The following is a 128,777-nucleotide window of genomic DNA, read 5'->3' as shown; positions in this document are numbered from 1 at the left end:
ACCTCTTCTTTCCAGATTCTTTTGTTTCACCGTCTCGGTGTGCAGTTGCTTAAAGATATTTTTTTGCTGTGAATCTATTAGGCTTGGTCGATCTCTCGGCTGTGGAGCATTTTGATTGGACATTTTCCGCAGCTCTCTTAATTCTCTGTCGAGAGTATGTTCCACGGATGTGGACGCCTTTTTAAAATACGCCTTTTTGTATCTAAGAAAATGTAAACGAGAAAATTTAACAAATGTAAAGTAATAAAGAATTTCAAATGAGTTACCTTGGATCTAAGAAAGTTGAGAGCGCTTTTGATTGCACATCTTCGTCTCTCCCAAAACGAGTTTTCAAATTTGCCTCTAGGTCGTCTTTAAGGAGTTGTAGACACACGAAAAACTGTATTTCTTCATAGTCGGCAAAATCAAACTCCAGACTCTTTAATAAAAGAGCCACCACTGGAATTACTTTTGAGAGTGAGGCATAGCTTTGGGAGCTGAGATCTTTTGTGGCCTCTTCAAAAGGTTCTAGAATTGTAACTGATCCCTACAAATATGTTACAAATTATTAATTTAGGCCTACAAGTGCATTATTCAAACAAATTACCTAAATTAGCTTGATCGCCTCGTCTTCTAAAAGGAGATCAGTTCGCTTCAGAGATGCGAGAACGGCAGCTATCGGATCAGCTAACTTAACAATACTTCTTAACATAATAACAGTGGAGTTCCAGCGCGTCGGAACTTCTTGCTTTAAAGTAGTTATAGAGATTTTTGACAAAACAGCCATCTTTTTTAATTGAGAATTGGCCTTCGAGGACTGTTTGAAAAATGCAACTAGAGAGCGACAACGTGCTAAAATTCCGTTCAACTCAGAGTTATTTTTTAGAGCATCCGTCACGGCAAGATTCAAAGTGTGAGCAAAACATGAGACATGTTTCCATCCTCCGAGAGTCACGGCCAATTTCATGTTGGACGCGTTGTCGGTTACGATGGCAACAATCTTCTCATCAATATTCCACTCGTTGGCAACTTCTTTAAGAAAATCACAGATATTCTCACTTGTGTGTGCCTGGGGCACAAATGATGTGTTTAGGACGCGAGTGATCATCTTGAGATGGCTGTTGATGTAATGGACTGTCACCGTAATGTATGAATCGCCGGTGTTAGAGGTCCAACCATCTGTCGTCAACGCTACATGATTGACCGAAGCGAGTTCTTCTCGAAGTTTAGTTTTGGCTTCTTCATATAATTTCGGCAATAGTACATTTGTGAGCGTTGTTCTACAGGACAGGTTGATTCTTGGATCCAACTCTTTAACAAGAGTTATGAAGTGCTCGTTGTCGACTAGAGACAAAGGGTGCATACCTCGCACGATGAATAACAAGACTGCTCGCATATCGACCTAAGAAGACTCTTCTTAGGTCACTTAGTGGTGTTGACTGTTGACGTTACCTCATCTCATTCTTCCCATCTCACCGGAATAACTTTCCCATGACGAAAATCTCAATCAATCCCAGTCAACTTATAAATTGTAGAAAGGCAGTTTAGTAAACTAATTGGCTGAAAAATTTATTTGAGTGGACCTTTCTAGCTGATGGATCTCGATGGCATATTTGGCTGCCAACACTACGTTGTTGAAATAGCAGAATCCTGAAGCATTGTCACTTTCCGCAAGGTGTCCAGGCGATCTAAAACTCCGGACTCCTGAAGCTTCTGGTACACGGAAATGATGCGATTTGGATGTTCCAGGTGTTCCCTTTATCGAATTTGGGCTTAATAAACATTTTTATAGTACTGATCGAAACATTTTTCTTACGGTTGTTTAACATTCCGATGACGCGCAATTCTTACGTCGTAGACATAACAAATCTGATTTCGGGGGACCAACGGACGTGTTCCCAGAGTTTTCACTGCATTTTGTTGCTTGGCCAGTGGATCCAGTTGTTTGTTTTTGTCCTTTAAGTCATTGTTTTCTTCAATTAGTTCTTCAATTAAAATAATATCTTGAGAACTACTACGGGCCAAATTTTTCTATACAATAAAGAAATATATATGGAGTTGGTGTATGAAGTTGGTCGTTGGTGTAAATTTTTAAAAATTATTCATACCATCTTTTCCCGGTTCGAATCTTCCTCATTTCATGCTGCAACAGCAGGGTTTTTCTCCATCGAATCCATTCTCTGTTGATTATCCAAGTGTTAAAAGCACAAAGGAAAAAAAAAACCTACAGTAACAGGGAGGTAACAAAAAATTACTGCTGCACATAGAGTATAAACGAATAGCAATAGCACAAAAGTGCCAAAAAAGTGCCAATGATGTGTAATTGCGATTACACAAGTAATAACATATGACATCTTCAACGATGTAGAACTGGTTTTTCGTTTACGTTCAATTTGTTTAGCTTTTATTGTTTATTTCAATTAATTCTTAGCTAGAAATATAACCTGTTAGATTTCAAGTTCATGTACCTAAAGATGAATGTCCCCAAAGAGCTTTTGATTGGCTGTTTTCAACATCTAGGTCTAGTTTGCCCATGTTAAGGTATGTGTGGAAATGAAATGGTAAAAGTCTAGTTTAACTAACTGATTTTTTAAACTTTGAGCTCACTTGACGTTAATATACACTTTGTCGTGAACAACGGGATGAGCCTAACCGTTGGTGTGAGACTTATAAGAAAACTATTTTATTCTTCGTAATTTCACTAATTTGCATTTGAATAATCTAAAATTGATAACAATTTGTTTTGTAAATTTGCCTAAGAAAGCGATGGAAATATCGGTGAATATCTGGGTTTCATATGCATAGTGTTTTTGTTTTGTTTTATGAGTATTGTGAATTTTTTTTGTAATTACAACAAAAAACAAAACCTTTTTTTTATTTGTCTTTTTTATTTGTTGTATTGCAAAAAAAACTTTTATGTTGAGGTATATCTGGAAATGAAATGGTAAAAGTTTAGCTTAATTAACTGATTTTTGAACTCGACGGGTTCACTTGACGTTAAATTCCACATTGTCGTGAACAACGCACGGGCATAACCATTGGTGTGAAACTTAATTTGATTCTGTGGAATTTGCATTTGAACAGTCTAAAATTGTTAATATTTTGGGTTGTGCCAGAAATCAGCCCAAGACCTTTTGCTATAGGAAAACAAAAAGAAGAATTATTTCAACAGAAAATACCTATCGTCGAACAACAAGTCATTGAAATAGCGACGCAGAACTTTGGTTGGCCAAGCAGACACTTGCAAAAAAAGGGGTCGATTTAATTGAATTAAGAAACATCATTCACCAAATAAACAACACAATAGAAAAACTTTAAACAACACCTGCCAGATCTCAAGTTCTCGGCGCCATTAACGAAATTTACGCTCAACACTTTATCGTCAGTTGCACAAGCAATTTCAGCTAATACATCAACTAACTTTCCCACCATGACTAACGTCACAACTTCAGACTTCGGATAATACCTTTCTCTCTCCCAGAAAGAGAAAATTCCGTTTTATACAGGATCTTGATGAAGTGTGGCATCCGTGTCCAAGATTGGTTCACTGAAGCCGAATCCATCACCACAAGTTGTAACTGGACCAAAGGACAAATGAAACGTAATTTTTCTAAAAGATTTAAACATCTTTCCTTTGCTTTTCAAAAAGATTTCGATCGATCACAACAAAACTTATCCTATGAAGAATGGAAAGACATAATTATTTAAGAATTTAAAGATCCAGCAGAAAATTAGTATTTCAAACAAGACTTATCTGAAATCAAGCAAAGAGAAAAATAAATAATCAGAGACTTTAAAATATACTATTCTAGTTCTATTCTGAATACCCTTGGTATGTTCATTGAACATACAAAGTACATACATTTTTATGTCTCTCTAATGTTGTTATTTGTATGCTCACCATTCATTTCTGTATATAAAACGTACGTAATTGAATAAAGCACAATTTTCGTGAATCAAAAATCTTTTTATTTTCATTGGCCAACCCTTGTACTGAATGTGACAATCAGAACACAGGATAATTAAATGAAAATAGAAAATTTTACGATCAAATGATAAACGATGAACTCTTCTGGATGGTTATTAGCCATCTTTCTCAGCATCGCTGTCACGACTTCCATTTAAAGCAGCCTTTTCTTTTCTTTTTTTTAGTAAATCAGGAGCTCTAACAAAAAAGGCGCTGGTAGAAGATTCAAACTCTTGCAGCGTCATATCCTTAGTCAATGCATTTAGTTTGATTCCATCTGTGCAAAAAGAAAAAAAAATAGAAGTTATAACCAGCATAATAATTGGAAGCAAGTTTTTTTAAAACTTACCAAGAACAGCTTTAACTATAGCTGTGCCTTTTAAGCCATATTTTTGGTTTGCCCCCTTTTTTATTCCGAGCCAGTTGCAGTAAGCTCTACATTCGATTGTTGTTAAGGCGGACCAAGCTCTCTTGATGGCATCTCTTCCATTGGCACCGTCAATCGATTTGACAAACTTAACCTAATAAAAATATCCAGAATGAAATCTCGCAATGGGTTAAAAAAATTAAGAAACTTACAAGGGCAATACATTTCCCAGCATTCGATGAAACTTCGTTATTGAAAGATATGTAGTCGTCCACACTAGTAAGTGGAATTTAGTTAAGTTCAACTTGTTCTATCTGTTGTAGTTGATTTCCTTCAATTTTGTCTTCGATGTCACGCAAATGTTGCTTAATAGCTTTCAATTCTTCCATACATTTGAAGAACATTTTCAGAACACCATCATCAACCTTATTGGGAAGAGGGAGAGACTCAAGCGATGTTAAATTGTGATTCTGCGTTATATGCGTGCGGTCAGTAATCTTTCTCAGTGGCATCGTAGCATTTAACTCAGGTTGTGCATGCCTTTTCTGAACTCCATCCACTGTTTTCGATGATAAGACTCCATGTTCTGTGTCAACTCTTGAATTTTTGGTGTTAACACTACTGCCACCAGGTTGTGGAGACAAAATTCTACGGCGACCGGGCTGAGTTTTGCTAACAGCACCACGTGAAGACCTTTTAGCTGGTGGATATGCAGCACAGCTTCCAGAATGCGTTGGATAACCACCACTGACTCCAGATTGACTTGGGTAAACATCACTTGCTCCAGATTGAGTTGGGTAAACAGCACTCATTCCAGATTGAGTTGGGTGAACAGCACATGCTCCAGATTGAGTTGGGTAAATAGCACTCATTCCAGATTGAGTTTGGTGAACAGCACTTGCTCCAGATTGAGTTGGGTAAACAGCACTCATTCCAGATTGAGTTGGGTGAACAGCACTTGCTCCAGATTGAGTTGGGTGAACAGCACTTGCTCCAGATTGAGTAGGGTAAAGAGCACTCACTCCAAATTGTGGGTTACTGATTTCCCCGTCCACAGTTTCTGTTGTTTCAGAAGCAGAAGTTTCACTGCTATCATCGCCCATGAGCAATGCGAATCCTCATCACCTAGAAGAAAATGAACCAATATTGATAACATGTTCCCAATTATTGTAGTGTAGAACAATTCATTTATACCTAGGTTACACCTTAAAAATCGGAAATCGTTCGACGTTGCTGCTGCTTTACCAATATTCAAGTTCTGAGTAGGGATTGCTGCTTCACCAATATTCAAGTTCTGAGAAGGGACGTCGTCAATGTTCGGTGTGGATGTTGAAAAACTCAGATCTTGAAAAGCTTGGCTCCCTGTACAATAAATAACAACAAATTAAAGTGACTGATGTGCTATCATGCAGCACATTTTGGCAATAAAAATGGGAAGAACAATTTTTAGGTAACTACTTACCAATAGTGTGAGGTTGCTTCGTTGAATATGGATGAGACTGATCAGCACTATATTTCCATAGTTGCCCTCCTAAATAACAGAAAATACATTATTGATGTGCTACGATAAATTTTCCTGTTAACAACTCAAATATTCAGTTACCAACTGTGGGAGGTGGCTTTGGTAAATCATATAACAGTCCAATTCGAGAAGTTAATTCTTCATTACTGTCATTATCTGAAGAGTTCACATAGCCTGGTGAATATCGTGCTGGAGGTCTCTTGCTTCTTTTCCCTTTTCCTCTTTCAGATTCATGTGCTGACTCAATGTCAGTCTTCTTTGCTGTAGTGTTCACGTATTCCCTTCCAGAAGTATAATCATCTGCAAAACAACAATAGATAATTGGTCACAGAAAATGAAATGCATTGTCAAAACAAATAATGAAATACCAAAATTTCTGCGGTGAACTGCTGGCCAAGATGTCCAATTTGGGCCAGGATACTGTCTATCCTTTCCTCGTTGACATCGTGAACAGCCAAGTCAACTATTGCAAATTTTCCTAGCTATACATTGAATAAGAAATTATTAAATGGTATTTTTACGTCACAGCAATAGTGTACAGTATGTTGCAGAAAAAGCTGACAGGTTTGTCAGCGTTGTCAGGTGACAACAGTATCAGGTTTCTTGTAGGATACTGTACTAGGAAATAGAAAAATGTCCCAGTCAAAATCCAAAAAAGTGATTCCACGATTAGCGGAATTTCCCTACACCAAGAAATTCTCACATCTGATGTAGAAAGCTTGAAACGACATCAGTTTTAGGAAATGAAATCTTCCTTTTTTGGATCTAGGAAACAAGATGACGGAGCGTCCATTTTCCCTATAGCATCCACCAACGCTTCGAAAACTCTGTAGGATATACACGTTTCTCCAAAGACACAGGTACCTTTAACCTATCAGTGATCGCCAAAGCAGTACGATTTCCACAAGGCACTCGAAATAACAAAAGAAGATGTTCCAACGATAGATCCTCTCCGTACAACAGAGAGCGATCGACAAGTCCATACAACAGAGATAGTCAAAATAGTAACCCGTATAGACAAGACCGCCCACTCAACCGCTCCTTGAGCAGAGAATGTTCTTCCAGTATCGACCGCTCTTCCAGAGACCGTTTAATAAGCAAAGAAAGACCCCACCATATCAATCGATCTCAGAATCCCAGATGTACTCCTGGAAACTATCACAATCCTAAAATACACCACTATCAAACACCATTACCATCGCAACCTAATTTGCGTAATTCTCCCAATCAATTCAACTGCAATTCACCATCACCAGGCCGTCCAACTAACCTAACCCAACAACATTTTTTTCTCCCACACCTTACTCAGAGAACTCTACAAACATCCACCATCGCCTTCCCCGTAATTGGGTATACAGTCTATTGCTTCCTTTGTGGCCTACGAGAACACATACGACCATAATGTAGTGTTTCACTCAGAGACAGGGGATCTCTCAATTAAAATCTGACAAAAAACCTATTTTATTTTTTTATAATAGTCATACGCTTAATGTTATTAAGCTGGAAAAAGAAATAGGTAATGTGGCAATTTTAGCTGTTGTAGACACTGGAGAAAAGTCAGTGTATACACTAACAATATCAGAAAGTATAATTTCTGATTAACCTTGCTTTTATTAATCTTCTCTTTGTTCAGAAAATAGATTTAGGGGCAACAAATTTAACAACCGCGTCTAATAATTCCCTGAAAATCCAAGGATATTTCGTATGCCAGTAACAGTACAGTCCCATATGCCATCATGAAAAAGCTTAACTTGTACGTTGTTTCATGCGTTTGCAATTTGGGTACCGACTTTATCCAAGAAACTGGCTTGATCTTTTACGGAAGATCCCTAACCTTTCTCAATAACAGAAAACGCAAAATCTCAGTAACAGTTAAAGTAGCCATTGACGAAGTATACTCGTAAAACAATTCTATGTCTTCACAATCTGAAAAACCAGGCAGTGGTTCTTCTCAATCTGCCACTACCACTGATGAAGAAACTGATGAAGCAGTACTTCAAGAACAAGTGATTTTCATCACATCTCATGAAAATGATCTTATAGTCGTTGAACAAGGGACACCAGCCAAGAGAAAGTGCATGCGGAATGTTCAGAAACAAATCACTGCCATGCCTTACGCCAAACCAATACCTTCATCATTCAAATTTCCCAACCGGTTTAGACCAGATTTACAGGATCTCTGAAACAATCCAACTTCTGGTATCATCTTGAAACACCAGTCTGCCATTTTAAGAGAGGTCACAAACTCTTTGCAAAACTACACTTACATATACTGCTTTTGAATTCAACAATGTGGTTACTCAACTTCTGAACCAGTACCCACACTTGACGAAATTAAAATCACCTGAGCATCGTACACGTACTGCTATTATCAATTATGGAACAATATTTATTTAACTTTCTATTTCCAGAATGATTTAATCTTCAAGTTAAAAAAAATGCAGAGGAAAAGGAGTGAGTTTATGGGGAACATAGAAAATGGCAGATCAAAAGCAGAAAAGTCTTAAAACATTGGCCCTACAGCCACACGTGAAAGAAATGGTAACTGTAATGCTGAAATTTTAAATTAAATTGTTTGACACATCGAATCTTGCAAAAATATTGGAGATCTACGAGAAATCAAGTGAACCTTTCAACAATTCTATTGACACTCTTTTGAAACAAACTTCCACTCAACGGCGAAAACAAGTGTTGGAGTGGTCAGTAGAATCTGGATGTCTTGACATATTCATGAGTAAAACTGTCCATTTTTTAATCAAATTCAACTGAAACTGTTATAACAACATACCCTCCCACAGAAAACAATACTTTACTAACATTTGAGAAAAACCAGTAGCTCCCACCTCTCACTGCAATTACTAAAAAGGAAAAGCTTCTCATCTTTACAATAGTTCAAACTTTGCTGTTTAACACATTAGATACAAACAAAACCAACTATAGAATACATATTCATTGATCTCCCAAAAACATTTGTAATTTCAAAAACTCTTACAAAGCACGAGGATTAGGCGATACATTTATCCGCTACTCCTTTAAAAAGACAATAATCAGAGACACAAATTTCCTCATTTCCAACGATTTCACCAATTATTGTTTCGAAAAACCTAGAGCCAAAAATATGAGAATTAGTATAAAATAGACTGCAAAAACGTCGATTATAACATACAACTAAATTCAGCGCCAATTCACGGAAAATGGAAATTACAAGAAGTAGAAACTGAAGAGGACGAATTTCAAGCAGACGATTCAGACTTAATCACCGATGAACCTAGCCAACATCAATACAATTCGGGAACATTTATCGACATCTCTAACACCCTTAATGACGAAATACGAAACACGTATGACAAAAGCATAATCAAGCCCTATATGCTAGCAGGCATACTGTTATGCCTGTACTTGCCAGCGTATGCAAGCAGACGGTCAAATAATGCTGATTCAACAATGCAAACAAGAAACAGTAAAACTAGGTGCAAAGAGAATCAAATGCGGCTGGGAACCAAAACGGGATAAAAATGTACCTTAGGATGAAGTGACGGATATACCCACAGACCATTCCTCCCCTTCCTCTTGGAGCAATGGTCTTTCCAATATAAACGCAAATAAAAACTTATGAATTTGTAAACAACACTTGGCACCTTATTAAAACAATAAACAAACATCACAATTGCCTCCACTGGACTAAAAACCCATTTCGTAGAAACAGTAAACAATTGTTTACTTCAGCTTCATTAATGAAGCTCAATACCCCCACAATCTCAAAACCTCCTTTCACTCAAAAGAAATTGATAAAATTAACATTATCCGCGAACTAATGCCTATATGAAAACAGACGATATTAACTCAATATCCCCTATTATCATTTATAAGAAAGAGGCATCTCAACTCAAAATTTTTTTCAGTTGGTTCACAGGAACATTACCCACAATCACATGGTGCACCCTCGTTATTGCATTCCTTTTAATGTATTGCCTTTGTTGCCACATTCGAGACACAAGAATCTTGATACTCTTTCCAGATAATAAAAGACGACCAGCATTTATTTCATGACACCAGAGGACGAAATCAAGACACAAACCTTCTCCTCGACATTTATATAAACGAAAATACAGCCTGTAGCATCAGCTGGACCACACTTACCCCTTTCACACCAACTTCCACTCAAGAACCATCAATCCTCATTCCCCCCGCTCCTCTACAAACGCCTGTTACACCCGGTTCAACCAACCTCCAAAATAAAATAAATTCAAACACCTTAAAAATCTCAAAACATTAACCCCTCGATGTAAAAACCAACCCACAGCCCAATCAATAAACTTAACCCACGACTTCTCTCAACATATCAACCAACATTTCTCATCACATCAAAAGGATATTGCTGGCAAGATGGTTGTAAAAATTTTTGCCCCAACAGCCATCCCCTTAGGAAATTTAGGAAAAGAACATGAAGACACGGTTTAAATCCCTAAGCAAACCAACCATTAATTTCTCCCTCACTCTCACCAACAAACACGAGTTAAACTCTCTACTACTCACCCAACACTATAGTAACTTAATTCATCTAAAAGACCAGACGAGAAAAAGTTATTCCTTTGGAAAATCGGATTAATAGAAAAAACCTGAACAACAACTCCCCACAATAAAAAAAAGAGAAAACTACCCTTAAAATAGATGCTTCACCACATTCTCCATTTAGATTTCCCATACAAAATTTGATAATCAATCCATTAAGACTATTTTAAGATTGCCGTTTGGTAGAAAGTCACGAACCCGTCAAAATACCCATTGAATGTTTCTCTTCTTTTCTCTAAGCTACAGACCTAAAGTCTTTCCCCTATACAAACCAGGTGACCGACTCCAGCCCACATTCCAACAGTACCAACTCAAACGTGAAACGTGAAAATAGTGCGTGCATTGTGAAAGCAAAAGTGAACTCTAAAACCGGATACATAGGCTACTCACCACACAGGGTAAAAACATGATTTCACATTTCTAAACAAGCAAAATTTCTTTCGAAACAATCACAATTGCGGATAGATAACTCAACATTGAAGTCACCACCTTCGACTGCTGGAAGGCCGGAATTCTTTAATACATGGACACACACGTCCTATGGAATTGGGGCAGCGGACAAAAACTCGAGAAAAAGGAAGGGATATGTTCCCTTAATTATATTATACGGCCCCTTCCAATGTGGCCGACCAAAGATTCAACAGAACACACCGTTACCCCCCCCCCCCCTCCCCATGTAACTAGAATCAATCGACCTAATCCATCTTGTTACAACGAACATCAAACATCTGGAAACCACCAACCTTTTACCAAATACAATGGACATCAGGGCCCATCTGAAGTGGGCTCTCATTGATACCACCGAATATACCCCCATTTAAACTACTTTAAACAAGAAAACGATGTCGCGTCTAACTCGAAAATCAACAAACATGTTAATTTCAAAATCTAGAACAGAATTTATTTATGACACCTACAAAAAAGGAAAAAAAGCAAGTAGAAAATGATGTGATGTAATTGGAAAAGAGAAAGTTAAAACAAATTTCGTATTTTATTTATCATTGAAAACAAAACATGCAGTTTCATAAATGTTAGATTTTAAACTGCACATTAACATGGATGGCATTCCATTGTTTAAAAGCAGTACAATTACATTGTGGCCTATTTTGTGTAGTATTTAAAACATTAATGACAAACTTCCATTCATGATTAGTGTGTTTAGTGGAAATGGAAAGTCCGATTCCTTGGAGAAATTCTTACGGCCATTCTTTACAGAACTACAAGAACTTGAACTGATTGGCTTAACAGTTAACGGTATTCATTTCGATTTGGAAGTCACTGCTTTTATTTGCGATGCACCGGCTAGAAGTTTTATTAAATGTATCAAGGTTCATAATGTTAGAAAGGGTTGCAAACGTTGAAATGTAGTTGGGGAATCAAATCAACAGAAGAATGATTTTTAAAATGAAGACAACGACTAAAGCAAGAACTAACTCATCTTTTCGTCAACAGAGAGACAAGGCTCACCACAAGGGTATTTGACCACTTTTCAGAATTAAACTCTCTGGGTATGATTAAAGCATTTCATTAGATTATACGCACTTGGTTTGCTTGGGGGTAGTGAAAAAATTATTAAAACTTTGAATTACAGGAAGTAGAGATCTTGCTCATAAATTAGATCAAATTGACATAGAAAATATAAATAAAAGAATTGAAGATTGCAGTAAATATTTCTCGTCCGATTCTCACAGAAAAGGCGGTAACATCGATGACTTCGATCATTGGGAAGCAGTAGAATTTAGATCTTTTTTATATTGTATTCTGGAATTTTAGTATTGAAAGGAGTGCTTTCCGATGAAAAATATGATAATTTGTTGTTAATTCATATTTCAATGAAGATCCTCTTATCGCCTCATTCTAAAGTAAGCAAATTCAGTGTGCTGGTTGTTGCCTTAACAACTTTGTTATTCTTTTGGAGAACATTTATGAGAGCCACCACATTAGTTTATAATGTTCACAATCTCCTCCATATTTCTGATGACTGCATAAATTATCAAGGCTCTTTAGATTCATTTAGCTGCTTTCCTTTCGAGAAATTACTTAGGTCAAATTAAAAAATTGGTACGCAGCTCTAGAAAACCCCTAGCTCAGTTGTACAAGCGGATTGTCGAAAGGGAACAACATGAGACTTCTCAATGGTTAGTGAGGGACAAAGGGACAAATGAAAGTTGTTATAAATGTAAAACAAAAACAGATTCCTTTTACTCTCTCGGGGAAGGATTAATTGTCAAGTTATTAAATGTTAACACTTCAACATTTGTCGCCAGACCATTTGCTTTAAAAATGTCGGGCGTTAAGTATCTTGATTTCTATGATAAACCAAAACCAGCAACGACACTTGGAATTTATATTGCTTCAGGATTGGAAGATGTTTTCTCGTATTCGATCAAATCACTTCATAACGGATTCAAATGTCTGGTATTGCCATCTGAAATTTTTGAACTTGGTGAGGATGATGATACCCAAATAGAATATATAATAATACCATTAATGAATGTCACAGTGGAGTTGCCATTATCCGACCACCTGGACACCTTGCGGAAAGTGACAATGCTTCAGGATTCTGCCATTTCAACAACGTAGCGGAAGAATCCCTCATTCAAAGTCGTCCGCCAAAAGCCCGTACATTGTTCATAATATATTCAATGTTTACGTCAATCGAATTCCAGTGCGACAGCAGGTAGGTGGCGACGCGCAGTAGAGCGGCGGTTGCTTCCCTTTTGACCCCTCTAACCTTGGACGTACGCAGACTTTCTTTCAGTAATACTCTTACACACATCACCATACAATCTGAAGTTGATTGTAGGTTGTATCCCCCTTCCAGCAAAAGGGCAACTCTTACTTCGGCAAGGGAGAACAGCATACGGCATTTGTGGCCGTATCTTTCTGGGGACCCCTTGAAACCTGCAATTTCACAAAATAAACTAACGAACATGTTTGCGTAAAGTGGATGGCAGGATATAAAATCGCCTTGATTATTGCGTCATCCAGAGCGGATGAAACTGGAACCAGTCCAATCTGGTAGTTGTTCTTGTCATGGGAACACCAGTGAGCCTCTTTAGAAGAATGCTTCTGAAAATTCGTGAAATGCCTTGCTAATTACCCCCAGACATTCTTTATTACCAGATAACATGACATGAAACACGGGAATTTCGATGATCGGATTCGGTTCGCCGATCAAATTTTGACCTCGTTTCATCAGAGGATCCAAACAAAAATTGGACGCATAAAGTTCAAATACATGGGATGGGCAAAAGATGAGAGGATCTCTCATACAAAGTCGTCAGCCAAAAGCCCGTACATTGTTCATAACATATTCAATGTTTACGTCAATCGAATTCCAGTGCGGCAGCAGGTAGGAGGCGACGCGCAGGAGAGCGGCGGTTGCTTCCCTTTTGACCCCTCTAACCTTGGACGTACGCAGAATTTCTTTCAGTAATGCTCTTACACACATCACCATACAATCTGAAGTTGATTGTAGGTTGTATCTCCCTTCAAGTAAAAGGGCAACTCTTACTTCGTGAAGGGAGAACAGCATACGGCATTTGTGGCCGTATCTTTCCGGGGACACCTTGCAACCTGCAATTTCACAAAATAAACTAAAATGATCTTTAATGGTTATGAGACACAAGGACGTTTTTCAAATGAAATTTTACCACCCAAAGGATCTTGGGTCTGTCGAAATACATACAGCCACTACCCAGGTGGCACGCTATGCTAGTCCCTTATCGCAAGAAGTCGGAATTCTGTTTCTCTTTATATCCGATGTCGGAAACGCGTTGTTAATTTGTCGTTAATTGATGTGTCTTCAGAATACATAGCTGCTCTTAATAATAATACCCATATAGATACCCAAATAGAATATATAATAATACCATTACTTCATCAAATGTTGTAATTTAAAATTTAACCAAGATTCCACTGTATCTGTTTGTAAGAATGGCATTTGGTTGTTTAGTGATGGAAAATTCTTCCTAATTTACTCTCGGAAATTCATATCAAGTATATATAGGTGCTATATCGGAAATCGTTTAAGATCTAAATGAATCTTATGAAAAATTCTTATTTTTTAAATATATTGGTTACATTTCGTAGCTATTTATACTCACGACAAATAAATTAACAACAAATAAATTAACGACAAATCAAAGTAAACATGGATTTTTCCGAAAAAATTTTATTCACCAACGTAGTTTCACTTTATCTGTAATACATCGTGTAGATGTTTTTAAATAAATTGCATTTGTTTTGTTTTTTATAATGGAAAATTCCTTCTCATTTAATATTGGAAATGCATATCGTGTACATGTAGATGCTATATCGGAAATCGTTTAAGACCTAAAGGAATCTTATAAAAAATTCTCAACATTCTTGTATATTGGTTGCAAATCGCAGCCGCTAAACCATCAGAGAAACTCGTAGGAACGCCTGCCCACCATCATCATGTTGAGACAAGAGCTCTTTTCTCGATCATTTGTTAAAATCAGCTGTGGTTTATTGCAGAAAAATATACAGCATTGCCAATTACAATTTACAATTCTAATGTATTGCCATCTATTGAACAAATTTAGCTTTTCTACACTTTGTAAATTAAGCGTCAAAAGGTAGCGCCACCTTTGATTTTGTCGCCATTGGTCTTAAAACAGTAAAACGTGATGCGTGATCTGATAGAAAATCCTTCAATCAACGCATTTTAAATGCTTAATTAAATTTTCAACATAATACAGTCAAGCCTTCTTTTAAAAAATTCATACCTTAGCGACAGGCAAACGCACAATTTTTTTCCAAAATCCTTCGAAGATTATTTTTATCAAAACGAAAATAAAAATAAAAAATCCTAGTGGTCGCTATCAAATCCGTGAGATTTTCGCCACAGGCCGGGAACCGCTGCAAAAGACTGAAAAAAAGAGGGGACCAGACTTTCCTTTCCTCCCTTTTCTTCCCTCGGGCACGATTAACCCGAAAAGTCTATTACTATGCCACATGGGGCGAGCCAAAATAAAATCTCCTGTTCACGGCACCCCTTCACACTGCAACGCGCCGCTAAGGGGTCGGCTTGACCCATACCTTTGGATCTTAATAAGGTCTATAATGCAAACGGTAACGCCGAATAAAATCGTTCCTAATTGAGATGACACGAAAATCGTGATATTTCAAGCAACTAAAATAATTTTAAAAATTCCTTTTGAAAATGATAGAAGGATGAATAAGCAACATTTTATATCAATTAGTTTTTGGGAAAGAAAATTCCGCGTTTTGGGGCCAGAAAAGGGAATTTTGCATGTAGTTCCATATTTGACCGCTAGGTGGCATTGCAGCGAAACTTTTTTTCCCTTTTTTGTGACCCTTTGGCGTGCTATAATTTTCATTTCAACATTCTAAAATTTAATTTGAAATATTTTGGGTTTTGTGATCATTTCAATGGAAAAGCGATGATCTAGAAAATTCTGGCTCAGAAAACTACGGAATTTTTTGGTTTTGTAAACGTAAACGTGTTTTTTCTCTTTGGTGAGTAGTGTAATTTTTTTCTGAGTACTACAAAAAAAACAAGAAAAAATAAAAAATTCTTTAAAATGGTTCGCACTCTATGTTAGGAAAAACATATCACGCAATCTAGAGTTGAAGAATTACTCTTGATCGTCGAAGAAACAGTGAGATGCAGCAGTTAAAATGTGCCATTTCAGTAATCAAAGTACCGCCGCACCAATGAACTGATAGCGCACCGTTTGTGAGAACGTCGTCGGTCACAAAGCGTCTAATATGAACCTAAAAAAACAAACAAAAAAACATTAACTGATTAAAGCCTTAAAGGTATGTTCATAATAAGCCGACCAACGCGGAACAACTTGGATTAAAACTCACTTTGTTTTTGTATCGTTCACTGCTATCATCAGGTTTCACTTCTTATTTACCGCAAATTTTGTAACCAAACTTAGGAAGAGTCAGGCCATCAACCAACATATCTAGGAAAGCGCAAACAAAGCAAAATAATTAAATTAGCCATAAAAATATGTCTCTCTCGGTCTTTTTGTCGGTTTTTGCCTTGCGGAAAGTGACAATGCATCAGGATTCTGCTATTTCAACAACGTAACATTGGCAGCCAAATATGCCATCGAGATCCACCAGTTAGAAAGGTACACTCAAATAGATTTTTAAGCAAAGAAATTTACTTAACTGCCTTTCTACAATGTTATAATTTAGAATTCACATCGTCGACTGGGATATTCGTCATGGAGAAGGTATTCAGAAAATGTTTGAAGAAGATCCTCGAGTGCTGTATATTTCTTCACGCCGCCTGGACAACTTCCCATTTAAACCCGAGACATCTGATTGCAGTATGGTGAGCACAGGACCAGGGACTGGCTTCACCGTCAACATCGCTTGTCCCTGTGTAAATTCAATTTATCTATCGCTTTGATAACGTATTCAAAAATGAAAAGATTGTAGAACAATTCTGTGGAATAAAACCTCTTTTTTTTTTTTTTTTTGAAACATGTATGTTTTATTTTGGGTTTTTTTTTTTTTCGAACAAAGAGTAATTTTTTAAAAATACTCCCTAAGTTCTTTAAAGTTGCTGACCGCATCCACGACGGGAAGGAGGAAAATATTTTGGTCTTAGGAAAAATCTCATTCAATGGTTAACTGTACACAGTTCCTGGGTCTTCATCAAAGCAGCTAAAAGCCGCACCTAGGGCTAGATCTCTAGATGCAGCTAATTAAAATAAGCAAGAATTTTGGTTTTAACGAAAGCATTTCTTTGCACAACTCTGCACAATACAGTATTTAACATGTCATCTTCATTGTTTACGTGAGAATTAAAATCAAATTAACTTCTTGACTTGTGCTGATTTCCCCCATTTGGTTGGACAAGCCATTTAATAGCTCAGAATCTAAAACTGATGAAACTAGTGAACACTTAAGTCGTCCATGACGAATGAGGTAGAAATTTTGGTCCTAGTTTTGAAAAAACAACATCGTTGGGTTTAAATTTTCCGATTGGCGCGAAACTCTCCAAACGTTACAGACTTGAGATTATTTTAACTTTGGTCGTCAGTCGGGCACAGTTTCAACTGCTGCTCGATCTCGTAGAGAAAATCGCACAGCTTTTGGGTTAAAAACGGGTTGCGGCGGGAATTCTTCTTGAGCTGCTGGACGCAGCGAAGGGCGGTCACGAAGTGCTCCAGCATTTCATTTTTGTTCATGTCGAGATCCAGCTGCAGGCAAGCGAGGAGATCCTGCGCCCCAGATAAGAGGCACGTCCATTTGATTTCAATGTCGTCCGTTTTCTGGCCGTCGGCCAATTTCTCCTCGTTGGCTTTGATTTGAGATTCGCAAGTGGCCACCGTCAGCTTGGCATTTTCCATCTCTTTGATCTTGGCGGATCGTATCCGGAAAATGGGCTGAAGACTGCCCATCGACTCCTTCAGCCGCTCCATCACCTCCAGGACTTGCTGGGTCAGGGCCATCGACTTTGGCGTCATCTTGGACAGGACGGAAACGAAGCGCCGGGGAATTTGTTGCCACTTGCTGGTGTCGCCCAGGTAGTCGCTGGGCTGCCAGCAGTTGATATTTTCCTTGACGTCGTTGCTGAAGATGGACAGGGCCGAGTTGAAGACTCCCGCCTCCATAATCACGTAGCAAATCATGTCCAGCTCCTTGATTGCGGCCTCGTCTCGGAAGAATTCCAGGAACAATTTCACCGTTTTCTCGTCCCGGAAGAGCTCCAAGTTCTCGGCGTTTCTGGTGCCGTAGCTGGGCGTGTCGATGATCGTTAACGAATACGGGACACGGAAGCCTCTGGCGTGGTGGATGTCGTAGACGTGGATGCAGTCCGGCCGGCCGGCATCCGCTTGCTCGTCGATCAACTGAAAGCGGAACTTGTCGCTGGGCTCGACGTCGAAGACAAAGTTGATGATTCCGTTGATGAATCTCGTCTGGCCGGAACCGTCGGCGCCCAACACCAGGACCGTCCGTCGCTCCACCTGGCCGTCGGCTTGACCGAAAACGAATCGCTCGAAAGTTGAGCTCGGCTCAGCGGTGGATTTCGTGAGCGGGACGGCGTACACATCCATCTCGTTCTGACTGCCGATTTTCTCGGATGTCTTGGCCAGCTCCTCGGCGAAACGAACTTGTTTGACAGTTTGACTGGTTTCTCCTCGGTCGATTCTCGATTGAATTAGTTCCCCAGTTGCGGTTACTACAACGGGTGTTCCAGTATTGTTGGACGGACGCCCTGGTAAAAGAAACAGAATAATAGATGACCGAATTCAAAGGTAATGTTATGCAACTCAGCACGAACCGGCAATAATAACTGGACGTGATGTGTACAGCGGAAACTGTAGCGTATCATTGTTTGAATCGGCCAGTAAATTCATCCGGAATGCGGAGGCAACTGGAACGTTCTCCGGTGATTCATCGGTCGATTCGGTACTACCTTTTACATATTTAATTCAATCATTACAAATGGAAATCGATAGAATAGTTCTGAGGTAAAAAACTGACTGCTGATCAAGTATCCGGGTTCTATTCCTTCCCTCTCGGCCATCTCTCCAATTTTGATGATTTCATCGATCCTCTCCTGAGTCAATTCCGATCCGTCCGTTACGACTGCCGAAATCAAAAGAATCCAATCAGCTTGATTACAACAGGAATAGAATTGGAAAACATTTCTTACTGCTGTAATTCAAATAAGCCAGGGCTCTCCTCAACTGGTCTGCCTCTTTCCCTCTTCTTTCCGCCTCCAGCCGGACTGCTTCCAGCATGAACTTGACTCCCGTCAAACTCTCGGGATCCATCGACTGCTCAAACTGGTCCACTTCGGCCGTCAAGTCCTTATCCGACGTCATTTCCCTGTCCAAAGTTGCGTCCGACATGGGACTCGAATTTCTCGTCAAAGGATCTTCAGCTTCCGGTTCTCTCGTCAACGCTATTTGAATGTTACAGCACAGACGGGGTGTTCCGCCTATTTAAAAGTTTCACATTTTTTATCCGGTTAGATTGAAATTATTCAGATCTTTTACCTTCTTCAAATGGTCCCCACCAGTCTTTGGTTTTCTTCAGCTCGGATATGAAAGTGTCCAGCGCCATTTGGTAATGGGATTTCAGGAAAATAGCCCGCTTTATTCCTTCCGAGCTTTGCGGCCCGGCGTCGGCCAGTTTACGGTAGCGTGCCAACGTTGAGCGCATGATAGTGGCCAGTTCTATCGGCACGAAGATTTTCTTCATGGTGAAAGGCCATTCCTGGTAGACGATGTCCACGACATCTTGGCCGGATTTGTTCCTGTGCTTGGCCAGCATGTAGAGGACGACCTGCCACCAAAAGGCCATCAGTTCCATTTCAATTCGACCCGGTGGGCCGTGTCCTTTGTGGTGGCCATCGCCTTTTTTCCAGATCGCCGTGCAGTGGCTGGCAGGCTCCACCCTCTTGTTGAAGTATCCGCACCGGGACGAGTGGATCTTGGTGGCGAACAGCTGCGAATCGGCGCACTTGAAATCGGGGAACGTGTAAACGTGACCGGTTTGCCTGTCGTAAATCAACGGCCCCGATTTCATACCAGGAAGTTTCAGCCAAGTCTTCTCCTGTATTTACCACAACAATTGACTCGATTAATTTCAATCCATTTGGCAAATTAACTTTGATCTGATTTACCTCTTCGTTCGGTAGTTTGGCCATGGCTGGATGTTCACTAATCGTCTGGAAATTTCACGACACGAAACGAACGCGAAATGAACCACATGAATACCGTCCACTTTTGAATGTCAAATTGAAAGTAAAATCACAAGAAAATCGATGAGTCAATTGTTTCGCCTTTCAGCCGTCGTCACGTTTTCTCACTCGGGTATAAACACACGGCTGCAATTACATCACTTAACGTGTCGTGCGACACAATCACTTTGAACCATCGACTGCATCGAGTGTGTCAACATTTACCGAGATGATGGAACTGTCAAATGTTTTATTTTACCTTTTTTGGCCACTAGGTGAAATCAAATCGATTGAGATTTTTATTCGCTCGGTAGGTGGCGAATTTCCAATATTTTCGCCCGCGCTAAAATAATCAAATCACAATCACAAAATCAGAAAATCAACATTCCCGCGTGTCTGTGGCCTCCCAACCACTACTTACGTCACGCATGAATCGATCCGGCCCAGGTGCCGGAATTGGTAGGCTCTAAAGTTTCCTTATCACAATCCTGGCTCTACCGGAATAGGTTTTTTACTTTTGTTATTTTATTTTTTTCAATCCCCTCTGTGTGTAACACGGCCGTGACACGCTATACATCACTAGATAAATATACCTGCAGACACACCTGATGGGGTTGGCGCTGCTTGACTCACTCAGCTGTACGGGGTAGAAAAAAAATACAAAAAAATGAGAAAATAAAATAACTGAGCTGGCGTTTCCATGGCGTCCAATCCACACTGTTTAGACGTCTAGAGTTTGCTGCTATAGGTCGTCGTTTGGGGTTGGCGTCGTCCAGCACTCGTCAGTCATTGCTCTGTGTCGTTCTAACTTTGTTTGTTCCCTTGTAAAACTCCACCGTTTCCGGGAATTTCTTTCGTCCTATTGATTTGGCGCTGCTGCTGAAACACTTGGAAGAGGATGAGCGTCTCGACGGCGTCAACCAGGAGCTCGCAGGATAAGAGTGGCGCCGATCATCCAGTCACGGCCATCCACCGGGCCTTGCCGCCCGTCAAATCTGGCGGCAGGTGAGTCATCATCATATTTTATCGATTGCTTCCTTTGTTGTTTGGTTGTTATGACACACCTGGCGTCGGGATAGTATCGCTAATTAATCCGTGCGAAATGCGGGGGAATTCCGCTTGTCTTTTTGCTCTTTACTTAGTACATTATCCCGCCAGCATGTCTCAAAATAGCTCCATCCAAGTCGCATTTTATCTAGACCTTTTGCTGTGTGTGGTCCCCCCTTCCGCCGGAATCGGGCATGCGCAACAACCCGATTCAACTATATAACTGCGTAGTGATGTCTTCCCGGCGAGTCTGTCGTCTTTTACTGCGTAGATTCCCAGGTGTCGATGTGCCTAAATAAAAAGGTGCGTGAATCCAGACTAAATAGGCGCACAAGTGTCATTCATGTTTTGGTGTGCTGTGCTGGGCTTCTCTCAGACATTTTTCCAGTGAGAAAAGTTTACCGGCCGACCGACGACATATTGTGGTGTAGATATCGACTCACCTCATTGAAAAATTCATCAAGGATATACCGAGCAGCAGCCACTGTGGATCGACTATCGATAAGAGGCAGAGAATCAGCTGACGGGTGGGAGGGATGTGTATCCGTCGTCTCGTTAATTATTCCCGCTATAGCAACGTGAAACCCGGCTACATATACACAGCACATACAAGTCAGGATAATCATATCAAATGGAAATGATATAAGATGCCAGGGTGCCTAGTCTGGGCGACGACAGTCTCCGCCGGAGTGACTCTCCATCCAGTCGCCTCTCTTTCTATTCCCTCCCGTTTTATAGAATCATTGTTGATTAGATAACCGTTCATTCCGTCGAGGCATGTCCTTTAGCGGCCGTTCGTTCGCGACGGAAGCAACAAACGTTGTCGATTTGGCTGGAGAGCAACTGCCGACGGATCTGAGTCCACCGGTTAGCCGGTCCGAAGTCTTGGAGGTTTTCGATTCGTGGAGGAATTCAGCTGCCGGTAGTTCGAACGCCGACAGCGGGATTGATCAGGTTTACTCATCGTCCAGCACGTCAGGAACTCAGCCGTCGCCAACTAAGGTCAGATTTATTGGAGAGAATTGAATTGCAAATTAGCCAAAAGGGAAATTGACGCATACGAGTTATTGCGATAGAGAAATTTGAATTTTTGTTATCATTTGACTGGGGGGAAAGTACAGAAGAAAGAAGGCCGGCCTGCGATCAGGAAGCGCAATTCAAAGACCGAGACGGCCGGCGTGATGAACAATCAGGGCGGCGTGAACGCTAATCACAAGCTGCCGAGGATCGGCAATAAGAAGCCGTCGAGGCAGTCGACGATGCACTCGCTCATCAGCCCGCCGGCGACGAACAATGTGGACGAAAAGCGGCGCTTCGTCACCGTCGTCCGCCCGCTGAGCGTTTTCCCGGAGCCGGCCCTGCCGCCCAACTACACGCCGTCGGTGTTCAGCACTAGTAGTAGCAATAACGGCGGCAGTTTGAGTAATCGATATGACGATTTTAGCCACATGGTTCAGCAGTACAATCCGGTCCAGCGCGGGCGGCCGCCCAGTCCGGCACCGTTCCCGCCGCAGCAGCAGCGACAGCAGATGAGGCCCGGTCAGCGCAACACCGGCAACAGCAATTTCTCGCTGGCCGGCCAAGGCGTCTCATCCAACGGATACCACGGAGGCGGGCCCGGCTCGGCTTCTCTCCGGGTCAATCTGGCCGGCGGAAGCGGCTGGGATTTGACGGCCATCAAGCGCGGATACAACAACGTCGGGTACGCCACCAACTACAAGTCAACGTAAGTAGCGATTTTAAATTTTCCCGCGCTAAAAAAAATCAAATTCAAATAATGATTGCCAGGAATTGATCAGTTGGTTTCGACATCGGCCGTCACGCGAAGTTTCCGTCTATTTCTGATGGGGAAGAAAACCGCGCCATTCCGTTTTTTTTGGAGGGTGGGAGGAGGGGGGGTGTGGAGATTCGGCCCGATGTGATGGCAACGGAACTCAACAAAAAAAAAGCATTTTGCTTTTGGTTGCGAATAATCGAACAAGGAGAAACGAGGGCGCTACGTGACATTGCGTGTCCTCGGCTTTATTGTTACATGTTTGCCTTGGAATCCAAAACAACTTCCATCTCTCATTCAAGGCTGTGTTGAGGTTGCCATGGCGACCGCCAACGTATACACTCTCTGTGTGTGCTGTCTCTAGAACAGAGAGCGGCGTAGTATTTTATTATTCCTAAATTTATTAATAGGCCACCCGGGCTGCTGCCCGGTGACTGATGTCGATATTATTGGCTAACTCATTTTCTTTTGCCTTTTTGGTCTTATTTTTTGGGTCATCTTCTTATTATTTGGATTATCTGGGATGGGTATTGCACAATTTGCGTGACCGAAATAATACGGGGATCCGCCCATTCGAAACTTATGCTTATCATTTCCTCGGTTGGAGTCTAGTATATAATACAGAAACTTTTTTGTTTTTTTTGTTTATACCTTGCGCGGTTTTCTTTGAATGTTGTTGTTGTTGTTCATCATCAAAGTTGAGCCACGCCTACGCACTTCAAACTTTTTCTTTTTTCGAATTTCCCGCTGGAAAAATTTCGAAGCGCACCCGTCGACACGGCAGGAGGCCATCAAACGCCAATTAAACCGGCAATAAAGAACACAAACAATAAAACTAAACAATGTGCCTATATATACAGATAAAATGAACTGTAAATAAAATTAAGTTTAAATTCATCATTTGAAACATTTCAACCAATAACCATGCAGGCATGATCGGTCCATGGAAAACGGGGCCCACTACCAATCGCAGAACGCGCTCGATCAAGAGGTAATTATTTTCGAATTCCAATCATTTTCACGATCGAATTAAAAAAGAGGCCGATCAGCGTGGCGCTAAAGCTTCGACACTAAAAAAAAGCCTGAATGTCCGTTGTCATTGCAAATCGCTTAAAACTGCCAAAGAAAGTGCTAACATAATGAACTGACTTGTTATACGTGTCATTTCTGTTTTTTATTAAATGTGGAATGCGCTACTACACTCACACGAACTATTTTGAATGCGCGGGAAAATGAAATCAAATTTAAAAACAAAACAAAAAATTAAATTGATTCCGGTGAGAAGATTAGCATGCCTCCGTGGAACCCGCACTTCGGCTACAGCAAAGTCTTGTCCCAACAGGTGTGCACCTAAATATCTAAAAAAAAAATTAATTCTATTTCTTTATGTATCCCATAATGAAATTTGTTTACAGTTAATTAAATATAGTAAACAAATTTGAGTTGATGATAAAATGGTTGTATTATTTGACTATAATATTCACCTTTGGAATAAAGAATTTACCTTTGACGGATGACTGGAGGCGGCACATCGACGCCCGGCGTAAAGCCCTGCAACGTCGCCGTACCAAGCGTCGAGGAGTGGCCGACGGCGGCAACAATTTCGGCGCCAGCGGCGACCGATTCTACAACGGCGCAGCCCAGACCGACGGCAATTTCGAAGAGGTATTAAATGTTTAAATAAAAAATAAAAGACCTTTAACCAATTTTTTAAAAATGATTTCAAAGCTACTGCGACGGGCCGGAGATGTGGAATCGAGCGTCCAGACCGATCCGGCCATCGAGAGCGTCAAGCGGAGCCGGGCGGTGAACGGATCCTCCGACGTCATCAGCTCGCTAAACAGCAACACGCAGGACAATTCAACGCAGGTGATCCTTAGCGACTTGCCGGACTTTGAGACGGGCCTGGCGCCGATCGTCGAGCAGCTGGTCAACGTGACGCTGGAGCAAGCCTTCGTCGAGATGCTGGAAGAGGAGGAAATCAAGGAGATCCGCCAGCAGCGCATCCAGTTCCAGCAACTGAAAATGGCCGAGCTGACAACGTCCAAACTGATGAACGTCGCCACCGATTGATTTTAATCTTATGTAATTCCACTGGCCTTTTTGGAATTCTCATTTTCACTCAAATCTACTTAATAATAATAAAAACTATAACTGCAATTTAATCACAGCCCTATTATAACCTATATTATGCGTCCGGAATAATGAAATACAAGATAATCATAAACATTTGGACACACACACAGAATATTATTACGAAACAAACCCACATCAGGATCAATTCTGATTATTTCCCCCCTATATTTAAAACAGCGCGGCCTGGACGCGGAGAAGAAAGCTTTCGCTCTGTTTCGCTCTGCGCGTCAGCTGGACGGACCAGATTGAATAAATATGCATAATGGATGGATCAGGTGCCACCATTCCCAGATCTGGACACAATCCCCCCTATACGTATATAGTGCAACTATAAATAGTGAAAATGCAAGAGTGTAAAGACTATACTATAAGATGGTGGAGAGCTATAGAATATATGATAGGGCGCGCCGGTTTTGAATGGTGCTGACGTCAGGTGGTGCGGATATTCTTCACGCTTTTTGGCTTGGCATAAACGATTGGCTCCGCCTTCCCTACTATCTAACCTTTTTCGCTGAGTGCTGTATATATTCGTTTTGTTGTCCCCCCTCTCTTCTGTTACGTGCCTAACCAGTGGCTCTTCTTGGCTCTTTGCTGCCGCCCATATAGCCAGGGGGTGAGAATACCACCAGGTGACGGCGCCTGCTGTACGCATGTACACATACACAGAGAGAGATAGACGTCTAACATCTCTATATGCAATCAAAGGCAACTAGGAAATAAGAGGGCGGTTTTAATCGCATTCACCCTCCTCTTATACGCGCAAGGATAACCCGTCACCCTCTTATATTGAAAGAGGAGAGGGGGGGGGGGCGATGAATGGTGTATACAATAAAGGGGACGGAGGGGTGGTGGTGGGGTCGTTAACAGCTGACGACGCCACCGACGCCACCACAATAACAAAACAATCACGGGGTCGGCCGATGGATTTGTTATACCCCGTCAAGATTTCATATCTCCGTCTTATCTGATGTCGCTAATACATTTGCCTAATATAGCTACATCAAAGTGGATTTATCAATTAAGTATACCACCAAGGAATAATATTATAATTATATAACTTTCTATATTTTTATTTTTTCTAAAAATTAACTGAACTATGGTGTAAATTTGAATTTTTGCGGGAATTTAAAATTTAAAAATGATTAAATGCCATCGGCAATCGTATAGGCCGAAAACGAACATCTTTTTCGAGCGATTTATTTTTTATTTGGTTACCCTCCGATGGTTATCGATGACGAATCCACGTGTTGTGTAACAAAAGCAGCTGTTCAAGATCCCACCATCTCGACTGGGCTCAGCATGGAGAGAGGGGGGGTTGGTCTAAGTGCAGCCCCGTCTATGTACCACCCGCGTTCCCTATATACATCTCGATGATAATAACCCCAGCAGCACCGGCCGTGCCCTCCCTTTTAGCCTCCCACCGGTGCTGCTCTGCTGTATAACAAGTGCCTCATCATCATCATCATCAACATCCAGGCCGGCCTTTTACATGAAATCGCTGTTTGCGTGGGCGGAGTCTCCGATCCTTTTTTTCTATTCCTTTCCGCAGTTCTTCATCCGGACGCGTATAAATAGTCGGTGACGTCGGCGTCGATGGCGGAAGTCACATGATCATTCGCATCCGGATAAGGTTGGACTTTTGGCCTCTGATACGTCGCAGACTCGCAGTTATTGCATTACGATGATGATGAACTCGTTCCAGCATCAACCGGTGACGTCAATGGTCGACCGGATGACCATCAACAGTAACGTCGATGCCGGCGGAAGGTGTCCCGAGGCGCTTAGCGGACCGTCCGTCGTGGCGGAAGAATTCATCCGGCCGGAATCCAAGTCGGCGACCATCGTCCTCGATCCTCGACGCTTCATTCCGCATCACCAACAGTTCAAGGTAATTTTAATTGAAATGAAAATGTATTAATTTTCAGACGAATGAATTAAAATTAAATGATTTATTCTCAGGTGACTTTTAGAAAAGGTGAAATGATTTCCAATCCGTCGTCCAACCTGTGGCCGATGTCCATAGAAGTGGCGACGGAATGCCGGATGCAAAATGTCGAATGCGCCATGGTGACCCAGCAATCCGGCGGAAGCAACAATCATTTGTCGCTGATATTCACAACGACCCGCCCGGTGGAAAAGGGCCAGCGATTGTATTTCTGGTTCTCCGAGTCGATGCTGGCCCGTCTCGAAATGCCTTTCCTTGTGCCAAAAAACATCCAGGCCGGCGACCGATACGTCTGTCACCGATGTTCCAGTGTCTTTGTCAATCCGAATCCGCTCAAACTTCACCTGTTCTTCCATTGTTCCAACCGGGCCGTCTCTCCGTCCGCCTTGTGGAGCAGAGTCCTCCACATGTTGACGGCCTCGTCCAGCCCGGAAGTGCCGCCAGTAGTCCAGTTCCCGTCGTCACGAAATATCATTTGCAAACCGACAGCGACTCATCTGTTCCAGCTGTCGCCGTTCGGCATGGCGGCCGGCAATAACCAGCAGCAGCAGCAACAGCATCGGATTCATTCCGGGCCCGGTATCACCGGACCTAGTCCAGCAGCTCAAGTGGAGACCATCGTCAGCCACCTGGGCCGCTCCAAACACGGCCACATTTGCATTTACTGCGGCAAAATCTATTCGCGCAAGTACGGGCTCAAGATCCACATCCGGACACACACGGGCTACAAGCCGCTCAAGTGCCCAGTGTGTTCCAGGCCGTTCGGAGACCCGAGTAACCTCAACAAACACATCCGGCTGCACGCCGAACACCACCACCACCAGGTGGGGATAACGGGAGATAAAACAACGCCCTACAAGTGAGTTGAATCATATATAATTTTTCGCGGGTTTAAGATTTTGTGGCTAAATTGTTGGATGTCCATCAGATGCGAATTGTGCGGTAAGGTGCTGGTCCGAAGACGCGATTTAGATCGTCACATTCAGTCGAGACATTCGTCCGGGGACTCGTCAAGCGTCCGTCATCAGCATCAGCCAAATTCGGCCGATTCGATCGACTGTCCGTCCCCGTTGAGTTCGACCCACAGCAGCAGCAGCAGTCACAGCAGCGGCAGCAACAATAACAGCGGCCGGGAAGATAGCGATGTCGAAGATGAAGACCAGTTAGATGTGGTTGACATCTGTTAGTCACTGAAATTTTTCATTGCATTTTTTTTATAAATTGTATTGTATATAAATTTAACAATAAAAAAATGTCAACTATATAATGCTCATCACATCATAAGTCATAAGATGATCATCCCCCGCAATTGTCGTCTGCTCAAATTGATTTATTCAATGAAGAAACGACAGCACTTCTTACCCAGCAGCGGCCTCCGCTTATATCAAACGATATATAAATCAAGGGAAGGTTTTTTTTAAAATGGATCCTTAAGTTTGGGAACACTCCGTAGAACTCCATGCAAATTAGGGTCATTAGGGTACTTTAAAGGTGGGTAACTATAGAACGGATTAAGCTAGGAAGACGCGGAAAACTTTGAAATGAAGACCTTCACAAGCTAAAAAAAAGTCTCCATTTTCAGATTTTTTGCGTCATATTTAATATAGTCATTTGTGAATTGAAAATAGACTTTATTTTATTGACCGTGTTTGTCCCTTTCTTTCCCTCCCATTCCCACCCAGCCCGGGTTGTCGCCCCCTCATAAGCGGGGTGGAAATGGGGGAGGGGAAATATCATATATAAATTCCTATCACATATAAAGGAATTGATAATCGTGAACCAATGTGGAACAGCATATTTTGCAAATTAACACAAGATAACTCTTTATATGTGATAGTTTAAATTGGCAAAAAAAAATAAATAATACTGTCCAATAATGTAGCCTAACAAATTTTAAAATCGTGATTGATACCTTATTTCCTTTTACAAATAAAGGAATTTACCATTGTGAACCAATGTTGAATAGCCTATTCTACAATATAAACACAAGATTACTCTAAATATCTATGTTATAGGTTGCAAGGTAGTTGCAGAAAATAAAAATACTGCTCAAAAATTTAGCCAAAAACTTTTTCAATTCGTGCTAGATACCTTTCCTATCATTCATAAAAGAAAAAAAAACATTGTGAATCAGTGTGGAATACTCTATTCTACAATAAAACGACAAGATAACTCTTTTTAAGTGAAAGGTTGCATTTGCGAACCAAAAATAAGCTACATTTAATTTTTAAGAACGAATTATTGTTTCAAACCATATTTAAATTTCCCTTAAATAAATTGACTATGAGTTTTTCATGGTTAACTGAACCATTTTTGAATTTTCCCAGATTTATTCATTTCTATAGTTCCTCAAATCAGAGACTACAGAAGAGTTCATATACAGTTAAAAACCTCTATGAGCTGGCGTAGGCCGAAAAAAGACGCTTATTAACGCAACTGGCGCTCTGCTACCTTTTTTTACATTTTCAAAACCCATCAAAGGTTAATATAATCAATTTTTTCACGATGTTACAAAAAATTGAAATTAGCATAATAAATTTGAAGTTGCTATATTGATTGTTTCACGAAGACAAAACATTTCTTTTTTTGCAGGATATGTTAATCGATGTCTAATACACCATTTCAATTCCATTGGAAGAATGAATTCATAATACAAATGATGAAGGAATATTTTTAGAAAAAATGGTTCATAGAAACTCTTCCAGGAACTATGAAACACTTCTGCAATGGGTTTGAAGTTGCTATATTGATTGTTTCACGAATACGAAACATTTCCTTTTTACAGGATATGTTAATCGATGTCTAATATACCATTTAAAGTCCATTGAAATAATGAATTCATAATACAAATGATGAAGGAATATTTTTAGAAAAAAGGGTTCATAGAAACTCTTCCAGGAACTGTGAAACACTTCTTCAATGAGTTTGAAGTTGCTATATTGATTGTTTCACGAATACGAAACATTTCTTTCTTACATTTAAAACTGTTGTTTACTAGTTCCTGGAAGATTTTCTATGAACCATTTTTCTAAAACTATTTCTTCATGAATTGCTTTATGAATTTATTGATTCCATAGATACGAAATGATGTATTAGACATCGATTTACTTATTCTGTAATAAAGAAATGGTTTTAACAAGTGAAATAATCATTATAGCAACTTCAAAGTAATAAAAGTGTTGTTTCCAAGTTCCTGGAAGAATTACTATGAACCATTTTTCTAAAACTATTTCTTCGTGAATTGCTTTATGAATTTATTTATTCTATTGATACGAAAGGCTGTATTAGACATCGATTTACTTATTCTGTAATAAAGAAATGGTTTTAACCAGTGAAATAATCATTATAGCAACTTCAAACTCATAAAAGTGATGTTTCCCAGTTCCTGGAAGAATTGCTATGAAACATTTTTCTAAAACTATTTCTTCATGAATTGCTTTATGAATTTATTGATTCTATTGATACGAAAGGCTGTATTAGACATCGATTTACTTATTCTGTAATAAAGAAATGGTTTTAACCAGTGAAATAATCATTATAGGAACTTCAAACTCATAAAAGTGATGTTTCCCAGTTCCTGGAAGAATTGCTATGAAACATTTTTCTAAAACTATTTCTTCGTGAATTGCTTTATGAATTTATTGATTCTATTGATACAAAATTATGTATTATACATCGATTTACTTATTTTGTAATAAAGAAATGGTTTTAACAAGTGAAATAATCATTATAGCAACTTCAAAGTCATAAAAGTGATGTTTCCCAGTTCCTGGAAGAATTGCTATGAAACATTTTTCTAAAACTATTTCTTCATGGATTGCTTTATGAATTTATTGATTCCATAGATACGAAATGGTGTGTTAGACATCGATTTACTTATTCTGTAATAAAGAAATGGTTTTAACAAGTGAAATGATCATTATAACAGCTTCAAATTCATAAAAGTTTTGTTTCCCAGTTCCTGGAAGAATTGCTATGAACCATTTTTCTAAAACTATTTCTTCGTGAATTGCTTTATGAATTTATTGATTCTATTGATACGAAAGGCTGTATTAGACACCGATTTACTTATTCTGTAATAAAGAAATGGTTTTAACAAGTGAAATAATCATTATAGCAACTTTAAACTCATAAAAGTGTTGTTTCCCAGTTCCTGGAAGATTTTCTATGAACCATTTTTCTAAAACAATTTCTTCGTGAATTGCTTTATGAATTTATTGATTCCATAGATAGGAAATGATGTTTAAGAGATCGATTTACTTATTCTGTAGTAAAGAAATGGTTTTAACAAGTGAAATGATCATTATAGCAACTTCAAATTCATAAAAGTTTGTTTTCCCAGTTCCTGGAAGAATTGCTATGAACCATTTTTCTAAAACTATTTCTACGTGAATTGCTTTATGAATTTATTGATTCTATTGATACGAAATGCTGTATTAGACATCGATTTACTTATTCTGTAGTAAAGAAATTGTTTTAACAAGTGAAATGATCATTATAGCAACTTTAAACTCATAAAAGTGTTGTTTCCCAGTTCCTGGAAGATTTTCTATGAACCATTTTTCTAAAACAATTTCTTCGTGAATTTCTTTATGAATTTATTGATTCCATAGATAGGAAATGATGTTTAAGAGATCGATTTACTTATTCTGTAGTAAAGAAATGGTTTTAACAAGTGAAATGATCATTATAGCAACTTCAGATTCATAAAAGTTTGTTTTTCCAGTTCCTGGAAGAATTGCTATGAATCATTTTTCTAAAACTATTTCTACGTGAATTGCTTTATGAATTTATTGATTCTATTGATACGAAATGCTGTATTAGACATCGATTTACTTATTCTGTAGTAAAGAAATTGTTTTAACAAGTGAAATGATCATTATAGCAACTTCAAATTCATAAAAGTTTTGTTTCCCAGTTCCTGGAAGAATTGCTATGAACCATTTTTCTAAAACTATTTCTTCGTGAATTGCTTTATGAATTTATTGATTCTATTGATACGAAAGGCTGTATTAGACATCGATTTACTTATTCTGTAATAAAGAAATGGTTTTAACAAGTGAAATAATCATTATAGCAACTTCAAAGTCATGAAAGTGTTGTTCCCAGTTCCTGGTAGAATTGCTATGAACCATTTTTCTAAAACTATTTCTTCGTGAATTGCTTTATGAATTTATTGATTCTATTGATACGAAAGGCTGTATTAGACATCGATTTACTTATTCTGTAGTAAAGAAATGGTTTTAACAAGTGAAATGATCATTATAGCAACTTCAAATTCATAAAAGTTTGTTTTTCCAGTTCCTGGAAGAATTGCTATGAATCATTTTTCTAAAACTATTTCTACGTGAATTGCTTTATGAATTTATTGATTCTATTGATACAAAATGCTGTATTAGACATCGATTTACTTATTCTGTAGTAAAGAAATTGTTTTAACAAGTGAAATGATCATTATAGTAACTTCAAATTCATAAAAGTTTTGTTTCCCAGTTCCTGGAAGAATTGCTATGAACCATTTTTCTAAAACTACTTCTTCGTGAATTGCTTTATGAATTTATTGATTCTATTGATACGAAAGGCTGTATTAGACATCGATTTACTTATTCTGTAATAAAGAAATGGTTTTAACAAGTGAAATAATCATTATAGCAACTTTAAAGTCATAAAAGTGTTGTTTCCCAGTTCCTGGAAAAATTGCTATGAATTATTTTTCTAAAACTATTTCTTCGTGAATTGCTTTATGAATTTATTGATTCTATTGATACGAAATTGTGTATTATACACCGATTTACTTATTCTGTAATAAAGAAATGGTTTTAACAAGTGAAATAATCATTATAGCAACTTCAAACTCATAAAAGTGATGTTTCCCAGTTCCTGGAAGAATTGCTATGAAAAATTTTTCTAAAACTATTTCTTCATGGATTGATTTATGAATTTATTGATTCCATAGATACGAAATGGTGTATTAGACATCGATTTACTTATTCTGTAATAAAGAAATGGTTTTAACAAGTGAAATAATCATTATAGCAACTTCAAACTCATAAAAGTGTTGTTTCCCAGTTCCTGGAAGAATTGCTATGAACCATTTTTCTAAAACTATTTCTTCGTGAATTGCTTTATGAATTTATTGATTCTATTGATACGAAAGGCTGTATTAGACACCGATTTACTTATTCTGTAATAAAGAAATGGTTTTAACAAGTGAAATAATCATTATAGCAACTTTAAACTCATAAAAGTGTTGTTTCCCAGTTCCTGGAAGATTTTCTATGAACCATTTTTCTAAAACAATTTCTTCGTGAATTGCTTTATGAATTTATTGATTCCATAGATAGGAAATGATGTTTAAGAGATCGATTTACTTATTCTGTAGTAAAGAAATGGTTTTAACAAGTGAAATGATCATTATAGCAACTTCAAATTCATAAAAGTTTGTTTTCCCAGTTCCTGGAAGAATTGCTATGAAACATTTTTCTAAAACTATTTCTACGTGAATTGCTTTATGAATTTATTGATTCTATTGATACGAAATGCTGTATTAGACATCGATTTACTTATTCTGTAGTAAAGAAATTGTTTTAACAAGTGAAATGATCATTATAGCAACTTCAAAGTCATGAAAGTGTTGTTCCCAGTTCCTGGTAGAATTGCTATGAACCATTTTTCTAAAACTATTTCTTCGTGAATTGCTTTATGAATTTATTTATTCTATTGATACGAAAGGCTGTATTAGACATCGATTTACTTATTCTGTAATAAAGAAATGGTTTTAACCAGTGAAATAATCATTATAGCAACTTCAAACTCATAAAAGTGATGTTTCCCAGTTCCTGGAAGAATTGCTATGAAACATTTTTCTAAAACTATTTCTTCGTGAATTGCTTTATGAATTTATTGATTCTATTGATACAAAATTATGTATTATACATCGATTTACTTATTTTGTAATAAAGAAATGTTTTTAACAAGTGAAATAATCATTATAGCAACTTCAAAGTCATAAAAGTGATGTTTCCCAGTTCCTGGAAGAATTGCTATGAAACATTTTTCTAAAACTATTTCTTCATGGATTGCTTTATGAATTTATTGATTCCATAGATACGAAATGGTGTATTAGACATCGATTTACTTATTCTGTAATAAAGAAATGGTTTTAACAAGTGAAATGATCATTATAGCAACTTCAAATTCATAAAAGTTTTGTTTCCCAGTTCCTGGAAGAATTGCTATGAATTATTTTTCTAAAACTATTTCTTCGTGAATTGCTTTATGAATTTATTGATTCCATAGATAGGAAATGATGTTTAAGAGATCGATTTACTTATTCTGTAGTAAAGAAATGGTTTTAACAAGTGAAATGATCATTATAGCAACTTCAAATTCATAAAAGTTTGTTTTCCCAGTTCCTGGAAGAATTGCTATGAACCATTTTTCTAAAACTATTTCTACGTGAATTGCTTTATGAATTTATTGATTCTATTGATACGAAATGCTGTATTAGACATCGATTTACTTATTCTGTAGTAAAGAAATTGTTTTAACAAGTGAAATGATCATTATAGACACTTCAAAGTCATGAAAGTGTTGTTTCCCAGTTCCTGGTAGAATTGCTATGAACCATTTTTCTAAAACTATTTCTTCGTGAATTGCTTTATGAATTTATTGATTCTATTGAACTGAAAGGCTGTATTAGACATCGATTTACTTATTCTGTAATAAAGAAATGGTTTTAACAAGTGAAATAATCATTATAGCAACTTCAAACTCATAAAAGTGATGTTTCCCAGTTCCTGGAAGAATTGCTATGAAACATTTTTCTAAAACTTTTTCTTCTTGGATTGCTTTATGAATTTATTGATTCTATTGATACGAAAGGCTGTATTAGACATCGATTTACTTATTCTGTAATAAAGAAATGGTTTTAACAAGTGAAATGATCATTATAGCAACTTCAAACTCATAAAAGTGATGTTTCCCAGTTCCTGGAAGAATTGCTATGAAACATTTTTCTAAAACTTTTTCTTCTTGTATTGCTTTATGAATTTATTGATTCTATTGATACGAAAGGCTGTATTAGACATCGATTTACTTATTCTGTAATAAAGAAATGGTTTTAACAAGTGAAATAATCATTATAGCAACTTTAAACTCATAAAAGTGTTGTTTCCCAGTTCCTGGAAAAATTGCTATGAACCATTTTTCTAAAACAATTTCTTCGTGAATTGCTTTATGAATTTATTGATTCCATAGATAGGAAATGATGTTTAAGAGATCGATTTACTTATTCTGTAGTAAAGAAATGGTTTTAACAAGTGAAATGATCATTATAGCAACTTCAAATTCATAAAAGTTTGTTTTTCCAGTTCCTGGAAGAATTGCTATGAATCATTTTTCTAAAACTATTTCTTCGTGAATTGCTTTATGAATTTATTGATTCTATTGATACGAAATGCTGTATTAGACATCGATTTACTTATTCTGTAGTAAAGAAATGGTTTTAACAAGTGAAATAATCATTATAGCAACTTCAAACTCATAAAAGTGATGTTTCCCAGTTCCTGGAAGAATTGCTATGAAAAATTTTTCTAAAACTATTTCTTCATGGATTGATTTATGAATTTATTGATTCCATAGATACGAAATGGTGTATTAGACATCGATTTACTTATTCTGTAATAAAGAAATGGTTTTAACAAGTGAAATAATCATTATAGCAACTTCAAAGTCATAAAAGTGTTGTTTCCCAGTTCCTGGAAAAATGGCTATGAATTATTTTTCTAAAACTATTTCTTCGTGAATTGCTTTATGAATTTATTGATTCTATTGATACGAAATTGTGTATTATACACCGATTTACTTATTCTGTAATAAAGAAATGGTTTTAACAAGTGAAATAATCATTATAGCAACTTCAAACTCATAAAAGTGATGTTTCCCAGTTCCTGGAAGAATTGCTATGAAAAATTTTTCTAAAACTATTTCTTCATGGATTGATTTATGAATTTATTGATTCCATAGATACGAAATGGTGTATTAGACATCGATTTACTTATTCTGTAATAAAGAAATGGTTTTAACAAGTGAAATAATCATTATAGCAACTTCAAACTCATAAAAGTGTTGTTTCCCAGTTCCTGGAAGAATTGCTATGAACCATTTTTCTAAAACTATTTCTTCATGAATTGCTTTATGAATTTATTGATTCTATTGATACGAAATGGTGTATTAGACATCGATTTACTTATTCTGTAGTAAAGAAATGGTTTTAACAAGTGAAATGATCATTATAGCAACTTCAAATTCATAAAAGTTTTGTTTCCCAGTTCCTGGAAGAATTGCAATGAACCATTTTTCTAAAACTATTTCTTCGTGAATTGCTTTATGAATTTATTGATTCTATTGATACGAAATGGTGTATTAGACATCGATTTACTTATTCTGTAATAAAGAAATGGTTTTAACAAGTGAAATAATCATTATAGCAACTTCAAAGTCATAAAAAAGTTGTTTCCCAGTTCCTGGAAGAATTGCTATGAACCATTTTTCTAAAACTTTTTCTTCGTGAATTGCTTTATGAATTTATTGATTCTATTGATACGAAATTGTGTATTAGACATCGATTTACTTATTCTGTAATAAAGAAATGGTTTTAACAAGTGAAATAATCATTATAGCAACTTCAAAGTAATAAAAGTGATGTTTCCCAGTTCCTGGAAGAATTGCTATGAAACATTTTTCTAAAACTATTTCTTCATGGATTGCTTTATGAATTTATTGATTCCATAGATACGAAATGGTGTATTAGACATCGATTTTCTTATTCTGTAATAAAGAAATGGTTTTAACAAGTGAAATAATCATTATAGCAACTTCAAACTCATAAAAGTGTTGTTTCCCAGTTCCTGGAAGATTTTCTATGAACCATTTTTCTAAAACTATTTCTTCATGAATTGCTTTATGAATTTATTGATTCTATTGATACGAAATGGTGTATTAGACATCGATTTACTTATTCTGTAGTAAAGAAATGGTTTTAACTAGTGAAATGATCATTATAGCAACTTCAAATTCATAAAAGTTTTGTTTCCCAGTTCCTGGAAGAATTGCTATGAACCATTTTTCTAAAACTATTTCTTCGTGAATTGCTTTATGAATTTATTGATTCTATTGATACGAAATGGTGTATTAGACATCGATTTACTTATTCTGTAATAAAGAAATGGTTTTAACAAGTGAAATAATCATTATAGCAACTTCAAAGTCATAAAAGTGTTGTTTCCCAGTTCCTGGAAGAATTGCTATGAACCATTTTTCTAAAACTTTTTCTTCGTGAATTGCTTTATGAATTTATTGATTCTATTGATACGAAATTGTGTATTAGACATCGATTTACTTATTCTGTAATAAAGAAATGGTTTTAACAAGTGAAATAATCATTATAGCAACTTCAAAGTAATAAAAGTGATGTTTCCCAGTTCCTGGAAGAATTGCTATGAAACATTTTTCTAAAACTATTTCTTCATGGATTGCTTTATGAATTTATTGATTCCATAGATACGAAATGGTGTATTAGACATCGATTTTCTTATTCTGTAATAAAGAAATGGTTTTAACAAGTGAAATAATCATTATAGCAACTTCAAACTCATAAAAGTGTTGTTTCCCAGTTCCTGGAAGATTTTCTATGAACCATTTTTCTAAAACTATTTCTTCATGAATTGCTTTATGAATTTATTGATTCTATTGATACGAAATGGTGTATTAGACATCGATTTACTTATTCTGTAGTAAAGAAATGGTTTTAACAAGTGAAATGATCATTATAGCAACTTCAAATTCATAAAAGTTTTGTTTCCCAGTTCCTGGAAGAATTGCTATGAACCATTTTTCTAAAACTATTTCTTCGTGAATTGCTTTATGAATTTATTGATTCTATTGATACGAAATGGTGTATTAGACATCGATTTACTTATTCTGTAATAAAGGAATACCAAAAAAACGTACAAAACATCTAGCCTGAAATATTTTTAAATCGTGGTGGAGACCTTTCCTATCACATGTATTAGCATTTTTCGTGTTGAATCAGTATAGAATACTCTCGGACGTTTTTGGGGGTATTTCTTCAACACCAATACAACCTGTCACATGTTCTGAGTTTCTTCTTATAATTATTGTAAAATAGAGTATTCTATACTGATTCAACACGAAAAATACTAAAACATGTGATAGGAAAGGTCTCCACCACGTTTTGGAAATATTTCAGGCTAGATGTTCGGGACGTTTTTTTTGGGTATTTCTTCAACACCAATGCAACCTGTCACATGTTCTGAGTTTCTTCTTAAAATTATTTTAAAATAGAGTATTCTATACTGATTCAACACGAAAAATACTAAAACATAAGATTGGAAAGGTCTCAACCACGTTTTGGAAATATTTCAGGCTAGATGTTTGGGACGTTTTTTTTTTGGGTATTTCTTCAACACCAATGCAACCTGTCACAGTTCTGAGTTTCTTCTTATAATTATTGTAAAATAGAGTATTCTATACTGATTCAAAACGAAAAATACTAAAACATAAGATTGGAAAGGTCTCCACCACGTTTTGGAAATATTTCAGGCTAGATGTTTGGGACGTTTTTTTTGGTATTTCTTCAACACCAATGCAACCTGTCACATGTTCTGAGTTTCTTCTTATAATTATTGTAAAATAGAGTATTCTATACTGATTCAACACGAAAAATACTAAAACATGTGATAGGAAAGGTCTCCACCACGTTTTGGAAATATTTCAGGCTAGATGTTCGGGACGTTTTTTTTGGGTATTTCTTCAACACCAATGCAACCTGTCACATGTTCTGAGTTTCTTCTTAAAATTATTTTAAAATAGAGTATTCTATACTGATTCAACACGAAAAATACTAAAACATAAGATTGGAAAGGTCTCAACCACGTTTTGGAAATATTTCAGGCTAGATGTTTGGGACGTTTTTTTTTTGGGTATTTCTTCAACACCAATGCAACCTGTCACAGTTCTGAGTTTCTTCTTATAATTATTGTAAAATAGAGTATTCTATACTGATTCAAAACGAAAAATACTAAAACATAAGATTGGAAAGGTCTCCACCACGTTTTGGAAATATTTCAGGCTAGATGTTTGGGACGTTTTTTTTGGTATTTCTTCAACACCAATGCAACCTGTCACATGTTCTGAGTTTCTTCTTATAATTATTGTAAAATAGAGTATTCTATACTGATTCAACACGAAAAATACTAAAACATAAGATAGGAAAGGTCTCCACCACGTTTTGGAAATATTTCAGGCTAGATGTTTGGGACGTTTTTTTTGGTATTTCTTCAACACCAATGCAACCTGTCACATGTTCTGAGTTTCTTCTTATAATTATTGTAAAATAGTGTATTCTATACTGATTCAACACGAAAAATACTAAAACATAAGATAGGAAAGGTGTCCACCACGTTTTGGAAATATTTCAGGCTAGATGTTTGGGACGTTTTTTGGGGTATTTCTTCAACACCAATGCAACCTGTCACATGTTCTGAGTTTCTTCTTATAATTATTGTAAAATAGAGTATTCTATACTGATTCAACACGAAAAATACTAAAACATGTGATAGGAAAGGTCTCCACCACGTTTTGGAAATATTTCAGGCTAGATGTTCGGGACGTTTTTTTTGGGTATTTCTTCAACACCAATGCAACCTGTCACATGTTCTGAGTTTCTTCTTAAAATTATTTTAAAATACAGTATTCTATACTGATTCAACACGAAAAATAATAAAACATAAGATAGGAAAGGTCCCCTCCACGTTTTGGAAATATTTCAGGCTAGATGTTTGGGACGTTTTTTTTTGGTATTTCTTCAACACCAATGCAACCTGTCACATGTTCTGAGTTTCTTCTTATAATTCTTGCAAAATAGAGTATTCTATACTGATCCAACACGAAAAATACTAAAACATGTGATAGGTAAGGTCTCCACCACGTTTTTTGAAATATTTCAGGCTAGATGTTTGGGACGTTTTTTTTTGGTATTTCTTCAACACCAATGCAACCTGTCACATGTTCTGAGTTTCTTCTTATAATTATTGTAAAATAGAGTATTCTATACTGATTCAACATGAAAAATACTAAAACATAAGATAGGAAAGGTCTCCACCACGTTTTGGAAATATTTCAGGCTAGATGTTTGGGACGTTTTTTTTGGTATTTCTTCAACACCAATGCAACCTGTCACATGTTCTGAGTTTCTTCTTATAATTATTGTAAAATAGAGTATTCTATACTGATTCAACATGAAAAATACTAAAACATAAGATAGGAAAGGTCTCCACCACGTTTTGGAAATATTTCAGGCTAGATGTTTGGGACGTTTTTTTTGGTATTTCTTCAACACCAATGCAACCTGTCACATGTTCTGAGTTTCTTTTTATAATTATTGTAAAATAGAGTATTCTATACTGATTCAACACGAAAAATACTAAAACATAAGATAGGAAAGGTCTCCACCACGTTTTGGAAATATTTCAGGCTAGATGTTTGGGACGTTTTTTTTGGTATTTCTTCAACACCAATGCAACCTGTCACATGTTCTGAGTTTCTTCTTATAATTATTGTAAAATAGAGTATTCTATACTGATTCAACACGAAAAATACTAAAACATGTGATAGGAAAGGTCTCAACCACGTTTTGGAAATATTTCAGGCTAGATGTTTGGGACGTTTTTTTTTGTATTTCTTCAACACCAATGCAACCTGTCACATGTTCTGAGTTTCTTCTTAAAATTATTTTAAAATAGAGTATTCTATACTGATTCAACACGAAAAATACTAAAACATGTGATAGGAAAGGTCTCAACCACGTTTTGGAAATATTTCAGGCTAGATGTTTGGGACGTTTTTTTTTGGTATTTCTTCAACACCAATGCAACCTGTCACAGTTCTGAGTTTCTTCTTATAATTATTGTAAAATAGAGTATTCTATACTGATTCAACACGAAAAATACTAAAACATAAGATTGGAAAGGTCTCCACCACGTTTTGGAAATATTTCAGGCTAGATGTTTGGGACGTTTTTTTTGGTATTTCTTCAACACCAATGCAACCTGTCACATGTTCTGAGTTTCTTCTTATAATTATTGTAAAATAGAGTATTCTATACTGATTCAACACGAAAAATACTAAAACATAAATAGGAAAGGTCTCCACCACGTTTTGGAAATATTTCAGGCTAGATGTTTGGGACGTTTTTTTGGTATTTCTTCAACACCAATGCAACCTGTCACATGTTCTGAGTTTCTTCTTATAATTATTGTAAAATAGAGTATTCTATACTGATTCAACACGAAAAATACTAAAACATAAGATAGGAAAGGTGTCCACCACGTTTTGGAAATATTTCAGGCTAGATGTTCGGGACGTTTTTTTTTGGGTATTTCTTCAACACCAATGCAACCTGTCACATGTTCTGAGTTTCTTCTTATAATTATTGTAAAATAGAGTATTCTATACTGATTCAACACGAAAAATAATAAAACATAAGATAGGAAAGGTCCCCTCCACGTTTTGGAAATATTTCAGGCTAGATGTTTGGGACGTTTTTTTTTGGTATTTCTTCAACACCAATGCAACCTGTCACATGTTCTGAGTTTCTTCTTATAATTCTTGCAAAATAGAGTATTCTATACTGATCCAACACGAAAAATACTAAAACATGTGATAGGTAAGGTCTCCACCATGTTTTTTGAAATATTTCAGGCTAGATGTTTGGGACGTTTTTTTTGGTATTTCTTCAACACCAATGCAACCTGTCACATGTTCTGAGTTTCTTCTTATAATTATTGTAAAATAGAGTATTCTATACTGATTCAACACGAAAAATACTAAAACATAAGATAGGAAAGGTCTCCACCACGTTTTGGAAATATTTCAGGCTAGATGTTTGGGACGTTTTTTTTGGTATTTCTTCAACACCAATGCAACCTGTCACATGTTCTGAGTTTCTTCTTATAATTATTGTAAAATAGAGTATTCTATACTGATTCAACACGAAAAATACTAAAACATGTGATAGGAAAGGTCTCAACCACGTTTTGGAAATATTTCAGGCTAGATGTTTGGGACGTTTTTTTGGGTATTTCTTCAACACCAATGCAACCTGTCACAGTTCTGAGTTTCTTCTTATAATTATTGTAAAATAGAGTATTCTATACTGATTCAAAACGAAAAATACTAAAACATGTGATAGGAAAGGTCTCCACTACGATTTGGAAATATTTCAGGCTAGATGTTTGGGACGTTTTTTTGGTATTTCTTCAACACCAATGCAACCTGTCACATGTACTGAGTTTCTTCTTAAAATTATTTTAAAATAGAGTATTCTATACTGATTCAACACGAAAAATAATAAAACATAAGATAGGAAAGGTCCCCACCACGTTTTGGAAATATTTCAGGCTAGATGTTTGGGACGTTTTTTTTGGTATTTCTTCAACACCAATGCAACCTGTCACATGTTCTGAGTTTCTTCTTATAATTCTTGCAAAATAGAGTATTCTATACTGATCCAACACGAAAAATACTAAAATATGTGATAGGTAAGGTCTCCACCACGTTTTTTGAAATATTTCAGGCTAGATGTTTGGGACGTTTTTTTGGTATTTCTTCAACACCAATGCAACCTGTCACAGTTCTGAGTTTCTTCTTATAATTATTGTAAAATAGAGTATTCTATACTGATTCAAAACGAAAAATACTAAAACATGTGATAGGAAAGGTCTCCACTACGATTTGGAAATATTTCAGGCTAGATGTTTGGGACGTTTTTTTTGGTATTTCTTCAACACCAATGCAACCTGTCACAGTTCTGAGTTTCTTCTTATAATTATTGTAAAATAGAGTATTCTATACTGATTCAACACGAAAAATACTAAAAACATAAGATTGGAAAGGTCTCCACCACGTTTTGGAAATATTTCAGGCTAGATGTTTGGGACGTTTTTTTTGGTATTTCTTCAACACCAATGCAACCTGTCACATGTTCTGAGTTTCTTCTTATAATTATTGTAAAATAGAGTATTCTATACTGATTCAACACGAAAAATACTAAAACATAAGATAGGAAAGGTCTCCACCACGTTTTGGAAATATTTCAGGCTAGATGTTTGGGACGTTTTTTTTGGTATTTCTTCAACACCAATGCAACCTGTCACATGTTCTGAGTTTCTTCTTATAATTATTGTAAAAATAGAGTATTCTATACTGATTCAACACGAAAAATACTAAAACATGTGATAGGAAAGGTCTCCACTACGATTTGGAAATATTTCAGGCTAGATGTTTGGGACGTTTTTTTTGGTATTTCTTCAACACCAATGCAACCTGTCACAGTTCTGAGTTTCTTCTTATAATTATTGTAAAATAGAGTATTCTATACTGATTCAACACGAAAAATACTAAAACATAAGATTGGAAAGGTCTCCACCACGTTTTGGAAATATTTCAGGCTAGATGTTTGGGACGTTTTTTTTGGTATTTCTTCAACACCAATGCAACCTGTCACATGTTCTGAGTTTCTTCTTATAATTATTGTAAAATAGAGTATTCTATACTGATTCAACACGAAAAATACTAAAACATAAGATAGGAAAGGTCTCCACCACGTTTTGGAAATATTTCAGGCTAGATGTTTGGGACGTTTTTTTTGGTATTTCTTCAACACCAATGCAACCTGTCACATGTTCTGAGTTTCTTCTTATAATTATTGTAAAATAGAGTATTCTATACTGATTCAACACGAAAAATACTAAAACATGTGATAGGAAAGGTCTCAACCACGTTTTGGAAATATTTCAGGCTAGATGTTTGGGACGTTTTTTTTGGTATTTCTTCAACACCAATGCAACCTGTCACAGTTCTGAGTTTCTTCTTATAATTATTGTAAAATAGAGTATTCTATACTGATTCAAAACGAAAAATACTAAAACATGTGATAGGAAAGGTCTCCACTACGATTTGGAAATATTTCAGGCTAGATGTTTGGGACGTTTTTTTGGTATTTCTTCAACACCAATGCAACCTGTCACATGTACTGAGTTTCTTCTTAAAATTATTTTAAAATAGAGTATTCTATACTGATTCAACACGAAAAATAATAAAACATAAGATAGGAAAGGTCCCCACCACGTTTTGGAAATATTTCAGGCTAGATGTTTGGGACGTTTTTTTTGGTATTTCTTCAACACCAATGCAACCTGTCACATGTTCTGAGTTTCTTCTTATAATTCTTGCAAAATAGAGTATTCTATACTGATCCAACACGAAAAATACTAAAATATGTGATAGGTAAGGTCTCCACCACGTTTTTGGAAATATTTCAGGCTAGATGTTTGGGACGTTTTTTTGGTATTTCTTCAACACCAATGCAACCTGTCACATGTACTGAGTTTCTTCTTAAAATTATTTTAAAATAGAGTATTCTATACTGATTCAAAACGAAAAATACTAAAACATGTGATAGGAAAGGTCTCCACTACGATTTGGAAATATTTCAGGCTAGATGTTTGGGACGTTTTTTTGGTATTTCTTCAACACCAATGCAACCTGTCACATGTTCTGAGTTTCTTCTTATAATTCTTGCAAAATAGAGTATTCTATACTGATCCAACACGAAAAATACTAAAATATGTGATAGGTAAGGTCTCCACCACGTTTTTTGAAATATTTCAGGCTAGATGTTTGGGACGTTTTTTTGGTATTTCTTCAACACCAATGCAACCTGTCACATGTACTGAGTTTCTTCTTAAAATTATTTTAAAATAGAGTATTCTATACTGATTCAAAACGAAAAATACTAAAACATGTGATAGGAAAGGTCTCCACTACGATTTGGAAATATTTCAGGCTAGATGTTTGGGACGTTTTTTTTGGTATTTCTTCAACACCAATGCAACCTGTCACAGTTCTGAGTTTCTTCTTATAATTATTGTAAAATAGAGTATTCTATACTGATTCAAAACGAAAAATACTAAAACATGTGATAGGAAAGGTCTCCACTACGATTTGGAAATATTTCAGGCTAGATGTTTGGGACGTTTTTTTTGGTATTTCTTCAACACCAATGCAACCTGTCACAGTTCCTGAGTTTTCTTCTTATAATTATTGTAAAATAGAGTATTCTATACTGATTCAACACGAAAAATACTAAAACATAAGATTGGAAAGGTCTCCACCACGTTTTGGAAATATTTCAGGCTAGATGTTTGGGACGTTTTTTTGGTATTTCTTCAACACCAATGCAACCTGTCACATGTTCTGAGTTTCTTCTTATAATTATTGTAAAATAGAGTATTCTATACTGATTCAACACGGAAAAATACTAAAACATAAGATAGGAAAGGTCTCCACCACGTTTTGGAAATATTTCAGGCTAGATGTTTGGGACGTTTTTTTGGTATTTCTTCAACACCAATGCAACCTGTCACATGTTCTGAGTTTCTTCTTATAATTATTGTAAAATAGAGTATTCTATACTGATTCAACACGAAAAATACTAAAACATAAGATAGGAAAGGTGTCCACCACGTTTTGGAAATATTTGCAGGCTAGATGTTTGGGACGTTTTTTGGGGTATTTCTTCAACACCAATGCAACCTGTCACATGTTCTGAGTTTCTTCTTATAATTATTGTAAAATAGAGTATTCTATACTGATTCAACACGAAAAATACTAAAACATGTGATAGGAAAGGTCTCCACCACGTTTTGGGAAATATTTCAGGCTAGATGTTCGGGACGTTTTTTTTTTGGGTATTTCTTCAACACCAATGCAACCTGTCACATGTTCTGAGTTTCTTCTTATAATTATTATAAAATAGAGTATTCTATACTGATTCAACACGAAAAATACTAAAACATGTGATAGGAAAGGTCTCAACCACGTTTTGGAAATATTTCAGGCTAGATGTTTGGGACGTTTTTTTTTGGTATTTCTTCAACACCAATGCAACCTGTCACAGTTCTGAGTTTCTTCTTATAATTATTGTAAAATAGAGTATTCTATACTGATTCAAAACGAAAAATACTAAAACATGTGATAGGAAAGGTCTCCACCACGTTTTGGAAATATTTCAGGCTAGATGTTTGGGACGTTTCTTTTGGTATTTCTTTAACACCAATGCAACCTGTCACATGTTCTGAGTTTCTTCTTACAATTATTGTAAAATAAAGTATTCTATACTGATTCAACACGAAAAATACTAAAACATAAGATAGGAAAGGTGTCCACCACGTTTTGGAAATATTTCAGGCTAGATGTTCGGGACGTTTTTTTTTTTGTATTTCTTCAACACCAATGCAACCTGTCACATGTTCTGAGTTTCTTCTTATAATTATTGTAAAATAGAGTATTTTATACTGATTCAACACGAAAAATACTAAAACATGTGATAGGAAAGGTCTCCACCACGTTTTGGAAATATTTCAGGCTAGATGTTTGGGACGTTTTTTTTTTGGTATTTCTTCAACACCAATGCAACCTGTCACATGTTCTGAGTTTCTTCTTATAATTCTTGCAAAATAGAGTATTCTTTACTGATTCAACACGAAAAATACTAAAACATGTGATAGGTAAGGTCTCCACCACGTTTTGGAAATATTTCAGGCTAGATGTTAGGGACGTTCTTCTCAGGCTCAGGCTCAGGCTTAGGCTCAGGACATTTTCTAAAAATATTTCTCCATGAATTGCTTTATGAATAAATTGATTCAATAGACTGGAAATGGTGTATTGGGCATCGATTTACATATCCTGTAATAAAGAAATGGTTCTAACAAGTGAAACAAATATTTTAGCAACATCAGGCTCAGGCTCAGGCTCAGGACATTTTTCTAAAAATATTTCTTCATGAAATGCTTTATGAATAAATTGATTCACTAGACTGGAAATGGTGTATTGGACATCGATTTACATATCCTGTAACAAAGAAATGGTTCTAACAAGTGAAACAAATTTTTTAGCAACATCAGGCTCAGGCTCAGGCTCAGGAGTCCTTTCCTATCACATGTATTAGTATTTTTCGTGTTGTATCAGTATAGAATACTCTATTTTACAATAATTATAAGAAGAAACTCAGCCCCATCTAGCAGACAATGTAAAGTAATTGGTACAACTTACCTCAAAAATAAATGGCCAACCTACCCCGTGAGTAATTTTTATCGAATTATTTTAATATAATGAAATGAAAACTAATTACCAGAAATGCAAATACACGAAAAAAGAGCTTAAGGCATAAGCTTTCTTAAAAAACATAATAACATGAATATTTTTTTCATATTCTGTTAGAAAAAAGAAAAATAATTTGCAAGAAAAAGTTACTCGGCAGAAATGAAACATGTTTTTGTATTAAAACTTTTAGGATTATGTGCAGACGGATAAAATTGTGGTGGAGGCAATCTACGAATAGAATGCACACTTTGGCTATTCTGAAAAACGTATAATTTCATATGGCTTAAAATAATAGCCAAACGAGCGTCTTTCCCCGCATGCCAACTAACCCCGGTTTCCCCTATATTTTCCTGCGCCACATAACTTCAGAAATAACTCCCCCTCCTCAAAATCAATTATTTTGTTTGGAAAACAGAATTAGCTCAACAAAAAAGACTATAACGGAAAAGCAGGGTATGCTAGTTAATTATCAACAGTGATTTTCGCTGACGTAATTTTCCCATAAGCGAAGTGTAAAACACGGACGCGTGAATCGAGTGGAGAAAAGGGAGGTGAGAGTACTTTTCCATGTGGATTTTTGACATTCTGCAAGTCAGGTTAATAAAAATTGGTATGCATATTACAAAATGAGTAATAAATAAAGCTCATTTGTCAAAAGCTTAATTTTTTGTATTTTGAAAGAGGCCTAAATTTCATTACAAAAATAATTTGTTTTAATTAAAATTAATGTTACTAAGAACTAAATTTTTGGGGTAGGGTTTTGGGAGTACATTTAAAAAGTGAGTAGAAAAAAGCTCATGAAGAAATTTTTGCAATTTGTTTTTTTTTAACCATACATTTCTTCCTATTCTGACCAGACTACAAGTGAAATTGGTGGCAAAATATTTCACATTACATTATTGCGCTAAAAAAGTCTAGAGCCATGCTGCGTTGCCAGATATATCGGCTAAATAAAACAGATCCCGAAGAGCCCTATAGGGTACAGGTGCAGTTCAGTACAGCTGAGCTCGCACTTCTGCCTTAGTCTTTCATGTGAACACTTGTGAATTCTTAACGAGTTTTTTTTAGTTTCAAATTAAAAATTATCCGTCAAAATGGTAAGTCGCATAAGAATGAACTCAGTATGGCTTAAATGAAAAATGATTTTAGTCTTATAAAATCAGCTTATTGTTATTTAGCATTTTAATTTATTTTAAACATTTTTTAAAACGTATGCTGATCATTTCCTCTCAAAATATTTTGTTTTATTATTATTTGCTCGTAAAAGGATGATATTTGCAATGCAAGATCCTACATCAATCTTGGATTTGACAACGATCTTGTGGTAAAAATGTTTTAAAAAATTTCCATCGTGCATGGTATTAATAAAATGAATGGCATGCATAAAACTATTAGGACAATTTAAAATCAAGCAAACAAGGAGACTTGCTTAAAGGAAACGTAGAAAGGGATACCGAAATTGTTTTTGGCGGATCTCGACCGACTACATACTGTTGGAAAAATGTTGAAGTTCAGTTGGAAGTAAATCAAAGTCATTGTTTCAATGGGATGGCCCGAGTTCAGAAAAAAATTCTCAAAAGTGGTACTATACTTGTTTTATTTTGTACAACCATTAGAAAGTTTATCATAGGCCTATTCTGTAACGCTCATAACTAAACATTCACGCTCTATTTGTCAATAAAAAGTCACAGGATGTCTCAAGCCGGGAGAATTTCTCGCCATCATGGGAGCGAGTGGAGCTGGAAAGACGACTCTTCTCAATTGCCTGACATTTAGAAACGCTAGGAAATTGAAAATCAACGGCGAGAGGTACCTCAATGGAGCGGAAGTTAACACGGACATCCTCGCGCGAATCTCCGGATTCGTACAGCAAGACGATCTGTTTATCCCAACGCTCACTGTCAAGGAACATCTGCAATTCCAGGTTAAGACAACGTTTAATCGAACTCATTGGGACCAGTAGCTATTAAAACCGTGATGGAACTCATGCGGATTTAATTTGATAAGGCCTTGTTGCGGATGGACAAACATTTGAGTTACGAAGAAAGAATGAATCGGGTTGACAATGTGATCCTAGAATTAGGACTCAGTCAGTGCATCAACACCGTCATTGGCCTTCCAGAAAGAGATCTCAAAAGCATTTCTGGAGGCGAAAGGAAGCGACTGGCATTTGCCTCAGAGGTCGAGAGTTAAAGTAAAATTTCTTTATGCAACATCAGTGATGAACTTTAAGAATTAATTTTGCCGGAGTAGGTTTTGACCAATCCGTCGCTGATTTTCTGTGATGAACCTACTTCCGGTCTCGATTCTTTCATGGCCCACAACGTCGTTCAAGTAAGCAATTAAGGATAATTAACAAAACACTTTACGATTTGATCGCATTTTTATTGGCAGATTTTGAAAAACTTTGCACTTTCGGGCAAATCGGTCATCTGTACGATACATCAACCGTCATCCGAAGTTTTTTCGCTTTTTGATCGAATTCTATTAATGGCCGAGGGTAGGACGGCCTTCCTTGGCCCAGCTGGTGATGCCCTGCCCTTTTTCTCCAACCTGGGTTTCCCTTGCCCACCCAATTATAACCCTGCCGACTTTTTCATTCATACTCTGGCCACCCAAGGGATGGAATCGAGTAAGGAAAAGATCAAAATGATTTGCGATGCTTATGACACTTCAGAGTCAAGTCGATATATTTTGGAAGTTTTCAAATCGAATTGTTATGTCGATTCAACCGATGGAGTGAATCGGGAAAATTTGACACTTGGAATCAAAGAAAACAAGTCTCCTTACAAAGCTTCCTGGATGATGCAATTCAGGGCCGTCTTTTGGCGATCAGTCATTTCTCTATTGCGAGAATCAGCTATTATGAGAGTCAAAGCTTTTGAGACTATTGTGAGTAATTTTTTAATGCAGTATAGCCTCCTTAGATAAATTTGATTCTTATTCTAGTTATTTTTTATTTTTTTTCTGGGAACTGGGATAACTCAAGTTTATTACTGCTATCGTAGCTATCATTTTCCAAGGCCAGACCATAGAGTTTGCTAACGTCCGCAACATTCAAGGTGTCCTCTTCATATGTGTTTCCAATACGACGTACCAATATGTTTTTGGAGTCATCACCGTGAGTTTGACATTGGAAAAAATTAAAGTTACCCAATAAGTTGTGTTGCTTATTTTAAATATTCGGGCGTGTTAAATTTTGTTTGTCTCTCTTAGGCAATATCAGGCGAATTGCCAATATTCCTGCGCGAACACCACAATGGAATGTACCGGACGGACGTCTACTTCCTAAGTAAAACCCTGGCTGACTTGCCCGTCTACATTTGTTTCCCGTTTGTCTTCGTTGCCATTACCTATTACGCCATTGGATTGAATCCCTCGCCCGATAGATTCCTTATCGCTTGTGGAATAGTCATCCTCGTCGCCAACGCCGCAACGTCATTTGGTGGGAAATATTGTGCTCCGCAGTCTTAACTGATATATTCAATTACATATTAGTAACGGCGATGGTTTATGTATTTCTTTTTTTTAAGGCTACCTGATTTCTTGTGCAACTGGATCGACTCAATTAGCCATAGATTTGACCAATTCGCTTTTGGTTCCTATACTGCATATGGGAGGATACTTCCTTCGAAGCGGATCGGTGCCCATCTACTTGGAGTGGATGCGCTATTTTTCTTGGTACATGTATGGTCTTGAAGCGCTTTCCATCAACCAGTGGTCTGGTGTCAGCTTCAACGATCCGGCTTGCCCTGACGGGATCTGCACTGGAGCACAAATCCTTCGGAATTTCGATTTTAATCCGGTAATTCTATAAGAGCTGGAAGTATAATAGAGCCAATAATTTATACTAAGTGATTGGCATTGATATTGCTATAGGACTTCTTCTATCGTGATATTTGCGGACTTTGTGGATTGATTGTGGGTTTCCGCATTTTGGGATTTTTCGCTCTACTCGTCAAGATTTCTAGAAGTAAAAACAAATAGAAATCATAGTCTATTTTCAACAATTTGTGCAATATAATTTTCTCTTATTGATTTCATGTCACTTTCCTTTTACTCTATTGCACTTTAAAATAGTTTACCTTTCTTCACTAGTAATTTTTTTTTTAAATACAAGTGTAGTCTAACATCGACTCGATAGCTTTATACTGGACTATTTTTGTGCTATTTATCTAGCTCCCAGAAGTTTGAATAAAGTGAGGGAAGTAATTTATATCATATGAATAGGAAAGCTGTAAAGTTTTCCGATTTTTTTTATCACCAATTGATACCAAACGGACGGATTCAGACACGCTGCTGAAGTAGAGAAAATATAGGGACTCAGCTTGACACACCTTTCACTGACTCAATTGCAATCCGGGAAACCGACATGTTTCACGGCAGCGACGGCACCATTTATTCTGCGCCACCTGTATATGGGGCTCTTCGGGATCTGTTTTATTTAGCCGATTTATCTGGCAACGCAGCATGGCGCCAGTCTTTTTTGAGGGAAGAACGGGGAGAAGAGGGAGAATGGGACGAATGGGGGAGAAGAGGAAACGTGGGTCCCCTTTTTTTTCGTACGCCCTCCTCCCTCCCACTCGTCCCATTCTCCCTCTTCTCCCCGTTCTTCCCTCAAAAAAGACTGGCGCCATGCTGCGTTGCCAGATAAATCGGCTAAATAAAACAGATCCCGAAGAGCCCCATAGGACACCAACTGTTTTAGCTATTGAAAGAATACATTTTCTCTTTGAAATTATTTTTGTTTTGGTTGCTCTACCTAGCTGTATATGGTTGGCGTTCCGCGCGGTAGATCCGTGACACAGTGATTGATAAGCATAAAAAACAGGTGCATTACAGACGCGCACCTTATGGCACATTTGGGTGCCGTCAATAACTTGAATGCGAAAAGACTGAAACATACAAAAGCGACGAGTTTCATACAGCCACCATATGTGTGAATGTGTCTAGCTTTAGCGTCGTTTTTTAGTTGTTCGAGTATGTGCATAGCAACAACACACGCAGACGTTATTACCAAACAGAAGGTATCGACCGTCGACAGCACTTAGTTTGAAGTTAATACAGTTTTAGCAAAAACGGGTGAAAAGGCAATTGGAAAAAGATGGAAATGGTAATTCAGATGCACTTTTAGCCTGTATTGAATAAAGTTAGTCTCTAGCTGTTTAATATGTTGATTCCCATGCAACAGATGTATACAGCGCTTACGAGCGCAATTATAAAAGAAACACGTAAAATATTTCAGTAAAATCAAAATTAAGTATTAATAACGTGGCCTATCGTCCACTAAAAAAAATGTGATTATTAAGTTTTTTGTATCAAGGTTAACTTTATATTGTGCAGTATTGGTGACTATGTATATTATCCTTAAACATCGATCTGAGAAGTGATGGCAAAAAAATTGGTGTAATCAATGACGGTTACAATTACTTCACCTTTCCCTAGACCGCAGCGTTTCAGCCAGTAACATACTCATGGGAAAATATCCAAATAGAGCTGGAAACAAATAATGGTCACTGTTTTAATCGTGTTTCCTCCGTTCAGAAACAAATTCTTGACAAAGGTATGCTGTATTCCACTATATCTTTATAATATAAGTATTTTCATAGCTGTTTAAAGTGTTTATCTTACACGATCTCACATAACCAAATAAACATTATAACTGCATCTATAATATAGTAACGGGATGTGTCCAGCCGGGAGAATTTCTCGCCATCATGGGAGCAAGTGGAGCTGGAAAGACAACACTTCTCAATTGCCTGACATTTAGAAACGCTGGGAAATTGAAAATCCACGGCGAGAGGTACCTCAATGGAGCGAAAGTCAACACGGACATCCTCGCGCGAATCTCCGGATTCGTACAGCAAGACGATCTGTTTATCCCAACGCTCACTGTCAAGGAACATCTGCAATTTCAGGTAAAGACAACGTTTAACCGAACTCATTTGGTACCAGCCACTATCAAAACTGTGATGGAACTCATGCGAATTTAATTTGATAAGGCCTTGTTGCGGATGGACAAACATTTTAGCTATGAAGAAAGAATGAATCGTGTTGAAAATGTGATTCTAGAATTAGGACTCGGAAAGTGCGCCAACACCGTCATTGGCCTTCCGGAAAGAGATCTCAAAAGCATTTCCGGAGGTGAAAGGAAGCGACTGGCATTTGCCTCAGAGGTCAAGAGTTAAATAAAAATGTCTTTATGCAACAGTAAAGTGAACGTTTAAAAATTTTAAAGTTTTTCTTTTGTCAGAATAGGTTTTGACTAACCCGTCCTTGATTTTCTGTGATGAACCCACATCCGGTCTCGATTCTTTCATGGCCCAAAACGTCGTTCAAGTAAGCAATTAAGGATAATTAACATAACAATTTTCGATTAAATCACATTTTTATATTGGCAGATTTTGAAAAATTTTGCGTTCTCGGGCAAATCAGTCATCTGTACGATCCATCAACCGTCGTCCGAAGTTTTTTCGCTTTTTGATCGAATTCTTTTACTGGCTGAGGGTGGTAGGACGGCTTTCTTTGGCCCTGCTGGTGATGCCCTGCCCTTTTTCTCCAACCTGGGGTTTCTTTGCCCACCCAGTTATAACCCTGCCGAATTCTATATTCACACTTTGGCAACGAAACCGAGCAAAGAGGCCGAATCCAAGGAAAGGAGAAATATTATTTGCAATGCTTACGAAGTTTCTGAGGCCAGTCACCGTGTTTTTGAAATTGTTGAAGCCAACAAAATTCCCATCTCTTCTATTAGCACAGGAATAAGGCCATCAGAAAATGAAACGGCAAGGGGGAAAGTTAAAAAATCTCCGTACAAAGCTTCGGTGTTCGACCAGTTCCGGGCCGTCGTATGGCGATCGGTCATTTCCGTTATCCGTGAATCAATGATTCTCAAATTTAAAAGTTTTCAAACTATTGTAAGTATTTTTTGTATTGACTAATAGCACAACATATACGATCTATTCTAAAACTTGACAATTTTTAAAAGTTTGTTGCAGTAATTATTGCACTCCTCTTTCAAGGACAAACCCTACAGTATGAAAACATTAGCAATATTCAAAGTATTCTCTTCATATTCGTCGATATCGTAACCTTTCAAAATGTCTTTGGGGTTGTGACCGTAAGTGATAATTAATAATAACAAAAAAAATTCACGGTATTTCATTTTTTTCTTCTAGACAATATCAAATGAATTGCCAATATTCCTGCGTGAACACCGCAACGGAATGTACCGGACGGATGTCTACTTCCTAAGTAAAACCCTGGCTGATTTGCCCGTCTACATTTTTTTCCCGTTTGTCTTTGTTTCCATCCCTTACTACGCCATTGGATTGAATCCATTCACCGACCGATTTTTTGTGTCGTGTGGAACAGTCATTCTCGTCACCAATGTTGCCACGTCATTCGGTTATATTAATTATTCAGTACGGAGATTGATATACGTAAAAGTATAACTGGGCATTTAAATTCTCTGCAGGCTACCTGATTTCCTGTGCAGCTGGATCGACTCAGATTGCTCTTGACTTAACCACCCCACTTGTAATTCCGTTGCTGTATATTGGAGGATTCTTCCTCCGCAACGGCTCCGTCCCCGTGTACTTGGAGTGGATGCGATATCTTTCATGGTTCATGTACGGCAATGAAGCGCTTTCAATCAACCAATGGGCTGGCGTCAGCTTCAATGACACGGCCTGTCCTAACGGGATCTGTACTGGAGCACAAATCCTACAAAACTACGATTTTAATCCGGTACTACTAATATGAACGGGGCTGCGTTACCGATCAATTCTTTCCAATAACTAGATTTCATTCAAATTACGATTTCATCACATTTCCATCTAGGAGTTTTTCCATCGTGACATTGGCGGACTATGCGGACTGATTGTCGGTTTCCGCCTTTTAGCTTTTCTCGCACTGCTCTCAAAGACTTACGAATTTAAAATATTTAGAGTTTATTCATAAATTTTCATTAAATCTTTCCAGTTGTTGCTTGTTGAAATGTCTGGAATTAATAATTCAATTAATAATTTTAAATAATTTCTTAGTTCATTGAATTTGTTTATATGATTCCTTCGGAATTGAAAAAAAGTTATAAAATCAGCTATAGGATTAGAACACATCATCACGTACAGGACTATCTGTTAATGCGGTTAGCGGGTTACGTGCGGGTTAGGTGCGTCGGATAAGGCGTTGATTGATGGTCAGGACATCTTCAGATCCAAGGACATCTTCAGATCCAAGTTCGACTCCTCAGACGAATAAAACCTAGGACGATTAGCAAACCAGAAGGAACTTGGCCATGTCTCCTGAACATGGGGACAGTCATATGTGGAGAACTGATAAAAATAACATTATTGAGTTCGACTCTAGTACCATCCCAGTATGACTTGTAGGTATGATTGTCTTGCGCTAATCGCTTCGGTCCACAGACCAAAAAATGGAGCATGGGCTTGGCCACCGGGGGCAGTTCCGGCGCCAATCGAGGGGTTATTCATATTTTACAATTTTGCGGGAATCAAAATTTTCAATGAAATGCCGCCGGCAATTATATTAACGAAAACCGACGAAAACGAAAATCTATTTCGAGTGATTTCTTTTATTTTGTTACCCTGCGATGATAATCGATGACGAATCCCACTGTAGTGTAACAAAAGCAATTGTTAAAGACCCCCACTATTTCGACTGGGCTCAGCATGGAGAGAGAAGGGGTTGGCCCTTTTAGCCTCCCACCGATGCTGCTCTGCTGTATAACAAGTGTCTCATCATCAACATCCAGGTCCTCCTTGTGGAACATAGTCCTCCACATGTTGACCGCCTCGTCCAGTCTGGAAGTGCCGCCAGTATAGTCCAGTTCCAGTCGTCGCGAAAAATAATTTTCAATTAAACCGACAGAGATTCATCTGTTCCAGCTGTAGCCGTTCGGCATGGCGGCCGGCAATAACCACCAGCAGCAGCATCGGATTCATTCCGGGCCCGGTATCACTGGACCTCGTCCAGCAGCTCAAGTGGAGACCATCAACAATCGTCAGCCACCTGGGCCGCTCTAAGCACTGCCACATTTGCATTTACTGCGGCAAAATCTATTCTCGCAAGTACGGCCTCACGATCCACATCCGGACACACACAGGCCATGCACAAGCCGCTCAAGTGCCCAGTATGTTCCAGGTCGTTCGGAAACCCAAGTAATCTCAACAAATACATCCGGCTGCACGCCGAACACCACGACCAGGTGGGGATAACGGAAGACAAAACAATGTCCTACAAGCGAGTTGAATTATTATTTTTCGCGCAAGATTTTTTGGCTAAAATTGTTGGATGTCCATCAGGTGCGAATTATGCGGAAAGGTGCTGGTCCAAAGACGTGATTTAGATCGTAACATTCAGTCGAAACATTCGTCCGGGGACTCGTCAAGCGTTCGTCATCAGCATCAGCCGAATTCGGCATATTCGATCGACTGTCCGTGTCCGTGTCCGTATCCGTCCCCGTCGGTCCCGTTGAGTTCGACCCACAGCAGCGTCAGCAACAATAACGGTGGCCGGGAAGATGTCGTAGATGAAGATCAGTTATATGTAGTTAACATCTGTTACACAAAAATTTTTCATTGCGTGTTTAAAAACTTTGCTTTGTATAAAAATTTATCAATAAAAAAATGCAAAATCAAAATACTCGAAAATATTCGAATGGTTTCCGAGATCCTTAATATTAATATGGCTGGAAGCCTGTGGAAGCTTAAAATTATAAAATACGATATGCAAATTACCGGAATTATCGAATTATTCCTGATATTTTTGATTAAAGAAATTCGCAAATTCCACAGAAAATTGTGTTTATGGATTTTGGAAGAATTACAATTTAGTATTGGGACATTTGGCAACGCCTAATTTTCTATTTTCAGAAAGCATCAAACTGTCAAACTTGCATGAAACTGCTCAAACACAAACAGTGTTTTTTTTTTGGTAACAGTGATAGATGTGTGTTTTCTTCTAATTCAAAATAAAATGACTGAAAAATAAGTCATAAGGAATACTCGAATTCTTGACTGAGGAAAAAGATGATATTCAGCATCAGCAATCAGCATTTCGAAAAATATGAAATAAGATGTTTTCGATTCTATAAATACTTTCTTTTTTATTTAAAAATTTCAAGGTTATGTCTTATGGCTACGAAGGTACGACAACGCTTAAGCCTATGGCGGTCGAGACTTGGCCTACCACCAAATGTCAGAATTTGGTGACCGAATTTAATCATCAATATGTGAGACATAGCCATTGTTAATTTATGGTACTTCCATCTAATTCTTCTGTTTGCCAAGGACGACTAAATTTATGGACACCATGAACTAACAGGAAATAACCTTGCTGGAATGGATTTGGAGGAACAGATTGAATTAGTTTTCAATAACAATGATGTATCAATCAATGGAATAGTAAGCCACTAAAAGTGATTGAATTATGCACTAATTTAAAGATATTATCTGTATTTTCAGAAACTTTCACTTATGAAGCTGCAGGCTTAGCGGCTTAGCTGCAGCAACTAATAAGGGAAGTAGGAAACTGGGAAACTGAATACTGTGGTACAACTAACTGTTTATAATAATAGTTCTTGAATCTAAAATTGTGCTCCACTCTCTCTTGTCTAATAGAGTTTACCAGTTACCTCCCACAAACTTCCATCGGCTGAAACTATTGTGAAACCACAGCTGAAGTTCAAAAACAGAATAAGTAATTATCTTGGGATATTTGTTCTCAAAATAAAAAATTTACCTCATTCCTTGAAACCATTGGCAATATTATTTCTGGAGTTGGACGAATTGGGAGATGACAATGAGTTGGACCACCCTTACAAATTTGAGTTAGAATCTTTACACCAGATCCAAAGTTCTTGACTGCACTTGATTTATTGCCTTCATTTCCAAATCTAGAAACCTCTTTATTGATGAGAGACACTGAAGATGGTTTAAAGTCTTTTTGAAGTTTTCCTTGCTGAATCTGTGATAGCTGTTGATCTTGAGGTTATTAATTTTGAACAGTTGAATTTCTAAAAGTCTGTAGTTTGCAGGACTTCCACTGTTTTTTTTTGTTTTTTTATTTGTTTCCAGGCCCATTTATACAGATCCTTTCAAGGCACAACATGTTTGATGCAAATTTCAACTACCAAAACTGACTTCATCATTGATACTTCAAAACTATGGGAATGGGATCAACTACAGCTTTTGAAAGAAGTTTTCTGCAATCCAATGATTGTCAAGGTACAATTAGAACACCTGAACTAAGGAGAAAATAAATTAATCTTGTGGATTTCCCATAGAATTTTCATGGAGCTAATATGGAAATTCAGTGGCTTCAGCGTGATTTCGGTATTTACGTGGTCAATCTGTTCGACACCTACCTCGCTGCAAAACGACTCGGCTTTGCTAAACTTTCATTGTCCTTCCTCCTCATCTGCCAAGTTAACGCTGACAAACGATAGCCGACTGGCGTATTCGTCCCTTGACCGAACAGATGGCCCACTAGGCCACTATGCTCGGCAAGACACTCTTGGTTATGAAATGATGAAAATGGATTTGAAGAAGGTCCAACGGAAAAACCATTACAACCATAACTAATGTCTACAGGAAAAAATTTGCTGACAGAAGTTTGGCAAATGAGCCGACTGGTTTGCTTCAAGCGCTACCGAATTCCCCAAGTCACCACAACAGATTAAGAACCATCGACAATCATTCAGTACTCTCTTTTAAATAACTAACTTTCTGAAAAATTCAAGCTTACAAAATACAAAGATCTATGGCATGGAATGCGTTTTATTGTCCCATCCTCCGCCCACACATGCACCACTGTCTGATATGAATTTAGAAAAAAAAATTGTCTAAAATTTTCAAAAACACAAAAATACGTTGTCGAAATTTAAAGGGGAAACGAAGGGAACACGGAGAAAAATAAAGAGTTAATTTAAAAATGTGAATTTTTCATCAGATTGACTAGAAGCTCATTTGCACCAGAAGCCAAAACTAAACCCTGGATAGTTTCGCTGCTGCGAACGAAATTTTGAATAATTTCATGGAGCGGAGTGAGGATTTCCACCTCTTTTCGGTTCAATAAGGCAACGAGTCGTGGGAGGACCCCAGCGTCCACAACAGACTGAATTTCTTGAGGTTCTTTGAGGTAGGTGAACGTAGTGCAGATGTTTAACAGTATCTCTTGGTCGTTGCAGTCTAGAAGGAGAGCCAGAGTTGGAAAAATCTGCTGGACAGCGGTGAGCTTGAAATCCTTCCGGCACAGGCAGGAGATGGTCCAGGTTGTATTCCTCATCAATTCAACCTGCAGCATATTAAAATAGGATTTATTAAATGTACGTAAAACTTAACGACTACAAGAAAAAAAAATACATACCGATGAATCATCTTTCATGTAGTTTATCAGCGGCTTCACAATGCCGTGCTCCATAAAGCGTTCCCGGCGATCTGGTCCGTTGCCAGCAAGTTTGCATAGATTGAGAATAGCATGTTTGTTAACTTTTGGGTAAGGCGAAGCCATACCCATTATGATGTTCGTGATAGCCCAAGCTACTTGCTTTTGGACCTTTAAGTTGCCGTCCTCAAAAACATCCAGTAATGGGCAAATGACGTTGTTTGAAATGAGAGTTTGGATCTGGACGGTGTTGCCAGCAGCAATATTCGACAAGATCCGCGCAGCATCTTGTACAATACTCAAGTTGCAATGAGCAAGCAGCTTGACCAGCAACGGACAGGCACCAGCAGCCAGGACAGAATTCGTTTGAGTAACGCTACCAAACACGATGTTACCAACAATCCTTAAAACAGGTATGACAACTGTTTCTTCAACGGAATCCATTAATAGAATGAGACGACCGACAATCCCAGCGTCCATGACTTCTTGTATACAATCTCTATGGCCATCAGTGAGTCGTGAAAGGGCCCAGCAAGTCTCCGACAAAATGTGGGTGTCCTCTTCGTTCAGAAGTTGAAAAATAGCAGGAAGAATTTGTCCGACCGCAACGATATTGGTAAGGTTGCGACTTAGGCTGCAGCACAGCTTAGCAATATAACGCAAACACAGAGTCTAAAAATAAAAAAATAGGTAAAAAATGTAGAAGAGACTCAACCACTAACTGAACAGAATTACCGAAGAGCCATTTCTGAGCAAGTTAAGCAATGAATTTATTATGCCCTGGCCAATTACGACATCCCTTGACTCCGCCCCTTCTTCGGCAATATTTGTCAATGCAAGCAAAGCAGGCTCTATTAAATGGTAATTTCTTGTCACACGGATATAACCATTCTGATAATTCTTCTCAAACAACACTGCAATTAGTGCTGCTACAGCTCCAGCACTGACGACAGCTTCAGTGTGTGAAGGTGTGGATGATATCAAGTTGTGAAGAGCCCAGGCTGATTCAGATTGAAGATCAATGCTAAGAACCAAAAACATGATTAGAAATCGCTTTCGGGGGGGGGGGGGGGGAGGTGTACAGTCAATCACTTATCATACCTGCCAAAACGACCAAGAAATGTTACTAGTTTAGAAACAACTCCAGCCTCTAACAGATTAGTAATTTGAGCAGGATTACATGTATTGCCAAAGACTTTACGTGCAGCATGGGTAGCAATGCATTCTCTTCTTTTATCACGACTGCTGATGCCTTTTCAAAAGGAAATTTTCATAAAAAAGTTGGCTTTAGCATAAGAAACTTCATGAAAATACCATTAACAATGTCTGTGATCCCCATGTTTAATGCAGCCATTTCATTCTGTTTTTGAGGGCTGCTGTGAGGTTCATCAAGACATTCAAGTGATTCACAATGAAAATACCGTGCCCTAAAGTTACTATTATTTTAGCATAATTTAATAATAAATGGAAACAAAATATTGCATACCGTCTTCTTTTAAGAGCCGCAAGGTTTGCCCGAATTTTCAGTTGATTTTTGGGAAACGGACAATTTTTGATATGATGGGGTCCATTGCAATTGATGCAGGATATAGAGCTCAAATCGACTTGGGCCTTCAATTCCTCACCAAGAACTCCGCTACCGAATTCATGATAACGAATCTTTTTATTGGGCTGTCGTACAGTTTCTTTACTCTTTTTGTCGATGAAAAAAAACATTTTAAATTTGGGTGAAAACGTTCGCGCTTAAAATCATAAGCAACCACAACAGCCTAGAGCGAGGAGGCAACTAAAGTTAGAGGTAGGCAGGGAGCTAATAACATCAGCTGATGATTCAGCAGTTTTGGCCAAATGGGCAATGGAGTCTGCTAGTGTCGTCTGTGGTGGTGGTGTCATGGTGGTGTCAGTTTTAAATTTTTTATTATATTTGATTAAAATCCAATATTAGCTTTACATATGCCATATTTCTCTGATTCTATGTCAAAATGTAGTTTGCGAAATTTTGTATAGCACAATACTTGAAGTTTAATTGCAGAAATCCGACTAGGAGGTTTAAAGATGTTAACGAGATTTTTATGGACGTTTCCCAGATAGGAATTATTGTCCCAAGGCGGGACCAAAGCCGTGCGGATGGTGCGGGGGGCACAGGGGAATCTCTAAGAGGTCCCATTGCGAGCCCTTATTTGAACACGTTACTCATTTTCATCTTGTCGGATACGTCATTTTTTACTCCCTCTCGTAGAAGTCTCTGATGCGTCCCGTTTTTATTTTTTGGCTCCTTCTCGACACTTAGAAAATTTCGGAGAAACTGTCTTTGTCTTTTCGCGGCAAAGTTTGATTCTAAAATTCTATTATTAGCTTTATCTTCAAAACTCAGATATGATTTCGTGGTCCATCTGTATAGTACTGGCTTCTCACCACGACGATCCGGGTTCGATCCCCGGGTTAGGTTCCATATTTCTTCAACTATGATGGTTATATGCAGTCGAATTATGATGTGTGCCTCGTAACCCTTTGCATGCTCTGACAAATAAACTTTGTCCCGATACCCGGATCACCGTTCGTGAAAAATGTCGGCACAGCAAACACTCATATGAAAAAGAAGAGTAAAGAAAAAAGGAACGAAATTCAGAGTCCAGAAAAAGATTTATTATTAATGACTTCTTGAGATCCTTTTTCCGTCCCAAGTACGTCTAAAGTCCATCCAATGGGACGGGATAAGGACCGCTATGAGATCTCGGCGAAGCGGACATTGGCCATACGTAAAAGACGTCCTAGGAATGTAAACTTGGGAATCTGCTATGTGCCAAGTACATCCCAGACGTCTCAAAGTGACGTGTTTTGGGCGTCTATGGGACTGCAGTGTGCTATCTGGGTTTTTATGCTTAAACCTGCTAATTAAAGCTTTGTTTATGAACATATCTTTTGGATTTAGGTTAACAGTGATGATAAAATGAAGGAAATAGTTGCACATGTGCTGTACATAATAAAAGTTGTAAGCAGAGCGATAACATAATTCACACATTGACATGCATTCAGTCAAGACCAACAAATGCTTCAGTAAGAAATAGGACAGCAGTATTAGAGGTAGGCTTCCCTTCAATTTTTAATGTGAGTATTCGCTATGCTAAAATTCTGAAATACTAAATTGGGCTGTAATTATGATAGAAGCTTATGGAACAATTTTATAATATTATTAGGAGCAAATGTTGGTCATGCTTCGCACACCAATCCGACCATGTGGTCCGCTTAAAAGATCTTTTGGCCAAAATAATTGAAGCCGCTGGAAATATTTTTGCTCCTTGAAGGAGCTTGAACAATTCACAGATGAGATCCAAATCCTGTTGCAATGGCTTAACGATATATATTGACGGTACTCTGTCCATGTAAAAGCTGATGATTGGTCATCAGCTTTTTGTTGTTGTTTTTTTTGTTTTTCTTTTTTGTTTTTCTTTTTTTTTCAAAGGGAGGCGATTCTCAGCCTGGACAAGAAGCGGACCCCCTCAAAGTACTATACAGCGAGAAGCAGGACGTGATTTTTATTATGAACCCTTTCATTAGTGATCACCAAGAGCATGTTCTATCAAGAGCTGCCAAACGAAAAAGGTCATTGGACCACAGCATTTGCGGTAACAGGAGGCTGAAAATGGTTTCGTCTACATTATATTATACCCACCTTGCCTAAATTGGATTGGATTGTAAGTTGGTAATAAATGCTTTTTTTTATAGGATTCCGCTATGCTGTACTTACACTCACTTTGATAGGTTTCGTTAAAAATGCTGTACTGACTTCCACCTCAAGAAGCAAATTCACGTGAGTCAGAACATGAGTTTTGCCACCATCATTAATCAAGAGCTGGGATGCAAGTTTGGATGGGATGCACCACCCGGTGGTGGTGATATGTTGGTCTACTTCACAAATTTATTTCATTGTTATCAGAACTATTTATTTTTACGTATTTTTAAGAAATTCGAAATTGTAGACTGAATGTGTTTGATTTTTGTATCTTTCACAGGTTGTGAGAATAACATCATGCAACAAAAGCTCCCGTAAGAATCCCAGCATGAGGACTTGAGGAGTCTTCATTAAGGTGTGGAAGCTGGGCTTCTATGATCCACGACGACCGAGTACCGTAGCCCATCACACACATAACAAGAAAAGTAAAAACAACTAATGTTAATGGTGTTCATTTATGAATACAAAATAACTTTATTTATCTTAAACCTAACTCCGACAGGAATGACAAACGACGACGATGCCCGCAGTGCCGCAAAATTATGAAAAGAGAAACAAAGCACTTGTTAGTTATGCCGAATTTGAATTGATACAAATTATTAGTTAGGGAAAAGGGAAACTGCTATCTAACTACTCCCAATACTTTTATCAAAAATTAATTTTTATTTTTTACAGAGTCTTAATTAATTGGAATTAATTCTTGTTCCTGTTAAACCTAAACTACGTAATCTCATTAGCGTAAACGCCTGGCGACCACCACGCCGCCTTTTGGGTGTCCACAATATGTGTATACGTCTGTCACGCTATTAAGGAAATCATAGAAAAACAGAAGGAATCAAAATGGACATACCTGAAGTCAGATGAATAGGCGTCGTCCTCGTGGTTTGCGTCGTCTTTTTCTCTCCCAAGTTGTTTTGGGAGAGTCGTGCCTTTCGGTTCGGGAATGTAGAATAGAATGGCTCATAACTTTATTGCTTTTACTACTACAATATGTATTTACCTAACAATTAAAACAATACTTTCCGCTCTCTCTTACGCTAATTACAATCATATAATATTTTTTAAAAAATCTAAGCTTTGTTAGAAGCGTGCCTTTACGTAAGTGTCAATCTCTTCAAGAAATTCTCTTGTCACTTGCTTAGCTCTAAAGAAGCTTAAAGATAAGCTTTAGATAAGCTTAAGAACTATTCTTTATTCTTAGCGAAAGAATAGGTAGCTAAATTCTTTCCAAAATTTAGTCACATTAGTTTAGATGAAAAGAATTTGGGAATTGAAAATAACTGTCGAAATCCAGTGTTTAGATTTAATTCCTTTTTCACTCACACTACACACACCAGGGAATATCTATAAATGCACCAATCAACAAAAAAAAGTAAAAAACAGCTATAGTAGTACTTTTCAATTTTTAAATAATAATTACAAAAAAATCCTTTAGAAATATTCGCTTAAAGGATAATATGTTAGATATTTAATAGACGTTTAAAAAAAATGAGTAATGGAGGGGACAAGGTAGGTATAACGGATAAGGCGTCGCTTGATGCTCAATACATCTTGAGACACGAGTTCGACTCCCCAGGTGGATAGAATCACCCTCTCCGATTGCCGTCAGATGGCGTTTGCCCGCACATCCAGTGGTGAGAAATAGCTTCAATGAACCACCATGGGCAACCAACGTGTGTCATTATGCTATGTTTGCATGATTAGAGAAAAAAATAGATTAGCAAACCATTAAGGTGCCTATGGCCATGGATCATGCACATGGGGACATGTATATACGTACTACTGTGTTATTAGAGCACATCAGTAGAGTCGTAATCATGTCTTGCGCTAATCGAGGCACTAACTTCCCGCCTCGGTCTACGGACCACAAAGGGAGTTCACATTTTTTTGCTCAAGATTTGTGAAAAAGAACGGGCCAGTTGGTAGGGTGATGAGCGAGGTAATGAGATTGGAACCTTGCGTGCAACTGCTCACCAGCTCCTATTTAGCATTTCGGAACTTTAGCGTAGCAATTAATATCAGATTAAATGAAAACACAGCCTAATACCTAAAAAAAAAACTTACAGACTTTACAGTCAGATAAGTTTGTTCATGAATCGACCCAAAAAAATTATGTTTTCTTCCACGATGAGAGAACTGCAACTTGTCCTTTACATTGAAGATGACAATAAGAAGTAAAACATCAGCTGGATCGAAAGAATCAATTTTTTCTGGATCAAGGTTGCAGTTTTCGCCGTTTTTATTAACAGCAACCATGGTACAGCTCAACAGAACATATAAAAAGTGAGAAACGCCAATAAGAATTTAATTGTTTGTTGGTACCTAGAAAGAAAAGAACGAGGGATGTTAACGTTAAGTAAAAGAAATATTGACTGTTATAACATGAAGACTGAAAGATTTTGCAAATGCGATAGAGCTGCTGAAAGCAGCAGCAACATGGTACAGCTCAACAGAACATAAGGTGAGAAATGCCAAGATAAGAATTTAATTTTTTTTTTACAGAAAGAAAGAACGAGGGATGTTAACGTTAAGTAAAAGAAGAAATGACAGACAGTTATAAAATGAAGAATAAGTCGAGAGATTTTGCAAATGGGCAAACAGCAGTTTTCGACACGGTCCCCGTCGACTCTTTCATCGTTTTTAGTACAATCTTTAACTTGGCCGACAAAGATTAAATTGCACCAGCAGCGGAAACACAACCAATTTCATCAAGTTCGTTGCCTGCTGCAATGTTGCGAATGGCTTTTAGAACTGGAGTTACTACGGCGCCCTCATTATGATTCAATAAAGAGATGAGGCGAGGGACGAGTCCCGCTTCGACTATTTCTTGAATGATTTCGTTTGGACCATCAGTGAGGAACGCTAGAGCCCAGCAAGAATAATGTAGAGTTTCTGGGTCGTCGTGAGAAATTAAGATACCCAAAGCGGGGAGAAGCTTCCGAACAGCAGGAACACTGAGATGAGGCTTACGGCACAAATTGGACAAGGTCCATGCGGAAACGGAAGACAACGTAGACTACGAACGAAATATTTCATGCATGAGATTGAATTTTTAAAGTTAGGAAGTAATATTACCCATGTATCATGCTCGATCAAGGAAACTAGAGGCTTCGTAATGCCTTGTTCGATAACATAATCTCGTAGATCTGGACCGTCACCGGCAATACTACCGAGAGCCCACATAGCTGGTTCGACCAAATCCGATTTGAGCGTCAAAGTTGTAAAATCATTTGAGAAGATGTTGTCAGAAAATGATCCTAACAAGGAAATGAATTTATCTGTAGCCCCAGTCCTAACAACAGCTTTGGTCTGCTCAGATGGGCCTGAGACAATGATTGCTAGGGACCATGCTGCTTCCAATTGCAGCTCAGGTCTAAAAAAAGAAAATGATTGGAGTTGGGAACTTTTTTTTAAAACTGATTTTAAACAGTAACATACGCGCTGTCACGGTTGAGGAATTGTACTAGCTTCGGAATACGAAGCAAAATGTTCAGCGGTGGACACTCAGATTCCATGCAGAGGTTTTCACGTGCAGCACGAGTAGCAATCATCTCCTGATATTCATCACCGCTGTCAATGCCTTTCACCAAAGAAGAAATGTTTATAGCAAATATGCTGCATAAAAGGAAGCGACATTTACGTACCACAGACAATTTCTTCAATACTCATGCTGGCTGACGGCGAATTTGTCGATTCCACGCAATAATGATCCCTAGATAAAAGATTGTTTTAGCCTACTCTAGCACTTTCTTATTTCAACTGATCATTAATTATTCTGCTTACATAGTGGTGGGTTGGATTGTTTTTCGAAATAAGGCATCAACGTTTCGTCGAATCACGCGCTCAACTTTTTCTTCCGGGCAACAGCTCAGTGAGTGACAACCACAACAATTGAAACAAACAGGACCGTTGTAACTCTCTGAACCCAAAATACCATATTGTTGGAGCTCGTACAAAACACGACCTAAACCCAAGCGTGGACGCTCGGTGGATGGAGTCTCATGACTCTCATCTGTGTAGTATGAAAATAAAAAAATTAACCTGTTCATCGATTTTGTAACTAATCGAAACTTGTTACTGAAATGTAAAATATCAACTTCATACCAAGATGCGATTGACTCGGAATATTGCTGCCTACTGTTCCTCTACAGGGTGTTTCAAATGCATCCGGTTGGCCTGATAAGTGCGGATTCATAACATCGATGAAATGGGAACAACCAGCTTGCTGATCCATAGCAGATTCTAATCCTCGAGCGGCAGTTGCGGCCCCAAGTCCAGGCAAAGCGGATTGATCCTCTAGATAAGCAGTCATGGTGACATTGGAAACAGCACCAGCCAATTGAGTGACTTGACCCATGGGAATATGAGCAGGAGTATCGGATGGAGGCACTATGGGCCCAGCTGGCATTGGTTTTTCAATCTTTTGGATATTTAAGCATAACTCAAAGTTGGTGGGACAAACAGTGAATAAATGTTGAATATTTCTTACCCCGTTTGAATGATTCAACAACCAGAGGAGAAGGGCTTCCTCATCGAAAGATTCCACTTCTGATGGCTGTTTGTTTTCAATGGTGTCTGAGGAATGCTGGAACTGATGAGACATTGTTACAATATGAGGGAGACGTTGAGTTGAGGGTTGAGTAGAGACAGTAAACTGTAAATTGAATTTAGTAATTGTTGTTTTTCATTGATAAACTTAACAAATTAATAAGGTTCTCACATCTCAGTGTTGTTTGCACTCACAGATGCAATCGTTTCACTAGCAGCTATGACTTTTGAATAATTCTCGACTGAGCTGTTGCCTCTGGGTCACTCACTTTGATAGACTGGCTCTGGAGAGAAAAAATAACTCAATTCAAACTTATCCCTTAAACTGTAATTAACAGTATAGATTAATGACCTCTGTTTTACTTACTACTGATCCATTTTTGACGTCATACGGATTACATACACCCTCGAACTGTGGAGGCTCCTTTAGAGTTTGTGTTCATGTAAGTTTTTAGCCTTATCACTATACATCACTTCGAACTTTCAGATACTGGAAATCACGACTGAATAAAATCAGAATCAAACATGAAAAGATAAACATTAGCACGTGACGTAGGGCCTTTGTCAGCTACAACAATTCTTGTTCACGCGGCACGCCACTCGGCAGAGACTAAAAAACAAAGGAAGGAGAATATCTTCCCCATGCCCAGATCTTCCCCCCCCCTCCCCTTTCCCGTACTTCTTGAGATTGCCGATGAGGGCAGGTCGTACGTTGGGGAACAATTACTATTAATTACTTCTAGATATTTAACTAAAAACAAAAATTTATAATAAATTTAAAAAAAAGGGTTGTCCACCAGAACATCTTAGGAACCGAGTTCGATTCCCCAGCCTAATGAATTTACCAACACCGATTACCGGCAGATGGCGACACTCTAAATATTGAGATATTCCAATGAGTATTTGTATGATTCATTGTATATCTGTATGTTGTTACGCGATACTGTGGCATGAATAGAGAAAAAAAAGATTAGCAAACACATTATGTTATGGCCATGGTTCATGCACATGGGGACATGTATATACGGACTACTGTGGTCATAACAGCACATCAGTAGAGTCGTAATCATGTCTTGCGCTAATCGAGGAACTAACTTCCCGCCTCTCAGTCTACGGACCAAAAAGGGAGTTCACATTTTTTTTTCGTTTTTTTCGTTTAGTCAAATTAGTTTAGATGAAAAGAATTTGGGAATTGAAAATAACTGTCGAAATCCAGTGTTTAGATTTAATTCCTTTTTCACTCACACTACACACACCAGGGAATATCTATAAATGCACCAATCAACAAAAAAAAGTAAAAAACAGCTATAGTAGTACTTTTCAATTTTTAAATAACAATTACAAAAAAATCCTTTAGAAATATTCGCTTAAAGGATAATATGTTAGATATTTAATAGACGTTTAAAAAAAAATGAGTAATGGAGGGGACAAGGTAGGTATAACGGATAAGGCGTCGCTTGATGCTCAATACATCTTGAGACACGAGTTCGACTCCCCAGGTGGATAGAATCACCCTCTCCGATTGCCGTCAGATGGCGTTTGCCCGCACATCCAGTGGTGAGAAATAGCTTCAATGAACCACCATGGGCAACCAACGTGTGTCATTATGCTATGTTTGCATGATTAGAGAAAAAAATAGATTAGCAAACCATTAAGGTGCCTATGGCCATGGATCATGCACATGGGGACATGTATATACGTACTACTGTGTTATTAGAGCACATCAGTAGAGTCGTAATCATGTCTTGCGCTAATCGAGGCACTAACTTCCCGCCTCTCGGTCTACGGACCAAAAAAGGGAGTTCACATTTTTTTTCCCCACCCAATCGGGCAGTTTCCGTTTCCGCGTTTATCATTGAGCGACGTCCCACTACAACTTATTCATTAAAAATATTAAAAGTAAATTTTTTTTTTTTTTTTTTTTAGATTATAAATCTTCCCTGGGCTGTTTATCAAATATCTAGAAATAATTAATAGCAACTTTTTTTAATAGGGAATTCCGGTTCCGATCGAATTCGATGTAAAACGGAAGTGTAAAGATAATACCTGCTGCATTGTGAAACAATTGATAACAAATTCAAAAACGAAAATCAATATGCACAGCATGTAGATGTCTGTCTGACATAGGTGACTGTTCCCGCCAGCACATCTTCAAATGGATAATTCAGAAATTGAAGTCTGTCGAATACCTAAATCTGAGTTAAGTGTCTCGTCAAGGTGTTCCGGAGGGAAAAGTGACACTTCGTCATAAGAGAGATTAAAAGCCCCCCCCCCTCCTCCCCACTCGTTATAATGTTTGTTATCTATCTCTCAACTTAATATATATTTAAGAGATAGACAGACACATTAGACCGATAAGAACATCCCCCTCCAAAAACACAATAACAGAACTGATAACGAAACGCAGTTGCATTTCAGTTTTTAAAAAGGTGGGCAACGGAGTGAAGAATTTCAAAATGCTAATGGAGTGGAAGGAAGTAAACTAAGAACCAAAAATGACAAGTTGGAAAAAACAGATTATACCGTTTATTGAAGTGTCACTTCGAGCGCCGGCGGATGTGAGCGTTTCGTCATCACGACGCTAATCGCAGCGGTGACTCGGGACAAAAGTCTGACGTATAACTAAAAAAGGTATATCGTAGGCGTCCGTCTTGTATATTTTGTGATGACTGCAGTAACTTTGGGATATTGAAGAAGAAGTCGTGCCCGATACGAGTGACATAGTTTCAACGCTCCGGCACACGGGAAAATGAATTGCCGGTTCAATCTCTTCATCGCCTTAGTGTTGGCCCTGTACTTGACCACCGCCAATTCCACCAGTATCTCTATAGCTAATAACGCTTATTCAAATATAGTAGTGGCTATTTCTCCCGACGTGCCCAACACCTGGTCCGAAACCATCCTGAAAAACATTCAAGTAAAATTACCGAATTATCAAATATTTATTCGTTCATCTGAAATTTAAATTTTTATTCATCATTTTCTTGGATGCAGTTGATGATAAGAAGAGCATCGAGTGTCCTGTACCGAGCTACCGAAAAGCGAGCTTACTTCAAAGATGTTCGCATCCTTGTTCCGGAATCTTGGAGCAACATCCGCGCTAATCTCAGCACATGGGAAACATATTCGGTCAGTAATGGCTTGTTTTTATTTTGAATCGAATTTCATTTAATAATTTTAATTTTTAATATTCACCTCTCAGGAGGCTGACGTACGAGTGGCACCACCCAGATCGACTTATGGCAACACGCCCTATACCGTCCAATCGGGCGGATGTGGCCAACCGGGCGAGTACATCCATCTGACGCCGGACTACCTCCGCACGGCGACAGATCCCAATACAACGGCAACTTACGGGCAGCCTGGTAATATAATGCGAGGTTATTTGCATTTGAAAATTAATAATTTTTTGTTATGCAATTATTACGTCATACAGAAAAGGTATTTGTTCACGAGTGGTCTCACCTGCGCTATGGCGTTTTCGACGAGTACGGTTACCAGGGCGACAAGAAATATCCGCTATTCTACAAGGAGCCCAACGATCAAGAAATCCAGGTCAATTTGTGCTCCGACACTCCTCCCATCTTCACTACAAAGTATGTGTTGCTTGAATTATGCAATTTTAAAAAAATAGTTCAATAGTTAATTCAAATTTTTAGGGACATCATTACTCAAGGCCCGTGCAAAATCGATCCGGCCACTGGTGTCTACGACAATAATTGCGCTTACCAACTCTCGCCGGCATTCTTACCGGATTCGTCGCTCATGTCCGTTCACTCTCTCGATTCGGTATTGATGAACAACCCGTTTTTATTTGATGATTGCATTTAAATTTAATCATTTTTTTTTGTTCCGGTTTAGGTGGTGGATTTCTGCAAAGAAGACCAGGCATTGGGCCACGTCTTCGACGCACCGAACAAACACAACGCTATGTGTGGAGGGGCCAGCACTTGGACGGTTATCACTTTGCATCCTGATTTCGCCATGAACAAGTTTGTTATCAACCAGCACTTATTTCATTATTATTTCGAAAATTCACTATAAATCATTTTATTTTGACTGCAGTAATCCGCCAAACGATGTGGTCTTTATAGAACCCAATTTCCAGATCGTCCGGTCAAGCGGCTCACGGTTCGTGCTCGTCTCAGACACTTCGGGCAGCATGAACGATTACGTAAATAATAATTTAGACTCTTTAATAATATGTCCAAAGTGTTCATGGAAGATTTTGATTATACAGAACCGGATCGTCAGATTGTACGAGTCTTCCCGCCGATGGATCAAGTACGACATTTCCGACGGCAGTAAACTTGGCATGGTCCAATTCGCGTAATTAATAATTTTGTGAATTATCAATTTTTCCTTATTGATTTTTTACCGTACTTTTATTGTATTACTAATTTCAATAGTAATAATGCTAGAATCCTTAGCCCGATCGTAGAGATCAACGGTGACGCAAGTCGTGAAGCTCTCATAGCTCGGTTACCCGTTACAGCGGTCGGCGGAACTTGCATTGGGTGTGGCCTGCAAAAAGCATTGGATGTAAGTATTATTACATATATTGTTTTTACGCGCCAAAATTCAAATTTGATCGATTCATCATTTGAACGAAAGCTGCTGAGACCTGGTGGACCAGGTGGGGTTATTCTACTTCTAACCGACGGAGAGGAAACAGATAGGCCGTTCATCAACGATGTCATTTCCGACGTGATTAAATCGGGTGCTCGAGTCGTTTCCATCGCATTCGGGTATATTTTTCTGATTTAATTCAGTCAATTAATTCTAAAATCCTTATGGCGTCTTTTATAGGAGGAAAGCGGAAGACAAAATTGAAGATTTAGCCACAAAAACGAACGGTAAAAGTTACTTCATTGACGACAACGATTCCAGCCAAGGTCTTAACGACGCTTTCATCGGCTCACTCACTTACCAGCCGGCCGTCTCTGCCGATCAGATTGTTGTCCTGGTAAATAATTCCATTTGAGCGCAAATTTCCAGTCGATTGAATTTACCAAAATTTCATTTCAGCTGTTTCAACGGCAGTACCAGAACGTGACTGAGACGATCAATGAAAATTTCTCGGTCGACTCGACAGTCGGTCGCAATTTCATTTTCCGCATTGATTACACGCAAAAGAATTACCTGAGATCGTTCAGCTTGAAATCGCCCAGCGGAACCGTCTACACCCAACTCGTCTACGACGACGTCGCCAAAGTGGCCATGTTCAAACTGGCCGAAGCTGAAGTATGCGTAAAAATATTGTCACAATAAAAACATAACAAATTAATTCATAAATTTCAAGGTGGGAAAATGGTATTTTACTTTGACGGTGACCAGCTCCACCGTTGACGCTGCAGCCGTTCACGTCACTTCTCAGACGAGATCAACAACGACGGCCCCCATCACAACTGAATGTTACGTCCCTGATGGTAATTAAATAATTAATTTAACACCCTACAATCATTTTTGATTGCGTATTAATTGAATGTTTCCCGTCGCAGGAAATACGTCGAATAATACCGACACGAGTCGGGTGAGAATCTTGGCCAAAGTGATGCAAGGCGCCAATCCCGTCGTTCGTGCTAAAGTCAAGTAAATTATTCGCTTTCTATTTTCTTGGCCAGTTTATAATTATAAAAGTATTATTCGGTCATTATAGGGCGCGTGTTGAAATGCCTTCCGGTCCGGCGGAAGTCATCGAACTGTTGGACAATGGAGCGTCGGCCGACACGACGTCCGACGACGGCATCTACTCACGTTACTTTGTGTCAGCCACGACCCAGGGGCGTTACACCGTCGAATGCGAAATTTGGAGCGATGGATCGGCTTACGTCAACGTCGCATCCTTCACCAAATCGAATCCTCGAACGAGATCGACAACATCCAGGATGACCGGCTCGTTCACCCGAATGGCCGACGGTGGTTCTTTCAAGGTTTGGACTAATCAAATTGTTTCAAACAACATTCCCAAAGTTTAGACATTAATTTGTAACGTTACAACAGATGGCGCAATCAGTTTCCAGCAGTGTGGACAATTATCCGCCCTCGAGAATCACCGATTTGTTCGTTGTAGACGTGCAAAATAATCCCGAAACGAACGTCACCATCCAATTTACAGCACCCGGAGAAGATTTAGATTTCGGAACAGGTATTTGGAATAATTCATTTTTTAATCCATTCCGAATTTTATTCAAATTTACTTTTGATTGCCGCTTAGCTTCGAGGTACGAAATTCGTTACTCGCCGGTGTTCAACGACCTCCGCGCAGTTAATTTCGGCTCGAAAACCGACAATTCGACGCTGGTCCAGCAGGAGCACGTCCTGAACGGTTCCCTGCAGCCGCTGGAATCCGGTTCCATGCAAATCATCTCCTTCGTCATGAAGGTGGAGAGTTCCAGCTCGGAGGCCAAGACTTACTACGTCGCCCTGAGAGCGCTGGATCGGAGCGGCCAGGCCGGAACGGCGTCCAACATCGTCTCCGCCCAATTATACCCATCCGGCGACGGCCCGGCGTCGAGCTTGTCGACCAAAGCCATTATCGCCATCGCCGTCGGATCTCTGCTCGGCTGTCTTCTCATTGCCGCCATTGCCTACCTTATCGCTCGGAAAAAATACCTGTCCTACGACGAAGCCAAAACCCGGCCTTAGTTTGTCATTTTTTTTTATTATTTTCTAAATATATATGAACTTTGTGTAATTTATGAATTTATCTTTTTGCAATAAAATTTTGATGGTATTTTTAAAAAATGAAATAAAATCCTTAGTTCTTGATGACCGAACAATATTTATTGAAACAATCTCTTGCACAGCTGATAATATATGAAACCAACCGGTTTAATAACGTTTTAACAAATTAATGCTGACCTAATTTACCTAGGCGCGCGACTTTCATGTCGAAATCATATAGATGCAACTATGTAGGGGCGATCCAATATAATTCTTACACAAATAAAAAGATTGTGGAGTTGGGGACGTAATATATCCAAACAGTGAAATGTAGAGAGAGAGCAGAAGATAATGGGCGCGTCGACCAATTTCAGATTTCGATAAGCGCCTAGCTCGAGATTATACACGTTGCAGCGTTGACTGGCCATCGTCAAATAACTCTACATACATTTGTTTTTTTTACAGCGTGTTTCAACAACGCGAGATAACGTCAAACGCATAGAGAGTCAAACCGCAGTGTTTAGTTCTATACTCGCCCAGTCTGATAAAATGGTTCGATGGACGCTCACGCTTCGGTTTTGGGTCTCGCTGTTGATGATCAGTTCCGGACGATGGATTGGAATGGATGCGAGTCGAGTGACTATGACAGAATCCGGTTACAATAACTTGGTGGTGGCCATCAGTTCGAAAACGCCCGCGAGTCAATCGACAATTATCATCGACAACATCAAGGTATTTCATTCATTCATTAGGTAGTTTTGATTTAAAAAAACAATTTCATTCAAAGACTTGCGTTAGAAAATGATAGCGGATGCTTCTCCGGTGCTCTACGTGGCGACCGAGAATCGAGCTTACTTCCGAAGTGTCCACATTCTAATTCCAGCTGAATGGGAGCACGACGAGGCTAGTCCCAGCACTTGGGAAACGTTCAACGTCCGTAAAACAAAATTACCCCATTTCCGTCATTTCCACCCTAACGTTGATTTGTTTTTTCTTGTTTTGTTACACATTGTCACTGATGGAAATCTAGACGGCTGACGTCATCGTGGACACACCCAATACCATGCGCAAAGATCTGCCCTACACGGAACACAACGGCAAATGCGGCGAAACTGGTCAGAGAATTCACTTCACTCCGGACTACGTGGCCACTCTCTCGGAAGACAAGAACAATATTCAATACGGAGAACCGGGTAAATAATACATCAATGTTTTGACTGAATTTGAATTTGAAATATTTACCTGTTGCTGGTGTCGTAAAAATTTAATAAAAGGCAAAGTCTTCGTTCACGAATGGGCCCACTATCGCTACGGCATTTTCGACGAGTACGGAACAGCCGGCGGAAAGTATCCGCTCTTCTACCGCCAATCGGGCTCTTCCACCATCGAGCCCAACATCTGCGCTAATTACCCGACCATGTTCAGCGAGTGGGACATTAGCACCAACACTCCGACCTGCAAGAAAGATCCGGCCACAAAGCTTTATGACGACAATTGTCGATTTAAGTTGGACCGAGATTTTTTGCCGGAAACTTCGCTGGCTTCCTATCACCAAATTAAATCAGTGAGTATTATATTGATATTTTATAGGCCTATCAATGAATAAGAAATTGAGTTAGTAAAGTGATTCATATTGCCGATTCGTGACAATTTTTAGGTGGTTCATTTTTGCAAGGACGACCAAGCGCATGCGCACAGGATGGACACTCAAAACGAGCACAATGACAAGTGCAACGGGGAAAGCACCTGGACGGTCATCATGCGGAGCCCCGACTTTGCGGATGTAAAGTAAAAACTTGATTACTTAAACTTACAGCACGCAAGAAATAATCGCAGCAAAATGAGACGTGATTAATGGAATTACAATCGACATTGTCCAACTCAATTTTTCGTAAGAGTAGAAAGGATAAAAATACACCAATCAATAACCTGCTGCCGACGGTATTCCGGATCGTCAAAGGAACCGTTGCGCGATTCGTTGTCGTCATGGATGTTTCCGGCAGCATGAAGGAATTCGTAAGTGGCCAGAACATACACTAAAATGAATTGTTATTTGAATTTCAATGGAATTGTTTCCATAATATTTGACAAAACTAACATAATCGAATATACGTTTAGAACCGGATTGGCAAATTGGACGAGTCCGTCCGCGCCTGGATCAAAACTGATTTCCCAAGCGGAAATGAATTGGGAATGGTCCAGTTCAGGTTTGTCTTAAAAATTGAAAACAGGTTACATTTTATTTCGTGAAAATTATAATCGATTGTTTGTTTGTTAATTTTTTTTTTAAAGTTCGAATGCTGAAATTTTAAGTGACCTGCGAATGATTGCAGACGAGAATTCACGCGAAGAAATGATGGCAAAAGTGCCCAAAGAGGTTTTCGTGGCCACTTGCATTGGGTGTGGCCTCCAACTGGCGATGCAGGTGTGTCAAACAAATTATATCATCATCAAAAGCAATCAAGCAATCGCTGCTAATTGATAATCACCATTTTCAATTGGCAGATGCTAAAGGATGGTGGGATCATCGTCTTGGTAACGGACGGCAAAAATTCACCCGGTTATCACGACATTTCTGACGTGAAGAAGGACATCGTCGATGCCAAGATCCGCGTCATCACCATCGCCTATGGGCGAGTGTAAAATGAATTGAAAATTCAATTATAGCCATTTTTATAAATTTTTCGACTGACTCGGCAGGAGTGAGGCGGACAAGAATGTCGAGCATTTGGCTGACGTCACTGGTGGTAAAAGTTATTTCATCAAGGACGATGACAGCAGTGAAACCCTACAACAGGCATTTGTGGGCGCTTCGACCTACCAGTCGACCGTGAAAAACGAGGACTTGATATTCAAATTGTTCGAAAAAGAATTGACGGCCAGTGGTGATCAAACAGATTTGACGGATGAATTCGTTGTCGACGAGACAGTTGGACGAAATTTGAAATTGAGCGTTTTCAACTTGGATGATGAAATGAGTGTCGAATCTGTTGAGCTGACTGGACCTGATGGCGACGTCGTGAACAATTTCGTTTTCGACACGACCACCGCTACACTCACTGTCGAATTGGCGAAGGTAACCAAATACAATTATATCTGAACAATCGTATAGAAATTGAATTAACACGACGATATTTTACAGATCGGTCAGTGGTCCCTGAAAGTGAGCTTGAAAAGTTCCCAGTCTAAACCGGTTCAAGTCACCGTGACGACTCGGTTGCGCCCGGATGTTACAACGCCCATCAAAACTGAATGCGTTATTCCAAGTGGTATAATATTTAATTCTTTAATAATCCTTTTCTTTAGATTTTGGTTTTAAATATTTGTCCCTATATACCTGCCGTTGATTAGGAAGTGATATAAGAGACGCAAATGAGAAGAAGATTATTATTCAGGCCAAGGTTTTGAAAGGAACTCATCCAGTCACGGGAGCATCAGTCAAGTAAATTTGCCTATTTTGTTCTTAAGTTTAACTGTGTCGTTTTCATTTTCTAAACAATATCAAACGCATATTGAAGAGCTTTTGTGGTGAAACCCAACGGTGACACGGCGATCTTTGACTTGCTGGACAACGGCAGCGATGCGGATGGCACGGAAGACGATGGCGTTTATTCCAAATATTTTGCCTATCCCAATCAACAGGGACGGTACTCAGTCAAGTGCCAAGTGAACAGCAATCACAAGTCATTCGAGAATCTGGGCTTTATCGGCTCAGCCAGTCCTCAACTCTTTGGTAATTCATTAATTGCGCATGTACTTATGCTATATTTACAGTAACAAACCAATTTTGTATTCATAGATCCTCAAATTGATGAGACGATCATTGGAGAAGTCGAAAGAATTCCAATGGCAGATTTTACCCGAATCGCTTCCGCTGGCTCGTTTCAGGTTTTTTGTTCTTCTGACTATAAACTCATCCGGAAATGTTAATATTTGATTGATTCATTGCCTGAATTAGGTGGGAATCCCGGTCTCCATTGACGACTCCTACCCACCAGCTAAAGTCACCGATCTGTCGATTATGGTCGTCAAAGACACCGCCGCAAATATTTCAATAGCACTTAAATGGACCGCTCCCGGAGATGATCTCGATTCCGGCACAGGTCTAATTAGATTTATCAATTCAATTCTATCACAAACATTCGCCACTCACATTTGCCCTGGTATTTTATTTGCTCAGTTTCTTACTACGAACTCAAGTATTCCGATGTCGTCACTGATGTCATGAACTCCAACTTTAACAACGAATCCGCCATTCGGGGGAATCGATCCATCATCACGGAAGAGGATCTCGTGGCCGGTTCGCTCCAGCCGAGCGAAGCCGGCGTCCAGCAAACGGCCACATTTCAGCTGACGGACGTCCAGCGGGAGAGACCCTATTACTTGTCTCTGCGGGCCGTGGACAAGGCGGACAAAGCCGGCCAAGTCTCCAACTTGGTCGTTTTCTTCATCCCGGACAAAACGTTGGTAGTTTTAACGAGGAATACCGAAGACGACAGTTGGGAAGAAGCGAATCCAGAGGACGACAGTAATTCGGGAGAAGCGGTTGATCCCGAAATTAACATTCACATCAATTCTAATGAGGCGAGTTATCGTCTAGGTTCGTTATTAATTGCAGCGATCAGTCTGATTTTGATCGTTTGCTTGTGCGTGGCTTTGCTGATGGTCGTCGTCAAACACACGCAGGTGTACCGTTACGACGGCATTCCCGCCTAGTTCAATTCACAAATTGTTTTTCTCCACCGCGGATCTATTTGTCTTTAAATCATCCGTTTACTATTTGATATATAGTTTTTTTTTTTACTTTACACACAATTTCTTTTGGATTAAATATTTTTCACTGAATTTCACATGAAGAAATTATCTTATAGCGAAACTAGTCTTTTCTCTCGTTTGTTTAACAATTTCAAAATTTGTAATTAATAATGCCAATTTTTGTGATGCACCGCGGAGGAGAATAAGTATATAGAGACATTTATAGCACTTTCTATTTGTTGAGTATATCCGTTTATTGTCAATACTGGCAAATGCTTTTGTAATTTTGTTTTTTAAAATATTTAGCTATTTTTAACAAGTGAAATTATTGTATCATTTAATTGGATTTGTGGAGAAAATCCGAGGAACATCAACTTTAGTAGAGAGCCTTCAGTAGCTTGGTAGACACATCGGACTTGTCATCCGCAGCAGTTCCGTAATACCTTGAAACCTTTATTTAATATTTTTATTGAAATGATTATTAATATTTTTTTTTAAATCTGTCAGTCATATTTTTATTGGCACTTTGATTAAGTTGTAAAAAAATTGTCACAGTTTTGATTTACCTGTACCGAGTCCGAGGTCCGCCTTCCGTCCCGTAAATTCCAAGGTAAATTCACGTATCCAGCCGACGTAGTCGACGTAAATTTGTTTTTAATCTCAGTTTCATTAGAAGATGCCATAGACTTAAAAGGCATACCGTACTCTGGCTTGTTATTCCACACAAATAGAAAATTACCAGCCATTGTATTTGTCGACGGATAATTTGGCACTGGGAGAAAAAATCGTTTAGCTCAAGAGGAGATGGTTATTACACAGCGGATGTTTCGACTGGTGTGAACGCAAGTTCTTTTATACCGCAGACTTTTTCTCCTCTCCGTTTCACCACATCGCTGGAGGATATGGAAGTAACCGGAGACAAGCGGTGCGTACAGGAAATTTCGAAAGTCAGCTCATGCAAATGATTAGCTACTAGCTAGCGAGACTGGGCTAGGTATTCCCGTGCTCTGTGAAGGACGAATGAAAGGCTCTGAAGGAAGTTGTACATGTAGGATGAACAAACTGAAATTAGGGCAAAATAACTAGCGCGAAATAATTATTCAGAAACGACCAATTCAAATTTTCTTAATTATAATTGGTAATTGGTTCCATGCAATTAATAACTTATTCGTTCGTACCATATCCGGACCACATTTACATTTCGCGCAGTGAAAATTATTTGAAGTCATTTAAAAATACTTGACGGACTAGATGTGATTTGTATCAAATGAAATTTTAATCTGATTTCTCGGAAAAGAATTTCGGATATTTGAGTAACCTTCCGGTCCCTTTTTTTTGCGGCCGTTTTTGAGTTTGACAAGTGACAACTGGAGAAACCGGTGCATCAGGAAATATAATTACAATCGTATATTTATCATGAAATTTAATTGAAAGACGAACTTTTAAAAATTTCATTCAATAGCAATATAAGGGTATATACCAGAGTTGTTGTAGAGGGATGAGCCCGTGTGTTATAACAGCAACAAGAACCATTTTGTCATTGACCTACAAAGCCGTGCGGACCCTTTCACCTCTTGTTTTCTCCTACATATACTAAAGCGGTACAAGTCGGTACCAGGACTATACGGTTAATTGGTTTAGAAATTTATACTACAATACTACACATGAGTCTCAGCAACGATGGTGTTCTTCTGAAATAAACGGACGAAGGAATTGTGTTGTCAAAGGCCATGGGCCTCGAGCGGTATTACTATACTTCCTCAGATTTTTTATCTTGACAGTTTTACACCGGCAACACAGCTGTTATTTATCCACCATATTTAAACTCGCAATTTTCTCTGGGGTTTTCTGTTGCGCAATATTTGCAGTAAAGGCCTCCACACGAAATGGCGCTCGTAATACCTTCGCCCGTGCCAGCGTTCGCCTGGTACGCTCGGGAACGGTCGGAGTGACAATCACGTGCCTCAATATTAGCAATGTCTTTTATAGCAACTCTTGTCCTTGATTTGATTTCGATAGTTTTTGCCAAAGGGGCCGAAGTTTTTCGTCTCATATTATATCGAGCGTATTATTACGTGTTTTGCTATTATGCATTCAGGTGGGATATTACGCATGCGCCGTCGGCGTGACTTGCAGTTTCTAGGAATCTGTTCTGCTTTATGTTTTGGCAACTTATACGGGGACCTCCAAATTGGGCGAACGGTTGGTGTCATGTAACAGCATAAAATAGATGTTACCCAACATTTCAGGTTTTTCAATATACTGTACCTATTTCTTTTAATCAATTTGTTTAATTGTGTTATGATTGCTTTTCTACATTTCTGTACAGACTTAAACTTCAAAGTTTCCTTTTATACTGAACTTTAGGGATAGGTCGAGGGATAGGGATGAGAGAGAAAGGATGCACAGCACCAGCATAGTAACGGTAAATTATGCAAAAATGATGTAACGTCTCACTTTCAAAAGTCCATCATTTTCAAAAGGACTAAATAAACAGAAACAAACACATTTTTGAAAATACAAATGTTTATTTCGACCGTCATTTGTTCCTTTTTAAAAATTTCGTTCTGTGGTAAAAGCTTGCAAAAAGTATAATTGATATGTAGCTGTCGTTCTTGGCAAATGTAAGAATTCTTGGGCGTTGTCATGGTGCGAAATAATTCCGTGCGAAATAATTCCTAATACTAGTTGAGTTTACAGGACTCCGGCGGCTTTGAGGTCTGCGAGCATCTTGACGACGTGCTCGGGCATGGGTGGAGGAGTGGGCAGGTGGTCGCCGGTGGCCTGGAATCCGTTTTCATCGGCCACCCAATTGACGGTGAGGACGACGCCGTCGGGAGTCGTGAACGAGTAGGAGCCCTTGGACACGGTCCCGATATCCTCCGGTTTGGGACCAACTTGTTTCTGGCTGCCGCTCTCAGACACTTTGGTCCCATCTGCAGACTCGAAACTGATTTTGACACATTTTTTTAAATTATGAAATGACATTAGTATCTTAATAGTATCAACTTACTCGAATGAGTAGCTGCCGTCTGCGTTCATTTCGCTATTGGATGACACAATTTCGATGGGCTTCTTATCTCCTTGAGGTGCGGCGAGGGCCACGGCCAAGAAAGCGAGAGCGACGATCTGCCATTTTTAACGTGAAGTAGCAAAGTGAATTTATTAAATAACATGTATCCCAGAATCAAAATCGAATTAAATTAAATTAAAATCGGTAAAAAAAAAATTTCAAGTTTCAAAATAACTTACGAATTTCATTTTTGAGTTGTTGGTGAGGTTGTACTATACTACACTGCTTAAGACTGTTGAAAGAATTCTGTGAGGATGGTTCGAATGGTGTCTGCCTTTTATATCTGGCATTTGAATGAAAGTGAGTGGGGAGATGATGGAGACCTTCTTCATTGCAAACATTCTCTTCTTCTTCAGCTTGGGGGCTTTGTAGAACTAATCGTATGCAATAAAAGGGAAAGGAAATGTTTGCAAATCTTCCTATATATTTGCTTCATAAATCATATAACCAGCATCATACATAGGCCTATAGTGATGCGAATTAAAGTTGTTGCCATGTTATAAGATTTTTAATTAGTCCCTGTCTGAGCTAATTTATTCGCTTTTTAAAATACGTGATGACTGCCTTCATTTGAAGAGTTCCGCGGTTTCCATATCACTTTTCAGACTTCAAAAAGGGATCAGCTTTAATTCGTTTTCTTGACTTTAAGCGACTTTAAGGTCTAGAAATTTATACTAAATTTTAGCGCTTAAATTTCAGCGCAACAGTGATTGCTCCATTCAACGTAGTACCGTACAGTAATATAAAAACAGATCTTTACGTTTTCTTAATGCTGTTTATTTGGGTAGAAAATCCTAAGCCGACCATTTAGTGCCGAATAAAAACACACAGGCCAAGAGTACATATATGTGAGCTTAGGGACACACCAGATTAAAAGGGTTGAATTATTTCGGTTGCCATCAACTGGATGTGGTCAGCAGGGTCGGCTGCATATTTAATAATAGCCGTAGCCATATTCGTTGTGATAGGCGGGCACGTATCCTTTGGCGTAACCGTATGTTGGAACTATAGCAATAACAATCGTTAGTCTACAAATGATTGAAGATTATGGAGAACTTCCAATCGAATTTTACCGCCATATCCATGACCGTATCCATAACCTTTTCCGTAATGGCCTCCGTAGTAACCTCCATAACCACCGTAGCCGTAGTAAACCTTGGCTTTGGTCGCCACAGTCACAGCCACGAACATCAAAGCGACGATGAGCAAAGTAATCTAAAATGAAAAAAAAATAAAATAAAACATGTAAATGTCAAAATGCAAATTCTTTGAAATAGAAAATGCAATATACTTTGAAGCTAATATTAGCCATGTTTAAAGATTCTGAATAGTCGGGACGATACAAATTTCAAACTCGAAAATGAATGCGGTTGAAGTTGTTGTGACGATCCGGTCTGAACATCCTTCCTTTTATACAGAAACCGTTTCCATTTCCGAAGAGCTGTAGCGCCTTTCGCGGAGAAAGTGAAACTCACGGAAATTTGCCCTCATAAGCCTTGCTATTGGCCTCCATTAGTCCTGAAATATATAGACAACGTTCCATTTATAGAGTCTACCATACTGGAAAAAAATCCAGACCGGGTAAAGCGCTTGTGATTCTTTTCTAAAGCCAATAAAGATGATGTTATACCAAGTTGTATAGAATTATTATGCTGTGCAGAGAGGAGTAAATTAATTGGTTGAACCTTATACCAAGAATTAACTGATGAGGAAAATTTTTAGCATGGATCTAACTCGCTGTCTAAACGTTAACTCGCTTGACAGCTGTTTTCTCTTGCATCACGATTCAGCACCATTCACAGACATTTACCGTCTGGTAGTTGTTTTAGCGCATATCGGTCGTACCTGGTTTTCACTGGTACGGTCGCTCTAGAAAGTATTCGCCGGACGTCCCAGGACTGTAATATTCCCATTGACTAAGTTTCCCATTCATAAAATATGTAGCCTATAATAAGCCATACTATACTACACTCTACTATGTCGCCGATTGTATCGTATTCTCTTTTACGCATTTTCTCATAAACTTGGTTATAACTGCTGGCGTATAGTAAGTTATATTTGCGCAAGAGTTCAACGGAATGCGCGAGTACATAGTACATCATAACCTGAAATTTCGGTCATTAATAATACCATTTTGTCCAACCGTCATGTCCCGGTTTCATTTTGATGTAACTGCTTCGCAATTACGGTGATCTGTTTTATGATTTATAACTTATGGTTTGGGTAACTCGCATGGGTCCTGTTCTAACGGATTTATTGTGATCCAGTAATCAATATAGTTCTGCTTAAATTTTACATTGTGTTTTTACTTGGCGAGTGAATTAGAATGGTACTTTTTTTTAATAAGTGTATTTTTTAGAAAATGCGCTAGCAGACAAAAAGTTACATTCAAGATTACATGTACATACAGTCTGCTCGAGTATAATAATGATGTACAACTAAATAGATTCATCCAGATCCAGATTTGTGCATCCACTACGATAACTGTCCTCTGATCAACGCTGATTAGACGGTGGCTATTCTGTATTATATAATTATATTATACCCGTGTCCTACACTATACATACTATAGAAAAAGAAAATAGATTCAAAAGAAATCAAAGTATTTTAATGAACCCTAAAAGGGAAGGTTTTGGGAATGGTATCTGACTTGAGGTCACGCTCTTACTTCATTGGCTGCCTACTGGGCCTTAATTCGACCGTCTAGTGTTACCGAGTGAACGGCAACCGTCGACTATCGTCAGGGGCTAAGCGTAAGTCTAACGGACACAACTTCAGATTGTGACCAGCATGTCGAGAATACCGGGGTTTAATGGGTTACGATCCTTATGATAGACGTCCTTTATAGCAACAGGCCGTCTAATAGATCGGGAGGTGAGTTTAGAAGTGAGATAGATATATCTTTAATCATCGATTATTATTGACCCGTATATTATTATTGAAGACCGTATATTGATGAAGAGCATTCATAGCATTCAAGACACACAGTTTTATAGACACAATTACAGTGGGAGTATTACACAATTGGGAGGGACAGGGAATCGAACACGGGTCTTTCTGATGCGAAGCGAAGACGATGACCGATGCTCGTTGAGTGCACATCTCGATGTGAATTTAATCGAGTCAGAATGGACGACCTCTAATGGAAGGCAGTGACGCCTATGACCTTGTGCTTGGCCTAGCGTCGGCCCCAATTGACAACATTGAAGAACATGTTCTTCCCGATGTCAGGTCGGCCGGTAAGCAGAATGAAATATGACAATTCCTAGGCCCTCCTAATAACCGTATAGGGTGCATGGACATAGTTTAAGACCTACCGGCCGGCAGGCACGAAGATAAATTTAATATCGTCGATAAGGTCGATAAGGTCCACCTTTTTTTTTTCTCTCATTTTTCTCCCTCTCTGCTTTGAAAATGATCACCAGCCAGTCTAACATCACCGTCGTCATGTCTTAACCACGTTCTTACGCAGCCCCAGTGTTTTACTTGTGCATCCACTATACGATAAGACGTCGTCGATAAGGTCCATCATTTACCAGCCATTTGTTTCCTGATTCCACAACCAACCCTCTCACCCCAACTGCTGTGGAAAAAAAACAAGGTTGGGTTTTTTTTTATTTAGCGCTTCGTCGACTTTTCAGTCGACTGAAATATTTTCCGCTCAGCTTAAAAAACGAAAGGAAAATGGAAAAGTTGATCAACGACTTGTGCGCAGAGTTAATTTTTTTAAAATCCAAATTCCGAATTCTATTTATTTAATACACAATCAAATGTTTATTTTTCGTGGCCAACAGACACGGCCAGCAGGCCAGCAGATGAATCTGTTTCGGGTACGCGTGTGCCGTTTATGGAGAACCCTGCACGTGTTTTTGTTTTTGTTTTACCTGCCGGACCAATCGATGTCGAATTGCCAATGTTTTAACATTGACCTACAAATAGCACCGACCCATTCACTACCAGTGATTTCCCCAAAAGGATTTACCTTGTGCGATCACCTTTACTACAGAACAGGGTGGTTGTAGCCTACTACGTAATATTAAATGTTGGCACATATTATTAATAACAGCCGTGCCTGGTTTTCACTGGTACGGGACTATATACGTGCGCTTGCGTGCGCTCTAGAAATATCCTTCGTACCAGGCACGCAGCTGTATTTCCATAATGTGTCTTACACGTCATTGACTGTAGGTTTCTATTTAAAAGTGTTTTTGTGTTTTTTTTGTTTGTTTTTTGAATGGCTGCTGTAAGTTATTGCCAACAGGAGTCCTGAAAGAAAGTCATGTGGAAATTGTGAGCACTCATTAAAAAATTATTGTTATTTATTTTTTTTCCCCTTTAGGTTACGCGCACTTTACTGTGGAAACAGGGATAAAATATAATTTCAATTAGGCTAGTATCGGTGTATCTATACTTTTAACGATCCGAAGTATTGGCCACAATGTGCATCCCCACCTGATTTGAATTAATGACGTTCCAGTGTTTGGGTCAAAATGACTGACGTTGTGCCTCAAACTGGCCCATCAACAAATCAACCAAGTTCGTACCAAAGAGAAACATTAGGGTTACATATAGCAGCAACGATGCGCGGATGGGTAGACTGGTAGACTCCATAAGAAACTAAACTCAAAGCAACTGCGCTATTTAAAAAAAAATAACGATCGAGATTTTCCGATGGTGAAAAAGCTATGCGTGCTGTCGAGTGTAATGGCAGAGAGAGAAGAGATGTGTGAAATATATAAGAACTTGACATGATTTGCCATATTGAATTTTTTAACGATGGCGACGAAAGCTTTGAAATGTTTCAATCAAGCGCTAGGGTTAGGTGTATGTAAAAGACGTGATAAACTCTTGGGAATATTTTGGAATAATTTTTATTTGTAAAAACGCGCAGAAACTGGCCAAATGTTTACATAAATACATAAAGGCTGTATAGTGCACGTGGAATTATTGCACGTCTTGCGAAAAAATGTTGAATTTTGGTAGAAATTTCATCTTCGGTGATCCGTAGTCTTAATAGCCGTGCCCGTATCCAAAATGGCTGTAACCTGAAATTCAATTTCATACAGTCACTATACACAATTTTTTTTTTAATTATTTGATCAAAATATTTGTATACCTTTATATCCAAAGCCACCATATCCCTTTCCGTAATGAGGACCGTAGAAGCCTCCGTAAAATGGATAGCCATAGCCTCCATGGCCCCCGTAACCATAGCCTCCGTACCCACCGTACCCACCGTGTCCATAGCCCAAGCCATAGCCCCCGTAACCGTGTTTACCCTTGACTTTGGTCGCCACAGCCACAGCCACAAGCAGAGCAACGAGAAGGAGTGTCAACTGTTGAAAATTGAAAATTCTATTAATATCAGACTGAACCTTATTACACAAATGAACAGCACAATTATTTTGATAAAAACTAAATACCTTAAAGTTTGAAGTCATTGTTGATTTCGAAGCGGTATAAGTTTTAAAGCAGGTATAACTTGCTGATGTGGGAGGTCCTGGGGAGTTTGCGACTGTCTGACTAATCCGGTCTGAGGACAGCGTCTTTTATACACGCCGTTTTCATCCTAAAAATGAGAGAAAAACCGGATACGAGTGGAAATTGTTGATGTATACCAAGCACCTTGGTACTGTACTACGTAGAGGCTTCTATGCAGGGCGACCGGAGGGCGACATATGCGCAATGGTGCAGGCCTAAATACTCGAAACCGCAATTCTATTTAGAAATATGCCAACCGAATAAGGACGAGTGAAAGGAAGCTGAAAAAATGTAGAAAATGATTCGAAACTATGTCGACTGTAAAATTGACTCGAAAATAAACTCTAAACCGCTCTAAACGAACCAAACGTAATGATCCTGCGGGATCCTAAATGGCGCCAATTGTCGACAGAGCTCTGCCTCAACTCCAGATTTGAAATGAATTATTTTGAATAGCGCGTTTAATTAAAAAAAAGAATTGTCTAGTATAGTTATGCGAGATATTGACTTGGGACTCGGTGCCCTGTATAACTTACTCTGGCGTTAATTATGAATGTTTGGATCCTGTTGAGTGTCGTGCCAAACATGCCAATCCTGCGGAAAACCCTTATTTCTTTGGTGTCGTCTTTTTCATCGGTATGTACTGGCCTACCGGTATGCGCCAGTATGGCACTTTGGCCATTTTTCATAGCTAGTCTATTCGGCCATTTTATTTTTTGTCTCTCTTCCTTTTAAAAAAATAACTATCACGACAACCAACAAACAAAAAAAAAAGATTCGAGCAAAAATGGAAAATAGATCCTGAAAAAAAAATAAAATCGCTCCCTTCCTCTCGAAAGAAAATCCTTGAATGTGAAACAAGGAAAGGTAAGAATTTATTGGCGCTTCGCTGTGATAAAAGATAATATGCTTTCTTTTTCTCGGAAAGTATATGAATAAGGAAGTGGATGATTTTGAAAATGAGAAAGAATCCTTTGTTAGAAATATTTTGTCCGGCACTTCGCCGTTTCGGACGATTACTTATTTTTCAGTTCAGTTGGATTTTGACTAGATTTATTTGCTCAAATAACGGAGAAATAATCAAGTTACAGCAAATTTCATGGGTCGATTTATTCATCCGTCTCATACGATTTAATACTTTTGTTGTCCGCTTACTGTATTCTTACCGTAGAAGCCAAACAGACAGCAGTTTTAATCATATAACCCTGTGCAATTTCCTTCGCAATTAAGCCTCAACCAGGCCTCAGCGAAATCTAGCGCATGTGATTTGCGTAATACGCTTGGTCGGCAACTCGGCAAGTCATACTATGAGTGGTTAAGGTCATTATCAGTAAAACAACTTTAATTCTTTTGCCATGTTTATTTGGTATTTAGTATTTATTAAAACGATGTATGCCGCTATATACTGACCATCGCTGACCATTGTGTGCTATACATAAAGGCACATAGGCTTTGGGTACATTGCATAAATACATAATATAGTCTGTAGTGAACACAGAACGACAAAGTTAAATAATTCAAAATTCCATCTTTGGATCGGATTCAGATTCTCAATAGCCGTGCCCGGCGTATCCCTTATCGTAACCTGAAATCAAATTTAAAACAGTCACTATTTCTGCGGGATTCTAAGAAATGATTATACCTTCGTAACCATAGTCCCCATATGCCTTTTCATAACTACCGTAGCCTCCGTAAGCTGGGTAGCCATAGCCTTTGTGTGATGCTGGGTAACCATAGCCTCCGTATGATGCTGGGTAGCCATAGCCTCCATAGCCTCCATAACCTCCACCGTAGCCGTAGTAAACCTTCTTGGCTTTGGTCGCCACAGTCACAGCCACGAACATCAAAGCGACGATGAGCAAAGTAATCTAAAATACATAGAATAGAAAAACATGTAAATGTCGTAAATGTAAATTATTTGAAATAGAAAATTCAATATACTTTGAAGCTAATATTAGCCATGTTTAAAGATGAATAGTCGGGGACGAGATGCAAATTTCAACTCGAGCAAGGAATGGGGTTGAAGTTGTTGTGACGATCCGGTCTGGACATCCTTCCTTTTATACAGAAACCGTTTCCATTTCCGAAGAGCTGTAGCGCTTTCGCGGAGAAAAGTGAAATCTGCCTCAGGAAATTTGCGCGCAAACCAGAGTCATAAATGAATACCATATGCTTGTTTCGTGTACAGTTATTCTGGCTGGAACCAAATTTTATCGGTGATTAAAATAGCACAGTATAAAGTGAACATTGGAATATCGATTTTTTGGAGCTTATAATTTCCCTTGGTGTAAGAATGTCACCAATTGTTACATAAAATTTATATGCGCATAGCGAGGGCTTGATTTGAACTGGTAGCTTTACCAAGAACCGACAACAATTTTAGCATTGACCCACTTGTACACGCGCACCACCCGTTTATAGTTCTTTTCTCTTGCATCAAGATTACCAATAACGCACTCCGCGTTACACTTGCTAGCGTGTTAGCGCATAATGGCCGTACCCGGTTCGCAGTGGTACGGTCGCTCTAGAAAGTAATGGTTCCAGGTCTGCCGTATAACATACCCATTAATATACGTTTCTTTCTTCTATCCGCGCATTGATTTTCCTACTGACTACATATAGTTTTCTAAAATGTCAAATATTCGTGCCAAATTCTCTGTGATTGTCTTATGTATGAATGAATGTCAGCGAAAATTGTATCGCTTGACGCATTTTCGTTAAAACATTCCAAATGTTGGCTCATAGCTTTAAGCTGACTTTCTAACACCAGACAATAGACGACGAATTTAAAATGTCAGTTATCCTTTTCCAAGTTCTTGTATAGGCTATAACCCCGTTTTTCTTATCATCTAAAATTCTTGTGAAAAATATGTAACATTTGATCTGCCTATCACCGCGTGCTGTCTTGTTCCACTTTCAGCAATCACTGTAAAAATATTGCGAATTTCGAAAATTATGATCGGACCTTCCAATATTATTTCGGGAGGATTATTGTTCATTAACATTATACCATATTGCGCACATTTTTCCTGATCGACCAATTTCAGAGTTTTTATGTTTTTTGCAGCTAATTCATATAGACTATCAATTCGACTGATACTGAGCGTTATAGATTGAATTTCAAATTTTATCAAATATTTTTTAGCTATACATTTGTGATGCGGCGCCTCGGAGTAGATAGGAAAATATAATACACATCTAACAATGATGCATTGATGCTGTTAAGATTGAAATTTTTCCTTGTTTTATTTTTATCCAGTAATTAAAATAGTTCTGCTCTGCTTCAGTGAATTAATTGGAATTAACACGTGTCCCTGTACGACGTAGTAAATTATAACAGCGAAATGAAAACGAATTATTACAGAGAGAAACAGTGAAATTCAAACTTTTTAAAAAAATTAGTGTATTGGTCGAAAAGTGAGAAAACTGACAGATTATTACATCGATAAGAAAACAGGCTTGTTTATGAGCTTAGAGCGGTGCAATTACGTACATCAAAAGAATATATGATGAACTGTAAATTTCATTCAAGGCCCATATCAGTTGTCTTAATAATAGCCGTATCCGTTGCCGTAACCTGGAATTATCAATCGCAATCAGTCAATTTAAATTCACGAAATCATCATTAATGTCTTCTTATTGATCAAAACGATTTTTACCTCCATATCCTTTTCCGTAATAACCACCGTACCCTCCGTAAGCTGGATAGCCATAGCCTCCATAGCCATAGCCCCCGTAACCATAACCCCCGTAACCTCCGTAGCCGTAATACAACTTGACTTTCTTAGCCACAGTCACAGCCACGAACATCATAGCAACGATCAGCAACATAATCTAAAAATCGAATAGGAAAACGTTCAAAAATGTTTAAAAAATAAACTATAACGATTTATCAATTGGTTTAGTGAAATACTTTGAAGTTAGCAGTCATTTCTGGGCGCTGGAATAATAAGATGTGGAAGTTTGCAATGCAAATCTGAATTCACGAGTTGTGGAAGTTGATGTGACGATCCGGTCTGAACGTCCGTTCTTTTATACAACCCAAAGCGGTCCGAAGAAAGTTAGAGCGGAGCGTGTCAGAAATCTGCGCGTTCAAGTGCAGACCAGCCCAGCCTTCAGAGCAACCATGGAATCAACTATAAGTCCTGACGTAAGTCTAATTTTAGCAGCTGAAGGACGCTTGAAGTTGAAACAAAAGGTAACTAAAAATGAGTAAACTAATATTGGATGGGCTTACCCAATACCCATTACCCAAAAATCAAATCAAATCAGGTTGTGTTTAAAATATTTATATCTATCTATATTTGGCAGTCGAGTTTCTTACTCAATATTATCGGATGTCATCTGCAAATTTTCCATTTGAAATTGAGAAATCAATTTGCCATTACATCATTTCACGATTCGATGATTTTTACATGCACTCGAGTGCTTTACCCACATTTTACCAGCAATGACCCACAAGCATGCTAGACTGTTTCACCTGCTGTTTTCTCTTTTATTAGCAAATACACCAATAACGCATCATTCATTAGAGTTAAATAGCGTATAACTCTGCTTGCGAGTCTTTACCAGCAGTCAGCAGTAAGCCATTCTTCATTCCAGCCAAAGACATAATAGCACTTTCCGCCATCAACCCGCATCAACCCACATTTTACAAATGTGAAACATTTTTTTTCTTTCTCTAGAGCAATTTTTTTTTTGTCAGTAAGGCCTTCGCGAAAGTAAGCGCATGGCCCGTGTCAGCATTCGCCTGGTACGGCTCGGGAATGGTCGGCGGTGTGACAATCACGTGATCTAAACAGCATTTGCCTCTTTTCTCGCTTTTCGTACCGATTGTTATAATGTCGGGTCGCTGTTTCGCGGGGAATTATTCGAAGGATCGTTCTACACTTCTTTATAGTCTCGTTCTCATGCTTTCGCCTTCGTTCGGCGGAAAGTATAGAAGGCCAATACCATGAAAAAGAAGCATTAATATTGTCATTCACAGTTATATTAGTCTACGGAGAATTAGAATGAAAAACTCGATCTGAATCGTGTTCGAAATTCAACATCTGCGGATCGGGATGAGAAATGACCCACCTCTGTTTAGATGGAGAATAATTTCTGAAATTTTGCGCCTTCTTAGCTCAGTGGTAGAGCGTTGGTCTCGTACAGTTAATGTTAGATAACCAAAGGCCGAGAGTTCAATCCTCTCAGGAGGCATTGGCATGGAGATTGTCCATGTCGAAATGACTTTGTCACTTTGTTGCAAGGATGCTAGCCGAGTCATGTAAATTGAACAAAGGCTAAGTACAGTAGATTGTTAATAAGTATCATTTCCAATGGAGAATTAGAGTAAGAACCTCGATCTGAATAGTGTTCACAAGTCAACACCTTACGAGAAAAATCCTATCACCAGTCTGAAATCTTTGCGGGTGTACAATCCGATACTATTTATTTGGTTTTCAATAATGAGAGAATTGGTTACAGACTCTCGACAGACTCTCGACATGTTTGAGCTATGTAATATACCCAGGTTATTTCAGGGGAATAGTTAATGAAAATATATGGAGACTCGATGAAATCCATGATTATTATGTGCGTATTATTTATCGGACCGCGGATGAAGCCATCAGCCGCCATCAGCATCACATAAAATATATCCGATCCTTGTTTAAATCCTCGTCCTTCCAGCGATCTGGCTGAATTAATTACTACTTCCTTTTAGTATAGATATATTCTGTGTATTACTGCATGCCTGCTCATTCTTGTTCATCAATAACGTGGTGTTATATGATGTGACGAATCTAACCATATTTTCTAAACTATAAATTCATCTGTAAAACGATAAAACCATATGCAAGATATTTTTCGTAGCTCACCTCCCGTGCCTTCTTAGCTCAGTGGTAGAGCGTTGGTCTCGTAACATTATAGTTGGAAAACCAAAGGCCGAGAGTTCAACCCTCTCAGGAGGCATCTATCTATTGTCAGAGTTCTCCCATAAGAGGAAAACTCTGCGCATAAAGAGAAATACTAATATATATAAAAAGAAGAACTAATTTTAATAGTTGCGAACTTGTTGTATTACCTTAATTGACACATGATGTTATGGACAGTCAACAGACGTGGAAATTACTCGAGGGCGAAGAAGAGTAAAAATGACGATCTACCAGAAGGACGCTATGAGGAGGGGACGCCACGGCTGGAAGAGCAGCGGCAACAACTTAGCACAGAAACTGACAAAAGACTGCCCGTTTTCTATTTTGTCAGCCTATTTATTAACTAGTCGGATGCTGGGGGTTGGCATCTATTTTCATACGCGTCTACGTGGGAAACTAGGGGTCAATGCGCGCACTTGTTTTTCTAGGTCACTCTAGGCAGTGGCTTTCTAACTCTACTTTTATGAGTTTAAAAGAAGGAGGAAGTTAAAGTTAACATAGCTGCTCAACCTTGGGAGGTTTGTCACAGCGAGGGGGGAAACTTCTTATTCTGCGCCTATTGCGGCCACTTGATCTTTATCTGCGCCATCCCGGCGGTGGTCTCCGCTCGCAGATGCGAGGGGGGCTGCTGATGGCATCTGTACGTCTCGGTTTACGAGGGGAGGGCTTGTTTCATCAACAAGTTTCCCTAAAACGTACAATGTCGCCTAGCAGAATCTTTACACTATTATACACTAAATTGTTTTAATCGAAATGACATTGTCATTTGTTGCTTGCGAGTAATGCAAATTAAAAGAAGGCTATAAGTGGACATTAATGGGAAGTATAAGAAACATCTGATCTTATTCGGTAGTTAGAAATAACCGTCAAGAAAGTCGAGAACCTATCTCGGTTCGATGATGAAATCCACATCGTTAAATCCATTCTTCATGTTTTAAAAAAGACGACGCGATGAAACTAAAAACGGTTTCTAAACTGTAAAACTATAAAACCTGATGGTAAATTATTTTATACTAAAATGTTGTGGTAAACAAGCCTTCTTAGCTCAGTGGTAGAGCGTTGGTCTCGTAACATTAAAGTTGGAAAACCAAAGGCCGAGAGTTCAACCCTCTCAGGAGGCAGCGATTAATTAAATCTTTACATTGTTTTAATCATATTGAAAATTATTCAAAATGAAAATGACGTCGTTGTTTGTAATGCAAATTCAACAAAGGCTAAGAAGGGATTGGGAAGTATGTCCAACTACTATAAACTTCCCTCGGTCTCATTCAGTAATTAGAAATAAGCGCCTTCATTTTATAGGTTAATAATTTTATTTGCGAAACCGATTGATCGTGGAATTATACAAAACCAATCGCATAACTAGGCTACCAGTACCAGCTTCCATCTTTAATTCAGTTACCTTGCTCTACATAAATAATAGTTTGCGCTCAATTTTAAGTTTGAAAGCCCCAGAAAAAGTTTAGCTGAACAGGTTTTAGACACCAGCAGGTGTAATGTTAGTTAAATAAATTTAATTGCATTCGGTTGCCTCCGTTATTACGTTGCCCGATCTACGTCGATTGTGCAATAACTCTATGATTGACGAAGATTTTATTATCTTTTTTATAACGGAAGAAATTCGTACACACAAACGATACAGGATAACCGGCACATTAAATTGAATAAAAGGGTCATGCATTCAGTACAAACAAAACTAGACATTTTAATGTACAACTTGTAGAAAACAAATTTTTTTCTGGGGATTGTCGTACAAGAAAAATTGTTGAAATGATTTACAGGACTCCGGCGGCTTTGAGGTCTGCGAGCATCTTGACGACGTGCTCGGGCATGGGTGGAGGAGTGGGGAGGTGGTCGCCGGTGGCCTGGAATCCGTTTTCATCGGCCACCCAATTGACGGTGAGGACGACGCCGTCGGGAGTCGTGAACGAGTAGGAGCCCTTGGACACGGTCCCGATATCCTCCGGTTTGGGACCAACTTGTTTCTGGCTGCCACTCTCAGACACTTTGGTCCCATCCGCAGACTCGAAACTGATTTTGACACATTTTTTAAATTTAGGAAATGACATTAGGATCTTAAAAATATCAACTTACTCGAATGAGTAGCTGCCGTCGGCGTTCATTTCGCTGTTGGACGACACAATTTCGATGGGCTTCTTATCTCCTTGAGGTGCGGCGAGGGCCACGGCCAAGAAAGCGAGAGCGACGATCTGATAATTACACGTAATTACATAATTATATTATTTAAATGGATAACATTAAAGTTTTATTTAAAAGGATAACATCAAATAAGTAAATAAACTTACGAATTTCATTTTGGCTGCTGGTTTGGATTTTTCTGAACTGCTGTAAAGACTGTTGAAGGAATTCTGTGAGGATTGTTCTAGCGGCGCCTGCCTTTTATACGATTACATTCTTGCATGGAAAGTGAGTGGGAATAATAAGAGACCTTCTTCACTTCACACATTCTCTTCTTCTTCTTCAGTTGTGGGTGGCGAAAAATAAAGAACAAGCCTGATGTGCTCAGTAAAAGGGAAAGGAAAACTTGGCTCGCATAACGCCGTACCTGCGATGACAATTCTTTCCCCAACAAATCAAAATCGGAATTTATTGAGATTTGTTTTTTTCTGAGAAAATGGCAATACTTATTCTCTGATTCCGTGATGCTGCGCTTCTTGGAAGCCAGTGCATTGATAGGCCGTTACATCTGATAGTTGCGGTGCTTGACTGATTATTTTATTACAGTTAAAGTTGAGTCAGCAATAAATTTGTTTTTGTGTTTTAGTATTAGTTATTACTTATTACTCTTGAAATTTGAGGCCGACATAACAATGTGAAACTGCGGTGAAATGGAGATTACTATGTTTTAGAGATAAAGAATAAACGAGCCCAAAAAAATGTTTAATGCAACACCAGCGGTACGGCATGCTGGACCACAGTTATTATTCTCACTAAAATCCGACTGGTTTATCTTTAGCACGATATAAAACACGGTGAGATCATTTCATCAAATAAAAATTTTCCGTATATTAGCCAACCTAATCTTATAATATATCCGTCTCAGGTATAGCGCGCCACAGCAAATAATATAATTAACCACAAAGAGAAGTAACGTTATCAGCAGTAAATACATGAGCTGTAGCCTATATAGTGTTATTAAAGATATGCCTTATTTGATGTTGAAATTAGGTCGTTCGAATTTATCAGTTATTATACACATGCTCATGAAGAAATGAAACATACATATTTCAACCGAGGCTATCAGCATAGGTGTCTTATTTTTGAGATGATATAGTCACGTCCATCTCATGTCCAAAGCGTCAAAAAAGTACTGAAAAACCAACCATTCATTCAGATTATAGTACCTGTTGCCACCTAATACCCAAATCGTAATATGTAGCCGCTTAACTCTACATTTGCGCTCGCAACTGATATCAGTTTCAGTCATCATAAAATAAAGTGCCATGGTTTGGTCTAGTTATTATCGACCAAAAAAGAAAGATAAGGAAATCCCTGCCAGTTAGAATGATAGGATAAAAACACCCAACAAATAAAAAAATAAATGTGAATAAAATACCAATTGCACTGTACAGACCCGGTCAGTGTGATAAAAATGGGCCAGCCGACGACTTTGACGCAGTGTTGCTGGTTGGCGACGCTCTTTGTGATTTACACGGCCAGCGGCCGGTCGGGAATTGCGGTCGAGGCGAGTAAAGTCGCTCTCAATAAAAATGGCTACAACGACTTGGTGGTGGCCATCAGTACGGAAGCGCCCGTCGCTCAAGCGGAAACGATCATTAATAACATCAAGGTAGGTTATATATTTAAAAAATTGATTGTGAATCATTCACTTTTTTTTTAAATCTAATTATTTTGATTCATTTCTTTTTCGATGTAGAAAATGATACTGGAAGCCTCGCCGGTGCTCTACAAGGCGACCGAAAATCGAGCTTACTTCCAAAGCGTTCGCATTCTCGTTCCACCAACATGGACCGAAATTAAGGCCGAATTGAGCACTTGGGAAACGTTCGATGTTCGTTAAAAAAAAAATTAATTGATTATCTCACATATCCGTCCAACATTTTACGGTGAAAATCTAATCAGCGTCTTTCTTTTGTTTTTTGGGTTGAATTGAAATCTATAGACGGCTGACGTCATCGTGGACACGCCCAATCCCATGCACAAAGATGTGCCCTACACTCAACAGAACGGTAAGTGCGGCGAAAAAGGACAAAAAATTCACCTGACTCCGGACTATGTGGCCACCTTATTTGAACAGCAGAAAGTCCTCCAATACGGAAAACCAGGTACATATAATTCAATTAACGTCAACTTGAAATTTGAGATTTTACAAAATGACTTTCGACGTAAAAAAAGGCAAAGTCTTCGTTCACGAATGGGCCCATTATCGTTACGGCATTTTCGACGAGTACGGAACGCCCGGAGGAGAATATCCGCTCTTCCGCCAGCAATCAGCGACTTCCTCCATCGAGCCCAACATCTGCGCCAACAAGCCCATGACCTTAAAGGACTTTTCAGTTTGGGATATGACCAACAATGGGGCCTGTAAGAGAGATCCGGCCACGAATAGCTACGATCAAAACTGTCGATTCAAATTCGAATCGCAATTCAAACCGACCACTTCTCTGGCTTCCTACCATCAGCTCGATTCAGTATAATTCATTTCAAAAAACAATTGCTCATCACTTTCTGTCCAAAATCTGAAATTTGAAAAATATTTTTTGAAACCTTCAAGGTGGTTCATTTCTGCAAAGAATCCGAGCACAACGCAGAAGCTCAAAACAAGCACAACGACATGTGCCAAAGGAAGAGCACCTGGTCGGTCATCATGGAGAGTGACGACTTTAAGAACGGCAACGGTGTACCGAAGGATTTCGACAAATTTGACACGGATTTTAAAATCGTCAAACCGACTGGCACGCGATTTGTTGTCGTCATGGACATTTCCGGCAGCATGAAAGAATTCGTAAGTGGCCAGACGTTCCAGACGTTCACAGATATTTACTCGTGTTAGACTAATGTTATTTGATTATGTGTATATGGTGTGCTGTATAGGACCGCATTGGCAAACTGAGCGAGTCCGTCCGCTCCTGGATCAAAACTGATTTGCGCAGCGGAAGTCACTTGGGAATGGTCCAGTTCAGGTTTGCTATATTCCAAAATGATTGAAAACAGGTCCAGTTTTAAATTTATCTAATCGATTGTTGATTTGATTTGATTTTTAGTGCGGCGGCCGATATTCTAAGTGAACTGACAATGATTTCAGACGAGAAATCACGCGAAGAAATGATTGCCAAGTTACCAAAGCAATTGCAAGCGGCCACTTGCATCGGGTGCGGACTCGAACTCGCCGTCCAGGTGATTCTTTATTCCCTCCTCAGCATATCATCATATTCATTATCAACCGAAATGAATATTCTAGAAATCTTTTTTCTGAACTTATTCGCCAGATGTTAAATGAGAATAAGGGAACTTCTGAAACGGGTGGGGTCATCGTCTTGGTCACAGACGGCAAAAATTCACCTGGATATCACGACATTTCCGACGTGCAGGAAGACATCTTGAAAGCCAAGATCCGCGTCATCACCATCGCCTTCGGGTGTGAATCAATTATTTGATCGTTCGTTAAGTCTATCGTATTTTCTAACACGTCAAATTGATTTGAGTAGCGAAAAAGCCGACAAGAATCTGGAGGATCTAGCTCGCAAGACGGAGGGTAAAAGTTACTTTGTTAAGGACGAGGATGGCGGTGCAGCCCTTCAAGAGGCTTTCCTGGGCGCGTCCACCTTCCAGTCGAGCGTCCACAACGAAGACTTGATATTCAAATTGTTCGAAAAAGATTTGACGGCCGGTGGTGGCCAAACAGATTTGGCAGATGATTTCGATGTCGACGAGACAGTCGGACGAAATTTGAAATTGAGCGTTTTCAACTTGGATAATAAAAAGAGTGTCAAATCTATCGAGCTGACAGGACCTGATGGCAACGTCGTGAACAATTTCGTTTTCGACAAGACCACCGCTACACTCACTGTCGACTTGGCGAAGGTAAACAATACAATTCTATGCGAACAATCGTCTAGAAATTGAATTAACACGACGATATTTTACAGATCGGGCAGTGGTCCCTAAAAGTGAGCTTGAAAAGTTCCCAGTCTAAACCGGTTCTAGTCACCGTGACGACTCAGTTGCGTCCAGATGTTAAAGTTCCCATTACAACTAAATGCCTTCTTCCCAGTGGTAAAACATTTAATTCTTGAATCATGTTGTATTTTTTTCATATATTTGTTTATTCGTTTTTCTGGCTAGGACCTGATATCAAGAACGCCGCCGACAAAAAGATTCTAATTCGGGCCGAAGTGTGGAAAGGATCCCATCAAGTCACGGGATCTTCAGTCAGGTAATTTCGGCTCAAAATCACTTTCGTTATTGCATTCATTTTCTAAACATTTTTATATCAATCGGACGGAAGAGCTTATGTGGTGAAACCCAACGGCGACACGGCGGACTTGGTATTGCTGGACAACGGCACCGGTGCGGATGGCACGAAAGACGATGGCGTTTATTCCAAGTATTTCGCCTATCCCAATCAACAGGGACGGTACACAGTCAAGTGTCAGGTGAACAGCAATCACAATACATTCGAGCAACTGGGCTTTATCGGCTCGGCCAGTCCTCAACTCTTCGGTAATTTATTCAATGCGCATGTCCTTATACTATATTTACAGTCACAAATTAATTTTGTATTTATAGATCCTCAAATTGATGAGACGATCATTGGAGAAGTCGAAAGAATTCCAATGCCAGATTTTACCCGAATCGCTTCCGCTGGCTCGTTTCAGGTTTTTTGTTCTTCTGACAACAGACTCAAAATGTTAATATTTGATTGATTCATTGTGAATTAGGTGGAGATTCCAGTCTCTAGTGATGACTCCTACCCGCCAGCTGAAGTCACCGATCTGTCGATTATGGTCGTCAACGACACCGCCACAAATATTTCAATCGCATTGAAATGGACCGCTCCCGGGGATGATCTTGATGTCGGCACAGGTCTAATTAGATTTATCACTTCAATACTTCCATCAAAATTCGCTATACTCATATTGGCTGTTGTTTTCCATGCACAGCTTCCTATTACGAACTCAAGTATTCGGATGTCGTCGCCGATGTAATGAATTCCAACTTTGACGACGAATCCCCCAAGCGGAAGAGTCGATCCATCATCACGGAAGAGGATCTCGTCGCCGGTTCGCTCCAGCCGAGCGAGGCCGGCGTCCAGCAAACGGCCACATTTCAGCTGACGGACGTCCAGCGGGAGAGACCCTATTACTTGTCTCTGCGGGCCGTGGACAAGGCGGACAAAGCCGGCCAAGTCTCCAACTTGGTCGTTTTCTTCATCCCGGACAAAACGTTGGTAGTTTTAACGAGCAATACCGAAGACGACGAGTCGGGAGACGTGATGACTGATCAAGAAATTCAAATTCACGTCAGTACCAAAGAGGCGGGCTTTCACGTCACTTCTCTATTGGTTGCCGCCTTCGGACTCATTCTGATCGCTTTCTTGGGCGTCACTTTGCTGATGGCCGTCGTCAAGCACACGCAGTCATATCGCTCTTACAAAGGCGTTCCGGTCTAGTAAAGTTGCGAATTTTAACGTACAGCATATAGAACCCGAAGTGGGAGTAACTTTTTTGCGACTCGCACGAAATCGGCTTGTCACTTTTTTATTAGCCAATCCAATTGTAAGCCAAGCCTATAACTGTAACTAATAACAATCGAGTCTGCTATTTGTGTGTTATCTATTTTCCTGCGGTTTCTCTGCTTGTGACGTCCACACACAAATGCATAATTTTCTGAAGCTCTGTAGTTCTGCCCACAACATTTTTAATCAATACAAATCTAATTTCTAAATTGAAATCGGAATGAAATTTATCTTAACTTACATTATAGGCCTTACGTCTTGTGGAAATAATAAACACTTTTCAAATCAAAAATAACAATCATAATTTACCAATTGATTCGTTTGCATGGCGCAATTATTACTTATTGGCCGGGTTTATTTACTAAAGATGGAATATGGTTTCACAATCTTCATTACGTATTGTGGTCTTTAGCAGTATACAAGCACTTAAATATGAAAACGTTAAATTACGTCAGGACGTGAGAATCCAGTAATTTAATATCCGCCGTAGCCGCCGCCGTAGCCGCCGCCGTAGCTGCCGCCGTAGCTGCCGCCGTGACCATAACCTGGAATTGTCCACAATACGAAATAATTAATCCATTTATTCACATAAAGCATTAAAATCGTTCAATCAAAAATCAGGGTCAATTTAATAAGTATAAGAATAAATTCTTTACCTCCGTATCCGCTAGAGTAGCCCCCGTAACCGCCGTAATGATACACTGGGTAGTGATATACTGGGTAGTAGTAGCCCTTAACCTTCTTTTTGGCCACAGCCGTTGCCACCAGCATCAGAGCGACGAGCAACAACATCATCTGTAATGATGGCAAACCCAAACACACAATTGTATTATAAATAACGATTTGCGCATCTTGGCGCGAAAATTCAAAAAACATAAAAATGAATTGAAATGATAAATTTGAAATACTTTGAAATGAATGGCCATATTGTTGGATTAATTTTAGAGAGTTATTGGACGAATCAAAAAGTGTTGGTTGCACGAAAGGCAATTCAATCTCAGTTCACGAGAAAGGAGGGTGGAAGGTGTTTGTGACGATCTGGTCCGAATGCGCCAGCTTTTATACACCGCGCCCTCTTCGAACCAGATTCTTACAGATTCAGATCGAATTCGAAATAAGAGAAACCGGATACAAGCGGTCTATCAAGAAAATCAGAGCTGGCACAGTCAAACAGGCTGCATGTCTGTAATGTTTGACTGGGTACTTGTGAAACTCTGGAGGTCCAGCTCGGCGAAGGACGAGACAGAGTGAAAGGAAGCTGCAGGGTAGTAAAACAGTTATCGGAGTCTGCATCGTGAATATTGCACACATATTACACTATACCCCCAGTAAATCGAATTAATTCTTTTTGATTGATGCGATTTGCGCTGCTGGATTTTTATGTAATTATGACAGTGAAAAATCAGCCAATATAGACTTATTTTTAGTGCTATTAAGACAACTTTCTTTTTGTTTCTGAACTTTCTTTAAATTTCTGACGATTATCACTGGGTCTTTTACAATAATGGCGAATAAAACAAGCTATAATTAGAGAGATGAATCAGCTAGTAGTGATATAAGGCAAAAGAAATCATTGAATGGCTGCCAAATTTAATTGTTGTCAAGGGCGGATCTGCTGTGTTCCAGCCATTTTCTAATTATTTGTGTTGACTCGTGGCCATAGCTAGCACGTAAATGTGGTGCCAAGCGGTGCCAGCACCCAACAGCAGCCGTGATGAATTCGGCATTGACCCATAAACAAAATGTGCACCCGTTATTCTCTGACGCGTGCAGCAGCAGTCGCGGATCAGGGTTTCAATTTCGATTCCATCACCAGCGCCAGGTGTGCTGGTATATCTATACTACACCCAGTGCCAGCGTTTTATTTCTGTCTAACAAAAAACCAGAGTGTTATATAAAATCAGGTTCGCTGGGTAGATTTCTATAACATTGACTCTTGGTTTTTCCCCCCTCCAAACATTTCAGCACAAATTGTACAAGTTGTACAATTTGTGCTGCCACACAAGTATGCCAAGTGTATAAAGACAGCATTTCATAAATGCGCTTCTTTGGACGGCGAGTGTTTCCTTTTCGATTGACATTGTTGTGCTCATTCCACGACAAGATAAACTACTTCTCAAAATCGCTGTTTTTTTTTATTATTACCTGTAACATTCAGCAATGAGCACTTAACACGGTGAGTCCATTCGAAGTAAAATTCATGATTTAGTGATAAGCCTTTTTTAGAAATATTCCCATAAAGAAAAGGAATAATGAAAGAAACTTTTAATTTCGACTAAATTTGAAAACAAGTTGTATTTTTGCGCAATCTGTCGCGTATATGTTACAAACCCAACTGCTTGTGAATTATCCACACAAAATAATGGAAAGCACTTTGGGTGTCAAATGTATAGGCTACATACCGCGTATGTACAGAATAATGGTGGTGTCAATTCCGGGTTTAAATTATTTACAGGACTCCGGCGGCTTTGAGGTCTGCGAGCATCTTGACGACGTGCTCGGGCATGGGTGGAGGAGTGGGGAGGTGGTCGCCGGTGGCCTGGAATCCGTTTTCATCGGCCACCCAATTGACGGTGAGGACGACGCCGTCGGGAGTCGTGAACGAGTAGGAGCCCTTGGACACGGTCCCGATATCCTCCGGTTTGGGACCAACTTGTTTCTGGTTGCCACTCTCAGACACTTTGGTCCCATCGGCAGACTCGAAACTGATTTTTTGACACATTTTTTAAATTTAGGAAATGTCATTAGGATCTTAATAACATTAACTTACTCGAATGAGTAGCTGCCGTCTGCGTTCATTTCGCTGTTGGATGACACAATTTCGATGGGCTTCTTATCTCCTTGAGGTGCGGCGAGGGCCACGGCCAAGAAAGCGAGAGCGATGATCTGATGGTGCATATATTCACGAACATATTCCAGGATTGAAAATCGACTCTTTTGAGGTAAAAATGTTCAGTTTTAAACTTACCAGTTTCATTTTTGATTGTTTGTGTGGTTGTTCTGCACTTCTGAAGACTGTCGAAGGAGTTCTGTGAAGATGGTCTAACATTGTCAGTCTTTTATACGTCAACTTTCGTCTGGAAAGTGAATGGGGGAGACCTTCTTCGCGACAAACATTCTCTTCTTCTTCAGCTGGAGGCGTTTAGTTATTATATATGGAAAAAAGCGAAAGTAGAAATTCGGAGATGAATCAGCAATTGCATTCACGCAACTATTTTTTTGTATAAAGGAAACCTTTCTGAATTTTATTGGGTATATTTCTGCGGTTGGATATCCACCTATAAAACAACCCCAATCGGCACTTCCCTGTGGCCACATCACACAGAAAGGTTAAATTCACAATTTTGCTTTTGTTTTATTATTTGTCTTTGATTTTTTTTTGTTATTGAATGGTGAATGTAAACAATTCAATTTAAGTTAGATAGATCAACTTAGCAACTGTAGTAAGATTGAGTGCATCCGCTATCAGTTTATCTCATATTTTAATCCCGAGTTGTTTGACATATAACCACAGCCTAGAATGTTTTCAACTCAAAAACTATTGGTGCCATACGGGTTCCGTCAATGTCTCCAGCCCACGATTACAAAAGTCAAAACGTTCATTTATCAATCGAAACATTCCTACTGTCCCACGCTTTTCCTTCATAAACTATGCCCCTATTGATTTAGGTTCGGCCAAAAAAAAAAAGGTGAACTGATAAGGCAACATATAATCACGAAGTATTTATTGTTGTTCTACTTATTGTAGGACCAATTTGTTCAACCTATTTATCGCAGTTTTCATGCATGGGTTTTTACTATAGGTTTTATATGTATTTAAAATGTCGTAATAAGTCTCTTTTTTTTCAACCGTCAGTAGAGAAAGAGAGAGATAATTAAAGAATCATTTATGCCCGGCTTATACAAATATACACATTTTATCGCCTGAAATCTTTAGGTCCACATCCTGCCCAACTGGCAAAGTAAAAAAAAAAGTCTTTGATAAGATCAGAAATCTCTTGCCGCCAATGGCTGAAATTTCATTCGTCTCTGTGTTCACAACTCTGTACACATAAAATCGTATAGAGACTTCAAAAGTATACAACACCAGACGGTGCCAGATCTATTACCTATCCATTCAAGATAACGGAAAAATGGGCTAGAGCGAGGATATAAGTCAAAACACACACTACCGGGGTAATATCGTGTAGACAAAATGTACATTGCACTGGGCTCTAGCTCAGTCACGCTCAGTCCGATAAAATGGACAGATCGTCGGCGCTAGCGCAGTTGTTTGTGCTGTTATTCGTGATCAATACTGCAGAATGGCATGACGTGACGGTCGGGGCTAGTCGAGTGACTTTGACCGACAACGGCTACAAAAATCTGGTGGTGGCCATCAGCCCAGCAGCACCAATTGATCAATCCGAAAGCATAATTAAAAATATCAAAGTATTATTTCGTATATATATGCAAAAAGATGACTACCGAAATTAATTTAATCTTATTCAGTGATTTTTTTTTTTTTTTCTTAACGATTAGCAAATTATCACGGATGCTTCTCCGGTGCTCTACAAGGCGACCGGTAATCGAGCTTACTTCCAAAGTGTCCACATTCTTATTCCGGAAACATGGGACCACATCGAAGCTGATTTAAGCACTTGGGAAACGTTCGATGTCAGTCCAAAAACAAAATAATAATTATCGCCATTCTTTATAAAAATAATCAGTGTCTTTCTTTCTTTTGTTATTGTCACGGTGTGAAATCTAGACTGCTGACGTCATCGTGGACACGCCCAATCCCATGCACAAAGATGTGCCCTACACTCAACAGAACGGCAAGTGCGGCGAAAAAGGCGAAAGAATTCACTTGACCCCGAACTATGTGCTCACCATCGTTCAAGAGCAGAACATTGCCCAATACGGAAAACCAGGTATTTAATTCAATTAACGTCTACTTGAAATTAGCTATTGTTAAATGACTTTCCACCTAAAAAAAGGCAAAGTCTTCGTTCACGAATGGGCCCATTATCGCTACGGCATTTTCGACGAGTACGGAACGCCCGGAGGAGAATATCCGCTCTTCTTCCGCCAATCGGGCACTTCCTTCATCGAACCCAACATCTGCGCTAACAAAAAAATCATGTACAACACCCGTGACATAAGCAACAACAATGCGAACTGTCAAATCGATCCGGCCACGAATATCTACGATCAAAACTGTCGATTCGAATTCCATCCAAGTTTCAAGCCGGACACGTCGCTGGCTTCCTACCATCTCCTGGACTCGGTAATTCAAATCAAACGGAGAAAAGAAAAATCGAATTTCAGATTTCTTAAAAATATTTGGTTTGATATTTAAATTTCCAGGTGGTTCATTTCTGCAAGGACGGCGACTTCCATTCGCACCGATCGGAAACTCCGAACAAACACAACACCATGTGCGGCGGAGTCAGCACCTGGACGGTCATCATGCGGAACCCGGACTTTGCGTTTTACCAGAACAGACCCGTGGATTTGGACCAATTGCCCGCGAAATTTAAAATCGTCAAACCGACTGGCTCGCGTTTTGTTGTCGTCATGGACGTTTCCGACAGCATGAAGCAATGCGTAAATTAAATTTTCCAATTTAAAAAAATGCTATCGATTTAAAAATGATTTCATTGCGCAATGTAGAACCGCATCGATAAACTGGGCGAGTCGGTCCGCGCCTGGATCAAAAACGATGTCCCCACCGGAAGCCAATTGGGGATGGTCATGTTCAGGTTTGTATTTCATCATTCTGAATCAATTGAAATCTTTCATTTAAACTAATTCGACATTTAGTTCAACTGCTCACATCGTGAGCGAACTGAAAGTCATTTCCGACATGAAAATCCGTCAGGAAATGATGAAAAAAGTGCCAAAAAATTTATACTCCATCACGTGCATCGGATGTGGTCTCGACCTCGCCGTTCAGGTGCGTGTATCTATTCAGATAAAGTCTTACTAATTCGTTTAATTCAATTTCATTCATCTCCTTTGGTATAGATGTTGCAAGAGAAGGGAAACAATAAAACGGGTGGCATTATCGTTTTAGTTACCGACGGTAGAAATTCAGCTGGTTACTTGGACATTTCTGACGTGGAGGAGGACATCGTCAAAGCCGGCATACGCGTAGTCACCGTCGCCTTTGGGTGAGTCTAAAAAATGAATTAAAAATTCAATTAAAACATTTTTAAAATTTTTTCCATCGATTCGGCAGGAGTGAAGCGGACAGCAATATCGAACGTTTGGCTGACGTCACTGGTGGTAAAAGTTATTACATCAAGGACGGTGACAGCAGTGAAGCTATTCAACAGGCCTTTACGGGCGCCTGCACCTACCAGTCGAGAGTCAAAAACGACGATTTGAAATTCAAATTGTTTGAAAGTACGGCGGCGTCGAATTCGACCAGCATCGAAGGCTGCTTCGACGTCGACGACACGGTCGGTCGGAATTTGGTGCTCAGCGTCTTCAATTTGGATGATCGAAACAGTTTGGAATCGATGCAATTGTCGGGGCCGACTAATGAAATTTACGACCAAATCGATTTCGATACTAGCACGGCCACTGTCACCGTGGCATTGGCTAAGGTATGCCAATACAAATTGTTGTAATTTAAAAGAATGTCGACATAGTTTGTACGAGAGCCTGTTTGGTCGAACAGGTGGGACGCTGGGACTTGAATGTCACGCTGAAAAGTTCCCAGTCTAAACCGGTTTTAGTCACCGTCAAGACTCAGCTGCGCCCGAATGTCACGACGCCTATCAACACTAGATGCTGGGTTTCCAACGGTATATAACAAGTTTTAAAAAATGATTAATCATGTTTTGTTTTATTTTGTCAATTTTTTTGGGGGACATTTAATTGGTAATTAGGAGCTGATATCAAGGATGCGAGCAACCACCGGATTCGAATTCACGCCGACGTGTGGAAAGGAAGCCATCCGGTCACCGGAGCCTCCGTTAAGTAATTTCAAACCGTATGACATGTTTTAATGTGTTCTCATTTTTCTTTAATTGGACGGAAGGGCTTATATAGTGAAGCCCAACGACGAGTTGGAGATTTTGGACTTGCTGGACAACGGTGTCAATGCGGATACCACGCAAGATGATGGAGTTTATTCCAAGTATTTCGCCTATCCCAATCAGCCGGGACGGTACACAGTCAAGTGCCAAGTGAACAGCACCAATCACAAGGCATTCGAGCAACTGGGTTTTATCGGCTCGGCTAGCCCTCAGCTTTTCGGTAATTCATTCATTTCGTGTGTTTCTTTTATTCAATAAAAAAAAAGTGGTGCAATTTATTGTTCAATGATACTCCAGGTAATGAGACGATCACTGAAGAGGTGGAAAGAATTCCAATGGCAAATTTCACCCGAATCGTTTCCGGTGGCTCATTTCAGGTTATTTGATTTCCTGATCGCAGATTCATCCGGGAATGTTAATTTTATTATTGATTGAATTAGGTGGAAATCCCAGTCTCCAGTAATGACTCCTACCCGCCAGCTGAAGTCACCGATCTGTCGATTATGGTCGTTAACGACACCGCCACAAATATTTCAATCGCATTGAAATGGACCGCTCCTGGGGATGACCTCGATTCCGGCACAGGTCTAATTATTTATCAATTCAATACTTCCATCAAAATTCGCTATACTCACATTGGGTGTTGTTTTCCATGCGCATAGCTTCCTATTACGAACTCAAGTATTCGGATGTCGTCGCCGATGTCATCAACTCCAACTTTGACGACGAATCCCCCAAGCGGAAGAGTCGATCCATCATCACGGAAGAGGATCTCGTCGCTGGTTCGCTCCAGCCGAGCCAGGCCGGCGTCCAGCAAACGGCCACATTTCAACTAACGGACGTCCAGCGGGAGAAACCCTATTACTTGTCTCTGCGGGCCGTGGACAAGGCGGACAAAGTTGGTCAAGTCTCCAACTTGGTCGTTTTCTTCATCCCGGACAGAACGTTGGTAGTTTTAACCAAGAATTTCGAAGACGACGATTCGGGAAACGGAACTGATCAAGAAATTCACATTCACATAAATACCAAGGAGCCGAGCTATCATGTGGCGTCTTTATTGGTTGCCGCCTTCGGACTCGTACTGATAGTTTGTTTAGTCGTAATGTTGCTGGTGGCTGTCGTCAAACACCTGCTAGTATATCGCTCTTACAAAGACGTCCCGGTTTAGTCAAATAACAGAATTCAAGTTTTGAAAATGTTTTGTTGAAATTTTAAATTATTTCTTCGCCACCTGTAAGAGTAAAAAGCAACCACTAAGCTTTTCGAGTGCCCTAATTATCTTATCAAATCAAGAAAATCCCGAAAATCCGAGAGACTTTTAAATGTGTATCGATTATTCTTTAGTAATCGCACACTATCACACCACGTAGGCAATAAACGGTTTCAAAATAACGCGCGCAGTTGAAAACACGCAACTACGTATTAGCCAATCGCGTATTAGCCAATCGGTCAAACGGGATTTTGTATTCAAGTCACCAGACATTTGAGGTATTGGGGTGAACGAATTTATTATTTGACATCTCACAAATTTCCAAATGATTTGATTCCATTCGATTCGGCGGGACTGGTTTGATTGCGGAGACTGCTGTAGGATACAGGCGGGCGACTGGGCCGAATCGGCGGTGTCTTGACGGCCAGGAACATGGTCCTTGGAAGCGGTTTGGGCGCTTTTGAATAACTGGCAGCACTGCTGGCGCTCACGTTGATGGACCTGGGCGGTTTGGGCGGTGCTTTGGCTGCTGCTGCTGTGGCCGTCGCTGTTACGTTGCTAACTGGATGGTTAATTGCTGGCTTATTCGCCTCCGTTCGACTGGACGCTGGAGCTGAAGCGGGCGATCGTGGCAGACAGAATTGCTTGCCGAGAAAGCGGTAAACGTCGTCATCGCTCAACTGGATGCCAGACTTGCTGTTACCTGAGGGGCTGGGTGTCGACGTCGTTTTCGGCTGTTGCTGCTGCCAACACTGGCGAGGACGCGGGACGGGCGTCTTATTGCACAAACTGGTTGTCATTTCTTCCAAGTTTGAAATTAAAAAAAAAAAACAGAAATTCCCCCAAACTTTCTTTAAAAAAAAAATTCGGGTAATAGTTTGGCTCACTTCTAACGGTTTGACAACGAAAGCTAAACGATCGTTAGTTAGATACTACTGCGTTGTATTCCTTATCAAGGTTGATTTGGTTGTTTTCAGCGCCGAGATGATTTTTTTTTTTTATCTATAAAGGTCTCTGCTGGGTGATTACGAAAAACAATTCGAAATAAAAGATTTTGATACATAAACTGCATAAGAAATAAAAGCTTATATAATACACAAAATTGAATCATTTTTTTTTTAAAGCCAAGTGTCAATGTCATCTTCTTCTTCTGGTGGAATTGAATGGATCGTTGCGGATGATTCCGGAACGGTGGATAGTGCTGAATCGACGGTCTTGTTATTATCAACTTTCGGATGAGGTTTGTCATCATTTGAATTTGGACAGGAAATGCTGTGGGAAAGTTGGGGCTTGACCGAACGTTCTGCGGTGGCCGTTTCGGGGAAACTGGCGCTTCTTTCCAGCGAAGTCGTCGGATCGATGGCGGGTAAATTGAATTTGGTTCTCGGCAGAGGAACGGGCGTCTTCTGTCCCGAGTCGCTGCTGCTGGAACTGCTCGTCCTCGGCAGTGGAACGGGAAAGGCCCTGACCAGCGTGACTGGCGATTCGGACAATGTCGGGCTGACGACGGCCTGGCTCTGGCTGCCGCTATTGCTGGTCACTCTGAGATCGACGGGCCGCAAGAGTTTCTGCGAAATATTCTGGCCACCGCCGTTCAAAATCGCCATCCAGTTGGTCTTTGACGGGAGTGAGTAAGGCGCCGGCCGTTTATTAACGTCGACACTTCCAACTTCGTCCACTTTACTCTTGTTATTTCCAACTGGCACCATGTTGCTGGACCAACGATTCGATCGACACTGTATAATAAACTCGGCGAGTGCTTCTTATTTCTTCCCTGTCGCAGATGTCAATGGCTGTCGGCGATCATCACGATTTGATCAAATGGACGACGAATGTCTAACTGTGAGTTGTTTTTTTCTGGTCCTTTTTTCTAGATATCCCATCACATTTGTCCTTCCTTTTTTTTCCCCCTTCAATTTTTAGTTTTGACGATAACCTGGTTTTTGATATCACGCGCGTCCCGTTGTATTACCGTTAGTCCTTTTTTTTTATTTAGTTCGAGAAGTTTGTCGAGTTGCGTAACCTATAACATGCCAGACAAAATGCAGTTGCACCAAAATTTCGGTTGGTTAAAAAGCTCAAGCACGATTTGTCGTACATGCGGGGCCGGTTATCGTGACGTTTGATAAGGCTATATTATAGTATAGACATCATCGCCCAAGGGCATATCGCGATGATCCTTATCCGCTGCTGCGCTCAGCTGTTATCATCGTCATCACGAAATCCCATCTATTAATTGCCCGTCGTGTCGTTGCTGGTGTTGGCGTGTGAAATACTGTCTGAGACTACTAATTGTTGTGTAACACCGCCGAGTTATTTTAAAAACAGATTTCAATGATGGCAACCCTTCAGTAAGAAGAAAGTTGACATTATTTGACGTGATAGTGACGATCATTTGGATATGCAAATGTTGGTTAGATTTAGTAGCATCCTGCTGGTGATTATTGTCATCGTTGAAACTTCTTTCGTCAAACTCGACCAGAACGGCTACGAAAATGTATTGATACGCATAGCAGACGACGTTTCAAGCGCCGACTGTCTCCAAACCATTTCTAATCTTAAGGTCTGTGTAGTATATCTTGGATTTTTCGATTGACGTCAACATTCAAAAAAATATTGACGTCACCAATTGTCCCGCAGGTTATGCTGCTAGAAGCATCCAGCGCTCTGTGCACGGCTGTAGAAGGTCGGGCTTATTTCAGAAATGTGACGATCCTGATTCCGAACCACTGGGCGGCTAACCGCAACTGCTTGGTGGATACCAACATTACCTGGCCCAGGACTCACATGGCCGATTTGATTGTGACTCCAAATCACCCGAACTTCGGGAGTCAGCCGTTCACTTTGAATTACGGCGGCTGTGGCGTTAGTTCGCTGCCCGTTCGCCTACCCATCGGTTATCTCACAGCCCTCGGAAAAGGTAGTATACTTGTTTTAAAGTTTGATTTGAATTAGGCTAATACTTATCGCTGTGTTGCCAATGAAAGGTGTTGCAATCGCCCACGAGTGGTTCCACTATCGTTACGGAGTTTTCGACGAAATCGGAGTGAACGGCGACCCTTTATACCCGGATGGATATCAAATAACACAGCCGGAAGCCGAGATTTTGCCGACCAGTTGTACGAATGAGCCGCTGAAAGGCGAATGGATTGGGAGGTATGTTTCTATATTATTTAAACCCACATAGTTTTAAAGGGTAAACTTTGATTCGTTTTATTTTGATACGTATTAATTTTAGCGAATGGCAAAACAGCAACGATAACGGCAATATTACGTCATCCATCATGTTCAGCACTAACTTTCCCAGCGTAAATTTTTAAATGTCTGAAATTGTTTTCTTTGTTTAAGATTCTCATATTTAATTCATTTCGCGTATAGATCAATCGACTTTGCACGGCAGAAAATCACCTGAAAGCGCCACCTACCAAACAGAATTGGCTCTGTGGAAGTCGCAGCGTCTCGGAGATTGTTTACAGCCATCACGACTTTATCGAGTATGTAACAAAATAATGAATTAATTAAATACGTTTAGCTAATCATCTAAATTGTTGGGTTATTATTCAAAATAGGAACAATAACACCCAAGCAAGGAACTGCAGTCAAACGACATTCAGCGTCGCCACCAATCGCCATCGTGGCTATCACATCATTCTCGACGTCACTTCAGCGATGGTATCAAATCTTGATTCGACTAAATCCATCAATCATAAATCTAATTGATTTTGTTTTCAGGGAGTCGATAATTTGACGAAGAGCGCCACGTTCGCCGCCTCTCATTTCGTCTGGTTTCTACCCGAAGGCTCTATCGTTTCCATCGACACCTTTAGCGATACCTACTCCCAATTGCAAACGCCAGTCGCCCTCAATGTGAACACCAAAAACACCATTCTATCTCATCTTGGTGAATTGGTAATCAAAAGTACTGCCAACACCGCAGGGCTGAGCTTGGCTCTGGACTACGCTATGCAGGTAATATAATACAATCAAATTTGATTGAATTTCAAATATAGAAAATTCATTTATGATTATTATTTGACAGATGTTCCGTGACGGTTCGGAAATTATTCTGATCACAGCTGCCCAGGAAGTGCCGAGCAATTTCAGTGTTTACGTCGACCAATTCCGGCGCAATTTGATCGCACCACACATTCTGGCGTTGAGCATACAGGCTTCCGACATTTTCACTCCTTTAGCTCGTGACGGACGGCTCTACTTCGTGCCCAGCAGGAGCAATACCCCGGGGGTTGGCAACTCAAAATTTGGGTGTACGAGGATTCAGAATCTCAGAGATTCCGAGAGATTCTAGAGATTCTGAGAGATTCTGAGAGATTCTACGAGATTTCCTCGAGATTCTGAATCAAGTTTTCCCCGAAATTCCGCTAGGGGCGCCACTAGTCCTTGGCCCAGTTTCTGTACAGAAGTATGCACTATGTTACGTAGTGGGCGTAGCTCCGTTTTGGCATGCTCTATACAGCTTATAGACATGTAGATCGTATTATCTTTAAGATAATTTACTGATAGAAAAAGGTGCTACAATAGGTTTTGTAGTTTCAAGTAGAATGAAGTAATCTGATAGTTAGAAATTTGATAGGTTTGAATTAAAAGTCCAGCTTATTAATTTTAAAATAAAATATACGGGGAAAATTAACTTTAATTGCTGGGAATTATTGGCATATTATCAATAAAGTTTTTTTAACCATAAATTTTTCCCACCCCATTTTACATTCATGAGCAGATGAAAAAATGTGTACGCCACCATTCGGTGGGAAAAAGGAGGGAAAATTTAAAAAGATTTAGCGCAACCCATATTTTTACATTTTGCAGTATTTCTAGTGCATTTTTTACAATTGGAGCTTTTCAAAGACCAAATTCACAAAATATCTTGAATTTTAGACGGTTTTGGGGTAGTTTAAAGTTAAAAAAGGGGGTAAATTTAGTGAGATTCTGGAGATTCTACGAGATTCTATGGGATTCTACGGGATTCTGTGAGATTCTAAAGATTCTACGAGATTCTGAAGATTCTATGAGATTCCGGGGATTCTGGAGGGATTCTTGAGATTCTGACAAGATTCTGGCTAGGGTGTACGAGGATTCTGGGGAGTTGCCAACCCCCGCAATACCCCACTCGTTCCAGGAGTGCCGTACCGTAACGCTCGGACGTGGATGACCGATACCCTGCAGTCGGTGTACAGCCGAACGCGATCCTACCGAGCCAAGGTTCCCATTTAATTTGAAATTCACTAAATAAGAAATGAATTAGAATTACTAATTTCACATCAGGTGGAAGAACGGACACTCCAATTCATCGACGGCTGGAATAATGGAACTTTTCAACTGGAATCAACTGCCACCAGTTTGATATTCGCCTTTTATCATCTCGACGATGGATTGAGCATGACAGCGTTAACGAGAGGAACTTTGCTCAGCCCTTTAAACGGAGAGTGCCCGATTGTTCGACTCGGCACACTCGCCCTGTACACGGCAAATTGTGGCAACATCATTTTCGAGGTTATAAGCATTTTTTGTCAATTTTAATTCGTCTCCTCTGAATCCAATTTAAATTTTTAGAAAGGCACCTGGTCTTATTTCATCGACGTCATGGGCTCCAGCACAGTTCGCCTGGACACATTCTTTTCTAGTGAATCCGTCAGTCCGGTTAGAGTGGAAACGTGGACGAATTCGATTGAAAATAAACAAATCGACTGGAAAACCCAACGAGTCGTCATTTATGCTCTGGCGACCCTGCAGGAAAAGGCCGTCAGCGGATTGAACCTCGTCGCCCACATCTCCGGCGACAGCGAGGCCGATTCGGTTCTCAGCGTCAGTCTGAATGAAAACAATCCGTCGGATGTGACGAAAGGCGACGGAGTTTACTCCGCCCAGCTCACCGATTTGCCCCGCAATTCCATCCGCTTCTCTTACGTCGTCGAAATCGTCGGCGGAGTAGGGACTGTCGATTCCGGTATATAATCCATCGATTTTTTTCTATAGTTAAATGTTGTTATTTCATCCATTTTTGGTACGTATATTAAGGTACTTATAACGGACATCCTATGGCGGGAAGTTTCATTCCCTCCGGGCAATCTCTGCCAATCTCTGCCATCAACCGTTACGTTTACGGCGGCAGTTTCCAGTTGAGTCTGCCTTACGACGGTGGAGATGTTTTGCCACCTGGGCGCATCGTCGATTTAAACATTAGCAACTTTGATTCGAAAAATTCATCGGCGGTACTCACCTGGACGGCTCCGAGGGACAATTACGATGTCTCCGACAATCTGGGTAAACAAGAAATGCCATCCCATAACGTGAAATCGTATTTAATTTTGTAATTAAACAGTTGACAGATTCGTAATCACCAGTGAAGATGCTGATAGTAAAGAAGCGATTATCTTCAACGGAATTGTCAAGCCTCTATCCGGAACTGTGGATCACGTCATCACGGCGGTCGACGTACCGAAATCCAACAATAGCCGCAGTGTGTACTTCCGCGTTTACGGGCTGGATCCTTCCGGCAACCAGGCCCAGCCTTCCAACATAGCCACAATTTACGTTCCGGCCTTTTACCTTCCGACCGATCCATCTGGAAATCCGCCCATTTTGCCGGAATGGCTGTTTTGGAGCTTGATCGGATTGGCGGTTGCCTGTACGATCCTGATTGTGGCCATCATCATAGCCTGCGTCCGGCGCTATCGCGATGCTAGAAAAAGAGAAGCGATGGGTGCCGATTGGGTCCAGATAGGAGAAACTTCGATAGGACCCAATAGACTTCCGGAGAGGAAGAAGGAAGCGAATAGTATTAAAGCGGTCGAACCACAAGTGCCGGATTTCAACGCTCATTTTACTCCATCTCCTATAAGACGAGCGTCAAGTGTCAGTTCTACTAGATGGTCGGACAACAGTTACCAAACAACAGGATCGGAAATGTAAATATCATTTTTTGATTGATTGATTTTGTTCATTGATTATAATAATTTTGGTTTGGGTTAGTTATCATCGGCCACGAGTGACTTTTACGGAGGCCAGGATCGAAAGGCCAGCTGATTCACCTGAACGCCCTTCATCGAGCAAAAGCCTTCCTACTTACGCGTACTAATTATTATTTAGAAAATAAATTTCTTTAAATTGTAATTATTATTTTGTTGTTGTCTGGTTAAGTTTCGGTGGCGGCTGGGATAATGCTCCATCGCCAGCATCTAGTTCTTCTATTAGTATTACCACAGTGTCGTCCAGCCCCAGCAAGAAGATTCCTCCTCCGCCACCGATTCGTAAATACCATCCGTATTCATTCGAGCGAAATGATAATAACGAGACGAGCAATAAAGTCAAAACGAAACTGCAGTTTGGTGGGGGAAACGAAGCTCCGTTGGCAACTTCGCCCTCTTATCTCGCCCATCAGCTCAGAAAGGTACATCATATAGGAAAACTTAATAGTTCTACGTTCTTAATAATTTTCTATCGATTTTTGAATGAAATCGAAAATTTCACGTATTATAACAGCAAGATGTATCTTACCTACACCGAGGAGAGCTACCGAAAACTTATTCGATGCAAACATTAACAAGTGCAAGTATGTACTATAATAAACATCGTCAAGATTTTGAAAGTATTTTAAATTGAAATTATTATTCATTTCAGGCAACTCGTCGCTGAGCAGATTTGGGGTGGTTTTGGGAGCCGATAGTGAAGCTTCCCTCGTGTGATATGCGCCCCCTGTCAACTTGTCATCCATCGTTATTACTAGGAAAATAACGTGTTAAATGAAAGTGATAATTAATGGTTCCTCTGTAAATTAGGATCAGGTTTTTTTTATGTGAATTCGTTTAATTTTAAATGATGCGGAGATGCGAATTAGTAATTAGTGCAAATAAACAAATTCGGCAGAGTATGCAGATGTCTAAGGTTCATTAATTAAATGAGGCTAATATAAAATAATCCGCAATCATTTTTATAAACGTTTTAGCCAACCAATATAATACGCGATAATACGACGGTTGAGGGATCACATGAGTTGCGGTAAATATTGAACGCTCGTTAGCGGTTCAAGTGATAGCGCTGCATGTTGACATAAAGACATGCGCTCTTCAAACAAAATAAAACTTTCGTGCGCAGTTCGAACAGAGCAAACAAATACAAACAACGTTCCCTGATCTCAATTTGTTGTTCATCTCTGTGATTAAAGAAGCCGAACATCGCCATATACAAATAAATGATAAGAAAGAATTTAATTTTATATTGGTTGGTGCACTGTCATTGGTTCACCAACGATATCATCCGGCCATCACGTGAGAAAATTTATTAAACGTAACCAGTGTTTGCTGAATCAAATTTGATTTTAAATCGTTTCGTTAAATTAAATCAAAAATTAAATCAAAATTGATTTAATTACAAGAATTAAATCATACAGAGAAATTTGATTTAATTCATGATTTTAATCGTTTGAAACACAGTGAATCACGGGTAAAACAAAACAATTGAAAAAAGACGAGAAAACCTACAGATTTTCATGAAAATTTTCTCGATTTCCAATCAGTTTTTAAAATAATATGACTATTCTAGTTCCTTTCCTAAAACAAAGCAGCAGAGAAACAAAACGTATTTTTTTTCTGAAGATTTTAGGTGTGCATAACATATATATTTGATTTTTTTTGCAAAGTATAATGCAAAAAACTATATGAAATTTGATTTTGATTTTGATTTTAATTTATAAATTAAATCAAAAATTTATTTGATTATTGATTTAATTTTTGATTCATCTAAAATTTCTAAAAAATGATTTATGATTTTGATTCATAAATCAAAAAAATCGTGATTCAGCAAACACTGAACGTAACTAATAAACAAGTAAACATTAAATCTATTGTGCCTGTATTTGTAGATAACGACTATATGTTGACTTGAACGCAAGTCCCAACCGAGTTTATAAAACGAAATGAATCAACTGGTCTTGCTATTGCGTCTCCGTCGTTCAATTGATGAAAATGTTTAAATTAGTTGCTCTGTTGCTCTGCTGTTGGGCGTCGCTTAGCGCCGGACGACTCACGACCAGCGGCACCAATTTGTACTACAACGGCCAAAAAGTCTTCCTGTCGGGCGCCAACATCGCCTGGAACTCGTACGGCTACGATTTCGGCAACGGCCAGTATGCGGCCAACTCCAAGTCGACGTTGGAAAGTTGGCTAACTCAAATCGCCAACAGTGGAGGCAATTCAGTCCGTAAGTTTTTAAAACTGAGCCCATTTAAAATCGTGATTGTATATTTGATTATTATTTGTCCATTTTCTTCTGGATTAAAGGTATCTGGCTGCACGTCGAAGGGGAAAATACTCCCGCCTACGACAGCAACGGTTACGTCACCGGCCCAGACAGTACGGGAACGATGATCAGCGATATGCGCTCATTCCTCGACTTTGCTCAGAGTAAAAACATTTTGGTCATCTTCGTTTTGTGGAACGGAGCTTACTTAAGAGTTCAGAATACCATCAACTTATTTTGGGACGAGGGCAAACTGCAGAGCTACATCGACAATGCGTTAAAGGCATTATTCATAATCAAAATCGTTGGCGCCAAAATTTAAATTCTTATAATTGTCTTTTTATTATATAGCCTATGGTAAGTGCGCTGGGTGATCATCCCGCTCTTGGCGCTTGGGAGATCATGAACGAGCCCGAGGGTTCACTTCTGAACAACCAGGCCGATGCCAATCCCTGCTTTGATACTACCCCGCTGAAGAACACCGGTGCTGGCTGGACTAACCTTTACATCCCAATGGAAAAGTACAATGAGCAGTTCAATACCTATGAAATTATTTACTAAAACTGTGAATTCATTTTCATCCTATTTTTGAAAAGTATTTTGAAATTTGTCAACTGGCAAGCGGATGGCGTGAAAGGAACGAACGGGGCCGCTCTAGTCACGCTCGGCTCTTGGTCGGAGCACGCCCAAACGGACACCAAAGCTCAATCAAGTAATACAGACAAATGAAATTAAATTTTGATTCAGAATGGGTCGACTAAAATTCATTTCTTTTGATTTAAAGGAAACTATTACACGGACTCGTGTCTGGTGGCGGCTGGTGGCAAAGCTAATGGCAAATTAGATTTCTATCAGATGCACACGTACGCCTTTAACGGACAATGGGGTCCCGATGCTCCTTTCAAAGTATTATAACCTTTCCCGTCTTTTCTATTCTTTTTAACGATTGACTTGTATACCTTGAATCAGGTCTCAGCCTCTTCGTACGGACTTAACAAGCCTTTGGTGATTGGTGAATTCGCCTCGGTCTGCGCTCAGAACGAGGGAATCCAAAATTTGTTCCAGTACGGTTACACCAACGGCTACCAGGTGAAAAGAATAATGAAATCGAATAGTCCCATTAATTCCAGACGTGTCATTTTGATTGGCTTATCAATAGGGTGTTTGGTCTTGGCAATATAACGCCGGGGGAGAATGCTCCGACACACAAGCCACTCAAGACAGTGGCATGAACCAATTGAAGGGCCAGAACGGAGCCGGAGGTGCTGTCAATTTTCCCGTCGGGTTCTAATTTTATAAGAGGAAGTTACCGAGTCACTATAAGCTATACTTATTTTCTCTTCTATTCAAATACAAATTTCAAAACGCTACAGTGTTTCACTTTGATTGATAAGAAGACATTGGCTGGACTCGTCCATTTTGAAGTTACATTGTATAACAGGCTAATCTAGACTTTTTGATAAATGGAAAACTAAACTAACCATTCTATATGAACTATAGAGATATCATAACGATAATAATTTTCATTATTTGCCGGAGGTACGTACGTAAAAGTTGAAAAATAATCGATTAGTAAACGTCTTTATGTAAAATGATCGATATAACTTTAGATGTTCAAACAACATAGAAAAACCCGGAAAAACCCAGTTTACTAGGCTAGTTCACGTTATTGAATCTAACGATCGAGTGCTGTATTAGGTATCAAACACACACTGTTGCGCACATTGGACTCCACCCGAAAATTGCCAGAGGGACATTTCGATAACTTTGTTGACTTGTACTTGATGCGTTACAAATTATACTACACGATTGCTCCCTTTATTTACCTGCTCGTGCACAGTTCCAAACCTCCGGCGGTATATAATCGTCCGCTTCGAGTTATCCTAAAGTCATTCGAAATTGGATTGTTATCCAAGTGTGAATATAACTCTATACGCTATTCGAGTCGCCATGTTCAAATTCGTTGCGCTGTTGCTCTGCTGTTGGGCGTCGCTGAGCGCCGGCCGACTCACGACTAGCGGCACCAATTTCTACTACAACGGCCAAAAAGTCTTCCTGTCCGGCGTCAACATCGCCTGGAACTCGTACGGCTACGACTTCGGCAACGGCCAGTACGCGGCCAACTCCAAGGCCACGCTAGAGTCTTGGCTCACTCGGATCGACGCCAACGGAGGCAACTCCGTCCGTAAGATGCAAATCATTTGGAGCATCAGTCGCTCTTAATTATATAATCAATCATTCAATAATTGTTTGAAGGTATGTGGGTCCACGTCGACGGCAAGAACACTCCGGCATTTGATGGCAACGGTTACGTCACCGGTCCTGACAGTACGGGGACGATGATCAGCGACTTGAGGTCCTTTTTGGATTTCGCTCAGAGCAAGCAGCTCTTGGTCGTCTTAGTTTTATGGAACGGAGCCAAACGGCCAACGGACAACACCCTCAACTTGCTTTACGATGAATCCAAACTGCAGACTTACATCGACAACGCCTTGAAGGTATATCTACTATCTATAATTCTATACAGTTCTTTAAGAATAGATATTAATATAAACTATTATTATGATATAACCTTATATATTTATTAATTATGCTATAATAAATAGCCAATGGTAGATGCCTTGGGTAACCATCCTGCACTGGCGGCCTGGGAGATCATGAACGAGCCCGAGGGATTGTTGCAAAACAACGTCTACAATGGTAATCCTTGCTATGACACCACTCCACTGAAGGACACCGGGGCCGGTTTCGCTTACACCGACGTCCCCATGCAAAAGTGGGTGCAAAGAAAAAATTATTTTACTGTTACTATATTTGTACTGATGATGAATTCATGTTTCATCTCATTAGCATTTTAAAGTTCATCAACTGGCAAGCGGATGCTGTGAAACAAAGGAACAGCGCCTGTTTGGTGACTATTGGTTCTTGGTCGGAGCACGCCCAGACGGACACCAAAGCTCAATCGAGTACAACAATTTCTCTTGAATCGACGAGAATAATATATAACTAAATAAATGTCAAATTAAGGGAATTACTACACGGATTCTTGTTTGGAGGGCGCCGGTGGTAAGGCGGCGGGAAAATTGGATTTCTATCAGATGCACACGTACGACTTTAACGGACAATGGAATCCCGATGCTCCTTTTAAAGTACTATCACAAACCTTTTCCATCTGTTCTGTTTTCTTATACTTGCATATATCTTGAATCAGGTCTCAGCCTCTTCGTACGGACTTAACAAGCCTTTGGTGATTGGTGAATTCGCTTCGGTCTGCTCCCAGAACAGTGACATCGGAAATATGTTCCAGTACGTCTACGACAACGGTTACCAGGTGAAATGAGTTTTCTGCTGTTATTAATGATTTTATATTCTAGATAATTGCAGATTTCTAATGATAATATTATTTAAATGTTTCAAGGGCGCTTGGTCTTGGCACTACCTGGAACAAGGGGATTGCACCGATTCGCAAGAGGCGCAAAATATTGGCATGACCAGAATTAAAGACCAAACAGCAAACGGTGCGGTGACCTTCCCCTTGTAGAGGACTATACCTATCCTGTCAAAACTAAAAAAACAAATTGGATCAGTTCTATAATTATAACATCAAAAACATATAGAATGTAAAATGCGCTATCAAATCAGAATACACCTATACATCATAAAATCACTTTAATACTCGTGTGTTGCAGTAAATAATCTGAATTACTGATTAAATCTATTAGATATATTTCTATAAAGTTACAGTTTAGTGACTATAATAACGGACTTGGTAAAGTGACGATACGCATAAACTTATTTAGGTAAAAAAAAAATACCTTTTGCGTCGTGCATGGATGTCAACAAGTAATTATAATCCAATCCGTGAAAATCCCGGAAAAATCAACAAAATATCACGCGTTGAACTTTACGTTTCAACGCATGCATCCTCTGGTGTTCACGCACTGCTCACGTCTTCTGATGTTCACGCAATGTTCACGTCTTCTGATGTTCACGCACTGTTCACGTGCAGCAGCAAAGTTGTTTTTATTAAAAATTGTTTTCCAGGCGAGGGGATTCCAAATAAACAAAGATAATAATGTTTTTGTTTATTCCTTCGCTTTTGTGGACAGGGACAAATGAACTTTATAACATCCACCCACCATGGTTGTATAATATAGTTTCAAAGTTTATTTAGGGCTATAGGTTGTTTTTAGTAAATAACAAAGATAACACACCTGTCTAGGTAGCGGTAGCTATAGCTACTTTTTGTATAACTGAGCGACAGTCCAAATTTTGGTTGGGTTATAATAAACCAAGTCGAATAACCGCTCAAATCACTAAGTATAAGAGACCGCTGTTGAAATGTTGAAACTTTCTTTTGTGCTACTTTTAGGCTTTTGGGCGTCGCTGAGCGTCGGCCGTTTGACGACGAGCGGTCGGGACTTTCTTTACAACGGCCAGAGAGTCTTTCTGTCGGGGGCCAACATCGCTTGGTATTCGTACGGCTACGATTTCGGCAACGGAGTTTACCAATCCGATGTTAAGGAGACGCTGGAAACCTGGCTAACAATGATTGCCAATAGCGGAGGAAATTCAGTTCGTAAGTGTGATGCCCAGGTAGAAATGATTTTTTGAAGGAATAAATTGAGTATGAATAATCTATAGGACAATGGGTGCATGTGGAAGGTCAAAACACTCCTGCTTATGACAGTAACGGTTACGTCACAGGTCCCGACCGAACGGGGACCATCATCGATGATATGCGCTCGTTCCTTGATTTCGCTCAGAGTCAAAATATTTTGGTCATCTTCGTCCTGTGGAACGGAGCCGTATTAGAAAATCAAAATACCATTAACCTCTTTTACGACGACGCCAAACTGCAGAGTTACATCGACAACGCTCTTAAGGTGATTTCAGTTATCATTTGGAATCGTCGAATAATTTTCTATCAATATTATAAGGTACATAACTTAATCATTTGTTTTGTGTGATGATGACAGCCAATGGTGGCTGCTTTGGGTGACCATCCTGCTCTTGCAGCTTGGGAAATAATGAACGAACCGGAAGGGGCCATCTTACTCAACCAGGCTAGTGATAACCCGTGTTTCGACACGACTCCACTCGCCAATACTGACGCCAGCTGGACAGGCCTTACCATTCCAATGGAAAAGTATGTTTCACACATGTAAATATGATTTGTGAGAATTTTATAATATTTAATTACCTATTTAATACAGTAACTTGAAGTTTGTCAATTGGCAAACCCATGCTATTAAAGAAGCTAACAGCGCTTCTCTGCACAGTGGCGGTATCCTACTTTCATGTAACTGCTACTCGGTGACAGCCTACTAACCAATTGATTGAAACTACTTCTCAATTCTTCTACCTTTTCTTACTCGCCTTACTAATTATAAACTAAACCACTTTAAATTCTTTCCTGCTTTAACTACCCACCCCTTACTTAAAAAGTTTTGACCACTTCATTTACGGTATTGGTTTTGGCATTCCTACTGATATTATTCGGCACCACTAACCGACCATTTCGATTTTATTTATCTTGGAAAGAAGATTTGATTAATTCGGGAATTGAACCCGGACCTTTGGCGTGGCAGTCTAGTGCCTTACAGGCACGCCACATTGATATATATAAAAGCTACTATCCTAACGAATACTACTTATTCCTTGTAAGTTGTAACCTACTAGTCTAAGGTACTGAATTGTTCACACTACTTATAACAAAAGTACTAAATTTTTGTAAACTACTAGCTATAACCTACATTGCTTTTATTTTTGATTACTTTTTAAAATCAAACTACTAACCCTACCTGAACATACTGAATTTTTCAGACTACTAACTAAATCTTTATAAACTGCTGGACCAACCTACTGAACAGAACTATGCCTACTAACAGTTTCACTAGGAAAAACGTAAAAAGTAGGCAAATGAATGGTTAGTAGAAAATTTGTACTTAAGCAAGTACAGTAAAATACTGAATTGCGTTTCAGTAGCATATTAGACCCTTTTGAAGGGTACTGAAACTGTTAGGGGTGTGTAGGTACTGGAAATCGTTAAAATAAGCAGTTTAACGCGGCTGTGTGGTTACCCTTGGTTCCTGGTCGGAACACGCCCAGTCTGATGCTTACGAGCAATCGAGTACGAAGATATATACATACAGCTAATTTGGGGAACAATTCATTTAAGTTAATGGCATTAAAAAAAATCGTCCGTTAGGGAATTACTACACGGACGCATGTCTCTTGGCAGCCGGTGGCAGAAGTTTGGGCACGTTGGACTTTTACCAATTTCATACTTACACGTACACCGGACAATGGGATCCCAGTGAGCCCTTCAAGGTAATTTGACTTATCAACTATAACAGGTAAACTCGCACTTGACTTTCTTGTGTGGCTCATATATCCACAATAAGCCGGGATATTAAATAGTGTCTGAAATTGGATTTAAGGTTACTGCCACTTCCTACAAACTGGACAAACCTTTGGTGATTGGTGAATTTGCTACAGTTTGTGGAGGACCTGAGAGCAGTCCAACACTCTTTCAATACAGCTACGATAACGGCTATCAGGTAAAATGAAACATAATTTTCTTATTCCTTACCGAACATATTTCTGACTTATTTTTGGTTATATTCCCCCTTCCAAAGGGAGTTTGGTCTTGGTCTTATAACGGTGGGCCGACGGGTTCAACGTGCTGCGACAATCAGACCACGCAAGACAGTGGCATGTTGCAGCTGAAGGGTCAGAATAACGGCATCGGAGGAGCGGTCAATTTCCCGATTGTTCCATAAAATTAATGCTGAATATATGGAAATGAATAATTGAAAATCACTCCAGATCAATGAAAATCATGACATGGACAGTCTGAAATGTCATAAGAATGTCACGCAAATATTACTGGCGATTATTTTTGAATGATAAATCAATAGGGTCGTTGCATGAAATTTCGATTTGTTTTAAACATACTTCATGAGAATATGTTTTTAACGCTGATTCTCATGGTATTTTTTAAATATTTTTTAAAAAATTAACCTAACTTTGTGTATTTCTGGTTCAAAGTTCAAATAAGCGACTCCCATTTCAAAGCTGGGTCTCAGCCATTTTTGATGGGCGGTGCTTAATTTGTGATGAATTTGTAGACGACGCTCACCAAAATCACCCTTTTCGTACTGCCTACGGCTGAATACAACCCACTTTCGCCCTTAGGGCCTTAAGGAGAAATACGAAAAGGGTGATTTTGGTGAGAATTTTGAAGAGAAGAAATCGAAATTTCATGCAACGACCCTATTAACAAAGTCAGTAAAAAAATTTGTAAATTGTCAATTTTTTTAGAAAAAGGCATTTTGTTTGCAAAGACTATTCCTGCCCCTAGGAAAGAAAGACCCCACGCGCCCCTTTGTCTCCAGTTCCTTCTTCGTCTCTTCTTTCCCGTTCTTTCCATTCTTCCCTTGGGGCTGAAATAATAATGATGAAATATAATGACACCGGAGAAAACTCCATAATAAGCTGCCATGCAAGACCAACTATCGGTTCAGAGTTATAGATGTATGGTAGAACCACTGCCTGTTAAATTTTCCTCTCGGAAATTTTTCCCAAAGTTGAAGCCAATATCGCGAATCGAAAGTGGGAAAATGGGCTTAAGTATCGATTTAGACCTTATTGTCAGCGCCAACAGCGGCCATCTACTGAAACTTTGTTCATTTTGGTACTGGAAAAAAACAATGTGTTTCCCAACACACCCGCTGTGGCTCTGCAACTAAGGTCTGGCCAGAACACTTCCCGGGGGAAAAGACAAAGGAAGGCCTTTCCATATAAGTGGTTAAACCATACATCTATGGCTCTGATCGGTTAGTGCACAAATTTTTGGGTGGCTTTAATAGAGCTGGCAACTTCGGACGTACCCCTAATCTATAGGTAATTTTTTTGAGGACGAAAAACGGTGGGTGCCAAGTTAGGGGAGGTGGAGTTATTTGGACCGGTTTTTGCTTTTCACGTGTAGGGCCTTTCCTAATCATCCGATTTGTAATAAAAAAATGTTTTATTGTATTTTTCTCACTTTTTTCTATCTCCAGTATTTTTAATTTTATTTTAGAGTCGTTAGTTTACCCGCTACCGATTTTTAAAGTTGCGGAAAAAAGTGGGCGTGGAAAAATTCGGGGTTTATATAGACGACGAAAGGATACTGAGTTGCCTTCTCGTCTTTGAGAGCAGTGCGAGAAAAGCTAAAAAGGGGAAACCGATAATAAATCTGCATAGTCCGCCAATGTCACGATGGAAAAAATCCTAGATGAAAATAAGGCGAAATCTTAATTGGAATTAAATCTAGTTATTGGAAAGAATTTATTGGTAACGCGGCCCCTTTCATATAAGTAGTATTGGATTAAAATAGCATATTTTATTTGTTGTTCCCTACTTTCCATTCTACTTAAACTAATTCAGTAATGTTTTTTAAAGGTGCGCATTAGTTAAGACCATTACAGGTAATTTTTAAAATTCAATCCATCGATCGCAAGAGGGTGGAAAACGGTGAGTGCTAACTTACACACTACCTCAATTGCTCCGTTCTCCTCTACTCATATTAGAAACGCTTACATCCGATCTTTGAAAAAGAATGTGAGTGCATTATGAGTCAAGTCATTTCAACTTATATTGAATGCTATCTACAACTATACATAATACGATTTAGAGAATATGGGACTTTTAAAAAAAAATTTGGACTTAGAAAAATTGTTTGAAACCAATATTTTAAAGATTTAAGTTTTATAAAAAAAAGGTTTTTAATTTCCAATGATACATGTATATGTAGTGGTTAGTGTAGCTACTAGCTCGGAATTCCATATAGATCTTATAGATTCAGGTCGTTAATGGCGAAAAACTTTTTTATACCTTTTTACATTAATTTCTCTTTATTTCGCATTAGAATATCGCATTACAATGTATGAAGGGAACAAACAGGGACTTGATATATAGCTATTTTGTAAGCTTAAAACTATTAACTGGGTATGTATACTAGGGCGTTTCATTCCCGACGATTTTTTTTGTTCACAACGGCGTTTGTGGATCGGGGTCTTTGATATGTGAAAACTCCGGAAAACTCCATGTATTTTTTATTGCGAGGGGGAAAAAATTTTTAGGGGTCGCGCCACGGGAAAAAGCGTGAAAAACCATACTGTTTTTTTGGTTTTTAGCCCCCTCTTTTTCAGTAATAAAAATACCCGAATCTGGATTCCCGTTTTACGGGGATTATTTGTCCGATAATCGGCAAGGTTTTTTAACAGTGTGGGACAGCGAGAGGAAAAATAGTTAAAATAATTTTTAAAGTATTGAAAAATAGCCTCAAATGGATATTGATGAGGGCGAAAGTTTGGGAAATTAGGTTTTGTCATCTGAATTTTTATTGGAACACATCTGCTGGCTGGATCTAGCAAGCACGTTTTTATATCTTCCACATGACTTCCAGTTATTCCGCAGTCTACCTGATCCGGATGATCCCTGGAATATCCTCATGGATATCTATTCTGACATCTAGCTTCCAGTTCGTTGTCGGCAGTGAACTTGTTTCCATCCGGCCCACGTCTTGAGTTCGACAAGGGGGCGGTTTGAGCTCCATCATTTTCAACCTTGCCGCTGAGCCTCTTTTACGGTGTGCGAAAGTCCCTGATAATACTGATGTTTCCCTCTTCTGTTCTTTCCTCAAAGCTATCGCCTTCGCTGATGACATCTCATTGG

General features: G+C 39.1%; 23 protein-coding genes, 3 long non-coding RNA genes and 3 other non-coding genes across 49 annotated transcripts; 18 read left to right on the top strand and 11 right to left on the bottom strand.

Annotated features, from left to right (window-relative positions):
- Positions 1 to 586: 586 nt before the first annotated feature.
- Positions 587 to 1,375, bottom strand: LOC124209014 (E3 SUMO-protein ligase ZBED1-like). The gene has a single exon (XM_046606885.1). The coding sequence runs from the start codon at positions 1,373 to 1,375 to the stop codon at positions 587 to 589; it is 789 nt and encodes a 262-aa protein (XP_046462841.1).
- A 15,764-nt stretch (positions 1,376 to 17,139) lies between these two features.
- Positions 17,140 to 20,365, bottom strand: LOC124209237. Its single transcript, XM_046607151.1, has 6 exons — positions 20,057 to 20,365; positions 19,428 to 19,986; positions 19,082 to 19,369; positions 18,910 to 19,014; positions 18,707 to 18,841; positions 17,140 to 18,640 (listed from the first exon to the last, which is right to left on the bottom strand). Exons 1-6 carry the CDS (start codon positions 20,078 to 20,080, stop codon positions 17,445 to 17,447), a joined length of 2,307 nt encoding a protein of 768 aa, XP_046463107.1. The 5' UTR covers positions 20,081 to 20,365; the 3' UTR covers positions 17,140 to 17,444.
- A 465-nt stretch (positions 20,366 to 20,830) lies between these two features.
- LOC124209238 lies at positions 20,831 to 25,175 on the top strand. Of its 5 annotated transcripts, XM_046607154.1 has the most exons (7): positions 21,289 to 22,162; positions 22,282 to 22,538; positions 22,605 to 22,886; positions 23,865 to 23,925; positions 24,220 to 24,276; positions 24,432 to 24,599; positions 24,663 to 25,175. In XM_046607154.1, exons 1-7 carry the CDS (start codon positions 21,938 to 21,940, stop codon positions 25,005 to 25,007), a joined length of 1,395 nt encoding a protein of 464 aa, XP_046463110.1. In that variant the 5' UTR covers positions 21,289 to 21,937; the 3' UTR covers positions 25,008 to 25,175. The 5 variants fall into 5 exon arrangements, with proteins under 5 accessions (XP_046463112.1, XP_046463110.1, XP_046463111.1 ...); XM_046607156.1 differs by lacking the exons at positions 21,289 to 22,162; positions 22,282 to 22,538 and adding an exon at positions 20,831 to 21,118; XM_046607155.1 differs by lacking the exon at positions 24,220 to 24,276 and having other exon boundaries at positions 21,294 to 22,162.
- Positions 25,176 to 26,740: 1,565 nt separating this feature from the next.
- Positions 26,741 to 28,383, top strand: LOC124209236 (PR domain zinc finger protein 13-like). Its single transcript, XM_046607149.1, has 3 exons — positions 26,741 to 26,958; positions 27,030 to 27,874; positions 27,944 to 28,383. The coding sequence occupies exons 1-3, from the start codon at positions 26,752 to 26,754 to the stop codon at positions 28,200 to 28,202; spliced, it is 1,311 nt and encodes a 436-aa protein (XP_046463105.1). The 5' UTR covers positions 26,741 to 26,751; the 3' UTR covers positions 28,203 to 28,383.
- Positions 28,384 to 48,252: 19,869 nt separating this feature from the next.
- Positions 48,253 to 51,411, top strand: LOC124209234 (protein white-like). Of its 2 annotated transcripts, XM_046607147.1 has the most exons (12): positions 48,253 to 48,359; positions 48,530 to 48,586; positions 48,658 to 48,844; positions 48,948 to 49,186; positions 49,270 to 49,443; positions 49,516 to 49,596; positions 49,657 to 49,894; positions 49,964 to 50,154; positions 50,252 to 50,383; positions 50,479 to 50,707; positions 50,796 to 51,067; positions 51,142 to 51,411. In XM_046607147.1, exons 1-12 carry the CDS (start codon positions 48,357 to 48,359, stop codon positions 51,247 to 51,249), a joined length of 1,911 nt encoding a protein of 636 aa, XP_046463103.1. In that variant the 5' UTR covers positions 48,253 to 48,356; the 3' UTR covers positions 51,250 to 51,411. The 2 variants fall into 2 exon arrangements, with proteins under 2 accessions (XP_046463103.1, XP_046463102.1); XM_046607146.1 differs by having other exon boundaries at positions 49,657 to 50,154.
- A 753-nt stretch (positions 51,412 to 52,164) lies between these two features.
- On the top strand, positions 52,165 to 55,299 carry LOC124209235 (protein white-like). The gene is made up of 10 exons (XM_046607148.1): positions 52,165 to 52,375; positions 52,708 to 52,825; positions 52,942 to 53,180; positions 53,265 to 53,438; positions 53,521 to 53,601; positions 53,664 to 54,179; positions 54,251 to 54,382; positions 54,441 to 54,669; positions 54,740 to 55,011; positions 55,105 to 55,299. Exons 1-10 carry the CDS (start codon positions 52,367 to 52,369, stop codon positions 55,222 to 55,224), a joined length of 1,890 nt encoding a protein of 629 aa, XP_046463104.1. The 5' UTR covers positions 52,165 to 52,366; the 3' UTR covers positions 55,225 to 55,299.
- Positions 55,300 to 57,164: 1,865 nt separating this feature from the next.
- On the top strand, positions 57,165 to 59,036 carry LOC124209231. The gene is made up of 6 exons (XR_006880841.1): positions 57,165 to 57,517; positions 57,576 to 57,689; positions 57,750 to 57,836; positions 57,906 to 58,274; positions 58,362 to 58,511; positions 58,571 to 59,036. It is a non-coding gene; the product is annotated as an uncharacterized LOC124209231 (long non-coding RNA).
- A 9-nt stretch (positions 59,037 to 59,045) lies between these two features.
- LOC124209230 (importin subunit alpha-8-like) lies at positions 59,046 to 61,554 on the bottom strand. The gene is made up of 6 exons (XM_046607145.1): positions 61,157 to 61,554; positions 60,985 to 61,097; positions 60,772 to 60,922; positions 60,406 to 60,694; positions 59,653 to 60,342; positions 59,046 to 59,580 (listed from the first exon to the last, which is right to left on the bottom strand). The coding sequence occupies exons 1-6, from the start codon at positions 61,384 to 61,386 to the stop codon at positions 59,212 to 59,214; spliced, it is 1,842 nt and encodes a 613-aa protein (XP_046463101.1). The 5' UTR covers positions 61,387 to 61,554; the 3' UTR covers positions 59,046 to 59,211.
- Positions 61,537 to 64,433, top strand: LOC124209232. Of its 6 annotated transcripts, none has more exons than XR_006880846.1 (5): positions 61,537 to 61,727; positions 62,603 to 62,778; positions 62,868 to 63,373; positions 63,433 to 63,828; positions 63,906 to 64,433. It is a non-coding gene; the product is annotated as an uncharacterized LOC124209232 (long non-coding RNA). The 6 variants fall into 6 exon arrangements; XR_006880847.1 differs by lacking the exon at positions 61,537 to 61,727 and having other exon boundaries at positions 62,438 to 62,778; positions 63,433 to 63,570; positions 63,684 to 63,828; XR_006880844.1 differs by lacking the exon at positions 61,537 to 61,727 and having other exon boundaries at positions 62,440 to 62,778; positions 62,868 to 63,040; positions 63,134 to 63,373.
- A 1,191-nt stretch (positions 64,434 to 65,624) lies between these two features.
- Positions 65,625 to 68,578, bottom strand: LOC124209229 (importin subunit alpha-1-like). Its single transcript, XM_046607144.1, has 9 exons — positions 68,319 to 68,578; positions 68,124 to 68,235; positions 67,893 to 68,057; positions 67,508 to 67,823; positions 67,187 to 67,415; positions 67,048 to 67,115; positions 66,842 to 66,983; positions 66,479 to 66,776; positions 65,625 to 66,419 (listed from the first exon to the last, which is right to left on the bottom strand). Exons 3-9 carry the CDS (start codon positions 68,004 to 68,006, stop codon positions 66,075 to 66,077), a joined length of 1,512 nt encoding a protein of 503 aa, XP_046463100.1. The 5' UTR covers positions 68,007 to 68,057; positions 68,124 to 68,235; positions 68,319 to 68,578; the 3' UTR covers positions 65,625 to 66,074.
- Positions 68,579 to 70,369: 1,791 nt separating this feature from the next.
- LOC124209228 (calcium-activated chloride channel regulator 4A-like) lies at positions 70,370 to 74,698 on the top strand. Its single transcript, XM_046607143.1, has 17 exons — positions 70,370 to 70,868; positions 70,946 to 71,080; positions 71,154 to 71,316; positions 71,388 to 71,547; positions 71,611 to 71,740; positions 71,813 to 71,943; positions 72,017 to 72,125; positions 72,192 to 72,280; positions 72,361 to 72,493; positions 72,566 to 72,699; positions 72,761 to 72,917; positions 72,980 to 73,195; positions 73,254 to 73,380; positions 73,453 to 73,543; positions 73,611 to 73,884; positions 73,955 to 74,099; positions 74,169 to 74,698. Exons 1-17 carry the CDS (start codon positions 70,701 to 70,703, stop codon positions 74,597 to 74,599), a joined length of 2,793 nt encoding a protein of 930 aa, XP_046463099.1. The 5' UTR covers positions 70,370 to 70,700; the 3' UTR covers positions 74,600 to 74,698.
- Positions 74,699 to 75,022: 324 nt separating this feature from the next.
- On the top strand, positions 75,023 to 79,600 carry LOC124209216 (calcium-activated chloride channel regulator 4-like). 2 transcript variants are annotated; one of them, XM_046607123.1, is made up of 16 exons: positions 75,023 to 75,349; positions 75,416 to 75,550; positions 75,648 to 75,810; positions 75,892 to 76,181; positions 76,275 to 76,405; positions 76,519 to 76,633; positions 76,736 to 76,824; positions 76,910 to 77,042; positions 77,123 to 77,250; positions 77,318 to 77,693; positions 77,760 to 77,886; positions 77,969 to 78,059; positions 78,136 to 78,350; positions 78,417 to 78,505; positions 78,576 to 78,720; positions 78,798 to 79,600. In XM_046607123.1, the coding sequence occupies exons 1-16, from the start codon at positions 75,167 to 75,169 to the stop codon at positions 79,331 to 79,333; spliced, it is 2,946 nt and encodes a 981-aa protein (XP_046463079.1). In that variant the 5' UTR covers positions 75,023 to 75,166; the 3' UTR covers positions 79,334 to 79,600. The 2 variants fall into 2 exon arrangements, with proteins under 2 accessions (XP_046463079.1, XP_046463080.1); XM_046607124.1 differs by having other exon boundaries at positions 75,214 to 75,349; positions 75,405 to 75,550.
- A 7-nt stretch (positions 79,601 to 79,607) lies between these two features.
- LOC124209227 lies at positions 79,608 to 81,328 on the bottom strand. Its single transcript, XR_006880840.1, has 2 exons — positions 79,939 to 81,328; positions 79,608 to 79,823 (listed from the first exon to the last, which is right to left on the bottom strand). It is a non-coding gene; the product is annotated as an uncharacterized LOC124209227 (long non-coding RNA).
- Positions 81,329 to 81,880: 552 nt separating this feature from the next.
- LOC124209221 (endocuticle structural glycoprotein SgAbd-3-like) lies at positions 81,881 to 82,745 on the bottom strand. Its single transcript, XM_046607134.1, has 3 exons — positions 82,625 to 82,745; positions 82,386 to 82,501; positions 81,881 to 82,322 (listed from the first exon to the last, which is right to left on the bottom strand). The coding sequence occupies exons 1-3, from the start codon at positions 82,631 to 82,633 to the stop codon at positions 82,067 to 82,069; spliced, it is 381 nt and encodes a 126-aa protein (XP_046463090.1). The 5' UTR covers positions 82,634 to 82,745; the 3' UTR covers positions 81,881 to 82,066.
- A 457-nt stretch (positions 82,746 to 83,202) lies between these two features.
- On the bottom strand, positions 83,203 to 83,871 carry LOC124209225 (keratin-associated protein 19-2-like). Its single transcript, XM_046607140.1, has 3 exons — positions 83,737 to 83,871; positions 83,519 to 83,660; positions 83,203 to 83,450 (listed from the first exon to the last, which is right to left on the bottom strand). Exons 1-3 carry the CDS (start codon positions 83,755 to 83,757, stop codon positions 83,380 to 83,382), a joined length of 234 nt encoding a protein of 77 aa, XP_046463096.1. The 5' UTR covers positions 83,758 to 83,871; the 3' UTR covers positions 83,203 to 83,379.
- Positions 83,872 to 87,300: 3,429 nt separating this feature from the next.
- LOC124209224 (keratin-associated protein 19-2-like) lies at positions 87,301 to 87,980 on the bottom strand. Its single transcript, XM_046607139.1, has 3 exons — positions 87,869 to 87,980; positions 87,562 to 87,781; positions 87,301 to 87,490 (listed from the first exon to the last, which is right to left on the bottom strand). The coding sequence occupies exons 1-3, from the start codon at positions 87,884 to 87,886 to the stop codon at positions 87,456 to 87,458; spliced, it is 273 nt and encodes a 90-aa protein (XP_046463095.1). The 5' UTR covers positions 87,887 to 87,980; the 3' UTR covers positions 87,301 to 87,455.
- A 1,291-nt stretch (positions 87,981 to 89,271) lies between these two features.
- LOC124209222 (keratin-associated protein 19-2-like) lies at positions 89,272 to 92,066 on the bottom strand. Of its 5 annotated transcripts, none has more exons than XM_046607136.1 (4): positions 91,840 to 91,993; positions 91,636 to 91,760; positions 89,569 to 89,639; positions 89,272 to 89,511 (listed from the first exon to the last, which is right to left on the bottom strand). In XM_046607136.1, the coding sequence occupies exons 1-4, from the start codon at positions 91,855 to 91,857 to the stop codon at positions 89,477 to 89,479; spliced, it is 249 nt and encodes an 82-aa protein (XP_046463092.1). In that variant the 5' UTR covers positions 91,858 to 91,993; the 3' UTR covers positions 89,272 to 89,476. The 5 variants fall into 5 exon arrangements, 4 of the variants coding, with proteins under 4 accessions (XP_046463092.1, XP_046463094.1, XP_046463093.1 ...); XM_046607138.1 differs by having other exon boundaries at positions 89,569 to 89,637; positions 91,652 to 91,760; XM_046607137.1 differs by lacking the exons at positions 91,636 to 91,760; positions 91,840 to 91,993 and adding exons at positions 89,685 to 89,794; positions 89,868 to 89,974.
- A 975-nt stretch (positions 92,067 to 93,041) lies between these two features.
- Trnat-cgu lies at positions 93,042 to 93,128 on the top strand. Its single transcript is given in 2 exon segments — positions 93,042 to 93,077; positions 93,093 to 93,128. It is a non-coding gene; the product is annotated as a tRNA-Thr (tRNA).
- A 666-nt stretch (positions 93,129 to 93,794) lies between these two features.
- Trnat-cgu lies at positions 93,795 to 93,881 on the top strand. Its single transcript is given in 2 exon segments — positions 93,795 to 93,830; positions 93,846 to 93,881. It is a non-coding gene; the product is annotated as a tRNA-Thr (tRNA).
- A 997-nt stretch (positions 93,882 to 94,878) lies between these two features.
- On the top strand, positions 94,879 to 94,965 carry Trnat-cgu. Its single transcript is given in 2 exon segments — positions 94,879 to 94,914; positions 94,930 to 94,965. It is a non-coding gene; the product is annotated as a tRNA-Thr (tRNA).
- A 516-nt stretch (positions 94,966 to 95,481) lies between these two features.
- Positions 95,482 to 104,667, bottom strand: LOC124209220 (endocuticle structural glycoprotein SgAbd-3-like). 2 transcript variants are annotated; one of them, XM_046607133.1, is made up of 3 exons: positions 104,533 to 104,667; positions 95,939 to 96,054; positions 95,482 to 95,875 (listed from the first exon to the last, which is right to left on the bottom strand). In XM_046607133.1, the coding sequence occupies exons 1-3, from the start codon at positions 104,611 to 104,613 to the stop codon at positions 95,620 to 95,622; spliced, it is 453 nt and encodes a 150-aa protein (XP_046463089.1). In that variant the 5' UTR covers positions 104,614 to 104,667; the 3' UTR covers positions 95,482 to 95,619. The 2 variants fall into 2 exon arrangements, with proteins under 2 accessions (XP_046463089.1, XP_046463088.1); XM_046607132.1 differs by lacking the exons at positions 95,482 to 95,875; positions 95,939 to 96,054 and adding exons at positions 103,841 to 104,269; positions 104,335 to 104,450 and having other exon boundaries at positions 104,533 to 104,663.
- On the top strand, positions 97,414 to 101,779 carry LOC124209215 (calcium-activated chloride channel regulator 4-like). The gene is made up of 15 exons (XM_046607122.1): positions 97,414 to 97,655; positions 97,743 to 97,877; positions 97,989 to 98,151; positions 98,222 to 98,517; positions 98,601 to 98,831; positions 98,921 to 99,009; positions 99,091 to 99,223; positions 99,316 to 99,464; positions 99,535 to 99,910; positions 99,976 to 100,102; positions 100,172 to 100,262; positions 100,335 to 100,549; positions 100,616 to 100,704; positions 100,768 to 100,912; positions 100,990 to 101,779. The coding sequence occupies exons 1-15, from the start codon at positions 97,458 to 97,460 to the stop codon at positions 101,496 to 101,498; spliced, it is 2,946 nt and encodes a 981-aa protein (XP_046463078.1). The 5' UTR covers positions 97,414 to 97,457; the 3' UTR covers positions 101,499 to 101,779.
- LOC124209226 (prismalin-14-like) lies at positions 101,881 to 102,617 on the bottom strand. The gene is made up of 3 exons (XM_046607141.1): positions 102,473 to 102,617; positions 102,221 to 102,359; positions 101,881 to 102,109 (listed from the first exon to the last, which is right to left on the bottom strand). The coding sequence occupies exons 1-3, from the start codon at positions 102,488 to 102,490 to the stop codon at positions 102,039 to 102,041; spliced, it is 228 nt and encodes a 75-aa protein (XP_046463097.1). The 5' UTR covers positions 102,491 to 102,617; the 3' UTR covers positions 101,881 to 102,038.
- On the top strand, positions 104,393 to 109,788 carry LOC124209217 (calcium-activated chloride channel regulator 1-like). Of its 4 annotated transcripts, none has more exons than XM_046607128.1 (16): positions 104,393 to 104,506; positions 104,794 to 104,893; positions 106,086 to 106,220; positions 106,315 to 106,477; positions 106,544 to 106,833; positions 106,914 to 107,153; positions 107,220 to 107,308; positions 107,370 to 107,502; positions 107,574 to 107,719; positions 107,788 to 108,157; positions 108,232 to 108,358; positions 108,443 to 108,533; positions 108,595 to 108,812; positions 108,890 to 108,969; positions 109,033 to 109,177; positions 109,255 to 109,788. In XM_046607128.1, exons 4-16 carry the CDS (start codon positions 106,348 to 106,350, stop codon positions 109,758 to 109,760), a joined length of 2,565 nt encoding a protein of 854 aa, XP_046463084.1. In that variant the 5' UTR covers positions 104,393 to 104,506; positions 104,794 to 104,893; positions 106,086 to 106,220; positions 106,315 to 106,347; the 3' UTR covers positions 109,761 to 109,788. The 4 variants fall into 4 exon arrangements, with proteins under 4 accessions (XP_046463084.1, XP_046463083.1, XP_046463082.1 ...); XM_046607127.1 differs by lacking the exon at positions 104,393 to 104,506 and adding an exon at positions 104,593 to 104,735; XM_046607126.1 differs by lacking the exon at positions 104,393 to 104,506 and having other exon boundaries at positions 104,752 to 104,893.
- Positions 109,789 to 112,014: 2,226 nt separating this feature from the next.
- Positions 112,015 to 114,711, top strand: LOC124209219 (calcium-activated chloride channel regulator 1-like). The gene is made up of 8 exons (XM_046607131.1): positions 112,015 to 112,365; positions 112,443 to 112,722; positions 112,790 to 112,958; positions 113,041 to 113,110; positions 113,181 to 113,296; positions 113,372 to 113,474; positions 113,535 to 113,771; positions 113,842 to 114,711. Exons 1-8 carry the CDS (start codon positions 112,204 to 112,206, stop codon positions 114,106 to 114,108), a joined length of 1,404 nt encoding a protein of 467 aa, XP_046463087.1. The 5' UTR covers positions 112,015 to 112,203; the 3' UTR covers positions 114,109 to 114,711.
- A 100-nt stretch (positions 114,712 to 114,811) lies between these two features.
- LOC124209218 lies at positions 114,812 to 117,687 on the top strand. Its single transcript, XM_046607129.1, has 9 exons — positions 114,812 to 115,019; positions 115,083 to 115,310; positions 115,371 to 115,764; positions 115,836 to 116,081; positions 116,140 to 116,725; positions 116,790 to 116,888; positions 116,958 to 117,207; positions 117,300 to 117,369; positions 117,438 to 117,687. The coding sequence occupies exons 1-9, from the start codon at positions 114,966 to 114,968 to the stop codon at positions 117,500 to 117,502; spliced, it is 1,992 nt and encodes a 663-aa protein (XP_046463085.1). The 5' UTR covers positions 114,812 to 114,965; the 3' UTR covers positions 117,503 to 117,687.
- A 1,059-nt stretch (positions 117,688 to 118,746) lies between these two features.
- Positions 118,747 to 120,424, top strand: LOC124209213 (mannan endo-1,4-beta-mannosidase-like). The gene is made up of 7 exons (XM_046607119.1): positions 118,747 to 119,015; positions 119,096 to 119,337; positions 119,406 to 119,575; positions 119,651 to 119,766; positions 119,839 to 119,960; positions 120,024 to 120,143; positions 120,214 to 120,424. The coding sequence occupies exons 1-7, from the start codon at positions 118,775 to 118,777 to the stop codon at positions 120,343 to 120,345; spliced, it is 1,143 nt and encodes a 380-aa protein (XP_046463075.1). The 5' UTR covers positions 118,747 to 118,774; the 3' UTR covers positions 120,346 to 120,424.
- A 502-nt stretch (positions 120,425 to 120,926) lies between these two features.
- Positions 120,927 to 122,721, top strand: LOC124209214 (mannan endo-1,4-beta-mannosidase-like). Its single transcript, XM_046607120.1, has 7 exons — positions 120,927 to 121,239; positions 121,311 to 121,552; positions 121,661 to 121,830; positions 121,905 to 122,020; positions 122,082 to 122,203; positions 122,266 to 122,385; positions 122,473 to 122,721. The coding sequence occupies exons 1-7, from the start codon at positions 121,005 to 121,007 to the stop codon at positions 122,593 to 122,595; spliced, it is 1,128 nt and encodes a 375-aa protein (XP_046463076.1). The 5' UTR covers positions 120,927 to 121,004; the 3' UTR covers positions 122,596 to 122,721.
- Positions 122,722 to 123,302: 581 nt separating this feature from the next.
- On the top strand, positions 123,303 to 125,876 carry LOC124209212 (mannan endo-1,4-beta-mannosidase-like). Of its 2 annotated transcripts, XM_046607118.1 has the most exons (9): positions 123,303 to 123,374; positions 123,427 to 123,633; positions 123,699 to 123,940; positions 124,034 to 124,203; positions 124,271 to 124,329; positions 125,131 to 125,187; positions 125,266 to 125,387; positions 125,498 to 125,617; positions 125,696 to 125,876. In XM_046607118.1, exons 2-9 carry the CDS (start codon positions 123,603 to 123,605, stop codon positions 125,837 to 125,839), a joined length of 945 nt encoding a protein of 314 aa, XP_046463074.1. In that variant the 5' UTR covers positions 123,303 to 123,374; positions 123,427 to 123,602; the 3' UTR covers positions 125,840 to 125,876. The 2 variants fall into 2 exon arrangements, with proteins under 2 accessions (XP_046463074.1, XP_046463073.1); XM_046607117.1 differs by having other exon boundaries at positions 123,317 to 123,633.
- Positions 125,877 to 128,777: the final 2,901 nt, after the last annotated feature.

The sequence above is a fragment of the Daphnia pulex genome, chromosome 12 (genome assembly GCF_021134715.1).
Source record: "Daphnia pulex isolate KAP4 chromosome 12, ASM2113471v1".
Classification (NCBI taxonomy): domain Eukaryota; kingdom Metazoa; phylum Arthropoda; class Branchiopoda; order Diplostraca; family Daphniidae; genus Daphnia; species Daphnia pulex.
This window is presented reverse-complemented; position numbering and strand designations above follow the sequence as displayed.

Coding starts and splice junctions, on each gene's coding strand:
- LOC124209219 (XM_046607131.1), top strand. CDS start 112,204: ATGCAAATGTTGGTTAGATTTAGTAGCATCCTGCTGGTGATTATTGTC. Junction 113,297..113,371: donor AGCCATCACGACTTTATCGA/GTATGTAACAAA, acceptor TATTCAAAATAG/GAACAATAACACCCAAGCAA. Junction 113,772..113,841: donor CTCTGGACTACGCTATGCAG/GTAATATAATAC, acceptor ATTATTTGACAG/ATGTTCCGTGACGGTTCGGA.
- LOC124209217 (XM_046607125.1), top strand. CDS start 105,807: ATGGACAGATCGTCGGCGCTAGCGCAGTTGTTTGTGCTGTTATTCGTG. Junction 106,478..106,543: donor TGCCCAATACGGAAAACCAG/GTATTTAATTCA, acceptor ACCTAAAAAAAG/GCAAAGTCTTCGTTCACGAA. Junction 108,359..108,442: donor TAGATGCTGGGTTTCCAACG/GTATATAACAAG, acceptor ATTGGTAATTAG/GAGCTGATATCAAGGATGCG.
- LOC124209215 (XM_046607122.1), top strand. CDS start 97,458: ATGGGCCAGCCGACGACTTTGACGCAGTGTTGCTGGTTGGCGACGCTC. Junction 97,656..97,742: donor CGATCATTAATAACATCAAG/GTAGGTTATATA, acceptor TTTTCGATGTAG/AAAATGATACTGGAAGCCTC. Junction 99,465..99,534: donor GTCATCACCATCGCCTTCGG/GTGTGAATCAAT, acceptor TGATTTGAGTAG/CGAAAAAGCCGACAAGAATC.
- LOC124209228 (XM_046607143.1), top strand. CDS start 70,701: ATGAATTGCCGGTTCAATCTCTTCATCGCCTTAGTGTTGGCCCTGTAC. Junction 71,317..71,387: donor GGCAACTTACGGGCAGCCTG/GTAATATAATGC, acceptor TACGTCATACAG/AAAAGGTATTTGTTCACGAG. Junction 73,885..73,954: donor CCGACGGTGGTTCTTTCAAG/GTTTGGACTAAT, acceptor ACGTTACAACAG/ATGGCGCAATCAGTTTCCAG.
- LOC124209238 (XM_046607152.1), top strand. CDS start 21,938: ATGTCCTTTAGCGGCCGTTCGTTCGCGACGGAAGCAACAAACGTTGTC. Junction 22,163..22,281: donor CTCAGCCGTCGCCAACTAAG/GTCAGATTTATT, acceptor GGGAAAGTACAG/AAGAAAGAAGGCCGGCCTGC. Junction 22,887..23,864: donor GCCACCAACTACAAGTCAAC/GTAAGTAGCGAT, acceptor ATAACCATGCAG/GCATGATCGGTCCATGGAAA.
- LOC124209235 (XM_046607148.1), top strand. Junction 53,439..53,520: donor GACTGGCATTTGCCTCAGAG/GTCAAGAGTTAA, acceptor TTGTCAGAATAG/GTTTTGACTAACCCGTCCTT. Junction 54,180..54,250: donor TTAAAAGTTTTCAAACTATT/GTAAGTATTTTT, acceptor AATTTTTAAAAG/TTTGTTGCAGTAATTATTGC.
- LOC124209014 (XM_046606885.1), bottom strand. CDS start 1,375: ATGCGAGCAGTCTTGTTATTCATCGTGCGAGGTATGCACCCTTTGTCT.
- LOC124209218 (XM_046607129.1), top strand. CDS start 114,966: ATGACCGATACCCTGCAGTCGGTGTACAGCCGAACGCGATCCTACCGA. Junction 115,311..115,370: donor GTGGCAACATCATTTTCGAG/GTTATAAGCATT, acceptor TTAAATTTTTAG/AAAGGCACCTGGTCTTATTT. Junction 116,082..116,139: donor CGATGTCTCCGACAATCTGG/GTAAACAAGAAA, acceptor GTAATTAAACAG/TTGACAGATTCGTAATCACC.
- LOC124209214 (XM_046607120.1), top strand. CDS start 121,005: ATGTTCAAATTCGTTGCGCTGTTGCTCTGCTGTTGGGCGTCGCTGAGC. Junction 121,831..121,904: donor ACCGACGTCCCCATGCAAAA/GTGGGTGCAAAG, acceptor TCATCTCATTAG/CATTTTAAAGTTCATCAACT. Junction 122,021..122,081: donor GGACACCAAAGCTCAATCGA/GTACAACAATTT, acceptor TGTCAAATTAAG/GGAATTACTACACGGATTCT.
- LOC124209226 (XM_046607141.1), bottom strand. Junction 102,110..102,220: donor CTACTCTAGCGGATACGGAG/GTAAAGAATTTA, acceptor GGACAATTCCAG/GTTATGGTCACGGCGGCAGC.
- LOC124209229 (XM_046607144.1), bottom strand. CDS start 68,006: ATGTCTCATCAGTTCCAGCATTCCTCAGACACCATTGAAAACAAACAG. Junction 67,116..67,186: donor ACAATCCAACCCACCACTAT/GTAAGCAGAATA, acceptor TCTTTTATCTAG/GGATCATTATTGCGTGGAAT. Junction 66,420..66,478: donor TGATCGAGCATGATACATGG/GTAATATTACTT, acceptor TTTCGTTCGTAG/TCTACGTTGTCTTCCGTTTC.
- LOC124209221 (XM_046607134.1), bottom strand. Junction 82,323..82,385: donor GACGGCAGCTACTCATTCGA/GTAAGTTGATAC, acceptor TGTCAAAATCAG/TTTCGAGTCTGCAGATGGGA.
- LOC124209230 (XM_046607145.1), bottom strand. CDS start 61,386: ATGTTTTTTTTCATCGACAAAAAGAGTAAAGAAACTGTACGACAGCCC. Junction 60,923..60,984: donor GATCACAGACATTGTTAATG/GTATTTTCATGA, acceptor CCTTTTGAAAAG/GCATCAGCAGTCGTGATAAA. Junction 59,581..59,652: donor ACATGAAAGATGATTCATCG/GTATGTATTTTT, acceptor AATATGCTGCAG/GTTGAATTGATGAGGAATAC.
- LOC124209225 (XM_046607140.1), bottom strand. CDS start 83,757: ATGGCTAATATTAGCTTCAAA. Junction 83,661..83,736: donor TGGCTAATATTAGCTTCAAA/GTATATTGCATT, acceptor TTTTCATTTTAG/ATTACTTTGCTCATCGTCGC. Junction 83,451..83,518: donor ATACGGTCATGGATATGGCG/GTAAAATTCGAT, acceptor TTATTGCTATAG/TTCCAACATACGGTTACGCC.
- LOC124209213 (XM_046607119.1), top strand. CDS start 118,775: ATGAAAATGTTTAAATTAGTTGCTCTGTTGCTCTGCTGTTGGGCGTCG. Junction 119,767..119,838: donor GGACACCAAAGCTCAATCAA/GTAATACAGACA, acceptor TTTGATTTAAAG/GAAACTATTACACGGACTCG. Junction 120,144..120,213: donor GTTACACCAACGGCTACCAG/GTGAAAAGAATA, acceptor GCTTATCAATAG/GGTGTTTGGTCTTGGCAATA.
- LOC124209216 (XM_046607123.1), top strand. CDS start 75,167: ATGGTTCGATGGACGCTCACGCTTCGGTTTTGGGTCTCGCTGTTGATG. Junction 76,182..76,274: donor CCTATCACCAAATTAAATCA/GTGAGTATTATA, acceptor GACAATTTTTAG/GTGGTTCATTTTTGCAAGGA. Junction 77,694..77,759: donor TCACTGTCGAATTGGCGAAG/GTAACCAAATAC, acceptor GATATTTTACAG/ATCGGTCAGTGGTCCCTGAA.
- LOC124209224 (XM_046607139.1), bottom strand. Junction 87,491..87,561: donor TGGTGGCTTTGGATATAAAG/GTATACAAATAT, acceptor ATTGAATTTCAG/GTTACAGCCATTTTGGATAC.
- LOC124209220 (XM_046607133.1), bottom strand. CDS start 104,613: ATGTTAGACCATCTTCACAGAACTCCTTCGACAGTCTTCAGAAGTGCA. Junction 96,055..104,532: donor AACAATCAAAAATGAAACTG/GTAAGTTTAAAA, acceptor TGTAATTATCAG/ATCGTCGCTCTCGCTTTCTT. Junction 95,876..95,938: donor GACGGCAGCTACTCATTCGA/GTAAGTTGATAT, acceptor TGTCAAAATCAG/TTTCGAGTCTGCGGATGGGA.
- LOC124209212 (XM_046607117.1), top strand. CDS start 123,396: ATGTTGAAACTTTCTTTTGTGCTACTTTTAGGCTTTTGGGCGTCGCTG. Junction 124,330..125,130: donor AGAAGCTAACAGCGCTTCTC/TGCACAGTGGCG, acceptor AACGCGGCTGTG/TGGTTACCCTTGGTTCCTGG. Junction 125,388..125,497: donor ATCCCAGTGAGCCCTTCAAG/GTAATTTGACTT, acceptor ATTGGATTTAAG/GTTACTGCCACTTCCTACAA.
- LOC124209236 (XM_046607149.1), top strand. CDS start 26,752: ATGATGATGAACTCGTTCCAGCATCAACCGGTGACGTCAATGGTCGAC. Junction 26,959..27,029: donor CGCATCACCAACAGTTCAAG/GTAATTTTAATT, acceptor ATTTATTCTCAG/GTGACTTTTAGAAAAGGTGA. Junction 27,875..27,943: donor GATAAAACAACGCCCTACAA/GTGAGTTGAATC, acceptor GATGTCCATCAG/ATGCGAATTGTGCGGTAAGG.
- LOC124209222 (XM_046607135.1), bottom strand. CDS start 89,888: ATGGCTAATATTAGCTTCAAA. Junction 89,795..89,867: donor TGGCTAATATTAGCTTCAAA/GTATATTGAATT, acceptor TATGTATTTTAG/ATTACTTTGCTCATCGTCGC. Junction 89,512..89,568: donor TGGGGACTATGGTTACGAAG/GTATAATCATTT, acceptor ATTTGATTTCAG/GTTACGATAAGGGATACGCC.
- LOC124209237 (XM_046607151.1), bottom strand. CDS start 20,080: ATGGCCAAACTACCGAACGAAGAG. Junction 19,987..20,056: donor CCAAACTACCGAACGAAGAG/GTAAATCAGATC, acceptor TGGTAAATACAG/GAGAAGACTTGGCTGAAACT. Junction 18,842..18,909: donor ACCCGGATACTTGATCAGCA/GTCAGTTTTTTA, acceptor AATATGTAAAAG/GTAGTACCGAATCGACCGAT.
- LOC124209234 (XM_046607146.1), top strand. Junction 50,384..50,478: donor ATGTTTTTGGAGTCATCACC/GTGAGTTTGACA, acceptor TGTCTCTCTTAG/GCAATATCAGGCGAATTGCC. Junction 51,068..51,141: donor GGAATTTCGATTTTAATCCG/GTAATTCTATAA, acceptor ATATTGCTATAG/GACTTCTTCTATCGTGATAT.